General features: G+C 44.2%; 5 protein-coding genes and 3 non-coding genes across 9 annotated transcripts; 5 read left to right on the top strand and 3 right to left on the bottom strand.

Moving 5' to 3' along the window:
- Positions 1-33,115: 33,115 nt before the first annotated feature.
- MARVELD1 (MARVEL domain containing 1) lies at positions 33,116-35,507 on the bottom strand. Its single transcript, XM_077258308.1, has one exon. It carries the CDS (start codon positions 35,258-35,260, stop codon positions 34,766-34,768), a length of 495 nt encoding a protein of 164 aa, XP_077114423.1. The 5' UTR covers positions 35,261-35,507; the 3' UTR covers positions 33,116-34,765.
- Positions 35,508-48,922: 13,415 nt separating this feature from the next.
- Positions 48,923-57,286, top strand: AVPI1 (arginine vasopressin induced 1). The gene is made up of 3 exons (XM_077258307.1): positions 48,923-49,077; positions 54,694-55,034; positions 56,585-57,286. The coding sequence occupies exons 1-3, from the start codon at positions 49,066-49,068 to the stop codon at positions 56,760-56,762; spliced, it is 531 nt and encodes a 176-aa protein (XP_077114422.1). The 5' UTR covers positions 48,923-49,065; the 3' UTR covers positions 56,763-57,286.
- A 4,080-nt stretch (positions 57,287-61,366) lies between these two features.
- On the bottom strand, positions 61,367-82,967 carry PI4K2A (phosphatidylinositol 4-kinase type 2 alpha). Its single transcript, XM_077258305.1, has 9 exons — positions 82,460-82,967; positions 69,947-70,147; positions 68,498-68,629; positions 67,670-67,823; positions 65,837-65,898; positions 65,652-65,751; positions 64,632-64,765; positions 63,434-63,493; positions 61,367-62,389 (listed from the first exon to the last, which is right to left on the bottom strand). The coding sequence occupies exons 1-9, from the start codon at positions 82,835-82,837 to the stop codon at positions 62,228-62,230; spliced, it is 1,383 nt and encodes a 460-aa protein (XP_077114420.1). The 5' UTR covers positions 82,838-82,967; the 3' UTR covers positions 61,367-62,227.
- A 639-nt stretch (positions 82,968-83,606) lies between these two features.
- MORN4 (MORN repeat containing 4) lies at positions 83,607-96,182 on the top strand. The gene is made up of 5 exons (XM_077258306.1): positions 83,607-83,741; positions 92,125-92,222; positions 92,596-92,710; positions 93,302-93,411; positions 94,284-96,182. Exons 2-5 carry the CDS (start codon positions 92,156-92,158, stop codon positions 94,439-94,441), a joined length of 450 nt encoding a protein of 149 aa, XP_077114421.1. The 5' UTR covers positions 83,607-83,741; positions 92,125-92,155; the 3' UTR covers positions 94,442-96,182.
- On the top strand, positions 89,581-89,653 carry TRNAA-AGC (transfer RNA alanine (anticodon AGC)). Its single transcript has one exon. It is a non-coding gene; the product is annotated as a tRNA-Ala (tRNA).
- TRNAG-UCC (transfer RNA glycine (anticodon UCC)) lies at positions 89,989-90,060 on the top strand. The gene has a single exon. It is a non-coding gene; the product is annotated as a tRNA-Gly (tRNA).
- Positions 90,430-90,521, top strand: TRNAY-GUA (transfer RNA tyrosine (anticodon GUA)). The gene is given in 2 exon segments: positions 90,430-90,466; positions 90,486-90,521. It is a non-coding gene; the product is annotated as a tRNA-Tyr (tRNA).
- A 13,813-nt stretch (positions 96,183-109,995) lies between the features above and the next one.
- HOGA1 (4-hydroxy-2-oxoglutarate aldolase 1) lies at positions 109,996-143,599 on the bottom strand. Of its 2 annotated transcripts, XM_077257041.1 has the most exons (8): positions 143,508-143,599; positions 143,102-143,356; positions 139,244-139,372; positions 137,767-137,894; positions 137,537-137,671; positions 132,698-132,794; positions 115,723-115,856; positions 109,996-110,228 (listed from the first exon to the last, which is right to left on the bottom strand). In XM_077257041.1, exons 2-8 carry the CDS (start codon positions 143,313-143,315, stop codon positions 110,079-110,081), a joined length of 987 nt encoding a protein of 328 aa, XP_077113156.1. In that variant the 5' UTR covers positions 143,316-143,356; positions 143,508-143,599; the 3' UTR covers positions 109,996-110,078. The 2 variants fall into 2 exon arrangements, with proteins under 2 accessions (XP_077113156.1, XP_077113157.1); XM_077257042.1 differs by lacking the exon at positions 139,244-139,372.
- Between the last annotated feature and the right edge of the window lie 580 nt (positions 143,600-144,179).

The following is a 144,179-nucleotide window of genomic DNA, read 5'->3' as shown; positions in this document are numbered from 1 at the left end:
TCTACTTGCTTATGTAGCCCCATTAATTTCACAGGGCTAGGGCTCACAAATATGGGAGAAAACTGGAGGAATTCCACACAAACACCAGGAGGACAAAGAAACTCCTTGCAGATGTTGTCCTTGGTGGGATTTGAACCCTGGACCTCAGCGTTCCAAGGCTTTAATGCTACAGTGCTCTCTCACTCTGCTTCTACAATCAACGGGATGGCATTTGGTCTTTTTGCTGCCTATATTTATATCTATAAATATCTATATAAATAGAAATACACGAGGCTGTCACACTCAGGTCGGGAGATCAGCTCCAGTCTGTGCATTAACCGTCCGATCCTGGATCATTGTTCATGCACGTCTCTGAATGAGCCTTTAATAAATGAATAATATAAGGCCCTCCGGTAGAAGGTGATGAGGTACCAGTATAGCGCTCCAATCCATATCAATAGTAGTAGAAAATCTCAGCATTCAATAGGCCACAAAAGCTTTTGTTAATTGCAGGACGAGTTTTAGTTTTGAACGACATTATTCATTTTACCATATCATGTACTGAAATGTGGAAAAAAGCAATGACGGCATAGAGTCATACACCTTAGGAGAATAGAGTGAAAAGTCAATATATTTTTTTCACTGGATTTTATGCTTGAATTTTCAATAATAATTATGATTGAAGAAATCAAGAATGAAAGAGCCAAGTGGTAGGCGTTCTCACAGACAAAAAAAAAAATAGAGTAGAGAACTCATAAAAATAGAAAAAAAAACACACAATGCGTTTCAGCTGCATCCAGGCTTCATCAGGTGTGATACCTTAATAAATATGTTTATGGTGAGTTCTCTACTTTCCATTTTTTCTTTTAACTGCGGGAACGCCTAACACCTGGCTCTTTTCCCTTGTTTACATTCTGTCTGAAACTATACTATATTTCATAAAGGAAAATTAATAAATAGAATAGGGCATTAGGGATGCCTGCCAGTCAGGGCTGGGCCACTCTAAACTCAGAGCGGTGACTGAACCAGCGCCGGCGCCGCCCTCATGAATGAAGCAGGAACGCTGCGTGGACAATAAAGTTATTTTTCTTCCCGCAGCGTTATGCAACGAGCGGGCACTATGCAGCATAATAACGTTATTAATTTGCAGTTTAACCCCATATTTGTAGGTTAATAGAGTTTTCTAGTGACAGGTTCCCTTTGATAAGGACTTCTTTTGTGCATGACAATACACCGCTGCGCTATTGGACTCATATTGATGCTATTTCAGTTTGCGTCGCTGGATGGTGTGTGAGGGGAGCCAGGGCCGTAGTCGTGGCCCGCAATGATAGCTGCTGGAGCGCACCCTGGCCACCTGACACATACATACAATGTCCCCTTTGCAGCGTACCTTCAATATCGCTTTCTGTACTGTCAGGGTCCCCTCTGGTCTGCTGTGGGTTCACTCCTGCTGGTTCCACACAAAGAGAGACAGAGTCCAGATTCAACTTGTAACAGACAACTGTGGCACCCCTGAGGGTTCAGTCGCCACAGAGGTACTGTACCTCATCCAGAGGTGTGGTATCCCACTCTCAGGTAAGGAGGGGGCACCACTCAGGACTCTAATGCCAGCATCCAACACCTCACCACTCCAGTCAGGGCACCTGCGCGTACCCTATGGGAGGATGGCCTCATCCCAGTCTGGAGAGGGTAAATAGGTAGAGGGTGTGGGTAGTCAGTAGTTAGGGGAGGAGCTAATTAGGAGGGAAAAAGGGAGATGCTGAGGAGCTGAATGGAGTGATATGTGCTGAGAAGGAGCTCTCTGTGACAGGGAGGTGGAGAGAGGAGAGGCTGAAGAGGGTAGAGAGAAAGGAGCTTCAGTAGCAAGAAGGGGTCCTAGGGGCACGGGTAGTGAGCAATCCATCCGTGAGGCCCGCATCCCTGCTGACCATTGCCAGGTGGAGGGACCAGGTTGCAGTGGGGAACCGGTCCCCAAGACTAGAGGAGAACTACAAGGCTCAGCTAGCCAACCGGAGGCTGTGGCATTTGTACGTGCCACAGCCACATCCACACACATTCGCTGTAAAGGCAGCCACATAGGACCCAGGAGACTAGAGAGACGTCGCCCAACAAGATCCGGGTCTGCTGGTTTGGGACACTGTGTAAAGGCGTAGGGCAGGGGAGGTGAGAACCAGCGCAGTGAGATGGCAAGGAAAGGAACATAAGAGAGGAGTCCTGGAGAATTGTACCCCAAATTATCTGGGGGTTGGCTGGACCACAGACCTGGAGGACACAGCACACAGCTGGAGACAGTAGTCTGCAGAATTGTGAGTAAAGCGTTGAAAACTGCACACTGCTATGTCCTCTGAATTATTGCTGAGTCACCTGCCCCGCACTACAACATTCACATTCACCATCACTGACTTTAACACCGTAATTGCCCTGGGACTTAGCTGTACCTGTGGAGAGCTGTAACAACTCTGCTGCATCACCATCAGCCCCAGCGGTCTCTTTAAGCAGCGTGGGCCATCTCTAGCCGAGTACCACAGGTTGCGTCACGAACAATTCCCCTATAAACTATTCCCCTTTCATTTCATTGACTCTTTTATTGGACGCCCAGGGCCACGGACCGGGTCACTGCTGCCGTGACACATCCCTTTAAGAACCGACCTGGTACCGAGTATCTCCACGGCCCTGGTGGGTGCTCCACAACTTTACTTGAATTCTTTAGCAGCACGTATAGTTCAGTTACAGCAATTTCACAGGGAACATCACCGTTCACATTCTTGTCTATTCCTGTGCTTTTCCCTACTTCTTCTAAAATGCTCCCAGGTCATACTGTTTTGTCTGGTACCACAGCGTTTCCTCTCTCCAGCTTCACTACCGTTAGGAGTTCCCCTGTCCGTTTCATGACAGACATAAGGGCATCTGCCCATGTAGTAAGCTGCCACATTTTGGTGCTGCTCTAAATTCCACTATTGCTGCTTCCTTCAGTTCCCAAGCGCTGGATGGTTGGGCTCCTAGCTTCAAACTATACGGGGCCCACTGTGTTGCTCAGGCTGTAAGGCCCTACTGGATTGTCTGGGCTCCCTGGCCCACTAAACTCCAATAAGGAAATTCTCCTATCTTACCCACAGCTGGCCCCTCCTACATTAACTTTTTACTGTCTTATGTGTGCTAAGGTGTCCCCATCTAGTGGCCAATCTTACGTACTGCACTTTCCCTACCTGTACAATAGAAAGAATATACATTTAGCAGCATACAGGAACACGAAAATATTTACAGAGTAAAACATACATAGCAATCCACATTTATACACTGCCTTAACTTGTTCAAAGGGGAGGGGTACAAGTCAGTCCTGGTACACCCCTTACAGGTGCATCACATACTTACTGTTTAACACAGTTTTGTCTGTTTATTAGACCTATCCCACTTTTTTGCACTTTTTTACATTTTATAGGGTCCATTAATAGTGTGGGATATTATTCTCTTCATTCATATTCCTCCTGCAGTACCCAATTGATCGCTGTGTACCATACCTGTGTACTCAGGTGGATATCCCCTTCCATCTTGTCCCACCTATCCCCTATTTAGAGGCTTGGTTGTTTATTAATACTTTATATTTCATAAAGGATTCTCCCCGCTCACGTCTTCATGTTTTACACAGAGATTTCACCAGACTTCTGTTGCGGATTTCACCAGCTGCTTTGCAAATGGTGAAATGTAAGTTGATGATTCCCAGAAAATAACTGGCATGATGCAGAGTAAAATCTGTGTCACGTGTCAATTTCCACACTGATTTTGGCTCACAGCATATGGACACTGTGTTACACCATGACAGCATTATAAAGGGGCTGAATATGTAACACAAGTAATATAGAAATGTAATTTAAAGTGTTAAAGCCATAGAATTTGTGCGCCCCTCAGCGACAGCCATTCATCCCTATGGCAATTGCAATCTCAATTTGTTCAAACTCTCTTCTAAGCCGCAGCTAGCGAAACAATCACCCTCCACATGAGCAACGCACTCATTTCCCCATCTCATAAATTACGGATGACTTTTCACTCACATTAAAAATCCATTTTCTGCAAGTCCATCTCACATAAAGCGAGTCACAAGGGAGGAGGCGTTACTGGAAAGAATGTGGAGGTAGCCGTCCAAATCCGCTGCACTCCATTAAACACCAGTCACCATCTTACATTATCAAAGTGGATTAGCCGTGTACGGGCGGAGGATCGGTGCAAAAGTCGGCAATAAGAGTGACTGCAGAGCAGAACCACAATGGCAGAGAGCAATTGGCACAGACCCATTACTAAGTGCCAAGCCATTATCATGCCACCCAATCTTATTCCATATACCTAACCCACCTAACTAACAAACCATTGCATCTACTTAATCTCTTGTTACATTACAGAAAGGAGAAAAGATGGAACGTTATAGGATGAAAAAAGAGGAAAAAGCAGCAGTGGATCCACCTGTCTGACCAGTCTCCAGCACCGATCAGTCCCCGGTAGCTATTAAACTGTTTTTCTTTGAAATGCTGCAGCGTTTCACAGTTAAACATATATGGCGGGAATGGTGCAGGCAGTGCCGGATACATGCTGCCTGTGGATAGAGCAGCAGGTGTCAGCTGTCAGGTCCCCTTTATGATGTAGACTGCCAGGGGCGTAATGACTGCATTCGCAGAGGTCGCCACCGCGCCCGTGCAGGTGAGGGGCCCGCCGACGCCAACATACACTTCATATGGATGTGATGCACATTCAGCTGGAGTGTATTGCGGTGCAGAGATCCATCGGTCCGTGCGATACACACTCCCGGCCAGAGGCCAGCAGCTGATGTTGGCTTGCATTTGACTGGGGGCGTGTGGCAGTAACATTACTTTTTTGCCCCTGAGGAAGCCACGCTTTGTGGCGATACACGTGAGGCCTTTTCCTCCACACACCATGGTGTGACCGGGTGATCTCCATTTAATACCTCTACCAACAGGTCTTATTCAGCCTTACTTTCCTGGATTCTCTTGTCCTTCTAGTGTGTGTGTTGTATCCCTTATTCTTGGGATGCCACAAGATTTGCCTCTTTTCCATCTATTACTTTTCAGGAATTATCCTTGTTTGGGGGCTCAATGGCTTAGGACTATGTATTATGTTTCCATTTGTATTATATTGACTGCTATGGTTTTTGAACATTTACTGCCCCAGGACATTTTAAGTGTGCAATATTTATAGCACACTCCGGTGCACACAGTGCAGGCATCTGGTTAGTCATTATATGGTCCTCCAGTTATTATTTACATTAGCACCTTTGGCCTGCGACAGCTCATAGAATCTCACAGCTTTCAGTATCATCTCTATGCTGATGACACACAGATCTACATCTCTGGACCAGATATCACTTCCCTACTAACCAGAATCCCTCAATGTCTGTCCGCTATTTCATCCTTCTTCTCCACTAGATTTCTAAAACTTAATATGGACAAAACAGAATTCATCATCTTTCCCCCATCTCACGCGACCCCCCCCAAAGAACCTAACCATTAGAGTAAATGGCTGCCCACTCTCCACAGTCCCACAAGCTCGCTACCTCGGGGTAATCCTTGACACTGATCTCTCCTTCAAACCACATATCCAAGCCCTTTCCACTTCCTGCCGCCTTCAACTCAAAAATATTTCACAGATCCGTACATTCCTCAACCAAGAATCTGCAAAAACCCTAGTCCATGCCCTCATCATCTCTCGCCTTGACTACTGCAACCTCCTGCTCTGTGGCCTCCCCTCTAACACTCTCGCACCCCTCCAATCTATTCTAAACTCTGCTGCCCGACTAATCCACCTGTCCCCCCGCTATTCTCCGGCCTCTCCCCTCTGTCAATCCCTCCACTGGCTCCCCATTACCCAGAGACTCCAGTACAAAACCCTAACCATGACATACAAAGCCATCCACAACCTGTCTCCTCCATACATCTGTGACCTCGTCTCCCGGTACTTTCCTGCACGCAACCTCCGATCCTCACAAGATCTCCTTCTCTACTCCCCTCTTATCTCCTCTTCCCACAATCGCATACAAGATTTCTCTCGCGTATCACCCCTACTCTGGAACCCTCTACCACAACATATAAGACTCTCGCCTACCAACGAAACCTTCAAAACGAACCTGAAGACCCACCTCTTCCGACAAGCCTACAACCTGCAGTAACCACCGATCGACCAACCGCTGCATGACCAGCTCTATCCTCACCTACTGTATTCTCACCCATCCCTTGTAGATTGTGAGCCCTCGCGGGCAGGGTCCTCTCTCCTCCTGTACGAGTTGTGACTTGTATTGTTTAAGATTATTGTACTTGTTTTTATTATGTATACCCCTCCTCACATGTAAAGCGCCATGGAATAAATGGCGCTATAATAATAAATAGGAGGAAGAAGAAGAAGAAGAAGAATTAGCCCTTTGGCTTTTTTAATTGTTTTTAAATTTGTTTATTGTCCATCTTATATTTTTGAATTTCAATAAATCTAATTTATTTTTGTTTACCAAGGTGATCCTTGCTATTATTTTCACACTTATTGTTCTTCCATTTGTCTGTGCCTTATTAAGTGTGTGGCTAGTGATCCCATATATATATTATATATACAGTATATATATTTTTATTTGTAGCGCCCTCAGCCTGTTCTTTCAAGCATTACGCTCTCCCGTCGCCAGCATGCTGAAGCCAGTTGCCAGCTTCAGAAGACAACAACGCAGCAGGGGAGCAGAGGGACGGTGAGTATAATTGTTTATTTATTTATTTGCATTAAAGAACAGCGGCAGAACGTGGGACATATACCAATACGGGGGATATACACTGTGTGCAGAATTATTAGGCAAGTTGTATTTTAGAGGATTATTTTTATTATTGATCAACAACTATGTTCTCAATCAACCCAAAAGATTCATAAATATCAAAGCTTAATATTTTTGGAAGTTGGAGTGTTTTTTTTTTAGATTTGGCTATCTTAGGAGGATATGTTTGTGCAGGTAACTATTACTTTGCAGAATTATTAGGCAACTTAATAAAACCAAATATATTCTTATCTCACTTGTTTATTTTCACCAGGTAAACCAATATCACTGCACAAAATTTAGAAATAAACATTTCTGACATACAAAAACAAAACCCACAAAAAATTAGTGACCAATATAGCCCCTTTCTTTATGATGACACTCAGCAGCCTCCATCCATAGATTCTGTCAGTTGCTTGATCTGTTTACGAACAACATTGCGTGCAGCAGCCACCACAGCCTCCCAGACACTGTTCCGAGAGGTGGACTGTTTTCCCTCCCTGTAGGTCTCACATTTTATGAGGGACCACAGGTTCTCTATGGGGTTCAGATCAGGTGAACAAGGGGGCCATGTCATTATTTTTTCTTCTTTGAGACCTTTACTGACCAGCCACGCTGTGGAGTAGTTGGAGGCATGTGATGGAGCATTGTCCTGCATGAAAATCATGTTTTTCTTGAACGATACCGACTTCTTCCTGTACCACTGCTTGAGGAGCGCCGTTTGGAATGCAGACTTAGGCTGGTTTCACACTTGCGTTTTTATCTGCATGCGTTTTTTAAAAAACGCATGTGTGAAAAAACGCATGTAATCGCGGCAAAACGCCGCGTTTTTTAGACGCATGCGTTTTTTTTTTTCCCATGAAAAAATCAACTAGAAAATCCACTAATAGTAGAATTAACTAGGGTTAGGGTTAGGGGTAGCTTTTTATTAGAAGAATGTCCTGGTCACCGTAACCCTAACCCTACCCCTAACCCCTAAACGTAACTGAAATACGTGGCACTGAAATACGTGGTACGTGGCACTGAAATACGTGGCACTGAAATACGTGGTACGTGGCACTGAAATACGTGGCACTGAAATACGTGGTACGTGGCACTGAAATACGTGGTACGTGGCACTGAAATATGTGGTACGTGGCACTGAAATACGTGGCACTGAAATACGTGGTACGTGGCACTGAAATACGTGGTACGTGGCACTGAAATACGTGGTACGTGGCACTGAAATACGTGGCACTGAAATACGTGGTACGTGGCACTGAAATACGTGGCACTGAAATACATGGCACTGAAATACGTGGCACTGAAAAACGTGGTACGTGGCACTGAAATACGTGATACGTGGCACTGAAATACATGGCACTGAAATAAGTGATACGTGGCACTTAAATACGTGGCACTTAAATACGTGGCACTATGACTGTCAGAAAATGTTCATTAAACAGTTAGGGGTGAGGTTAGGGGTAGAGTTAGGGTTAGGGTTTGGATCCCTTTTATCACCTTGATGGTGGTGGGTGGCTTTTCAGTCTGTTTTCTGGGTTTTTTCTATAAAAACGCATGCGTTTTTAACGCAAACAAACGCATGTGCTTAAAAACGCATGCGTTTACATAGACAGCAATGCATTTTTTTGCCGCAAAAAAACGCATGCGTTTTTTTCGCGGCAAAAAAAAAACGCGCAAAAAAATACTACAGGTTGCATTTTTGAAAATGAACGCATGCAGAAAAAAATGCATGCGTTTGAAAACGCGACCAAACGCAAACAAAAAAACGCATGCGTTTTCAATGTTAAATATAGGGGAAAAAAACGCATGCGTTTTTTGTGCAAAAAACGCTGCAGACAAAAACGCAAGTGTGAAACCAGCCTTAGATGGAATGGTCTGCAGGCGTCACATTGCTTTTGCAGAGCCCCTAATGTACCTAAACAGTAGAAACCCCACACAAGTGACCCCATATTGGAAACTAGACCCCCGAAGGAACTTATCTAGATGTGTTGTGAGAACTTTGAACCCCCAAGTGTTTCACTACAGTTTATAATGCAGAGCCGTGAAAATAAAAAATATTTATTTTTTCCACAAAATTTATTTTTAGCCCCCGGTTTTGAATTTTCTCAAGGGTAACAGGAGAAATTGGACCCCAAAAGTTGTTGTGCAATTTGTCCTGAGTACGCTTATACCTCATATGTGGGGGGGAACCACCGTTTGGGCGCATGGCAGAGCTCGGAAGGGAAGGAGCGCCGTTTGGAATGCAGACTTGGAATGTTTGGTCTGCAAGTGTCACGTTGCATTTGCAGAGCCCCTGATGTACCTAAACAGTAGAAACTCCCCACAAGTGTCCCCATATTGGAAACTAGACCCCCCCAAGGAACTTACCTAGATGTGTTGTGAGAGCTTTGAACCCCCAAGTGTTTCACTACAGTTTATAACGCAGAGCCGTAAAAATAAAAAATAATTTTTTTACCACAAAAATGTTTTTTTAGCCCCCAAATTTTTATTTTCCCAAGGGTAACAAGAGAAATTGGACCCGAAAAGTTGTTGTCCAATTTGTCCTGAGTACGCTGATACCCCATATGTTGGGGTAAACCCCTGTTTGGGCGCACGGGAGAGCTCGGAAGGGAAGGAGCACTGTTTTACTTTTTCAATGCAGAATTGGCTTGAATTGAGATCGGACGCCATGTCGCGTTTGGAGAGCCCCTGATGTGCCTAAACAGTGGAAACCCCCAATTCTAACTGAAACCCTAACCCAAACACACCCCTAACCTTAATCCTAACCCTAACCATAAGCCTAACCACACCCCTAACCCCAACACATCCCTAACCCCAACACACCCCTAACCCTAATCCCAACCCTAACCACACCCCTAACTCCAACACACCCCTAACCCTAATCCCAACCATAACCCTAACCACACCCCTAACCCTGACACACCCCTAACCCTAATCCCACCTGTAAATGTAATCCAAACCCTAACTTTAGCCCCAACCCTAACTTTAGCCCCAACCCTAACTTTAGCCCCAGCCCTAACCCTAACTTTAGCACCAACTCTAACACTAACTTTAGCCCCAACCCTAGCCCTAACTGTAGCCCCAGCCCTAACCCTAACTTTAGCCCCAACCCTAATCCTAACTGTAGCCCCAACCCTAATCCTAACTGTAGCCCCAACCCTAATCCTAACTGTAGCCCCAACCCTAACTGTCGCCCCAACCCTAACTGTAGCCCCAACCCTAACTTTAGCCCCATCCCTAACCCTAACTTTAGCCCAACCCTAACCCTAACTTTATGTCAGGACTCTGAACATTTTTTACCTTTTGTGCATTACTGCCCTCTTCCAAGATGGCGTCTTTGGTCTCATGTGCACTGTGTCTTCCTGCTATAAAACTCCACCCCAGCCTTTAGTCTGTGCTAGAGTATTCTGCCTTGCAGCTCCTGACCTCTGATTACTCCCTGGCTCTACACCTGCTCCTGTGAACCTGTGTGGTGATCCTGCTACTCTGCTCTGAGTTCCTGCTGCATACACAAGTTTCCAGTAATCCTCCTTCATCTGCTGCTCGTGTTTACTTCATCTGCATTTGCTGGACATGTAAGCTGCTGCTGCTTTGCATTAACCTGAGACTATTAACCAGGCCTCCCTGGTTGAGCTAAGATATGATTTGAACTGCCTATAAGAATATCTAACTGTGTCTGGACTAAGACAAGGATTTATTCGTGTCAAGTATCCTCAAGAATAACTGTGCTTTATAGACTTTCTGCTTGATTGCATTTTTCTCTGAAGACTGCTAAGCTACGTTTATAATTTGCACCAAGTGTTGTGGACTTGAGTTTCTCTCTGCACCTGTTTGAATCACCGTGTGATAATATAGACTTTACCACTTATAAAACTGTGTCCTGTAGTTGTCTTGTTCCACGCAAAGAGTCTCCTGAGTTATCCCCTATAAGTATTACACTTTAGCCCAACCCTAACCCTAACTTTAGCCCCAACCCTAACTGTAGCCCTAACCCTAACTTTATCCCCAACCCTAACCCTAACTTTAGCCCCAACCCTAACCCTAATGGGAAAATGGAAATAAATACATTTTTTTAGTTTTATTATTTTTCCCTAAGGGGGTGATGAAGGGGGTTTGATTTACTATTTATAGCGGGGGGGGGGTTAGCGGATTTTTGTGACTGGCAGCTGTCACACACTAAAAGACGCTTTTTATTGCAAAAAATAGTTTTTGCGTCTCCACATTTTGAGAGCTATAATTTTTCCATATTTTGGTCCACAGAGTCATGTGAGATCTTGTTTTTTGCGGGAAGAGTTGACATTTTTATTGGTACCATTTTCGGACACATGACAATTTTAGATCGCTTTTTATTCCGATTTTTGTGACGCACAATGACCAAAAACCAGCTATTCAGTAATTTCTTTTTTTTTGGGGGGGGGGGGGCGTTTATACCGTTCCACTTTTAGTAAAATTGATAAAGCAGTTTTATTCTTTGGGTCTGTATGATTACAGCGATACCTCATTTATATCATTTTTTTATGTTTTGGCGCTTTTATACGATAAAAACTATTTTATATAAAAAATAATTATTTTTGCATTGCTTTATTCTGAGGACTATAACTTTTTATTTTTTTCGCTGATGATGCTTTATGGCAGCTCGTTTTTTGCGGGACAAGATGACGTTTTCAGCAGGACCATGCTTATTTATATCCGTCTTTTTGATCGCGTGTTATTCCACTTTTTGTTCGGCGGTATGATACTAAAGCGTTGTTTTTTGCCGCATTTTTTTTTTTTACGGTGTTTACTGAAGGGGTTAACTAGTGGGACAGTTTTATAGGTCGGGTCGTTACGGATGCGGCGATACTAAATATGTGTACTTTTATTGTTTTATTTAGATAAAGAAATGTATTTATTGGAACAATATTTTTTTTTCTTTATTTAGGAATTTTTTTAATGTTTTTTTTACATATGTAAATATTTTTTTTTTTAAACTTTATAACATTGCCCCAGGGGGGACATCATGTTATAGTGTCAGATCGCTGATCTGACACTTTGCAGAGCACTGTGTCAGATCAGCGATTTGACAGGCAGTGCTCCGGGCTTACCAACGCCTGCTCTGAGCAGGCGCTTGCAAGCCACCTCCCTGGAGGACCCGGAAGGAGCGCCGCAGCCATTTTGGATCCGGGCCTGCAGGAAGGAGGAGGTAGGAGACCCTCGGAGCAACGCGATCACACCGCGTTGCTCCGAGGGTCTCAGAGAAGCAAGCAGGGAGCCCCCTCCCTGTGCGATGTTTCCCTATGCCACCGGAATGCTGCGATCATGTTTGATCTCAGTGTTCCGGGGGTTAATGTGCCAGGAGCGGTCCGTGACCACTCCTGGCACATAGTGCCGGATGTCAGCTGTAATAATCAGCTGACACCCGGCGGTAATCGGCCGCACTCCCCCCGTGAGCACGGCTGATCGTCCATGACGTACTATCCCGTCACTGGGAATCAAGTCCCAGGTCACCTCGAGGGGATAGTACGTCAAATGGGATTAAGGGGTTAAAGAAAATTAAAATGAAAATGTTTAAATGACACCCTCCTTTTATTAATTCAAAAAGAAATTAAAAAATGATGTTATTTTCATGTCAATAAATGTCCGATCTATCAAGAATTTTTCATCAAAAGAAAAAAAAAATGAAATGTCAAAATTGCCATGTTTCTAGGCAATGGTGACATAAATCAAAAATTCTTTTACAAAGTTCAGAATTTATTTTTAAGTAATAAAATGTCCAAAAAATGTCATAAGCTTAGTATCGCTGTAATAGAAATGACCTAAAAAATCATGTCAGATCATTTTTACCACACAATGAACATCAAAATTACAAAATCCTCCCCAAAATGGCGGAATTTAGGTTGTTGTTGATTTTTTTTGCTCCCGCCATCTCACCATTCCACCTAAACTTGGTGCACTAAAGTTGACAGGAAGGTTAAAAAAATGTTGATACCTGGAAGAGGGAGTGGGGGGTGGGTGGACAAATGCACACAAGTGAAAAATGTCATGGTTGTGAAGATATAGAAAGTGAACCCAGACTGATGGTGGGAACTACCACTTTCATGATGTACAGTGCACGTCCAAAGCTGTTACCAGTCCCAGTAATTTTGAAAAACTAAAAACCCACAGGGGCACGCTATGGAAATCTTCCCCGCCCTTGCCTTGCCAAGTTGCCAACCCTTCCCTGGCAGAAAATACAAGAAATAATAATAATGAGTAATTTTCTGACACATCACATGAACGTGCTGCACAGATGGCTCCACACCTCTTGGTGTTTCAGCTCTGAATCAGGAAAACATGACATGAAAATAATAGCATTTATCTCCTCCAAACCGATTCACAACACGGCGTTCATCTCATAACAGCACGAGAAAGGACTGTGATTATGATTTCATATACTAATAATCATAATAGCAGCGTCTCGTCATCCAACACTGCCAAGAAATCATGCTCCGGCCTCCACCACTAAGCCACATTTGCATGAGGATTTTTTGCTTAAAAAAAAAAAAAAGCGGTGAAAAACATACGGTAATTATGCGATATGTTCTTCTAATTCTAATAAGAACCTCGTTGTACAAATGCAACAATCCACGGTAACATGACATGCAGTTTTTTTATGCTTTTTTGAACATGGGGTCAGTGCAACTTTCCACATCCTTGTTATTTAAGCATTTCCACCGCTATCCACCTTGATTTATAGTGTCAGCTTTGCATGTGTCAGCACTAGTAATGAAAGAATGTGCTCAGATAAGGTGTTATCTGAGCATGCTCATGTGCTAATCGAGTGACTTCGGCGTGCTCAAAAAATATATTCGAGTCCCCACAGCTGCAGCCGCGGATTTGCATGACAAACCGGCAATCCCTGTATGTGTTGCAGCTGTCGAACAGCCGCGAGACATGCAGGCGCAGGGACTGGAACACATTATTCGAGCACGCCAAAGCCACTCGGTTAGCACCTGAGCATGTGTAAGATGCCCAAGTGAGGTAGTCGTGGGCGAGCTTCTGTTCCCACTTGCTTTGCATCCTACAGACCAGGGCCGGCTCCAGGTTTTTGAGGGCCCCGGGCGAAAGAGTCTCAGTGGGCCCCCCCCCCCTTTAAAATATATCACGATTCATGATGCCCAGATACAGCGGAGAAATATAGGTATAGTACAATGCCAGATTTCACTTCTTACATGAGTGATAGCTATTGTAAATTCTGCAGTGTATATATACAGGGGAGAGGTACTGTGCAGTGTATATATACAGGAGGAGTGGTACTGTGCAGTGTATATATACAGGAGGAGAGGTACTGTGCAGTGTATATATACAGGGGAGAGGTACTGTGCAGTGTATATATACAGGAGGAGCGGTACTGTGCAGTGTATATATACAGGGGAGAGGTACTGTACAGTGTATATATAGAGGGGAGTGGTACTGTGCAGTGTATATATACAGGAGGAGTGGTACTGTGCAGTGTATATATACAGGAGGAGTGGTACTGTGCAGTGTATATATACAGGACAGGAGGAGTGGTACTGTGCAGTGTATATATACAGGGGGAGTGGTGCTGTGCAGTGTATATATACAGGAGGAGAGGTACTGTGCAGTGTATATATACAGGGGAGAGGTACTGTGCAGTGTATATATACAGGAGGAGCGGTACTGTGCAGTGTATATATACAGGAGGAGAGGTACTGTGCGGTGTATATATAGAGGGGAGTGGTACTGTGCAGTGTATATATACAGGAGGAGTGGTACTGTGCAGTGTATATATACAGGACAGGAGGAGTGGTACTGTGCAGTGTATATATACAGGAGGAGTGGTACTGTGCAGTGTATATATACAGGAGGAGTGGTACTGTGCAGTGTATATATACAGGAGGAGTGGTACTGTGCGGTGTATATATACAGGAGGAGTGGTACTGTGCAGTGTCTATATACAGGAGGAGTGGTACTGTGCGGTGTATATATACAGGAGGAGTGGTACTGTACAGTGTATATATACAGGAGGAGTGGTACTGTGCAGTGTCTATATACAGGAGGAGGGGTACTGTGCAGTGTATATATACAGGGGAGTGGTACTGTGCAGTGTCTATATACAGGAGGAGTGGTACTGTGCAGTGTATATATACAGGGGAGTGGTACTGTGCAGTGTATATACTTCAATAGCCGCCCAGCCCAGGCCCCCAGCACCTGTCCTGTATATATATTATATACACTGTATCTATACAGGCTGTGCTGGGGGCCTGGGCTGGGAGGCTGCTGTAGTATATATATATATCTCAGCTGCAGCCGCCCAGCCCATGGCCGCCCCAGGTCACCCAGTCCCAGACTGTCAGAACATACAGCGATATAGCATGGCACTCACTCAGGTGCTGGTAGGAGCTCGGTCTCCTTGATAAGTTCAGGAGTGCACACAGTCAGGAGATTCAGAGCAGGAGAACTCTCCGCCCACAATGTCACTTAATTAACCCCTATGTGTGCCTGGCCCTGCACTGACAGTGAGAAGATGCTTGTGCCAGCGCAAATTGAAAGGGTAGAAAGGGTTAAAGCAGCCAGATGGCTCTATGACTGTGTGAGTGGGCCCCCCTGTCTCGTCAGGGCCCCGGCAATTGCCCGGCTAGGCCGGGTGTTGACGCCGGCCCTGCTACAGACATCTTGTGCTCCTGTGTGTGAGGAGAATCATACTTACCTTAGGGCTGCAGGCCTCTTCTTCTGAGTCCAGGAATCCTTCTTCTGGAACCAGGGCAGAAATTAATCCAGGAGACACGAGGTTCATAAAAACAACCAAACTTTTACTTGATGAATAGCAGTATTTACAGGCAGATGTAGAGGATAAGGCCCAACGGGTTGTCATCTTTCCTACAGGTACCGGATACAACTTCAACCCTGGTGTCCATCTCACTGGCTTCTCTAGCCCTAGGGAGTAGTGATGAGCGAGTATACTCGTTGCTCGGATGATCTCCGAGTATTTGTTAGTGCTCGGAGATTTAGTTTTCCTTGCTGCAGCTGAATGATTTACAGCTACTAGCCAGCATAAGTACATGTGGGGTTTGCCTGGCTGCTAGGGAATCCCCCACATGTAATGAAGCTGTCTTGTGGACGCAAATGATCCAGCTGGGGCAAGGAAAACGAAATCTCCGAGCAGTCATAAATACTCGGAGACCACCCGAGCAACGAGTATACTCGCTCATCACTACTAGGAAGCCTTCTCCACCATTAGCAGTATATTCGGATTGCAATACCCTCAGCCCCATGTAGTCTGAGTCTGTGTTTCCCTGTTGCTTCACAGGCTAAGTTTGCCCCAGACCCCCGACGTTCATCTCGAAGTTGCCCCAGGCCATTAAGTGGAATCACACAGAAAGGTTTTTGTACATGCTCTAGATTTCAATGGTTTCAATGGTTCCTGTAAATGAAGACAGGGAAGAAGAGAGACCAGGGTTGCCAACTTTCCAGAAATTACAGGACAGTCCGTAAACATAGGGCACTTTTTTTTTGCTCTGTCCGTAAAAAAAATTAAGGCGTTCATGATTAATTTTGAAGCTGAAGAAACTTACAGGACAGGTGCACAGGGTCAGTAAACGCTGCGGGTTGGACGTTGCGTACATCCGCAGCGTTCAACCTGCAGCGTCCAGATGTTACAGCATAGTGGATGGGATTCCAAGAAATCCCATGTCTACTATGTGCGCACCGATGCCTGCGGATCACCCGCAGAGACAGACATGTGGCGCGTCTTTCCAGACCGCAGCATGTCTATTTATCTTGCGGAGATGCGAGTCTCCACAAGATAAATGTCACCAATACAATGTATTGGACGCGGTGAATCTGCACGGTTCAGTGAACACATGCGGAATCACCTGTGTTCAAAAGTCGGCAGCGGACATGTGCTGCGGTCAAAGCGCTGCCGATTACTGGCCGTGTGCACATACCCACACAAATGATTTTGACTGTAATTATCATCATTTTACAATGAATACACAGCTCAAGTCTTCATATCAGAATTATGGACTGTAGACATGCATCACTTGTAATGACAATGATTTATTGTGGTTTTACAATGTGTCCATAAAAAAAATATTGTCTGTCTGTGATTTTTTGATAAGTTATCCCCCCAAAAAAGTCAAGTTTGCAACCTTGGGACTGGGAGATATATAAGGCCGGGATCACACATACGCGAGATACAGCCGAGTCTCGCAGGTGAAAACCCAGCTCTGGCACGGGCACTCTGGAGCGAAGCGTGCAGCTGCACAGCAATACATGGAGCTGCACGCTCCGCTCCCAAGTGCCGGTGCCAGAGCTGGGTTTTCACCTGCGAGACTTGTCCGTATCTCGCATATGTGTGATCCCGGCCTAACAAGGAGGTGGGAAGGTGTACGGAACCTTTCCGCAATGCCAAGGGAGCACAGGGCATCTTAATGGCATAACATCTTCAAAATAAACCAATAGATTTTAATACTAGAGGTATCATTTTTCTTAGGGTGCAGTACCTAAAAGTTGCCATCCTTAGTGTCATCAATAATTATGTAAATCAATAATCAATATTCATAATTATGTGCTGGCCCTTTAGTAAAAAAAATATAGTAGATGATAAACTTGCAGAATTTTGCAATTTTTCAGCTGAAAACAGAATTCTTTTTCTATTGTAGTGTATGGACAGAGGCGTATCTAGGGGGGGCACGTGGGGCATGTGCCCCCCCATACCATCAGATGAGAAGCATAACCTTATACGCCGATGCTGCACTTCTGATACATTCATACTACTGGAGAATGTGCCTGAAGGAAGGTTTCAGAGGATTACATAAAGAAACCCTTCTGATACATTCATACTACTGGAGAATGTGCCTGAAGGAGGGTTTCGGAGGATTACATAAAGAATGTGTGTAGCGTATCAGTATATAACACGGCGTGTGAGTGCAGGATTTCTCAGTGTAATCTGCATATCAACAGAAGTCAGGGCCGGCTCCAGGTTTTTGAGGGCCCCGGGCGAAAGAGTCTCAGTGGGCCCCCCCCCCCTTTAAAATATATCACGATTCATGATGCCCAGATACAGCGGAGAAATATAGGTATAGTACAATGCCAGATTTCACTTCTTACATGAGTGATAGCTATTGTAAATTCTGCAGTGTATATATACAGGGGAGAGGTACTGTGCAGTGTATATATACAGGAGGAGTGGTACTGTGCAGTGTATATATACAGGGGAGAGGTACTGTGCAGTGTATATATACAGGAGGAGCGGTACTGTGCAGTGTATATATACAGGGGAGAGGTACTGTACAGTGTATATATAGAGGGGAGTGGTACTGTGCAGTGTATATATACAGGAGGAGTGGTACTGTGCAGTGTATATATACAGGAGGAGTGGTACTGTGCAGTGTATATATACAGGACAGGAGGAGTGGTACTGTGCAGTGTATATATACAGGAGGAGCGGTACTGTGCAGTGTATATATACAGGGGAGAGGTACTGTACAGTGTATATATAGAGGGGAGTGGTACTGTGCAGTGTATATATACAGGGGGAGTGGTGCTGTGCAGTGTATATATACAGGAGGAGAGGTACTGTGCAGTGTATATATACAGGGGAGAGGTACTGTGCAGTGTATATATACAGGAGGAGCGGTACTGTGCAGTGTATATATACAGGAGGAGAGGTACTGTGCGGTGTATATATAGAGGGGAGTGGTACTGTGCAGTGTATATATACAGGAGGAGTGGTACTGTGCAGTGTATATATACAGGACAGGAGGAGTGGTACTGTGCAGTGTATATATACAGGAGGAGTGGTACTGTGCAGTGTATATATACAGGAGGAGTGGTACTGTGCAGTGTATATATACAGGAGGAGTGGTACTGTGCGGTGTATATATACAGGAGGAGTGGTACTGTGCAGTGTCTATATACAGGAGGAGTGGTACTGTGCGGTGTATATATACAGGAGGAGTGGTACTGTACAGTGTATATATACAGGAGGAGTGGTACTGTGCAGTGTCTATATACAGGAGGAGGGGTACTGTGCAGTGTATATATACAGGGGAGTGGTACTGTGCAGTGTCTATATACAGGAGGAGTGGTACTGTGCAGTGTATATATACAGGGGAGTGGTACTGTGCAGTGTATATACTTCAATAGCCGCCCAGCCCAGGCCCCCAGCACCTGTCCTGTATATATATTATATACACTGTATCTATACAGGCTGTGCTGGGGGCCTGGGCTGGGAGGCTGCTGTAGTATATATATATATCTCAGCTGCAGCCGCCCAGCCCATGGCCGCCCCAGGTCACCCAGTCCCAGACTGTCAGAACATACAGCGATATAGCATGGCACTCACTCAGGTGCTGGTAGGAGCTCGGTCTCCTTGATAAGTTCAGGAGTGCACACAGTCAGGAGATTCAGAGCAGGAGAACTCTCCGCCCACAATGTCACTTAATTAACCCCTATGTGTGCCTGGCCCTGCACTGACAGTGAGAAGATGCTTGTGCCAGCGCAAATTGAAAGGGTAGAAAGGGTTAAAGCAGCCAGATGGCTCTATGACTGTGTGAGTGGGCCCCCCTGTCTCGTCAGGGCCCCGGCAATTGCCCGGCTAGGCCGGGTGTTGACGCCGGCCCTGACAGAAGTACTGTGATAACGTAACCAGTTCAGAAAGTACTGTACTCCATAGCCTTTGGGTATCCAGGGCTTCATACAGAATTCACAAGGGAGGGATTGTTTGCGACAGGATGCTCAGGGGAGTGGGGGGGATATAATATATCCATTATTCCATCCAGTAAACTGTCTATGACATCATGTGATAACATCGCTCAATAACCAAATGTGTTAGTAGAGAATATATGCACGACTTACATCGGCAGGAAGTTTATAATAACTTTACCTCTCACATGGCCAATATTTTTAACATCGTTCTAAATTTGTCTTAAGGCTACTTACCATGGAAAATCTTGGCATAAGCTACTCCATGTAACAGGTCCAACGAGTACTCTTTTTTTTTGCTGTAGAGGCCAGAGCTGTGGAGTCGGTAAGCCAAACCTCTGACTCCGGAAAATCCCTGACCTCCGACTCCACAGCCTGGTCACTACTGAGCATGTACATAAAGTGCAGCACAGATTCATCTCCTCTAAAAGCCGAGATCCTTAGATCAGGAACAGAACATTTCATAACTTTCCCAAATTCTTATGAAAACATTTACAGCACATCCTGCACTGAACCCAATTTATTATTTGTTTTAGGAAGTCAGTCAATTTTATACCGACTCCAGCAAAATGCACACTCCAACTCCAGGACCCCGACTCCACAGCCCTCGTAGAGGCTCCAGGGTTGTGTCCACAGAGTAGCTGTTGGCAGGTTTAACAAATAGAGGGAAGAGGTGTCGGATCCGAACCATAGATTCTAGGACAATGACAGATTGGATAGCATTTGGCCAGTCAGCAGTGCCTTCACCTACTGTATATTAGGTTGGTGGCGAATGCAACCGCCAACTATGACATCCACACTGCCCTCTACTGTTGCCAGAGCCAACTAAATTGGAGCAGTGATGCCACATGGTACAAGCAGATGGCACTGGAAAGGGGGACAGGACATTGTTCCACACTTACATGGTGTCACGGGGTCCTTCTCCGGTACCACACAATCAACAGAGCTAGAGTATAGTAAACAATTCCAAGATCTTTATTTTGGGCAAAAATACGAAAGGTCCATATACGATCCACCACACAAAGGATAAAATAGTGCAAAACACGAATGCAGTTCAGTAACAGGATAAAAGACCAACAATCCTTAAGAAGATAGCATAGTTCATATACTCTTCTTTCTCTCTGCTATGCTGTGCTGTCTTCACATCAGGGTTCCACACAGGATCTGCAATTGTGTCTCACCTTACTGATATTTTAAAAGTCCTCCTCCTCATTCACAGGTCAGGGGGAAAGGTTGCAGGGGCTCATGGTTTCAACAAGCTAGGTCAATATGTCATTAGCATATTAGCAGACAGTACAATACTGTGGGGGCTGATATCAGATGGCAGCAACAGCCATTCATCAATTAACAAATAACTCATTCTACAAGAGAACACCATGATAATCACTAAAGTATAAATATACACAAAATGATACCCACATAGCATATCACACCATCACACTTGGTTAGGAATCGGATAGCCAATTAAAAGAGATGGGAATGCAGTTCTCGGAAAAAGATAGGACTGGGACATGAGAAGATGAGTAAAATCATGAATCCAAGGATTGCCAATTATCCATTCATTGCTCTACACACAAGATGTAATCATCAATCCTTAACTGCTATAGACCACCAGGGACAGGTCCTATCAGTGATTTACATAATCTAGATGACATAAGATGTACTCCCCAGTCCTACACTGCCATAGACTACCAGGGATACACCAGTAACCCATATACAACCCTAGACCAGATGAGATACTCAATCCTTCACTTCTGTAGCCCACCAGGGATGCAGCCATAAACCCATTTACTTCTCAAGACTACATGAGATGCACTCATCAGTCTTTCACTGCTCTAGACCACCAGGGATATATCCATTATCCCATTTACTACCCTAGACCACAAGAGATATAATAATCAATCCTTCACTGCACTAGAACAGTGTTTCTCAAATCACGTTGTCAAGTTCCCACATTAGGTCACGATTTATGTATTTCTTTAGAATTGCACAAATAATTATTGGCAATGCACCCTAAATTTCTTTCAGGGCTAGAGATAGCAGCAGGTGGAAGGGTTGTATACAAATCTTCAGAATGTGGTGACAGAAGAAAGCATCTAGAGTTTCAGGGAGGGCAGAGAACATAACAATCCACACAAAGTGAAAATTAGTGCCAGATAAAAGCTGTGCTGATATAGGAACTAATGAGGACAGCAGCACCCTGAATACACACACAGCTCACATCCAGCCTGTATTACTGGGAGGGACATTCCCAAGAAAGAAAAGTCAGATCAGGCTGCATACTGCACAAAAGAGGTTCTAAAAATGAATGAAAGATTGAAGATTGCAGAATGAAACTTAGTGCGATTTTATAAACCAAAACTAACTACTTTCTTATGTAAAAATCATTTTATCCATGTCAGAGGTGTCCATAGGCTTTAAAAGAGTCAGCTTTTACTCAGGAAACTGAGATTTAACTATCTATTGTCCTGTGTGTGCAGCTATTTTCAGCTTTGGAGAGGCAGACTGTAGCTCTCTCCAATGAAATAACTTATAAAAAGTTCAAAAAACTCCCTGCCCACACAAACACGATTTTAATCAAAAAACTCCAGATCTACAGTAGCAGTTCTTATAAAAGCTCCACTTTTTTATACAGCTCCGATTTTGTTATTATTGTTTTGAATGTTTCCATTGACAACTATTACTGAATGCTTTGCTTCAGTCTCTGGCATCTCTTGCAAATTTCCACAATGCATTTCTTTCAGACACTTTCTTTTTGTCTGGAATTACACAGAGTATCTTAATACACTATTGCTTCAAAGAGAGATTCCAACCGCGTAATTTAATAATCTACGCCGGCCGGTCACCACATTGCTGCAGGACTGATGCATACCATTCAGAAATGTCACTTCGGAATGAATCACGTTCATGGTGACGTTGCTGTTGGGGTCCAATAATGGTCACTGTACTCCTTCTACTTATGCTGCACACACACGGCTTTCACAAAGCTTCCCAGCCTAAAAGCCATCAACATGCCAATAGCAGGATCAGTCTAACATGTACCATGTATGGAGGCTTCCCGACTCTCCTGACAGATGATGTCGGAGTGCAGAAAAATTGGACAGTTTGAATTACAAAGTCCCCAATCTTTCCTAGCCAAATCACATCTCGTACTTTGCACTGATGAGGGGAAAAACCCTGAAACACTGTCTGCAAATTGAGATTCTGGTTTGGCTTTTATCCCAAGCCATATTGCAAGGCTCATATTAGTCGATATTGACTTTTAGGATCGCTGCTTCCAATAGGAGACACTAGAGTCCTAGTCATCTTCCTCTCTGAAGAGACAATTTGTACATTTAATTTCCCAGAGGAGCATGCATGGCTTATAAGTCTCCTCATTCTGACGTGCCAGGCTTGGCTTGTCACTCTCCACAAGGAGAAACATCACCCCCTTAGTCTCCATCTAAAGGATATAAGCCACATCCACAGCTGTCTGGTAGCATTCTCCTCATTGAAAGCGCATGAACACTCAGTTGAGCAGAACATTCATGTGTTTGGGGCAGTTGGGGGCACTCTGCCGGAGAGCTCTGTATATATGCATCATTTCGCCAAAGTGTCCTAGGAGCAGTTTTTCAGGCCACATGTTGCTCGTGCTACTGGTAAGAATCTTGTCTGATCTAAATGTGCTACCATGGCCGGCAGCGTCTCAGAACTAGTCTCCCATCAACCACATCTGGAACGTCATTCGTCATCAATTCCAAAGGGAGCTGCCAGCAGAGGATCTTGATGATTAGCGTAAGTGCATTAAGAGAGGCAGAACATTCCTCAGATGACCATTAATAACCTCATTGATAGAACACCAAGGTGTGTGACTGCAGGATTTCAATGTACAGTTGTAGCCAACAGTATTGACACTCCATCATTTCTGTCAGATAATACTCAGTTTCTTCCTGAAAATGACTGCAGTATTATCTCAAAAGAACAGCGCTCCACCGGGTGTATCAATCCAAAGCAGTCTTTATTTAGCCATATAGTATCAGCAACGTTTCGACCATGTGCTGGTCTTTTTCAAGCATACAATCATGGCAGCAAGGGGGTCTTAAATAGTGTGGACACCACGCAGGGAGCCAATCACTACTAAGCACCTCCCTCAATACATCCTACTACAACATTGAACTAAAAACCTTACAAAAATAGACATCAGACATTTATGTGCATCTAAGCCCAATATTACAGTACCATCATCACTTCAATATTCTTATTAATCGTTATAAAAACATATATTAGCGCTTTGTTTTCACTTTTCTTTCATGGGTATATGATCGCATTTCTGTTACTATAGCAATGACTCACCAATATCTTCCCATTTCCTAGTTCCTCATGTAACCAATCAATAACCAGATCGCCATTCAGCCAATCTAGTCGATCCTTACATTCAAGCTATATAATATACCTCAATCAGAATGCTCGTTATTTCCCAGCTAATCCTACGTCATCTCCGGTCTTCAATATAATCCCTATCACCCGGCAGACATTAGCAGCAGTGAAGCGTAAGCGCATCAGCGCCACCCCGGAATCGCCTCTCATCACGTGATCCGATCAGAGACACGCCCAGCGGTGACGCCGACCCGCATCGCTCAACAACCGCCTGCATCAATGCACAACCACTCCAGTCGGTGGATGGATATGGATGAAGATATCAAATATGGATTATATTGGTATATTAAAATAATGATCGGTTATTGGGTATTCCATGCGAACCCCGACTTCCCCTGTGTGTTTGATCTATTTGCTGTTTGAGTATTTTTCGTTTGAGAGTTTCTCTTTCTTTCACATGGGTTTATATAGGTGGGTTTATGTATGTGTTTCTCTTTATGGTTCTCTGTGTATATTTATATCGACATATGTTTAAAATGCGCATTATTGTGGATATATTGAAATCATGAAGAGTAATGAGGGATACTCCTTTCCTTTAGTTCCTACATGGGAGTCTATTATGCTTATTATCTAGTGAAAATGTGGCTATGTGCCTATTGATGCCTCCCGGTTACAGTCCTCTTTATTTATATATGTCTCCTGGGTAACCGGCTTGCGCGTCTGATATATGGAGTGGTTGCTGGGAGACGCTGATGTGCGCCGCAGCTGGGCGTGTCTCTGAGGACACATGATGAGACACGACAGTGACGCCGTGCTCCTGCGCCCCTGCTCCACGTCCGGATCAGACGCCCGGTATGGTTGCCTAGGTGAAGCGTCATTGGTACGCGCTTTCCCTGGATTGTGCATTGATGCAGGCGGTTGTTGAGCGATGCGGGTCGGCGCCACCGCTGGGCTGAATGCGCGATCTGGTTATTGATTGGTTACATGAGGAACTAGGAAATGGGAAGATATTGGTGAGTCATTGCTATAGTAACAGAAATGCGATCATATACCCATGAAAGAAAAGTGAAAACAAAGCGCTAATATATGTTTTTATAACGATTAATAAGAATATTGAAGTGATGATGGTACTGTAATATTGGGCTTAGATGCACATAAATGTCTGATGTCTATTTTTGTAAGGTTTTTAGTTCAATGTTGTAGTAGGATGTATTGAGGGAGGTGCTTAGTAGTGATTGGCTCCCTGCGTGGTGTCCACACTATTTAAGACCCCCTTGCTGCCATGATTGTATGCTTGAAAAAGACCAGCACATGGTCGAAACGTTGCTGATACTATATGGCTAAATAAAGACTGCTTTGGATTGATACACCCGGTGGAGCGCTGTTCTTTTGAGATAATACTGAAGCTTTACCCAGGAGGGTTCCCTGGATATGGAACGTGCGCCCAAATGAGTGAGTGCTGTCAGCCACTTTTTTATCTTGTTTGAAAATGACTGCAATCACAAATTCTTTGGTATTATTATCTTCATTTAATTTGTCTTAAATGAAAAAACACAAAAAGAATTGTTCTAAAGCCAAATTGGATATAATTCCACACCAAACATAAAAAAGGGGGTGGACAGAAGTATTGGCACTGTTCGAAAAATCCTGTGATGCTTCTCTAATTTGTGTAATTAACAGCACCTGTAACTTACCTGTGGCACCTAACAGGTGTTGGCAATAACTAAATCACACTTGCAGCCAGTTGACATGGATTAAAGTTGACTCAACCTCTGTCCTGTGTCCTTGTGTGTACCACATTGAGCATGGAGAAAAGAAAGAAGACCAAAGAACTGTCTGAGGACTTGAGAAACCAAATTGTGAGGAAGCATGAGCAATCTCGAGGCTGCAAGTCCATCTCCAGAGACCTGAATGTTCCTGTGTCTACCGTGCGCAGTGTCATCAAGAAGTTTAAAGCCCATGGCACTGTGGCTAACCTCCCTAGATGTGGACGGAAAATAAAAATTGACAAGAGATTTCAACGCAAGATTGTGCGGATGTTGGATAAAGAACCTCGACTAACATCCAAACAAGTTCAAGCTGCCCTGAAGTCCAAGGTTACAACAGTGTCAACCCTTACTATCTGTCGGTGTCTGAATGAAAAGGGACTGTATGGTAGGAAACCCAGGAAGACCCCACTTCTTACCCCGAGACATAAAAAAGCCAGGCTGGAGTTTGCCAAAACTTACCTGAAAAAGCCTAAAACATTTTGGAAGAATGTTCTCTGGTCAGAAGAGACAAAAGTAGAGCTTTTGGGCAAAGGCATCAACATAGAGTTTACAGGAGAAAAAAGAGGCATTCAAAGAAAAGAACACGGTCCCTACAGTCAAACATGGCGGAGGTTCCCTGATGTTTTGGGGTTGCTTTGCTGCCTCTGGCACTGGACTGCTTGACCGTGTGCATGGCATTATGAAGTCTGAAGACTACCAACAAATTTTGCAGCATAATGTAGGGCCCAGTGTGAAAAAGCTGGGTCTCCCTGAGGTCATGGGTCTTCCAGCAGGACAATGACCCAAAACACACTTCAAAAAGCACTAGAAAATGGTTTGAGAGAAAGCACTGGAGACTTCTAAGGTGGCCAGCAATGAGTCCAGACCTGATTCCCATAGAACACCTGTGGAGAGATCCAAAAATGGCAGTTTGGAGAAGGCACCATTCAAATATCAGGACCTAGAGCAGTTTGCCAAAGAAGATTGGTCTAAAATTCCAGCAGAGCATTGTGAGAAACTCATTGGTTACCGGAAGCGGTTGGTCGCAGTTATTTTGGATAAAGGTTGTGCAACCAAGTATTAGGCTGAGGGTGCCAATACTTTTGTCTGGCCCATTTTTGGAGTTTTGTGTGAAATGATCAATGTTTTGCTTTTTGCTTCATTCTCTTTTGTGTTTTTTTCATTTAAGACAAATTAAATGAAGATAATACGAAATAATTTGTGTTTGCAATCATTTTCAGGAAGAAACTGAGTATTATCTGACAGAATTGCAGGGGTGTCAATACTTTTGGCCACAACTGTATATACAAGTGTAAAAACGCTTCCCCCCCCCCCCCCTTCCCAATTAAAAAAGATGAGAAAGAACAAACATAATTATTATTACAGCATCCATTAAAGTCCAATCCATGGAAATACAACTCATATGATAAACTCCATAAAGAAATGCCAGAATCATACCTTCCCTAAAAAATTCAGTAAATAGTCATCATAGCTTCATATGTGCTCCCAAAAGGTATCAATAAAAATGTCAGCTGCCAATTAAAAAGCCCACACATAGCACCCTAAAACGATGGAAAAACAAAAAAGTTACTGGTGTCAGAAAATAGTAAAACAAATCAAATTTTTTCTTGCAAAGCACTTAACTCTAAAAAAAACAACCTATGTTAGTTTGGTATGGGTGTAATTGTACTGCCCTGGAGAACCATATTACCAGGCAGTTTTTACTCTACAATGAATGCAGTTAAATGAAAATCAAAAATCAATGTTGGAAAAGTGTTGTTGTTTTCTTTACCATGTTACCCCACTTTGATTTTTTGGATATAGATAATGGTGTCATTCTAAACAACAACTTAAGGCTCTGTCAAGAAGGGGTTAAGTGTACATTCATCTTTAGGGGTGTTACAAAATTTCCCATGCAAAAAGGAAAATAACCTTGGTGATGAAGAACACGTCCAAATAAATGTTACCCCTCACTATAACACAATAAAGCCTTTCAGACATTAAAACTTATTGATCTCCGTCTGTGACCTATAGATTCCATATATTACACATACTGAACTGACCGATTACACTGCAGTCCATTGGGGATAATGGTGACTGAATAAACGCTCTGTGCCATTTACATTTTATGAGGGTCTACAGATTTGTGAACAGTTGTTCCTCCATCTGCCCAAAGTCCTGGCTGTATATAGGACTCTGCTGCCGACCGATGAGTAGCTTTTCCTCTAAACTATGGCCGAACAGTACATTTATGAATTTTATGATTTTTATATAGTAGATATGTAGCTGGAAGTGCAGGCATATTATTTTCCTCCATCCCATCCACTAAGAAAACTTCAGCTTATTAAATGGGGTTGTCCAGGCTTAACGAGAACCTGTCAGCAGCATTTACTAGGTATAGTACAGACAGGACCATATTGCTGCTGTCATACAGATTAACATGATATCTCAGGTGTAGAAATCCATTTTGTAAATTTTTTTATCTTTGAAGTTTCCTTCTATTCATATCTTCGTGCATCGGGGCGGGCCCGTGGGTAGGGTCTTCAGCTTTGTCCTGTCCGCTGGGTCTGGGTGTTATTTCTTCTTTACTTAAAATTTTGCGTCGGTGCTCTCCTAGCCGCAGGCAGCCATTGCGCAGATTGAGCTCTTGGAAGTCTTCATGAAAATTGTGGCGGCTGCGCATGCGTAGATTGCTCCATTTTACTGAAGTCCACCGTTAGATCAATCTGCACAAGCGCCGTCCGCCGCTAGGACTAATGGTTGGCTTCATCAGAATGGTGCTGGTGGCACTGAGCAATTTATGCAAGTGCAGCCACCATTTTCCTGAAGACTTCCAACAGCTGAATCTGCGCAAGTGTCGCTCGCCGCTAGGACAGCGCCAGCGAGAGATTTTAAATATAGAAGAGTCAGAGAAGGTGGAACAAAGCTGAAGACCCTACCAAGAGTCTGACCCACAGGCCCGCCCAATGCACGAAGATATGAATACAAGGGAACTTCAAAGATTAAAGAAAATCTACAACATGTTAATCAGTATGACAGCACCGATATGGCCTTGGGCCTGATACTATACTTAGTGAAATTCTGCTGACAGGTTCCCTTTAAGATATTGATGACTTATCGAAGGGACAGATTATCAATAGAGATGAGTGGGCCAATTTGCGGGTCTCCGGTCCAGCGTACAGGTCAGTGGTACCTGGCGGTGAATCTCTTACTTTCTGGCATCCCCAGCGGGGGAATTTGATTTGTCAGGGCTGGCACCAATCATGTTTCGTCAGCTGTGGCTAATTAAAAGCTGTGCCAGGGATGTCGGAAGGTAAGAGATTTGAGGACATCCTGCCGAGCTGCCAGGTAACATTGAGTTCCACAAATTGATCTACTCATCCCAAGTAGTGATGAGCGAGTATGCTCGTTACTTGAGATTTCCGAGTATGCTCGGGTGTTCTCCGAGTATTTTGGGCGTGCTCGGAGATTTAGTTTGTGTCAAAGCAGCTGCATGATTTGTGGCTGCTAGACAGCCTGAACACCATCAGTCAATCCCCACATGTATTCAGGCTGTCTAGCAGCCGCAAATCATGCAGCTGCGGCGACACAAACTAAATCTCCGAGCACGCCGAAATACTCGGAGAACACCCGAGCATACTCGGAAAACCAGAGTAACGAGCACACTCGCTCATCACTAATCCCTAGTTATCAATGTCAGATCGATGTGAGTCAAACACAAGACACCCCCACCAATCAGCTGTTTTCAGCCACGGAGAAGTGAACAGAGGCAGACCAGCACAGCTCCATACACTGTACAGCAGATGGGTGCTACAGCTCAGGTCCTATTTACTCCAGTAGGAGATGATCTGCAGCCCTTGAGGACAGCCTCTAGACAGTGAACTTGGCCTTTTTTTGCAGATGTAAAAAAAATAATAATATTTGTCATACATTTGGGATTTTAACAGGAAATGTTGTATGCTTTTTCCCAAGTTGCAAAATGAACACTTGTCTGAACTCAGGCTTTCACTTTCTTCAGACGTCCCTGATTTTTCATGTATGCAAAAAATGGTCCTACTTTCACCAGCGTGTTGAATGCAAGTTTCATCTGTGTGTCAATTTTTACCATCAATGTTTCGTCAATGATTTTCACTCATGGAAAAAATAAAAAAGTAAGTAAGTCACAAAACGTCTCCCATTCATTGCGATGTTAATCATGGACTGTACACTGACGCCATTCGTGGGTTGTCCGTGATTATACTCGGATCCATAGACTTGTATGGGTAATTTTTTTTTTGATCAATGTCTGTCTTGCAAAGTTTCATAACATTAGTATTTAGTAACCTGCTTAGGAAAATACAATAAACACCTTGTATTATCAGCTGCTTACAATAACCTAAAACTCAATAACCTAGCATCTCCTGTTTAATATATTTGCATCAACAATAGTTTGCAAACATGCAATGAATCCCAATACTGTGCAGCTAAAAACTAGCACTAACAAATATAGTTGCACTCTGTAACACCATAGCATGCAAACATTAAATATGTGAATTTAGAATTTCATTACTGCTCTAGAAAATAGGAAAAATCTAAGATACTTAGCGCATAAATTGGCCAATTCATGTATGCCCTGCAGCCACGACAAGACGATCCTCTTTGCTGGGAACCTAACCTAATGTGATAATCTAATGTGATTTCGCCTACATTTATATGGGTTGGTATGATCCTATATAAAAGGAGATGGCTACTCTTAGTATACACCTGTTCATACCTGTTCTCTGTTTGGAAGTGACGGTCAGTCTCTGATAATTTTATACATAGGTTCTCTAACCCGAGTACTCCACCTATCAGCCTATGGCGGTTTTAATCACAGCAGGATCCTACCTTTGCCTGACATTGCCATATCCGTGTGCGGTTCCACCATTACTCCCAAGCAACATGCCCGCTGCCTTGGGGTCAGCCTTGATTCCGAGCTTTCATTCACTCCCCACATCCGATCACTGGCTCGCTCTTCTTATCTGCATCTCAAAAATATTTCTAGAATTCGCCCTTTTCTTACTTTCGACTCTGCAAAAACTCTTACTGTCTCACTTATTCATTCTCGTCTGGACTATTGTAACTCTCTACTAATCGGCCTCCCTCTTACCAAACTCTCCCCGCTCCAATCTGTCCTGAATGCTGCTGCCAGGATCATATTCCTCACCAACCGTTACACCGATGCCTCTACCTTGTGCCAGTCATTACACTGGCTACCCATCCACTCCAGAATCCAGTACAAAACTACTACCCTCATCCACAAAGCACTCCATGGCTCAGCACCACCCTACATCTCCTCTCTGGTCTCAGTCTACCACCCTACCCGTGCCCTCCGCTCCGCTAATGACCTCAGGTTAGCATCCTCAATAATCAGAACCTCCCATTCCCGTCTCCAAGACTTTACACGTGCTGCGCCGATTCTTTGGAATGCACTACCTAGGTTAATACGATTAATCCCCAATCCCCACAGTTTTAATCGTGCCCTAAAAACACATTTGTTCAGACTGGCCTACCGCCTCAACGCATTAACCTACCTATCCCTGTGTGGCCTAATAAAAAAAAAAAATAAATTAAAAAAAATAAAAATAAAATAAAAAAAAAAACATAATCAGGTTCATCGCATCATGTTCTCATACACTTTATGCAGTTAATAGCCCTCTGTGTCTGTACTGCTACATACTTAGGCTGTTAACTGGTTCATGCAGCTTTACATGAACACCCGAGCCTTACACTATGGCTGGTCCAAATAACTAAAGCAATTGTTACCATCCACCTCTCATGTCTCCCCTTTTCCTCATAGTTTGTAAGCTTGCGAGCAGGGCCCTCATTCCTCCTGGTATCTGTTTTGAACTGTGATTTCTGTTATGCTGTAATGTCTATTGTCTGTACAAGTCCCCTCTATAAGTTGTAAAGCGCTGCGGAATATGTTGGCGCTATATAAATAAAATTATTATTATTATTATTACTTACCCATATAAATGTAGGCTATCAGCTCAGGAGAGGAATCACATTAGGTTCAAAGGAAAGAAGATGGCCTTGGCGTCGCTGCCGGGCAAGCATGAATTGGCCAACTTATGTGCCAAGTATCTATTTTTTTTACTATTTTCTAGAGCAGTAATGCAATTCCAAATTCATGTATTTCATGTTAAATGCTATTGCGTTGCAGAGTGCAGCAACTTTATTTTTTAGTTATATATGGAAATGGCTACTCTTATTATGCACCTATTCTGTTGTTGGGTGTCTTGGGACCAGCGGCTCCTTCCCTGTCCCTAACGCTAGGGGTGCCCTAGCTCACCCTATTCCCCGGATTTCTTCTGATGATGATGAAGATACTGGTACCACTTACCTTGCCTTAGCTCCTGAATCCTCCCTCTGTCTGTACCCTTCCCCCACCCAGGGAAGAGGGGAGTACTAGTGTACCCTAATACACCAACCAGACTAGCAAGTTAATACAAACAGGGATAAAGGAAAATACCGATCATACAAATTTACTCATACAAACAACAGAGTTAAACAACAGGGAGTGGAGGATGGGGTAAAACCAAAGCAGGAGGAGGGGAATTAGCGCACAACCAAAACCTAGCAAGAGTCTCAGATAAATCCACCAAACGCCTTCTCAAACAACAAGAAACCACCATCTCATAACCATAGAGCATGAAGCTAGCTCTGGCAATGAGTGCTAGCCAGGGCCCAAATTATATAGGAGATGTGAGTGGCCAAAAGTGAACAGCTGAGAGCCTTAATGCAGGAAAGCTTCCAGTAGCTCTCAACTGAGCAGATTAACCCCTGCACTGCTAAAAGAAACCTGCACTGTTTAATATGAAGGTGAAGTGCTTCTAAACAGTGCAGGAGTAGGAGAAATCAGACACTGCAGTCTTCTGGCTGCTCTCTGTTGCAGTAAACCCGTGACAATAATGTTACTTTCCTCATGCTGAGACTATTTTTTTCTAGAAATCAGTAGGTGGAGTCGCACCAGTCGACAATGATTAATAAAAATACAATGTAAGGGTTTCTTGCAAATTATTTGAGGTTTAGATCACATGCACATGGTTCTAGTCAAGATCCATATTATATTGATCATCAATACAGCATCCATAGCCTGCTGTGGGCTTATACCGTACTTCCATGTATAATATGTACATGGACTTTCTTTCTTCACAGATTCCATTGCAAGTCGAATTATGGAGCTATTCTCTGTGCCAATGGTGGCATGCAGATAACCTTCAGGTTTAGGGCACACAGAAGCACTCTCAGATCGGGAGAGCCGCTGGCCTGTCATTATACTGTGTGCCGATATTGCACTGATTTATATAGCCGTCTGATGGCGCCCCAAGAATATGTAACCAGACACTGAGTATACCACCGTACAGGGCCCTCAGGGGAGGCTATTAACAGGAGGAGATGGTCCTAATGCTATAATAGTACATTAGTTTGCTTTCTGCTATGTAACAGCTAACTTATCAATAGTGAGACGGTAATTACAGTGCTCCTTAACTCTAGTCAATAAGAAATCAGTAATTTTGAGAGCAAGGAATGTTCATACACTTTTATTAATGAGGTATGGGACGAAAGGTCTCCTATGTATCTGCACATGCCGCACCCATCGTATGTCTTCCCCTGTGTGGCAGTATTGTGTCTCTTTATGGGAATGTTTAGAAAGGAAAGAAGCGGCTGCTGGCAGTGTCTCAAGTCTGGAGCTCAGAATTATAAGGTTGCACTCACACAGAGTATAAAGGTGTTTAAAAAAAAAATCAGAATTTGCAAGAGAAAACTAAGACTTGACCATCAAATCATCAGTTTGACACATGAATAATGTACATGTGGCTACCTGCCATGGTTTTCGAGCAGAATCCACTTCAATAAATTATTTTTTTTTTGTCTATGACACTGGTTTCTAATAAATGCGTAAAATATATTAACAGTGAATTTCCTTCTGAAATAAATAGTAGATGGTTTATGGCAGGATTCCACTTTGATTTTGCACAAAAATCCCCTTAAAAACCATATCTATCCCTCCCTGCAAAAACACAATGGCTTAGGTTGTGTGCACACGTTGCGGATTTGCCTGCGGATCCACAGCGGATTGGCAGCAGTTTTCCATCAGGTTTACAGTACCATGTAATCCTATGGAAAACCAAATCCGCTGTGTCCATGGTGCGGAAAATACCACGCGGAAACGCTGCGTTGTATTTTCCGCAGCATGTCAATTCTTTGTTCTTTGTGCGGATTCCGCAGCGTTTTGCATCTGTTCTTCAATAGGAATCCGCAGGTGTAAAACCGCACAAAAAACGCAGGAAATCTGCGTTTTACCTATGGATTTTTCAAAAAAGGTGCGGGAAAATCCGCACACAAAGCTGCAACGTGGGCACATAGCCTTACACCCCAAGGCTATGTTCCAACGATGAGCTTTTGATGTTGCAGATTTTCTGTCCCCATCAAGTAATATAATTTACTTGCATTTTTTCGAAGACATGCAAGGAACAAAAAAACTCATTGTGTGAACGTAACCTAATAAGCCCTATAAATCTACAATGAATTTGCAATATTTCCAAAAGAAAAAAAAAAAGTCTCAGGTCCCCTTTAATTAAAGCAAAGTGTACCTTCAGTGCAACCACATAGGGGAAAAAATAAAATACTCAAACCAAAACAGGAAATTACGAGTTAGGCTACGTTCACATTTGCGTTGTGCGCCGCAGCGTCGGCAACGCAACGCACAACGCAAATGTGAACGCATGCACAACGCAGCGTTTTTTGACACATGCGTCCACTTTTGCATGGTTTTGGGCGCAGAAAAAACTGCAACTTGCTGCGTTCTCTGCGCCCTGACGCGTGCACCACAGCGACGCATGCGTCACAAAACGCGAATGCAAGGCATGTCCATGCGCCCCCATGTTAAATATAGGGGTGCTTGACGCATGCGGCGACGCTGCGGCGCCGAACGCAAATGTGAACGTAGCCTTACTGGATGGTTTGTGCATTTGTTCTATTCAGAGGTAAGGTATACAACAGCACAAAGTAACAAGTGATAATGTAACATTTCCCCAATATAAAAGCAAACATGTACCTAAAATACAATATAGAAACAAAATGGTCAGAACTGATACAAAAGAAGTCATTGGTGCAAGGCATTCCTCCAAATACTGTCCCTTTCTTTGCATCCAAGGACCGTGTCACCATGCCCCTATATAACGCTTTGCTCCCCTTTGCACTTCTTGTAGCAGAAGCAAACTGTAGTGAGCAGATACAGGAGGCTGCACAGGCTGGCGAATATGGAGGCCGTTAAATAGGTATAATATGGGCATCGGTGCTGGTACTCATCCAGGGTGCAGTAGGAGTTCTTCTCTGTGTAGCTGGCCATAACGATGGTGGCAGCAACGTGCAAAACTGTGGCCAGGACATCATAGACGAGGTTGGTGAGCAGCCAGCGTTGACCCCCTAGGAGGGGCACTAAATCCTGCTTGTCCAGCAGAGTGAGGAAGTACAGGAGCAGGGTGAGGAGCCAGAAGAAGACAGCCACAAACAGGGCGAAGTGGATCCCACCACTGTAAGAGCTGGAGGCGATGGTGATCCACAGTGCAGCCCCCATGACCAGTTGCAGAACTCTCAGCACCCCAGGGAAACTTTTCAGGAAAGTCTTGTTGGCACTCAAGGAGCTCCTGGTCGCCTGGGCAGACATTGCAGCTGTGGACTGGGCACAAGGAGCAGCTATGCAGAATCAGTGCCCCAGTGTGCCAGGGCAGGAGGCTTCAGCTTCAGAGAAGAGCCTTGTCTGGTGTGCTGCAGCTTGTTCAGAATGATGTGGGGTGTGGGCAGTCCCACCATGTAACCTAATGCCTCTTCTTCCTCTGCTGACATCACTGTACATGCAACTTCCCCTGGACTTCAACATCTGGCTGCAGTGGTTGTAGAGTGTTACACACCCTTTCCTCGCCCTAGTGTGAGAAATCTGTAAAAGGCGGATGTGGGATGAGAATCAGTGTTATTCACTGCTACACAAGATGCACAGTTTTGCCTTAAAGGGACTCTGTCACCTGAATTTGGAGGGAACAATTTTCAGTCATATGGGCGGGGTTTTCGGGTGTTTGAAGTTCATTCTCTGTCCTCCATAGTACATGCCTGCGTAAGGCAAGATTGCCTTGTGCAGGCATGTACTACGGAGGACAGAGAATGAACTTCAATCCAATATTGCAGCCAGCATGCAGCCAGCGGGTAAGGAAAGGGTGAATCAAACACCCGAAAACCCCGCCCATATGACTGAAAATTGTTCCCTCCAAATTCAGGTGACAGAGTCCCTTTAAAGCTGTCAAGTTACCAAATAATGTTTTGGGTTTTTTTTTTGCCTCACGTAAAGAGTATCTGCAATGATTTCAGAGATTGGACCTAACCGATTTGTGCAAAATATGTAATATGCAATGTTCAGAGAGACAAGTATCGGCACCAGACAACATATAAAAAATTCCCTAGAAGGCTGAATAGACATCCCATGTAGAGCTACAGCGGCAGATCCAACAGTGTTTGGTGTTCTGCATAAAGTGCTTAAATGTGCAATATCGAAGAAAAAAAAGATGCCGCGCTCACCAGTTCGAATGAATGTGAAAAAGTCCTTTAATAATAATAATCTTTATTTATATAGCGCCAACATATTCCACAGCGCTTTACAGTTTAACAGTTTCAAAACACAAGTCATAAGTAACAACGTTAACATTATTGAAGTTGAAGCGTTGTTACGCGAAACGGCCGTCGTCCACTCTGTCTCTCCCTGCTGCCTCTGTAACCTGCACATAATAATCGTAATAATCTTTATTTTTATATAGCGCTAACTTATTCCACAGCGCTTTACAGTTTAACAGTTTAACAGTTTCAAAACACAAGTCGTAAGTAACAACTTTAACATTATTGAAGTTGAAGCGCTGTTACGCGAAACGGTCTTCGTCCACTCTGCCTCTCCCTGCGGCCTTTGTAACCTGCACATAATAATAATAATCTTTATTTATATAGCGCCAACATATTCCACAGCGCTTTACAGGTTAACAGTTTCAAAACACAAGTCATAAGTAACAACGTTAACATTATTGAAGTTGAAGCGTTGTTACGCGAAACGGACGTCATCCACTCTGCCTCTCCCTGCAGCCTCTGTAACCTGCACATAATAATAATCTGTGCTACACATAGCACTGTCATGTAGCGGATCTAATGACGCGCTTCCGATGCTATTATGTTAAATACCGCTATCAGAGATTGACAGCGACATTTAATATGTTAACAGCTATGGGTGGATAGCGATTAGGGGCACATGTAAACTGATGAAATCAGCTGACGTGCTGGAAATGTTGTAGGCTCATCGCCGGAGCCCGCATCAAAGATCTAAGCTGACAATTGAAAATCTCTATCATGTAAATTTATCAAGTAGATGTCAGTGGCTAATCCAGTTTGTATGTTCTCCCCATGTTTGCATGGGTTTCCTTCGGGTTCTCCAGTTTTCTCCCTATCTCCAAAAACATACTGATAGGGAATTTAGATTGTGAGCCCCAATGGGGACAGTGATGATCGCGTCTGTTAAACACTGCTCAATATAATGGCACTTCAGATTTCTCAGTGTTTACAAAGCCAAAATGCTACATGGTAACTTTTCTGTATAAAAATACATGCTATAATAATATGACAAAATAAATACCATATTGATGGAGATGATGTGTTACAGAAGTTTTAATCAGTGGGGTTACTCAGAACCTCCAATCTATGGGTAAGGCCAGATTCACACATCTGTATTTCACAAACCGAGTACAGACTTCGATGCCCAAAAGTCATTATCTCAGTAAATTAGAATAGTTAACAAAAAAACATCTGCAAAAGACTTCCTAAGCATTCAAAATGTCCCTTAGTCTGTTTCATTAGGCTCCACAATCATGGGGAAGACTGCTGACTTGACAGATGTCCAGAAGGCAGTCATTAACACACTCCACAAGGAGGGGAAGCTGCAAAAGGTCATTACTAAAGAAGCCGGCTGTTCAGAGTGCTGTATCCAAGCATATTAATGGAAAGTTGAGTGGAAGGAAAAAGTGTGGTAGAGAAAGGTGCACAAGCAGCAGGGATAACCGCAGCCTTGAAAAGATTGTTAAGAAAAGGTCATTCAAAAATTTGGGGGAGATTCACACAGAGTGGACTGCTGCTGGAGTCATTGCTTCAAGAGTCACCACACACAGACATATCCAGGACATGGGCTGCAAGTGTCACATTCCTTGTGTCAGCCACTCATGACCAATAGACAACGCCAGAAGCATCTTACCTGGGCCAAGGAGAAAAAGTTCTTGTTGTCAGTGGCCCAAGGTGTTGTTTTCAGATGAAAGTAAATTTTGCATTTCATTTGGAAATTAAGGTCCCAGAGTCTGGAGGAAGAGTGGAGAGGCCACAATCTAGCAGGACTTGGAACCTGTCCACACTGCCAAAAGTACCAATACCTGGTGTAAAAACAACAGTATCACTGTGCTTGATTGGCAGCAAACTCGCCTGACCTTAAGGGTACCGTCACACATTGAAATTTTCATCGCTGCGACGGGACGATTCGTGACGTCGCAGCGATCGTATGGTTATCGCTCCAGCGTCGTAGACTGCGGTCACACGTTGCAATCACGGCGCTGGAGCGATGCCGAAGTCCCCGGGTAACCAGGGTAAACATCGGGTAACTAAGCGCAGGGCCGCGCTTAGTAACCCGATGTTTACCCTGGTTACCAGCGTAAACGTAAAAAAACAAACCGTACATACTCACCCGTCGGTGTCCTTCAGGTCCCTTGCCGTCTGCTTCCTGCTCTGAGTGCAGCCGTACAGTGAGAGCAGATCGCAGCACCGCTGTGATCTGCTCTCACTTTCCGGCCGGCACTCAGAGCAGGAAGCAGACTGCAAGGGACCTGAAGGACACCGACGGGTGAGTATGTACGGTTTGTTTTTTTACGTTTACGCTTGTAACCAGGGTAAACATCGGGTTACTAAGCGCGGCCCTGCGCTTAGTTACCCGATGTTTACCCTGGTTACAAGCGAAGACATCGCTGGATCGCTGTCACACACAACGATCCAGCGATGTCAGCGGGTGATCAAGCGACGAAAGAAAGTTCCATACGATCTGCTACGACGTACGATTCTCAGCAGGATCCCTGATCGCTGCTGCGTGTCAGACACTGCGATATCGTAACGATATCGCTAGAACGTCACGAATCGTAACGTCGTAGCGATGGAAATTTCAATGTGTGACGGTACCCTAACTCCACAGAGAATCTATGACGTATTGTCAAGAGGAAGATAAGAGACACCAGACCCAACAATGCAGACGAGCTGAAGGCTGCTATCAAAGCAACCTGGGCTTCCATAACCCCTCAGCAGTGCCACAGGCTGATCGCCTCCATGCCACGCCGCATTGATGCAGTAATTGATGCAAAAGGAGCCCTGACCAAGTATTGAGCGCATTTACTGAACATACATTTCAATAGGCCAACATTTCCGATTTTAAAATCATTTTTCAAGCTGGTGTTATAAAGTATTCTAATTTACTGAGATAATGACTTTTGGGTTTTCATTGGCTGTAAGCCATAATCATCAACATTAACAGAAATAAACACTTCAAATAGATCACTCTGTTTGTAATGACTCTATATAATATATGAGATTCACTTTTTGTATTGAAGAACTGAAATAAATTAGCGTTTTGATGATATTCTAATTTTGTAAGAAGCACCTGTATATAAAATTTACTGAAATCTCATATGGGCACAGATCAGTCTGCTAAGTTTGGGTCTGGAGACCAGTGGCCAGTCCATGCATCACAGACCATGGCTCACGAATGTGTGAATGCAACCAACGCCATTTTTCAGCTACATGCAAATGTGACATTATCCGCGATCACAAATATCTATAACAATGAAATTTCATAGCTATTACGCTTTTTTTATGCTGCATAAATTGACCCATGGAGTGTATTTAAAATCTTTAACATGTCAATTTCTTTTGGGAAAAAAATGGACAGAAATCACAGCACTTGAAAAACCACATTGCTGAGCACATGTTCAGTCCTTTGCGCTATTTATGTAGCTTGTGCAGAGTTTAAGGCAGAATTGCCACAGTCATAGCGTAGAGAAATGCCAAAACTTTATGAGACCTGAAAACACCTTCACAACAGGTGACCCCCTCTGATACTGTCTGAGCCTTGTTGCTAGCTGTCCCTGTGCACTGTTTCTGTCACTGTTACTATAATGGGTAACAGTTTTGAAATATACATTTCTCTCTTCCCTACTGAACACACTGCAAATATCCTGTGCCCAGAAAGCCGAGTTAATGAATATCTGGTGGAATCCATGCTTCATTAATAAGTGACTCTGGGGGAGGGTGGGAAAATGAAGTCCACTTCCCACATGTTTCATGTACTCAATAGCATTCTATATCGATATAAAGTCACAATTTTCTACTTTACTTACTGCTGAAAATGACAAGTGGTCGACTTGATTATTGGAGAATTCCATTTTGAATGCAATCATTTGGGTTGTGCCAGATGTCCAGTCTGAGTCTCGGAGCAGGAGAAGGAGGCACGATGACGTCCCTATATTACGTATACAGCGCCGAGCCGCTGAACAGATTTGTAGACCATTCTTTGTTGTGGAGGGCACATTGGGGCATTACATTACGTGGGCACATTGAGGCATTATATTGAGCAGGCACATTGGGGCATTACATTGCGTGGGTACATTGGGGCATTTCATTTGTGTTGGCACATTGGAGCATTATATTGCATGGGTACATTGGGGCATTATATTGCATGGGTACATTAGGTCATTATATTGCGTGGGCACATTGGGGCATTATATTGCATGGGCACATTGGGGCATTATATTGCGTGGGCACATTGGGGCATTATATTGCGTGGGCACATTGGGGCATTATATTGCGTGGGCACATTGGGGCATTACATTGCATGGGTACATTAGGGCATTACATTACGTGGGCACATTGAGGCATTATATTGCGTGGGCACTTTGGGGCGTTACATTGCGTGGGTACATTGGGGCATTATATTGCGTGGGCACATTGGGGCATTACATTGTGTGGGTACATTGGAGCATTATATTGCGTGGGCACATTGGGGCATTACATTGCATGGACACATTGGAGCATTACATTGCATGGGCACATTGGGGCATTACATTGCGTGGGCACATTGGAGCATTATATTGCATGGGTACATTAGGGCATTATATTGCGTGGGCACATTGGGGCATTACATTGCGTGGGCACATTGGGGCATTATATTGTGTGGGCACATTAGGGCATTATATTGCACGGGAACATTGGGGCATTCTATTGCGTGGGCACATTAGGGCATTATATTGCGTGGTTACATTGGGGCATTATATTGCGTGGGCACATTTGGGCATTACATTGCATTGGCACATTGGAGCATTACATTGCATGGGCACATTGGGGCACTATATTGCGTGGGCACATTGGGGCATTATATTGTGTGGGCACATTGGGGCATTATATTGCACGGGAACATTGGGGCATTATATTGTGTGTGTGTTGCTTCCCATTGTTATGTGCAGGAAAAGCACTGTGAGGATACCATTCTGTGAGGGATGCATTGCTGGTCAGAACACACGTCTCTGTTTTCTGTCTTTCAGAGTTGGGACGTATGCTAGTAGAGTCCAACACTGTACATACGATGATACACAGAAGTTGCATGTCAGTTACCCGACTCTGACAACACACAGTGGTAAAAAAAAAGTGCTTGCTGTTTCATCTATAATATAGAGCCATAGGAACTCTGTAGCACCAAACAAGCCGTCACATGGTTTTATTTTTTACTGAGTCCATAGGGGAATGGGGATGTAATGGATTGCTATGAGCAACTTAACTACTCCGCTTCCCCATGCACCATGTTTGATAAACCTCTCTTCCCTCATGTTTCATAGTGTTTCAGGGCACAAAACCCACAAAATAAACATGTTTTAGCAAATCCACAAACACAGTAAGCACTGCGTGTTTTAAGATCTGAAAGCAAAAGGTTTTTTTGAATGGAGACAATTCCAAATAGAAAACACTTTTTTTGTAGATTTATTCTTCAAAATTCCTGTAGGGGGAGCTATAAACCAACTTTGATTTTTTTTTCCTTTTCTGGGAAAAAAAGTTTCTTGAACAAAGATGTACTGCTATGAACAAGGCAAGAAGCAAAACATGGAGAATATTAACCCTTTCATGACCCTAGCTTTTTTCGGTTTTGTGTTTTTCGCTCCCCTCCTTCCCCAGAGACATAACTTTTTTGGGGTTTTTTTCAATATGGCCGTGTGAGGGCTTGTTTTTTTTTGTTTTTGCGGGACAAGTTGCACTTTTGAACGACATGTCGTGTACTAGAAAACGAGAAACAAAATTCCAAGTGCGGTGAAAATTGCAAAAAAAAGTGCAATCCCACACCTGTTTTTTGTTTGGCTTTTTTACAAGGTTCACTAAATGCTAAAACTGACCTGCTATTATGATTCTCCAGGTCATTACGAGTTCATAGACACCAAAGGTGGCTAGGTTCTTTTTTATCGAAGTGGTGAAAAAAAAATCCAAACTTTGCTAAAAAAAACAAAATTGCGCAATTTTCCGATACCCGTAGCGTCTCCATTTTTCATGATCTGGGGTCGGGTGAGGGCTTTTTTTGTGTGCCAAGCTGACGTTTTTAAATATACCAGTTTTGTGCAGATACGTTCTTTTGATCGCCCGTTATTGCGTTTTAATGGAATGTCGTGGCGACCAAAAAAACTTAATTCTGGGGTTTCAAATTTTTTTCTCGCTACACCGTTTAGCGATCAGGTTAATCCTTTTATTTATTGATAGATCGGGCGATACCAAATATGTGTAGGTTTGATTTTCTTTTATTGTTTTATTTTGAATGGAGCGAAAGGGGGGTGATTTAAACTTTTATATATTTTTTTATTTTTTGAAACATTTTTTTTTTTACTTTTGTCATGCTTCAATAACCTCCATGGGAGGCTAGAAACTGGCACAACTTGATCGCCTCTGCTACATAGGAGCAAAGCATAGATCGCTCCTATGTAGTAGATTTACTGCATTCCTATGAGCGCCGACCGCAGCGTTTGACAGCGGCATTTAACTAGTTAATAGCGGCGGGTGAATCGCGATTCCACCTGCCGCTATTGCGGCACATGTCAGCTGTTCAAAACAGCTGACATGTCCCAGCTTTGATGCGGGCTCACCGCTGTAGCCCGCATCAAAGCAGGGGTTCTGACCTCGGATGTACTATCCTGTCTGAGGTAATAGTGTTCCTAATGTGTGTACACCTTTCTTTTATCAGTCTATAGACTACCAAATAACTTAGTATCCCTAAGGGTATGTGTCCACGGTCAGGTTTGCTTCAAGCTTTGGTCAGGATTTTATGCAGGTAAAATCCTGACCAAAAAGGCACCTGAGGTCACTGGCAGGTCACCTGCGGTCTTCCTGCGTGCTTTGCTCATTGTAGCAACATGCTGCGTTCTGAAAAAACGCAACGCATGTGCGTTTTTGCGTGAAAAACGCATGCGTTTTTTAATGCACAGTGGAGACGGGATTTCATTAAATCCCCTCCACTATGCTGTAACATCTGGACGCTGCGTTTTTGACGCTGCGGCTCAGCGCTGCGTCAAAAACGCAGCGTTTCCTGAACGTGGACACATACCCTAACAGTGTGAAAATCCAAGTGCGGTCCGATCTTTTCACGGACCCATAGACTTGCATTGCCGATCTTGATTCGACACTCGGATCAATATCGGATGTCTCTGCAATTTTGCACAGACTGACCGGTCTGAAAAAAATCGTAAACATGTGAACAGCCCGATTCATATAGGTACAAGTGCTCTCCGTGGAAAGCACACGTACGTAAAAAAAAAATGGACATTTGAATAGAGCCGTGGGCCTCATTCAGACATTTGATTTTTGCGTATGAGCTCTATCAGTATATTGCATGGATAGCACTCATACCCATGATATTCTATGGGACCATTCACATGTCCAATGTTTTCCTCGGATTGGGGCTCCGCGGCAAATATCGGAGACATGTCTGATTTTGATCCAAGAGTCAGATCAAGATCGGCAATGCAAGTCACAGAATCTGTGAAAAAAAATTTCACGGACTCTCAGAACAAAGAAGGTGGAGAAATTGTTTGTTTTTTTTTATTTCTCCACATACAAGAAAATCGGTTGACCCTCGTACTACACTCTGGTCAAACTCTGATCAGAGTCTGATCAGAATAACCGGTCTGGTTTTCTTGTATGCAAAAAAAAACAAAAACGGACCTGTGAATGAGGCTTTAGGGGTAGTTTATACAGTATGTCCATTATTTATCTCGGACCACAGTGGTCCGTACAAATGAATAGAGTCTTGGATCAATCTCACCAGAAAAAGTCTATGGGTCTGTGAAAAAAATCAGACAGCACACAGATGACATGCATGTGCTGTCCGTTATTCACAGAAAATTTGATAAAAACTTGAGAAACCACCGTCAGTTGTTTTTTTTTTTTAGCCGGAAAAACTGATGAAACTCTGACGATTCAGCTCTGATGGTTAAAACGGACATTGACCAAACTCTGATGACACTCGAATCAAAAACACAAATAAAATAAAAAAGTGATAAGGAAAGAAAAAGTACTAAACCTGATGTTGCAGAAATGGCTCTTATCTTTATGGTGGGAACTGCTCCGATTAGGAAAATGGAAAACTCTCACAGCGAACTGTGTCTTCCAGAAATGAACAATGAGGTAAACAAAAAACTGCAAGGACAAAAAGCGCAATAGACATCATGCTTACCTTGTCAGGTTGTGTGCTCACAACCACTGAAAAAACTTAGGCTGTTCAGACCCATGGAGAAGGAAACATCAAGAGCTGGAAACAAACGGGTTAAAACTGCGCTACCATCAGAAGGATAATGAGAAGGCAGGACTACAAAGTATGCGGTTTATTAGTCAACTGTTTCAAAGTTTCAGACTTCTTCATCAGGACAAAGTACGGTGATCAAGACAGACACACAAAGTCTTTTTATTAGATCAAGGTTACGCTCTCATACCTCCCCTTGGTGAGCTCATATAGATGCTGGTTGTGGGATGTACTAGGTCTGTTAGAATTTTATGAGATCCCTAACTTTTAGGATATTTTCACTCCTGGAGGTCCCAGGCAGTAGACATTGTCATCATGTTTCCTATTGTGATTTTACCTTTCTATAGAAATGTAACATGACATGGATAGCATCATCCAACGTGTCAATATTAAGTTGAAGGGGTTAGAATGGCCTTACAGTGATGTGATTGAATGAGATATGTCCGTCCCTTCGTTACAACACCAAAAATATGTCTCCCAGAAATATCAGATCAATGCAAACCCCATGTCACGACTTAGCTGTCGGGTGACCCAGCACCAGGGGCTTCTACCCTGTCCCTAACAATAGGGGGCACCCTAGCTTGCCCTATTCCCCGAGATACTTCTGAAGGTGAAGATGCCAGGGCAGCCACCCTTGCCTTATCTCCTGAATCAGTTCTCCGTCTGTTCCCTTCCCCCCACACAGGGAAGAGGGGAGCTGTCGTGCATGGCAGTACACCAACCAGACGAACAAGCAAACACGAACAAGGGGTAACTGAAAATACCAGACATACAATTATTCACTCACATATGACAGAGGAATGCATCGGGGAGTGGAGGATGGGGGAAAAAAACAAAATAAGAGGGAAGGGAATTATCACACTCACAAACCCACAAAACAGTCACAGACAAATCCTCCAAACTCCTTCTCATGTAAGCACTAAAAACACTTCTCCTTCAAGCCATGCAGCATAAGCTAGCTCCGACATGTTCTTGAATCAGGACCCAGATTATATAGGGGATGGGAGTGGCTAACCGAGCTCAGCTGAGGGCTCAGACTCCCAGAGCTTCCAACATGGCCGATTAACTCCTGTTCTGCCAAAATAAATAACCACCATTTCAAAAGAAGGTGTAGAGTTTCTTTTCAGCGCAGGAGTAGGAGCAATCAGACACTGTTGTCTTCTGGCTCCTCTCTGTTGCAGTAACCCCGTGACACCCCAATATTTATCACGGGCCACTGGCTCCAAAGTGTCTCAGACAAGTCCTTTGAACTTTCTCTAGTTCTTACCTCAGAGTAAATGAGTAAATGAATCTTAGTCTTAGTGACTGGTTCTTGAGAAAATCTCTGCTGTAATTACCTGGTCATTGCAAGAGGTCCCTACTTCAATTAAAGTTAAAGTCGGCTCCTTATCATTTCCGCAGTTATTATTAAACCTATATATTCAATGTGAGGACGATATGTATCCTTTCCGGAGATGTTTTTATGTATTTTAATTTCTCTCTATGACAGCTTTTCAAATTTTTTTTTTATTGGCGTTTGGGTATATGGTTTTTTTTTGGGAGGGGGTCTTTTTTTGGTAGCATCTGTTGGGATGCATTGCAGGCTTTTTTAAGCCCATTATGCACTGGGTAAATTGCTAGCATTTTTAGGCAGAAGTGCTTAGAAATCTTCCTGGCATTTATTTTTGCCTTCCCATTGACTTGTATTGCAAAGTACAGAGTCTTCGAAGAGGACAAAACCTGAAGAATGGACAGAAGAATTGCATTGTATTTTTGGAAACTTGAAGTGGTTAAATGACATTCAACCCTGAACATAAGCACAGACATATAAAAGCATATGTTCATTGTTTTCAGCATTTTCTGAGTGCTTTTTCAGGCGGTTTCGAAATTAACACCGCAGAATTAGTAAATCTGCTTCTTGGGCAGCTGCAGAACTTCTTGTCATATACTGTTCTTCATATCCCCACTTCAGGGGTGCTGGTCCTCCAATTATTTGCATGCTCGCTCCTGCTTCACAGCCATATGTAAAACTGTGACAATGAAGAATGATGTGGTTGAACATCCTGAAATTTTATGACAAGATGGATGGAATTAGAGCGTGACTGAGGATAGGATGGACAGGTTTCCAGTTTCATCACTGGCGTACAGTCACATGTGGAATATTCATTGCTCCATACATCTGACTGTAGTTGTCAATGCAACATGTGCATAGGATTTTTACAACCCACACCTAGATATATAAGGCTATGTGCACACAGCGGTTTTTTCGGGCAGATTCCACCTGGACCGCCGCAAAAACTGAACGTAATGTACAGCAGTGTAAAAACCACATTGCTGTGCACATGTACAGTCTATTGTTACTTCTTTTAACCACTACAGGGCTTTGGGTATGTGTCCACGGGCCGGATTACATCTGGATTAGCTGCGAATTGAAAGCTGCGTACAGCCGCAGCGTTCAACCCGCAGCGTCCATATGTTACAGCATAGTGGAGGGGATTTTATGAAATCCTGTCTCCACTATGCGTGCGAACATGCATCCGGCGGCCCTGCGTTTCCGGACATGCAGCGCATCTTTTTAGAACTCAGCATGTCTGTTTACCTTGCGGCGACGAGGTAAATCACAGGGTCCTATGTATAGGGTGCAGTGATTCCGGATCTGTGCAGTGAACACATCCGGAATCACCGCTCGTTCAGAAGGGGGCGGCGCTTTGGGCAGAGTGGGTTTTCTGCGCCGTACAAAGCGCCGAAAATACGCACCGTGGACATGCACCCTTACTCTTTGGACATCTCCCACTAGGAAGTCGCTTGCTCACTTCACCACACCGCAGCACCACACTACAGTCCAGTGAGTGTCCTATCCTCGGTCTGCGGTTCCGCATCCTCTTTTCCTCTTCTAGGAACTAGTTTTCCAATATGGCCGATGCTTAGCTTCTTTGTTTCTGACACCTTGGAACTCTTGCTTGGGGCACTCTCTTCGTCTCACAGTCTCTGTTCCGTCATGGCCCGTTACCTCTCTGAGTTGTAAACCCGGAGCCGCACTGCTAGGCGTCCTGTCCCAGGACTCGTCATCTCCTGTTGATCACTCTGTCCTACGGTCCCTTATCTCTTTTCCTCTCTTCTCAGGATTGCGCTATCCACTGCCTCGGTCTCAAATCACATCAGGGACTCCCACGTCACGTGGCTCTACAGACTAGCCAGACCCTAGGTCTGCTTCTATGGCATGCTGAGCCTTATCGCACATCTTGACACAAAACTGTCACCTTAGCCCCTCTCTCTCTGGGCTGGTCCCAAACATTAACCCTTATTCTCCCTACTGTCGTTCAGAACATAATACTATCACCAATACACAATACAACAATAGGTGTGTCTTTAAGGGGGAACATGGGCGGTATGTCCATCTCCATACAGGTGCGCCGACGTCTTAAAAATGGTGTGCACATTCCCCAAGGATGGTTTTTTCACTATTGCAGTTTTTCCTTCTAATTCTCACCTGGAGCCAACAAGAATGCAACGTTTATGTACTTCCTTCATATTTTCCATTTCTTGCTTTGGCTCAAGAAAACGTAAGTACTATTTTAATTTTTTTTTTTCAATTGTTGTGTGTGAAACCAAAGCAAGATAATCAGACTTTGCCATAGAAATCTTCCAAGTGTGAACCTAGCCCCCTTCTGATACGGCCGCCACTGATAGCGTTTTTTTCCAGATGGCTGACAGAGGAGACAATCGACGCGTTTTACGCACCATTTTGGCGGAATTGTGCACTTTTTCACCATTTTTACCTCAGTTTGATTTTTTTCCCCCATTTTTCAGTACATTATTGATTCAAATGAATGGTGTCTTACAAAACGACAGAAAACAAGCCCTCGTGTGGCTGTGACGATGGAAAAATCAAAACGTTATGGCTCTTATGGAAGTAGGGGAGGAAAAAAAAACCTGGTTGTGATGGTGAGGGGTGACATTTTTTTTCATCCCCTACAGGTGAAAAGGGTTGTTTTTACGTCGGTTGTTGCTGACAGGACTCATCGGTGACATGACATCACAACTACAGCGCACGTTACCGCTGCAGTCAATCACAGGGCTCAGAGGTTATGATGATGTAGTTGTGATGCATCCTGTAAGCAAAGAGAAAACGTTGGCTAACGTTCATTTTCTTATTATTATTACCTCGAGCACGTATATGACATAATAAAAAAAAGATGGGCTCTGCTTATTATGGCAGATATGTTTATTTTTGAGGTAATTATTGCGCTGTGCTGATGATGATGGGACTGTGTACACTTTATTACACTTGGGTATTTCTGTGCCTGACACCGCGCAGTGATTAGCACACAGTACACACAGCCTGCGGTTATTGTACACGGAGACCATTCTCCTCACACAATCTCCTCAGCCCAGTGCCTCATGACGTCAATGGAGCGCAGAAGCCACGTCTCCCGCCATTACCTACACCACGCCCCTAAGAGCGCTGATTGGCTGAGCCGTGTGGATGCGTCAACTACCTGAGCGGGGCGTGGTTACGTCTGTGGCCTGGCCTGGGAGTCGGACGCTGGAGGCGGAGGAGACAGGACGTTCTGTCCCGGGCTGCGGCCTCCTGATCCGCGGGTTTCCGTATGTCTGCACAGGTACGTGCTGCTTTACGGTGTGATAGGCCGTGTACGCTCCATGAAACACACATTTAAAGGGATTGTTTATTTTGCCAACTTAGGAGCTTTCAGCGGCTAGAACTACAGCTCCCAGCATGCATTGTGCCTCCTATTTTCCCTATTGGTGCACTGTTTACATTGATTGCTGACCCTACCCCCCCATGTAACCACTGCAGTCAGTCACTGGTCTCTGGATTGGCTGCAGTGGTCATGTGGGTTGAACTGTTTGCCAGCAGGGAGAATCGGGGATGCAGTGCTAGAAGAAAGGGGAGCGTATAACGAAGGGGGGATTTCTGATTTATTAATTTTCAGTATTGCTGCCTACGTGCAGCTTTTTCCTTAACTTGGACAACCCCCCTTTAAGGACCGAAAAACGTATGGGGGCCTTTCGCCTCTCTCCATGTTATAAAGCGTGTGCATGCTCGGATAAAGTGAGCGTGCTTGTGTTTCCGAGGGACGGTTGATGGTAAAACGAGTGCTTGGCAGTCCGTTGTTGTGGGCACTCTTAAAGGGTACGTTATTTTTCAGCAGTCACATTGATAAGTGATGTTGAGCCTCTGCCACCACTGCTCCTTTGATTCCCAGGTTCCAGAGCCCCAAATTAGGCATCGCTGGGAGGGGGGAAACTTCCCTTTAAGAGCCCACTAGGGCCCGTAGACCAGGTATACCTTCAGCATTTGTGACACTACAACCCCCAGCATTCCCTGACAAGTTGCAGTTTGGTGTCACAGACTTACCCTGGACTCACAGGTGATGTGAATAAAGTCCTAAAGGGTGACTCCTTTAATGAAATGTTACGTACTGTAGGGGTCCTGCAACACCCCCTGATCATATACTAAGTCTATGGGGATCAGTACACTGCTTGGTTCAGGCAGGAGGTGCTTTAGCCGAACAGTGGGGGTCTCAGGAGCTGGACTCCACCAATCAGAAGCTGCCCCTAAAGTATATTGAATTTATAGTTACCTTTTTAAGAAAGGTTACAAACCAGACCTGTTACCGGAAGCAAGGATCGCCAAGCTACGACTTGACTACTGTGGACACCTCATACAGAGAGGACAATGACAAGAGAAGGACGTCATGGTCGGAGGGATAGAAGGGACAAGGCGGAGAGGATGGCTTCATACTATCCAGATAATGGCTAAGACGACCCTGGTGGACCTATCTAGGCTTGTACAAGATCGATCTTCATACAGAAACGTTCATCCATCAACACTCCATGGTTCAAGATTGGCTCGAATGCCTTTAAAAAAAAAAAAAAAAATTTGGGTGCATTTCACCTTTAAGGGTATGTGCACACGTCAGGATTTTTCATCAGGATTTGTAGCCAAAACCAGGAGTGGAACAATTAGAGGAAAAGTATAATAGAAACATATGCACCACTTCTGCATTTATCTCACACTCCTGGTTTTGGCTACAAAACCTGATGAAAAATCCTGACAAAATCCTGACGTGTGCACATACCCTAAGGCTTTCTCCATTATTCTGCAGTGTTTAGTGTGAGGAACTAGGTGCAGCCTCTTATCTCTGGCGCTGACGTCCGCACATCGGTCACTGGGGGATATTATGGCCCCGTGGGATTCTTCACTGACACAAATCTGAGAAGTCGGAGCTCAGACAATAGATGGATGCATTATGCTAAGGATTTATGCTGCAGGAACACAAGGGGTTAATTGTATTTAGCAGGATCTGTAGGTAAAGGGTGTCCTCCTTTACCAAAATTGGAGACCCCTTTAATACTTTTTGCAGTAGAAGAGTTGTTACAGTTGTATCCAGTTTATCCCATGGATTGGACACAATTCATAGGCAGTGATACAATAGGGCAAACAGCGGCTGCTATGATGGATTCAGATCAGATGATTGTCCAGACGGAACGTGATTGTAGCGAACCCTCAATTGTAGCAAGTTAAAGGCAGTGTACAGCCAGTCGGGATTCTGTTTAGGAAAATCCCTGCAGAATAATCTGCGGATTAGCCCCATTTAGGGCTAATCCGCTGGTTTGTCCATGGCCCAGGCAGACCGAATACTCGTCACAGCTGAGGGTTTGCTACAGTTGAATCCAGGCTGATGCATTGTATCAGGACAGGGCTGAGATTGCTGCTGCAGATCCTCTACACTGGACTCGTGTAACAAACTCTTCCAAGTGTGAATAGTATTTTTTTTTTTTCAACCTCTGCTTGCTGCCAATGAATGGAGACGTTTCTATCCCTATCCACAGATCTTAGAGGTCGCGTTAAATAAAAACAATGTATCATCGAGCTGTAGAAACTGTACAGTGCATAAGTCTTCAGACCTTGGGGAGCACCAGCCAAACACCTGGTTTTGCCAGCGGTAGCTTTAGGTGGGGACGAATTTACCCTGGAAAAGCTGCTGCAGGGGAAACAGTGTTCACTGGCAGCAATGCTGAAGAATGATCATCGTGATAGACAGGTGGCCTGAACTGTTCTGGCTCGTACATGGGTGTCCCCATATTTATGATGGCCATGTACCCCAATAGGTCATAGACATAAATCCCCTTCATGAGCCCACCCCCCTTATCCACTGCAGCTCTGATCTGTTTGTCTGCAGAGTGCAATCATTACATGACTCACATGGGCAGAGCTCGGGCTGGCACGGCTCCAGGGCAGGATGTGTGATGCCAGCTAATGACCGATAAAGCAGGAAGTGTTAGCCGGGATTTGTGCAGCTTGGCATGCGCTGGTGATGCAGCAGTGGTAACGCGGTTGTGTGTCACCGTCATATCTACCCAAGCAGCGCGTGTTCTTACGTGGGTAACATCCTCTACTGGTGGGAACCACAGATAACAGATCAGCCTCAATTGACTTCTTGGTGGCTTTTATTTTTAACTTCGTTATATAAGTGAATGTGATTCTTGTTTTTTTTGGTTTTTTTTTTCTATTAGCTCCTCTATAGGACTCGAGTGCACTAAATGTATAAACTAATAAGTGCTGTGAAAAAATGCTTGAAATTTGGGTTTTTACGAGTATTTATAAATATGCATATTTTTTTTTTTTTTTCTATATGAAAACTCAGGTTGGTCTATTAAAAATAATAAATGTATACTCTCCTGATTGCCCACCTGTCCTCTGTAGAGCTGGCCCACTCTCCTGCTAGTCTTTCATCTTCCTTCCAGGCAGGGAGGGCATGTGGAGTCCGGGATACACTCCAGGGAAGCTGAAGGCGATCAGTAGCGGAGTATACGTTTTTTTTTAAAGATCACACTGGGATTTTTGTGGGGAAAAAAATGGAGTAGATAATCCTATTAGTAAAGTATGTTTGTGTGTGAAGGAAGGTTTTAGGCCGGATCACACATGTCAGTATTTCATTTTTGTAATCTACGCACATTATTTAGACCCCTCACAGTTCTAGAAGTCTCAAGTTTGAGGCTGTCGTACCCAGCGTAACGTGAGGCTGCAATCTAAGGCTATGTTCACATTCTGTTTTTTACAGCGTTTTTATGCAAATTTTCAGCTGCCTTTGCCAGTACCAGCAAAGTCTGAGATCTCAGAAATCTCATGCACACAGCTTGTTTTTTTTTCCTGACTGTTTTGTCAAAGAGCAGCGTTTCTTTTGCAAAATGCAGCATGCCACTACTTTCAGCGTCTTTAACGTTTTTGCAGTGTTTTTCACTCATGGAAAGCAATGATTAGTGCAAAAAATGCAGGTATCAGGTTTTGCTGCTTCTTGAATCAGATTATTTTTTTTATGCACTAAGCTTCCAGCATGCACAAAAGACAGTACCCTGACAAAAACGCAGTAAAAAAAAAAAAAAGGCCAGAGCAACGCCATAAAAACTTCTTTTTTGACGTTGCTCCTTTACTGCCAAGAGTAGGATTTGCCTGCGAAAAAATGCAATAAAAGCGCAACGTGTGAATATAGCCTTACACTGGTAACACACATGTAGATTTTGGGTTTAAGCCAAAAGTGGATCCAGTAGGAACAAATGTCAGTCCTTTATATTTCTCATTACGGTCTCCTCTTAGCGTTTCAGGGTACCAGTCAATTGTGATTAAGTGCTGCGGGATCTATAAGATTTATATTAAATATCCTGTTTAGAAGAATGCACATAGGGGAAACCTGACTAAGGACAAGGGTAGAAGGAAAGCTAAAAGGTGAATAGAGGATATTGGTGTATGGTCAGAGCCCCCCCAGCTCTGTGTGCTAACTACAATACTATACATTGGTGAAACACTCAAGCAAAGCCCATGCATTAAGACAATAATATTCCCTCAATATGGTAAGTGAGCAATCCATTCATGAAACACGTATACACTTATAAAGGGAAGGAACACTATGATCCAGATATAAAAATGTATTTGATACTCTTTATATTAAAATGAATAGAATACAAAAGTGAACAGTAAGGACTGTTATCATGAAATCGCAACATAGTACAGACATCAATACAGAAACAATGAAAGGCAGCAATGGCCCTATGTATCATATGGGTGTCAAAGATATAAAAGTATTGTATTGCCAAAACGTTTGTTTTATATATAACATATAATGTGCTAAGGCAGTATTAAGAGACAAATTACTGACCCATATGAAAGCCCATACATTGCCCGTTCCTGTAACAACTCCACATAACAGAAACATGCATGTTCCTGCTGACCTCGACATTCTCCTAAAGATGGCGCTCTTGGGTCCAAACTAGGTTAAAGATTCAAGGGTCATTTACTAGCATGGTGGTCATCCTTCTGTGAATCAGGTCTCTATGACAAATCTTGGGACCAGTTGTCCATTCCAAGCACAGCTGTGTCCTGTAATAAAACCATTGAGCACTTAGGAAAGGTATTTATGACAAAGGCCTGGGGTCAGTTGTCCCTTCCAGGCACAAGTGTACCCATTGAGAAAAGTGTCACCATTACAATGGATGCATAAACACTAAAGAACGTAGGTCTGTAACCAACAAGTTAATCCTGCTATGATCCATGCTAACTAGTTGGCAGTCTTGGATGTTCTAGTCTCTTGGACTTTTGGAGTGATCCAGAGTTCAGTGATGAAATTCTATGTCCAGAGCTTGATATTCCACGTTGGCATCCAGGAATGTAGATATGATTGTATTGCAGGGTGAAGTGAAGCGCAGAGCTGCAGTACCAGACACCGTGCATGGATGAGAGTGGTGCTGTGTATGGCAAGTGCCATTGCCTATCCATGCTTAGTGAGGGTCTCTCTGGTCGGACATTGCTAATTTTGTTTATCCTAAAGGATAGGTCTCAGCTTTTGGGAAAATACAATTCTGAGCATGCCCATACTGGAGACTGTTGTGTGATAACAAGTGAGATAGAAACCACTGACCCTTTAATGCAGAGCTGGACCACTCCAAGAAGCCACATGACCAATGCACCATGCTAGAATGACTATGGAGCAGAGCTGTGTATGCTGTACGGTGCGCAGATCCTCCGTAGTCAGATAAGATGCACCTGGCAAAAAGCAGAAGTAGTCAATCATAGAAGTGAAACCTTTACGTGGGCAGTGGATGATGATGATATCTAGAACAAGTTTCCTCTATGTCTATTTATTGCCCAACATCTGGATGCAAATCTTGATTTTTGTGCTTCTTTCCTCTTATTTCTCTCTGTTTCTCCCTTGCAGTGTTTGCCAGGCTATTCCATCATGGGCACGCCAGCTTCTGTGATCAGCACCCCTGGATCGGCATGGCAGGCCCCTGAACCACGCTGCAGGAAAAAGGCCTCCGCCAACATCTTTAAAGACATTGACCTCCTGCAGATTCAGACGCTGCTCCGCACTAGCGGGGACGAGTGTGCCGACGAGCGGGCCCAGATCATCTACAACTATGCTGGAGACAGACGCATCGCAGAAGCTTTGATCAAGCTCCAAAGGAAGAAGAGGAACAAGGGCTTTCATTCATCACACCCAAAGCTGAGCGGGGATGGGATCGGAGGACTGTCCGTGCAGAATTTCAGCAAACTCTGGTAAGGGTTCATTGCTGACCATTGTAGTCTATGGTGGAGAGTGTGACCGTGCAAAAGCAGCCAAAAACACTCGTTATGTGGACTGGTGGGGGTTGTCGCACTAGAACGGCCCCTTGCCATAAGCCTTGTTGGGGTATGTGGGTTTCTTAGATGAGACCCAGATTATCCCAGTAATAATTAATCCCATGGCGAATTAAAAAAAAAAAAACTAAAATAAAAATTACCATGGAAAAAAAAAACAAAGTGGGAAGATAAAATTTGTTCTTGTAAACAGTGGCCTTATGACCAGACTTGGAGGCACAGAAGTGTTGTCATGAGAGCATAGGAGATGCACTTCAGGCCACATTTGAGTCATTTAACCCTTTCCCGTCAGAGCCAGCTTTCATTTTTGAACTTTTTTTTGTCCCCTTCTTTCAATAGTCATAACCTTATCTATTCACATACTGGTGCCATACCTGGGCTTATTACACAAAGACAAAGTGGTTGTTTCACCAAACTTTTAAGTTTTTTTTTTTTTGTTTGTTTCTTTTCATGTCCAGTGATAGACCTGTGTGAGGGCTTGTTTTCGTTGTGTGGTGATCTATAGCTTTTATTGGTACAAGTTTGGGGTGTTTATGATGATTTGATCACTTTTGGGGGGAGGTGTGGCCGAAAAACAGCAATTCTGTGTTTTTATTTTGTTTTTACATACATTTACCTCACTGAGTTGTTAATTTCATATTTATTATTATTTATTTATATAGCACCATTAATTCCATGGTGCTGTACATCAGAGTATTTTTGGATATATTGGACTTTTTTCCCGATGCGGTCAAACAGAATACATCAACACTTTTATTCTTTTGAATTTCGGAATGGACAAAGGGCAGGGATTCAAACTCTTAGGCTATGTGCACACGTCAGGATTATTTGCTGAACAAAACCGGACATTTTCTGCAGGAAATCCGCATGCGTTTTTCTCTCGTTTTTTTAATGCGGATTTTTCACGTTTTATTCCACAGCTTCCCAATGCATTAAATAGTGGGAAATCCACAAAAAAATTAATGAACATGCTGCGTTTTTTACCCCGATGTGTTTATTTTCGCGGAAAAAAATGCAACATGTGCACAAAAATTGCGGATTGTATTCTATTAATAGGATGCGTTTTTTTTCCCGGTTTTATCGCGAAAAAAAACGTGAAAAACCGGAACGTGTGCACACAGCCTTATTTACATTTTTTTTTTTAATTACATTTTTTTAGCCCCCTCCCCCTCCTTTGAGGCCTTATACCTATGATTTAGGTCTCTTGTACTATATACTGCAATACTTTTAGTATTGTTTTGCATTATATAATAAAAACGACAACCATCTCCCATGAATCCCAATCGCTCCATCCAATATTGGACCCCCCGTTCTTGTGAGCTATAAGGGTAGGCCCCCCAAGGATCATACATTTTATTCCTGTGGATTAATGATAAATTTTTCCAGACTAAGGATTTATCGAACAGCGTAATGTCACCATCTATGTTAGGGGTCTTTTTCTGACCATAATTTGTTTAATTTCTTGACAGCATCAAGGAAGATGCGGCTTCTGGAGAGGAGGCTCCTGCCCAGCCCATCGCTGATTCCCAAGACCGGCCGGCACTGTGCGGGACTAAGAAAACATCCGGTATCCAGAGATCAAAGAATAAACTAGGACGACACCAGGAAAGGTCAATCTCCAGCTACTTGCACCAAATAAAACGATGAACGGCGCAAAGTCCGGGACAATGTATAATATCCGCTGCTCATTCCCAATCCAGAAAACTGCTAGGCAAGAAAAAGCCGCTGACTTTTCCCCGGCTGCCTCTTGTGGAATTGTGCACTACCGACACTATATCCTCATGTGAGATTCCAAAATCTGCGTGTGTGTAGAGTAATGTTACATTCTGGCCATTATATATGCCATTTATTACATGCCATGTAGAAGAGAAACACTAGAGCTCATGGATAACCTTCATGGTCAGATTGGCTTCTGGAGGGATCGGCCTGGCTGCTGCAGGCTACAGTATTGTATCCAGCCCCTGATAGAAGGATATCAATGGGGGGGGATGTACGCCTCCTTTAGTCTAGCTGGAACATACTGATTGAGGAGACATATGGCCGGGCGGGCTGAACAATCTGAGGTCCATGCGAGACCTAAAATACGTTGTATAAGAAATAGGTCGTGTAAATAATGTTAGGAGAATCTGATCTTCTGTCCAGTCAATAAAAGCAGTTGTATGTGGATTACATGTCACTACTAAAAAAGTGTTTGTTTTTTTTCAATTGCACTTTCTGCTGGCGGTGCTTTGGGATATGTATTGTTGGAGTCAGTCGGAGCCCATTTTGGTGGAGTATCGGAGGTTTGGCTTACCGACTCCACAGCCCTGGCAGCCACCTGCACACTATTTAACAGCAGCCTGCCGGTTGTATACATCTGAATGAGGTTGGAACGCAGTGCACGGACAGGCCGACAGCTCTCCCCACCCGAGCGAGATGGCTGCATAGGAACACGTGAAGCTGTCACGCTTTTATGTGGGAGAGGCACCGGTCAGTTTGTGCACTGCATTTTGGTCTTGCTCCAATTTATATCTCCATCTGACTGTGCCATTTCATCCACACTATACACCCATAAGGGGTAACAAACTCTTAGTAGTGGATGGGATGAATTATCCATCACCAAGGATCCCAAAAATGGGACTGCTGGAACCAGCCAAGGACATCACTCGGCTTTCTCTGCTAGTCTCATGAACAATGAGCGAAGGTCGTCCTCGTGTTGTGGTGCATAAACTTAGCCACGTCTGGCTTTTTTTTTTTTTTTTTACCCCGGCCCTGCTAGCTTTGTCGATCTGTGAAAAGTTGGCAGCCAGATGGCATAACCAACTGCACCTGGCACATTCATCACAAGTGGCATAAATTATGACAAATGTAAGCCAGTCCCTGATAATGTACATTTCTTACAATGGTGTACAGCAGCTGAAAGATGCACCATATTCACTAATGAATTTGGTGCATCTTACTCCACACTTTAAGAGTGCTGTTCTGTCCTGATTAATCGGAGCTTAAATTCTTACCCCCAAAAATGTACTCCAAAGCGTCTGCCAGCTGGTGCTCAAGTACCTGTTGTCAAGTGTAATCTGTCTTGGAAAGCAGAAACCACAAGACGGGTTACAGGAAGTTGGGATGAGTTTTAGGCTCTCTGCTCCTGCTCTCCTGTCTGGCATCAGATAGGATGGGTTTTAGGCTCTCTGCTCCTGCTCTCCTGTCTGGCATCAGATAGGATGGGGTTTGGGCTCTCTGCTCCTGTCTGGCATCAGATAGAGAGCCCAAACCCCATCCTATCTGATGCCAGACAGGAGCAGAGAGCCCAAACCCCATCCTATCTTATGCCAGACAGGAGCAGAGAGCCCAAACCCCATCCTGCTCCTGTCTGGCATCAGATAGGATGGGGTTTGGGCTCTCTGCTCCTGTCTGGCATCAGATAGGATGGGGTTTGGGCTCTCTGCTCTTGCTCTCCTGTCTGACATCAGATAGGATTGGGTTTGGGCTCTCTGCTCCTGCTCTCCTGTCTGGCAAACTGTCAGGGCAGCCAAGCTATTAGATAATGACAGATTCAGTACATGCTAGGAAGTGAGGGGAAAGGGATTTCCAGCACATGTAGTAATGGCAGACTGCTGGTAAGTTACAGAACATGAGAATTAGGTCCAGGAGCTTTCCCATCAGACTGGTATGTGCACGCTTGTAGGGGATGAGGTCAAAAAGACGGTGCTTTTCTAGTGATTTTGTTAAATTTCATGCTCACTTTAAAGGCAGTTTTTCAGCACAAAACGACTGTACCTTCCCGGTCTGGTTTGCATCTCCACATCCTAATGACAGCTCTGGGTTTTACAGGAGATAGAAGGGAAGGAGCACTGTGCAGCCACACCTAGGGTGCAGCAAGCGCCTGTACTGAGTTTGGACAATCATTTTGTGCTGACAGACTCCATTTAATGCTATATAAATGGGAGCAGCAGAATAAAACCATTTATAGAAAGTTGTCCTTTTCTTAAAAGCACAGTCAACAGCAATAATTTCTGCAAAGCACAGAAGCATCTGCACAAAGTGATAGACATGTCTGATATATACCTGCTGTGGCTCCTGCCCTTGGTGAGTCTATGTACTTTTAAAGGGTTAACTGCAGTCACCCCCTGAATTTGGATGAACAGGAACCACCTAGTTTGCTCTTGAAACACACTTGCAATGTAAAAACGTTTAGTTCTTATGTCTTTTATGTATAGGCCTCTATGGTGACTCTTACAGGAGCTAAACTGCGCTACCAGGCCCAGCCAGGTACAAGGGTGGCACTGTTTAATATTGTATTAGCACATATGAATGCTAGCTATGGGCTATTCTAATATTTTCCCATTAAAACACACAAGGAAATAACTAACCATTTTCTGATATTACAAAGAAAGTCGCAACTCATTTTCCATAAAACATGCATTTTATTTTATTTTTCACACTTCACAAGGCAGCTTCGATGTAAAAAGTGAGGGAGGGTTGAAGATTATTTTTTTTAGTTAAAGGGGTTCTCCAATTGTTTGGCCTCCAGAATCCCATCGGTACAATGACGATTCCTCCGTACAAGTGCCTGTCTCTGGTCCTGCAGATCAAAACCATTTACTTAACTCTAGATCAGTCAGCCATCTGTGGCAGACCCTGGGGTGCAATGTAAGGGCATGCTGGGGGTTGTAGTTTCACAGCAGGTGCTATACCAAGGGTTGCTGACTTCTGCATATTATATTGTGGCATCAGCAACCACTGCAAATAAAAAAAAAAAAAAAAGGAGTTTATCCTCCTACGCTACCAAACGTCTGCTGAAGTGACCTAGAATAAAGCCCTGACGTACGGCCGTGGATGAGGGACTGGGAGCTGGAGCGGTGCGCTCGCTTCGTTAGTGACGTCGGTACCTTGTGCCAGCACTGGCCGGGCTGCATTCCTAGTAATTAGCTCGTCCTGGATATTTCTCCTTTATGAGAAGAGACCTAGGAGCCTTACCTGCACATAAACTGCTATGCACGGAGCAGCAGCAGGACGGGCACTAAACTGAAAAACGCCTCATTCTCACGCCCGCTTTTTTGACTTAGAAAAACAAACAAACAGCGGGTCATTAGTGACTTCCATACGGTTTTTTTCACCAATGAGGGGACAAAAAAAAAAAAGAAACAAGCACTTGTACATGAAAATCTGATATGTGATGGAGGCCTAAGATGGAAAGGGTAATGTTTCTCCTTGGAGAGTGACAGGCCAAGGTGAGGAGACTTTTAAGCCTTGCAATGCTCCTCTGGGAAACATGCAAATTGTCTCTTCAAAGAGGACTAGAACTCTAGCGCCACCTATTGGAAGTAGAGATCCTAAAAGTCAAGGGTCAACATTGATTCTTAGGATTGCTACTTCCAGTAGGTGGCGCTAGAGGTTTAGTCCTCTCCGAAGAGACAATGGTGTCGCCATACAGGGCTTCTCCAGCATGGATAGGACTTCAGGGTCCAGGACAAGAAGTCATCCGCCTAGCGGCCATTAGTCTAGAAAGAGACATTGTTAGTGTGTCTGAAAAAAAGAAAAAACTGCGCAGATTATCTGTGACTTGTTTTTGCGAGGAAATTGCAAGAAAGTCAGTTGCATTCTACTTACGTTATGGTCACGTGCAAATTGCAGCCAGAACTCCGTCGGGTTTGGATTTTTGGTATAAGTTGTGCCGCATGCTACATTGATGATTCTTAGCGCACGCAGTCACTCTGCAAAATGCCTAATGGTAATGGCCAACGACAAAGCCTTCAAAACGGGTGGCCTGGTGGGCAAAGATTATTCAGAATTGGCTCCCATTCCACTGCTGCAGATGGAAACTAAGCAATGTCAAAGCGGCTTGTCTCCGGGCGGTAGGTCGGAAAGAAATCAGGGATGATTTTTACATAAAACTTTTTACCAGCTGAACAACCCCTTTAATGAGAAGCTCTCATCAGGACAGAAGTAGCCCGTTTGACTATTATTGTATTCCCTTTGCTCGTATTACATTCGGTTCCAGAAATAGATTTTTTTAGTGCTAATTTTTTTATGGGCATGGATCGCAGGAACCTCTGGGGCGTGTCTTTAGCTTGTTCCGCATAATTAACTTATAAGCCACTCCCCCTTGTAAAGTACCATACAAATTAACACTAAATAAAAAAAGCACGCATCTCTGGAAACGTATGGCGGATTACTCACGTGAGCTGCGGTAATAAGGGCAGACACTCGACACTTTTGACCTGAGGATGGGTCTTTAACATGTTGGTCGTGATCAATAAACACACGACACCTTTACCTTTTACCGGTTAACATTTATTAAATCTGCCATAGGGTTTAGGTTAAAAAGGACATCGCTTTAGCAGTAGCCTCTCTCCTTTCTTTTCACAAATCAGAAAGATTTGCAGAAACTATAACAGATTTTATGAAGGAAGCTAAAACAAAAAAAACAGTCCTATCTCAGTTGCTTAAAAATATATATATATAATACAACCCTCATTGAGGGTTTAGAAACTTAAGCTTTGGAATAAGTGCAGGGATCGTGAGCGTGACGCTGTGCATATTCCCCCAATACACACAGGGCGGGATGCCTTTGTAGACAGCACGGCTAGCGGTGCATGCAGTACCCTCGGCATCCATCAGGTGGCAGTCTGTACAATGCGCGGTTTAACACTGTAGAACATGCACGCGTTAAATAATCACCGATGTGGCACCTCTGGTTCCAGCCATACTTTTTTTTTAAAGGCTAATGTGCATGACTAGGTTATTTCAAGTTTACTTTATGGAAGAGACATGTGCCCTGTGGACTTTAACACCCAGAGAAGGGGCCCCGGGTGCTAGTTGTAATACAATGTCGGGTAGTGTGGACGTTTTCCTGTGTTTAGGCATTTCTTGGATGGACTTGGTAATAGGACAATTAAAGGGAAACTCTTCCCAGGATTTGGATGTGGGCATTGCGCACTGGTCTCCCCAATGCCACATGCATGCAGCCGCCATACACTCCGTGGCAGTGACGTCATCATTTATATCAGTGCCCCCAACATCCACTTGTCAGTTCTCATCACACTTCCTTTTTTTTGTGACGTATCCAAGAAGCGGCTTTACAGCTGCACACCGGCACCGTCGTGGCCTTTCCATACAGCGCGCCGGCGGGATTACCACCAGGAGAAGAAGGGCTTGCGGCTCTGGAAGCTCTGCGTGTACGACTCGCTGCTGCTCTTCTGATGGGACCGCGCCGTCTCCACTATCACCGGAGGGGTCTGCACCAGCTGCAGGGGGCTCTTTCCATCCTTAAAAGCCTGAGTCAGGTTGAGGATCTGGAGAGAAAAAGTGAGGAATAAAATCTCACTGCAATACATGCACCAGGGGAGTACTCCCATCATCTTACTACTGGAAGGGGAGCCGGCTCCTGCGCTCAGTGTCGCCCCCTTGCTGACTAATGCACTTTTATGTAGGACTAAAATTGAGGCAGATGAGTGCACGGGTCAGTCCGGTACCATATAGCCTATGAGAACAAAGGGTTGGACATGCTGAAATCTAACATGCTTGATCCCAGATTCCGTCAATATTTGCCATGGGTGACATTCAGCCATTTTCCACCATAAAAATTAATATCTCCTGCTCGGGCAAGTTACAGACATTGACCACTTACAGCCCCGTTTTACAATGCTCTAAACCCATTGTGTGCCCCTAGAAAATGATCTATTCTTCCAATCACATTTTTATATTAAACAATATATATATATATATATTTTACAGAGAGGTTACACAGAGGAAACCATGTCACAGCTCACTGCTTTTTTTCCTTTATAATATGTTGTTAACCATGGACAAATGAACATAAAGATCTCTGGAGATGGACCTTTAACTTTGAGATTGTTGATATTGTTCAACCATTTTGGTTCTCAAGTCCTCAGACAGTTCTCTTCTCCTCGTTCTGTTCTCCATGCTTAGTGTGCCACACACAGACACACAATGCAAAGATTGATTCAACTTCTCCCCTTTTTATCTGGTTTCAGTTGTGATTTTTATATTGTCCACACCTGTTACTTGTCACAGGTGAGTTTGAACAAGCATCACATGCTTGAAACAAAGTTGTTTACCCCACAAGTTTAGAAAGGTACCAACAATTTTGTCCGGCCTATTTTTGGAGGTTCTAGAAAATGAAGTATTTCTCCCAGAAAATTATGCATGTTTTGTAAAAAAAAAAAACTATATATAGATAGATACATACACATATATACACACACGGTGAGCTGTGACATCATTTCCTCGGTGCAACCACTTAGAGGTCATGGTCGCTATTGGCTGAAGCACCTAAGGGGTTAATCTATAGCATACAAGTAAAAGGTAATACTCACCTGCCCCCTCATAACCGCTATCTGCTTGTGGAACTGTCCTCGGTCAAAGCCGGCATCTTTCTATAGAAAACAGACAGTGATGAGAACAAGGGGTTAAGGTCATACCCATTAATACACTGCAGAATATCCCCCCTAAAAAAATGGGTCTAGACAGGGGGTAGAGTCAGACACCCCAACAAAATATTAGGTAGGCCTTATCCGCCACTCCGCACATAACCTGTGTCCCCAAACAGGACGCACAGGGATCGTTTAGTATAAAACATGGCGGACCCATCTCTACCGATTTCCGTCAGCTCTCCTATTCCCAGGATGCCAATCACATGGTCAATGGGTGCCCCAAATAAAGGGATAGCCGGGAGTATCCAGTGCATGGCGATAGTGAGGAAATGTCCCAACAGGCCTTTCTTGGCCAAGTGAATGGGCCATTCGCCAGTGTTCATCCTGAGCCTCCTGGTTCATAACCAGAAAACTAGATCTGCTTTGACACATGGGTAAAGGAGGAGAGAGGATAGGAAATCAAATAATAGTTAGGGATCATGAATAGCTGGGTGATAACAGAGGCGCAGACCCCGATCATAATAAATGCCGGGCGGTGTCCCACCGTGGAGGAATCATCTTCTTATAGATTGGTTTTAGTGACGATTCTCGGCTACAAAGTCTTTTCTTTTTTCTTTTTGAAGAACAGCAATCTCTAAATGAGATGATGAACGTTCACTGTAAACCTTACAGATATGTACAATGCGTGGGAAGGAATGTGACCGGCGGAGAACAGAGGGTCGTATTGTGAGCCGCCGCCGGACAAACACTTTCCTCTAAGCAGCTGATGAGAGTACAGTTTTGCAGTAGGTTTCATAACACAATTTGGCACATTTTGTTTCTCCATCCTCTATGTGTCACTGTACATAGACTGCAGAATGAGTTTCCAGTGAATCTGTCAGTGAGCTCGTCTAATGGTTTGTCTTCTCCGAAACGATCTTCTAAGCTGTTTTTTGTGTATCCCGTTAGTACGTCCATCGAGGTGGCCGTGTGGGGGCTCATTTTACACAGTTTATAAGTCTTTTATTTTACTCTTTTTTTTTTTTTTTTTTAATATATATTTATTTTTACCTTTATTTTAACAATTTTTTAATGATGTTGTCATTTCTTTACAAAGTAAAAGTTGGGAAAAAATAGTGGGGAGTTTTGGCAGTTCTCTAACCTTGAAAAGCTCATAGAGATCTTCCTCCAGATCTTTGACAAAGTTGGGGTCTGATATTTTCGGAAGGATAAGTTCTTTGATTTCTTGGGAAAATGGCACTTTGGCTTGTGGTAACCATGCCCAGTAGAAAGGATCTAAAGAGGAAGAGGACAAAAAGAAAAAAAACACAAAACATAAAAAATGCACAGTAATTGCTAATACTTTGTATAGGCAAGTATAAACCTTAACCTCTATTACCTCTATTTTTATTATTATTATTGATTTTATGTTTTTTCCTCCACTTCCCCCCCCCCCCCAAACAGCCGTTTCTGTTGACATCGTATGGGAGCCTGCGTTTTGCTGGTCGAATTGTAGTTTTCACTGACGCCATTCACATTACATTATAAATTTTACAGAAAAATGCGGAAAAAAAATCCAAGTGTGGTGGAAAAAGGAAAAAAAAAAACCCAAGGGTTTAACATGACCCAAAGGTCAGTACTATTATGGCGATACCAAACTTGTGTAGTTTTGTTGTGTTTTTTTTTTTCATTATTATTTTAGTGGCTTAAAACAAATTATGAAGGTTGCAAAAAAAAAAAATACAGATGGATAGATAGATAGCATTTAAGTGGTTGAAAAGCAGCGATCGGAGTTGGCACTGATCGCTTCTGTTAAGGGTCCGGTGACGGCTGTATAACTTCCCTCTTTAGCCCGATTCATAAAAGATTTAATAGGTAAGTGATAAACACTAGATCGGTGAGGGTCCAACCACTAGGACCTTCTTTAATAACAGACCCTAGTATCCCCCTTTGCTCCATTCAAACTCCTCCTAGCCTCGTTCCAAAGTAGGAGGACATTGATGGACGGACCTGGATCCCCTGTTCTGGCAATTAGTAGGGGTCCTAGCGCTTGGACACCCACCGATACAGCATTAATCACTCCAGAATAGTCCGTTAAAGGGTTAAAAGCACTTATGTTAGGGTGTTAAAATTTATGCAGCTACTTAACATTTTCTATAAGGTTTTAGAGGCGCAGACTTACAGGCTCTCCAGGAATCAGGGTGCTTGAGGGGGAAGGCCAAACCGTTGTCTATGGCAGCAATCTTGATGATGGGTTCTCTTACCAAGACCCAATCTGAATCCTAAGGAGAAGAGAGTGGTTACAAAAACCCAATCCAAACTTTAATAAATGCAGGAGACATCCATACAAACCCCTGACGTACGGACCCTGGCCGCTGCGTTCTCCATGGGATAGTCGTACTTTATCAGCCAGTTGTCATTACCTCGATCTAAGGAAAATGCAAATACAAACACATCAGCGAGTCGTGCAATCATCGCCGACCAAGGTCTGCGCACATTCATCGCCGACCAAGGTCTGCGCACATTCATCGCCGACCGAGGTCTGCGCACATTCATCGCCGACCGAGGTCTGCGCACATTCATCGCCGACCAAGGTCTGCGCACATTCATCGCCGACCAAGGTCTGCGCACATTCATCGCCGACCAAGGTCTGCGCACATTCATCGCCGACCAAGGTCTGCGCACATTCATCGCCGACCAAGGTCTGCGCACATTCATCGCCGACCAAGGTCTGCGCACATTCATCGCCGACCAAGGTCTGCGCACATTCATCGCCGACCAAGGTCTGCGCACATTCATCGCCGACCAAGGTCTGCGCACATTCATCGCCGACCAAGGTCTGCGCACATTCATCGCCGACCAAGGTCTGCGCACATTCATCGCCGACCAGGGTCTGCGCACATTCATCGCCGACCAAGGTCTGCGCACATTCATCGCCGACCAAGGTCTGCGCACATTCATCGCCCACCAAGGTCTGCGCACATTCATCGCCGACCAAGGTCTGCGCACATTCATCGCCCACCAAGGTCTGCGCACATTCATCGCCGACCGAGGTCTGCGCACATTCATCGCCGACCAAGGTCTGCGCACATTCATCGCCGACCAAGGTCTGCGCACATTCATCGCCGACCAAGGTCTGCGCACATTCATCGCCAACCAAGGTCTGCGCACATTTTATGTATTTGTGATCTTTTTCTTCCTCTTTCTTTCTTTACTGGAGATACTTTTGGGATATGGATAGGACTCTGCTGTGTCTGTGTTCCCTATGGACATCACTGAATAGTAATTGCACAATTCATTGCCAGGGTCAGGGCAGTTCGGTTTCGGGTATCAGTGATCAGACCCCCAACGTAACAGATTTTTATGCCATCCTCAATCTATGAAATCGGAAGTAGAAATCTTCCCCTATTCCATACAAGGGCCAAGATGAGGGGCCCACCGTGGTGCTGGAGGACTGACAGCAGATCCTGAAATTAAAGGGGTATTCCATAGATATATAGCAGATATGGGTCCCACCAAAGGGATCTGCATAGATATTGAGAGCAGGGACACGTCATGCGCTGCTGTCAGCAGAGAAGTGGCCCGAATTCCCCAAAAAATTAAGGGGAATAATGATCATCTCTCCACTGACATCGGCGCACGTCAGGTCCCCACTGGTTGGATTTGCATCTACTGTACATTCATGGCACATCTCGTGGATATGCCATAAGTGTACAAGATTGGAATACCCCTCTAATGGACGTTCACCGATTTTAATGGGATGTCTTACTGAGTTAGAATAAGATTTACGGGTCAACAAGTGGAGGTGGAGTCGTATGCAGACTGGTCACATCGCAGTGAGTGTAGATATTGCAGATCATTGGGGGTCCTGACCACCAGGAACCTCCATCGATCCAGAGAACTGGGCTCTGAATTGTCATATCAAAACGGAACAGTAGCCGCCATGTGCGCACCTTTGTGGTATAGGGGGGCTTCTGCAAAAAGCCGAGGCCATCTCCGGCATTAACAGACGATGAATGGAGCGATGGATAACATGTGCAGCCACGCTCACACAAGGCATTTCAGAGCCACATCTTTAGGACAGGTGGGGGTCCCAGAGGGAAGGCCCTCACCGATTTGCAGACCACCATTCATCCTGTGGATAGGCGATCACTTTTAATTATAGGAACAGCCCTTTAGCGAGTCACTTAGTACATGTACCTGTATTTCGGATGATGTAATCTAATACCACCAGCCTCTCGAACTGGAGCTGCAGCTGTCGATTAGTGTTTTCAGGGAGAGGTTCAGCCTCAAACCTCCGGAGCCAATAATCCGCGTCCTTATAGCCTTTAACAAACAGCTGGAAGGAGCCAACCTGCAGAAAGAAAGACAGAATGAATACTATTATTATAAAAATGGAAGAGATTCACTCAAAGTTTCCTTTTACTTTTCGGTGATCAGTATCGAGGCGTACGAAATGTCCAAAAGGGAAATGACGGGCGCAGAGGAACAGCGTCGATCTCCATCAAGTCCAGAATGTTTTTTCGTTCGTCTTAATCTAATTGGTATTTTTTTAATTAAATTATATATATATTAAATAGAAATACACATACATATACGGTATATTAGATTTAATATAATATATTTTTATGTATTTGCATGACAAGTTAAAGGTTGTGCTTTTTTTGTTTGTTTTTTAAAATCTACACATTAATGGTTGGATTAATTTTCATTTAGAAAAAAAAAATAAAAAATTCTGCTGCAGTTTTTATTACGTTTCTTTGAGGGTACACACCGGTCATGAAAACTTGATGCTACAAATTAATTTTTTCAAGTTGTGGCAATACCAGAATGTGTGTTTCCTCCATGATTTAGGACTTCTGTTATTCCCATCACGAGAAATAACGGCGCCTCACTAGGATCACCGGTCCCTTCCATCTCAGCATCCTCTAGGTCTCGGTGGTCAGATCCCCACAATTTGATATTAATCACTTTAATCTGATCCCGTCCCCACTGGGCAGCAACAAGTCCCCGCTCTTTCTACCTTACCTTAGGAGGCAATCCGATCCGATTAAACCGCTGACCGACTTTTGGCACTTTTTCCAACGCCAGCCGCTTCCCTCTGGACTTCACTCGGTCTATGGCGCTGTAATTGAAGGTTTCACTGGCTAAATACACAACCTGGAAAGTGAGCACAAGACAAGTGTGAAGGTCCACAAACGACTGCTACTACCAACCACCACAGTGATACACGTAAGCTCCAATACTCTCTTGAATTTTCAAAAGCCATCCACTATTTTCTATTAGGGAATTCTCTAAAGTTGAAGACCCTCATGTATTAGTTAGAGCACAGTTTATTACACGATTCTTTACTGAACGAGCAGGAAGACTATGGATTCTCTACTGTACGAGCAGTGAGACTATGGATTCTCTACTGTACGAGCAGCGAGACTATGGATTCTCTACTGTACGAGCAGCGAGACTATGGATTTTCTACTGTACGAGCAGAGACTATGGATTTTACTGTACGAGCAGAGACTATGGATTTTACTGTACAAGCAGAGACTATGGATTCTTTACTGTATGAGCATAGACTATGGATTCTCTACTGTACGAGCAGTGAGACTATGGATTCTCTACTGTACGAGCAGAGACTATGGATTCTCTACTGTACGAGCAGAGACTATGGATTCTCTACTGTACGAGCAGAGACTATGGATTCTTTACTGTACGAGCAGCAAGAAAATGGATTCTTTACTCTAAGAGCAGTCGGACTATGAATTCTTTACTGTACAAGCAGGCAGACTATGGATTCTTTACTGTACAAGCAGGAAGACTGGATTCTTTACTGTACAAGCAGGAAGACTATGGATTCTTTACTGTACAAGCAGGCAGACTATGGATTCTTTACTGTACAAGCAGGAAGACTGGATTCTTTACTGTACAAGCAGGAAGACTATGGATTCTTTACTGTACAAGCAGGAAGACTATGGATTCTTTACTGTACAAGCAGGAAGACTATGGATTCTTTACTGTACAAGCAGGAAGACTATGGATTATTTACTGTACGAGCAGAGAGACTATGGATTCTCTACTGTACGAGCAGCGACATTGATTCTTTTGTGTACGAGCAGCGAGACTATGGATTCCTTAGGGTACGAGCAGCGAGACTATGGATTCTTTACAGTACGAGCAGCGAACAGTTTCTGCTGCTTGGGCATTGTCCTGGTGTCCAAACGCTTAGTCCATTCCTACATGATATGAGTGAGCTAGGTGGGCTTAGCTTGGCAGCAGCATCGGATGACAAGATTGTACTGCACCCACCAAAGAGGCCACCATGAAGTGGCAAGTGGCTCATGCAGTTTGACCAAAATGCAACGTTTCTTCCCAGAAGAAAACATTGAAGCCTCGTGCCGACAGATGCAATATGCAACTTTCTGAATAACTCTGCAGCTGCAGACCACGATTAGCACCCGAAAAAGGAAAAAGTGACATTACCCTCGTCCGAGGAACAATATTGAGCTCCAGTTTTTGGTCTACCAGACTGGCTCCGGCCTCGGACAGATACCCCTGGTTCAGAACGAGACAGTCCCTTCCGAAGCAGCACGGGCAGCACAACTTCTGCAGCCACTTTGTCCACTTGGGGTTCAGCTGACCGTACGGCTCCTCCGTTTTCGGTTTGAAGACTGCGATTATTTCCTGGAAGATAAACACAATTTCAACCATATTACCCCTTATTATATCAATATGTATTTATATGGAGCCATCTTCTTCCAAGAGGTTCAACAGATTCTGAAAACATAGAAAACATTAGTGTCCTGTCAAAAAGCTTACAATCAAAAAGTATTGGACCACGGAGACATGAGGGGTGATGTGCCGTCTGCATGCAAGGTTGGGGCCTTTATACTTTTCAAACCATTAATTAGCGATCACTTGGCATATTGGAGGGCATGTGATGAGCACTTCCATCAGGAAGATCGAAAAATGAAAGTCCTGCTGCTTGGCTCTGCACTGTATCCACCCGAACAATGAAAATCCTGCTGCTTGACTCTACATCGTACCCACCAAAACAATGAAAGTCCTGCTACTTGGCTCTACAGCGTACCCACCTGAACACTGAAAGTCCTGCTGCTTGACTCTGCATCATACCCATTCGAACAATGAAAGTCCTGCTGCTTGACTCTACAGCCTCCCCCCCCCCCCCCAGAACAATGAAAGTCCTGCTGCTTGGCTCTACACCATACCCACCCGAACAATGAAAGTCCTGCTGCTTGACTACACCAAACCCATCTGAACAATGAAAGTCCTGCTGCTTGGCTCTACAGCGTACCCACCTGAACACTGAAAGTCCTGCTGCTTGACTCTGCATCGTACCCATTCGAACAATGAAAGTCCTGCTGCATGGCTCTACAGCCTTCCCCCTCCCCCGAACAATGAAAGTCCTGCTGCTTGGCTCTACAGCATACCCAACTGAGCAATGAATGTCCTGCTGCTTGGCTCTACAGCGTACCCACCTGGACAATGAAAGTCCTGCTGCTTGGCTCTGCACCGTACCCACCCGAACAATGAAAGTCCTGCTGCTTGGCTCTGCACCGTACCCACCCGAACAATGAAAGCCCTGCTGCTTGGCTCTGCACCGTACCCACCCAAACAATGAAAGTCCTGCTGCTTGGCTCTACTCCGTACCCACCCAAACAATGAAAGTTCTGCTGCTTGGCTCTACTCCGTACCCACCCAAACAATGAAAGTCCTGCTGCTTGGCTCTACACTGTACCCATCCAAACAATGAAAGTCCTGCTGCTTGGCTCTACACTGTACCCTCTCGAACAATGGAAGTCCTGCTGCTTAGCTCTACACCGTACCCACCCAAACAATGAAAGTCCTGCTGCTTGGCTCTACACTGTACCCTCTCGAACAAAGAAAGTCCTGCTGCTTGGCTCTTGCACCGTACCCACCTGAACAATGAAAGCCCTGCTGCTTGACTCAGAACAGTACTCAAAAATTCAATCACTTAGATTTACGCTAGGTCCAACAAGTTTCTGCGATTTTTGATAAGAGGAGTACTACTTAGCTATTCTTGTCACCGAAAATCTCCATACTCACATATGTCAGCAACTTTCTAAATACAATTAACATATTCATAGTCAGTGCTAAACACGTGTGACTTTCCTCATAAGCCTCCGAGGTATGTGCTGAAAACCACCCGGAAAATACGACTTCCAATATTCCCATTTACAATATTAGGATTAGATGAAGAATTATAGGGGGCTCAGAAAATCAACCAAACAAACTAATAACACTAAGGGTTTATTATTAAGTGAACGCCGGTTTCTTGGGGTAAAAGCGTCGAAGCTTTTGATCCAAGATACAATATTACCTAAGAAGCTGAACCTGCACAATCTGGAACAAAAGTAGTAATGGGATTTCCATGTGCGAGTTTGACACAGTTTGATGGGGCGTCAGACCGGTCAGAGGGGGCCTTGCTGACCCCTGTCCACTGCCAAAAGTGCCAATGATTGCAATATGAACACCAGAACTGGACCACGGAGCGACGAAAGAAGGCGGCTTGGTCTGAGGAATCATGTCTTACATCATGTGGACGACCGGGTGCGTCACCGACCTGGAGAGAAGGTGGCCCCAGGATGAAGACCAGCTGGTGGAGGCAGTGTGATGGGGCGATGTTCTGCTGGAAACCTCGGGTCCTGGCATCATGTGATAGTGACATGTACTATCTGTCTAACATCGTGCAGACCAAGCGTGTGACCACAGGACACAAGTCCGATCCATGGAAGCCACAGCTCAAAACTTACAGGACTAGATCCCTAGCTTGGAAAGGATATTTTATGACAAGTAGTAAAAGAATTTCGGACCTGTAGGTATGTTCTATACCCCAGGATGACGTCCTCTATTTGAAAATCCTCGTTGATTGCATTCCGCGCATTTTACCCACAATTTTACACGAAAACTAAAGTATAAGATGTAATAAATCCCGGAGACAAGCTTCCTATTGTGCACAGCTGAAGAACGAGCAGCCGGCCCCGTGATTCATTAGTCAGTGGGACATAATACACAACATGGACAAAAGTAATAGGACACGCCACCACTAAATTGTGGTTTCTCATTCACTCTAATTGCCCCCGGTGTATAACCACTGCCCCTCCGTATATAATCTGCAGCCCCCCCCCGCCATGCCATCACCTCCGACCCCCCGCCATGCCGTCGGCTTTTACTACCATGTGACAGATCGGCCGGTGGTGCAGAGCTCACAGATACCAGTGCAGTCCTGTAATAGAAGCCACTGGGGGAACAAGTCCGTTCACGACATTTCTTCCCCATCACCTGAGATTGATATTATTTAGAAGTGAAAGGAGCCGCAGCAACTCAGCCACATAGTGGAGACCCCGTAATGTTACAGAGCAGGGCAGAAAAGTCACCAACACTTTGTGAACCCCATAACTGCAGAGGAGTCCAGACCTCCTCTGGTACTAACATCAGCACAAACACTGCGCCCTCTCTGGGAGCTTTATGGCCGAGCAGCTGCATGCAGCCGTACATCACCAAGCACAATGCTGAGCGTCGGATGTAGTGGTGTAAAGCCGCCATCACTGGACTCTGGAGGAGACGTGCTCTGTGCAGTGACGGATCACACTTCTCTATCTGCATCTGATGGAGGATTCTGGGTTTGGTGATTCCAGGAGAACGTTATCCCCTGACTGCATTGTGCGATGTAGAGATGGTGGAAAAGGATAATACTATGGGCTGTTATCAGAGGGCGGCCTCTGCCCTTTAGTTCCAGTGAAAATAAATCTTAATTCTTCATTTCAAAACATTGTGGACAACTGTATCTTCAGCTTAAAGGGAACAGTTTGGGGTCCGCCCTTTTCTGTTCCCCCAGGACTATGCCCGATGCCCAAGCTCCATACAGTCAAACAAAAAAGGCAGCACTCTGTAGCGACATAGCATGCAAATATGAAATATGGAAATTAAGTTGCATTACTGTGCTAGAAATATGAAAAAGTGAGAAGGCTTAGCGCATAAATTGGCCAATTCATGTGTACCTGGAAGTCACGTTAAGGCGTTTCTCATTTCCAGGACCTAACAATGCCATTCCTCTCTTAGAATAAAGTCTTCATCTGTATGGGAACCTAATACGAGTCCTCTCAGACTGAAATCTCTCTCTCTGTGAAGGGGTAGTGGTCCTGCCGTCATTAAAAACACCTGTATTCATTAGCCTTCTGACTGAGCATTCCTTATTCTAAGAGAGGAATGGCATTGTTAGGTTCTGGTAATGAGAAACGCCTTACCGTGGCTACCAGGTACATGAATTGGCCAATTTATGTGTTAAGCTTAATTAATTTTTCATATTTCTAGTGCAGTAATGCAATTAAATTTTCATATTTCATATTTGCATGCTATGTCACTACAGAGTGCTGCCTTTTTTGTTTGAGTGTATGAGAGTTGGTGACTCTAGGTTAGCACCTGTTCACACTTAAGTTTATGTTTGGATGTGACGGTTTTTTTTTTATTTGTATTCAAGCTCCATACAGTCATGGAGGGGGAACAGAGCTCGAACCTCAGCCCCATCCAATAACAATAATTGAGATTGTGAGCCCAGACCCCCCCACCCCACAACATCAGGGTCTGACCTCACAAATGTTCTCCTGGATGAAGGGTCAAAAATTCCCACAGACGCCTCAAAAATCTTCTAGAAATCCTTCCCAGAAGAGCGGGAGCAGTTATATCTGCAGAGGAGCGACTGCATATTAATGTCTATGCATGTGGACTAGGAGGCCATAAATGCTCCAATAGGTATCCTGAATGGAAGGTGTAGGACCTACCATTCTACAAATCCACCACTGTCCCTCGTGGATTATTTTGAAGGATGCACCTTATTCCAATAGGAGCCTGAGAGACCACTAACTTTGCACAATATTCCCTTGCACCCAGCAATTCTGTAGGATGTGATCATCCCTGATCTTGGAGAACATAGAAAATGCCAAAATCTTCCAATGATCAAAAAGATCAGAGCACAAAGAGTGAAAACGCAACATCCATTGGTCCGTAGAGCCGAGGAACACACCCAAGAGAATCAAAGTTAATCCACCCATCGCCTGGCAAATGGCTCCTGGAGATCGAGAGGTTTTATTCCAAAAGGTTGACCTCTCGAATCATTGTAGACCAAATGGTCATTAATGTTAAATTATTATCAAACTGGCACATAAAATACGGTTGTCACCGGTCATCTCAAAAATAAAGACTGAGTGAATGCAAAGAACGTGGGATGAAATCTAACCCAACGGCATCAGTAAAGCGCAGAAACAGCAGCTCCGCTTCCAAATTCAGAGTCTCCTTTACTTAAACATGAACGGCTGTTTTGTTATTCTAAATAGGAGCTGTAGATAGCGGAGGATCGATTCCGACTGAGGCGATAGGCGCCGATCCAAAATCAATAACCAGCGACCGAAGGTCCGGATAAAAGAAACGACAATAGGAACTCAGCAGATCCAGAACAGCGATAACGCAGCGACGCAACCAACAACAGGGGCGATAACCGAGGAAAGGCGAAACAGGAGCTTGGGTAAGGTGAGAAAGCGGGCGATAGAAAGCCGAGACACTCGACACTTTCACTCCACAACCTGAAGACTCCAGAGCGAGATAGAAAGGGAAGGTCGCTCGGCTGCTCTGGAATCATGGTGCAAACAAAACGACTCTGCTGCCCAACATAAGACGTGAGAAGAAGGGAGAGCTGCGGGAAAAATGCCAGATCAGAAATGATACTTCACCAGGAATAATGGAAACAGTCAGCGAGCTCCACCAAAAAACTAATGTCTATTGGAAATCCTGGGTGATATTGCAGGAAAAAACTTCCTACAGGAGTAGTTTTTCTATATCAAGCCTTATGTGAAAACAGAACCCCCAAACTATCACCCCTGCCACTGAGGGCTTGGCAGAATTAAAGGGAACCTATCAGTAGGATCAACCCTGCTAAGGTATGTAGGTCATAGGAAGCTGAGTAAAGTGACACCTTGATGTCTGTGATCCGATGTCTTATTCCACAGAAATCCACATTTTTTCTTAATATGTAAATGAGCCATTAAGATCTATGGGCCGGGCATAGATCTCCCTGAGAATCTGCCTCCAAAGCTTATTAGAAATAAAGGGGGGCTTTACTAGTGTGAGACATGTAATGACCGACAGTCTGCTCTCAATCACACATAGTTCTGCCGTGAGATCAGAGCAGGCACGCTACGGCCCGGCAGAGCAGGCACGCTACGGTCCGGCAGAGCAGGCACGCTACGGCCCGGCAGAGCAGGCACGCTACGGCCCGGCAGAGCAGGCACAGCAGAAGTGAACTTTGTCTCATTATAAACATTTATGGCAGCACTTGTCCTCTCATGGTGCTGGCAGTTCTGCTGCAGACCTGTACTTGATTATAACCATCACAGCACAGCAGAGGTGAACCTTGTCTTATCACAAACACAAAAACAAGTTGTCAGCTTATTTCTCTGTAATAAGACATCGCTTCGCAGATATCAGAGTATCATTTTATTCAACTTTCTATGACCTACATGCCTATATAGATGACTTAAGAGGGTTCATCCTCAGGGTGGATAAAAATCAATGTTTTTTAAAAAAAAATCAAAAAAATCGGATTTTTTTGATTTAAATCGGATTTTTTTGATTTAAATCGGATTTTTTTCATTAAACTGCTTTTTGAGGAAAATATTTTACCATCCAAAGGTTCTTCCATCATGAGATAAAGCTGAGTTGTTTAACTCAGTAGAATAAAGGCTGTATATGTGTAACATTCACAATGCCATGCTCTTCCAGAGGTTTCTGTAGGATGCTGACTATCCAACAAGTTTGGGCATGTCAACTGAATGGAAAAAGAAACTAAACCAAAAGTGAAACCAAGCTAGAAGTGTGGAATTAAAGGGGCAGTATGAACAAAATGTGGAGGCTATTAATAGTTTATACAATTAAGACATGCTGCTTTTAAACACCTACCTATTGCCATATAGTAAAACAAAAAAGATTTTTACTTACTTTGGGGTCCCCCCCTCACCCTGGCGTTAGATCGTTGCCCCTAGTTTCGTCCGTGTAACTATGGGCGCACATGCGCACTGCTCTCACTTCTCATTTTAATCGTGATTTATATTAAAAAAAACCTTTTGATTTAAATCAGTGATTTAAATCATGATTAAAATCATGATTTAAATCGATCCGATTTAAATAGAAAAAAATCTTTTGATTTAAATCGTGATTTAAATCATGATTTAAATCGGCGTGATTTAAATCAATCCACCCTGTTCATCCTACTGATAGATTCTCTTTAAAGGTAGTCATCTATAGATCTGGAAAATGATCACTCAAGGGCCTCTAAGGAGTTTGCAGACCTTCACTTGATGGCTTTGCCCGAAGTCACTGGCAGATCTTCATTTAAGGGCCTTCAAAAAAACACAGTCTGGTAGCAGAACCTGGTTAGAAGGGTTACATCTAAGGGCTGGCCACTATTCACTCACAGCTTTCACCTAAGGGGCCAGCTGCAGACCCACCCGCAAGGACTTTCATCTAAGAGGACAGCAGGATTTTACTCTAAAGGTCTTTAAGAGGCTGGTCCAGGACCTCACTCAGGAGCCTTCACAATGAGCTTTGAAAAGAGGGTCTTCATACAAGGATTTTTATCTAAGGATCTGCTGGACCAGCATGGTAATAATTGGGTTGTCCAGCTTTCAGTATCACCCTTAACAGTTGGGGACTGTTGGATGTTTTAAAGGAGTTTTCATCTAAGGGGTTTAAGACCCTCAAATAGGGTCTATCATCTGAGCTGCTAGATACTTGCAAATGAATGGGAGGAATAGGGCTAAGCAACAGCATGTGTGAAAAAGACGGGTATAGTAATAGATCATAAACTGAACATGAGTCAACAGTGTGATGCAGCAGCAAAAAAAGGCAAATGCAATTCTGGCATGTATTAACAGAAGCATACAGTCTAGATCACGTGAAGTCATTATTGGCCTCTACTCCTCTTTGGTCAGACCCCATCTGGAATACTGTGTCCAGTTTTGGGCACCACATTTTAAAAAAAGACATCAACAAACTGGAGCAAGTTCAGAGAAGAGCGATCAGAATGGTGACCGTTCTGCAAATCATGTCCTATGAGGAACGGTTACAGGATTTGGCAATGTTTAGCTTGCAAAAAAGAAGATTGAGAGGAAACTTAGTAGCTGTCTACAAATATCGGGAGGGCTGTCACATTGTAGAAGGATCATCTTTATTCTCATTTGCACAAGGAAAGACTAGAAGCAATGGGATGAAACTGAATGGGAGGAGACACAGATTAGATATTAGAAAGAACTATTTGACAGTGCAGGTGATCAATGAGTGGAGCAGGCGGCCACGAGAGGTGGCGAGTTCTCCTTCAATGGAAGTCTTCAAACAGAGGCTGGACAGACATCTGTCTGGGATGGTTTAGTGAATGCTGCATTGAGCAGAGGGTGGGACCAGATGACCCAGGAGGTCCCTTCCAACTCTACCATTCTATGATTCTATGAATGCCGGGCACTTGATACGCTCTCCTCCATAAAGCATGCCACTTTGGTTCTCCGTGGCATCTGGACCAGGGTAATGCAATCTTCCTTAGCCGACACTAGAATACCGGCATCCTGAGCGCCTCTTGTTATTACTTGGCTCCCGTGATGTCATGACTTCACAATATGTCATGACAACATGGGGGATTAGTTATCACAAGAGGCGCTTAGGATGCCCAAGGGGGTTCACACTGCCCAAATTTGGCTGCCACGGATTATCGATGTGGACACCAAATCTTTTGCTCATCTCTATTAGTCAAGGATCCAACTAATGAGATCATTACCAACTTCTTGTAGATATTTTAGAGAAGGGACCCTTGGAAAGGAGGGGGGTTAATGTAGACCCCTTTTGTCAATGTATAGCACTCCTATAAATGGTGAGGGGATCCTACGGTGGCCTGGCACACAGACATCAAATAGTGAAATAAAATATGAGCGTCACATGGTTTTTGCACCCATCTCCCCTCCCAGGGGTCATCTGCTGCCATTTTGGCACAATACAAGGGAATTAAAATGCAAGAATCCGCAACCTCTCAGGACGGCTCCTATTACTGCCCCATAAACTACCGTAAAAGTCACTTCGGTTTCCATTCCTATTTAGAAGCACAAAAAACGAACTAGAGTCAAGTATCGACTGAAATGTACAAGGTTTATACAACATATGTACAGTATATGCAGGAAACAAAGTGTCGCTTTCTGCTATCACAGCCACCCAACAATCCCTGGACCTTACTGAACTATTCCTAAACCTCATGAAGTCTTATAAATATAGGGGACTGTTCATCTGAAGATACCAGGAGCCATGTAACAGGCAGCCCTGGATGAGCAGGGAGCTTGGGACCGTACACCCTACTGTCTATGGAAAGTCCTCACTTTCCCCTCTGTCCTAGTTCACTTGTAGCCATGAATAATTGAGAATGAGACATCAGAGCGACCGATCCTTCAATGACAGACGAGGGAGCAACCATAAAGGTGTGTGCAAGAATCCTGGGAATGTCAAACAGGCAGAGGCGACTGTCTCCAGACTCAGGTCAAGTGCATTGCAAGGAGATGACGCAAAGGATGGACACATGATCTGTCATCAATTACTGAGAAGCCCCCCACCTCCTATCCACCCAACTCCCACCTGGATCTTTTACGACCGGCCCAAGGAGAACATACAGATGTTGGTATCCCTGAACTCTCCTTACTGTGGCCCTAGGAGATCGGCTCGAAATGTTAGCATAAATCTATGCCAGGTCACAGCCCCCGTAGATTTCAAGGGGTATTCTGGTTGAAATTAGTTATCACTAGAGATGAGCGAACCGGACAGTTTGTGCCCGGGCGTAAAAGCTGAACACTGATTTCTCCGAAAGTCCGTTGCAATGTTCAGAGAAAATGTTGCTTTGGCAACACATTATATTTTGGCCCCGCCAATAAAGCCTATTTGATTTGAAAGAAGCAAAAAAAGAGGACCAGAAGCGAAAAAGAGGACCAGAAGAAAAAAAAACAAAAAAAAAAAAAAACAAACGACGACAAGAATGAAAGGAGTCAAGAGAAAAAGAATTTTACAGCTCAAAAGTTTGGGTTCTGGTACCCAAACTGAACTTTGGAATAAAGTTTGGGTAGTGTACCAGAACCCGAACTTCCATGGGCCCGCTTATCCCTAGTTATCACCCATCGACACCTTACCAGAACAAGGCACTTTGAACCAAATTAGTAGTGTATGTCGCAATGCAGACGCACAACAACAGCGTCATTCCTTCCCCATGGGGCTGCTGCTGCTCTGCACTTGGCTTTCTCCAGCAGTTTTCCATTGAATCTCTGCAGAAAACCAGCACCTGTCTCCGTTATTGGACTTTCCAATACTATTAGACTGTGGCAAAACTGCCGATCGCTGATCACAGAGAGCAGTGATCCAGTCGTAGGACTTGAAATCTCCGGTCGCTGTTCGGCACCACCATGTGTCCACAGACCGTTACTGTTGGGCAATTGCTAGTTAAGCAAATCCCAGGTACAGTAATTTACCATTCAGGCACAATTCCTAGCACTCAGAGAAGAGCCGGTGTAAGACACAGATGCACAGTGACATGTTTTCTTTGCATGAGACATTGGCATTTCCCACATTTTCTGCCGGCTGCTGTGGTCTGGTGGCATTTACGGTATATAATTTATCTGTGTCATGTAGACGTGCACGCCACATGCAAAGGCACCGACACACAGCCGACGCCATAGGGAGAATTCGCTCATTATGAAGACAAGTACAGAGAATGATACCGGGATCAACAAGAAAGAGCTGAGGAGCCAGAATGACATCAGTCCAGAATCTGTCTGCAGAAAGGGATCCAACGTGACACTCGGGCAGCGCGGGAACCTGAAGTTCATGGGCCCCAATGTGAAATCTCATACAGGGCCCCCAGCTATCACAGGTCATTAATAGTACTGGGCTTCCATATAGGCCAAAGGGACTGCAGGGTCCAAACCCAGGAGTTGTGTGCACCATCAGCTACTGGGCATCCAGAGCAGAACTGTCTGCAATTAAATGGGAAACGTCCTCTGTGCCACCAGCTAAGGTCCATTTGCCGCCAACTAAAGAGAACCAAGTACCCATCTATGCCACCATCTACCATAAATGTGAACCAAGGACCTCTGTGCGCTGTCAGCTAACATGAAACCCCGCTGTCATCTGTGCCTTCAGCTAATGCGAAATCCAGATCAGCACCATGTCACCAGTTAGAGGGGGACCAAAGAGTCCTGTGTGCCACCAGGCAAAGGGAAAGTAAGGACCCACGTATGCTGCCTGCCGAGCGTAAACTCAGGACTCTTGGGTTGCCCAATAAAGGGAAACCCAAGACTCTTGCGTGCCACCAAATCCAGGAGAACCCAGGAGCCCCCGATGCTACCAGCTAATGATGAATAAAACTCAGCACTGCCAGCTACAGGAGAACCAAGGACCCCCGTACACCCAGATAGATGGGAACCGAGGAGTCCTGTGTGCCGCCAGCTACAGGAGAACCAAGGACCCCCGTACACCCAGATAGATGGGAACCGAGGAGTCCTGTGTGCCGCCAGCTACAGGAGAACCCAGGAGCCCCCGATGCTACCAGCTAATGATGAATAAAACTCAGCACTGCCAGCTACAGGAGAACCAAGGACCCCCGTACACCCAGATAGATGGGAACCGAGGAGTCCTGTGTGCCGCCAGCTACAGGAGAACCAAGGACCCTCGTACACCCAGATAGATGGGAACCGAGGAGTCCTGTGTGCCGCCAGCTACAGGAGAACCAAGGACCCCCGTACACCCAGATAGATGGGAACCGAGGAGTCCTGTGTGCCGCCAGCTACAGGAGAACCAAGGACCCCCGTACACCCAGATAGATGGGAACCGAGGAGTCCTGTGTGCCGCCAGCTACAGGAGAACCCAGGAGCCCCCGGTACCACCAGATAAATGGGAACAGAGGAGTCCTGTAAGCTGTCAGCTAATTATGAATCCAGTTCAGCAGTGCACTACAAGCGAAAGGAGAACCCAGAAGCCCCCTGTCCCACCAGGCAGACGTGAACCTAGGAGTCCTGTGTGCCGCCAGCTACAAGAGAACCCAGGAGCCCCCCTGTGCTGACAGCTAATGATGAATCCAGATTAGCAGTGTGCTACCAGCTACATGAAAACCCAGGAGCCCTCGATGCCTCCAGATAGATGGGAACCGAGGAGTCCTGTGTGCCGCCAGCTACAGGGGAACCCAGGAGCCCCCAATGCCTCCAGATAGATGGGAACCGAGGAGTCCTGTGTGCCGCCAGCTACAGGGGAACCCAGGAGCCCCCAATGCCTCCAGATAGATGGGAACCAAGGAGCCCCCAATGCCGCCAGCTAATGGAGAATGCCGATCAGGCCTGTGCTACCAGTTAAATTAGGAAAGGGCCCGCTGTACTGCCAGGTGCAAGTCAACCGAGGAGGCTTGTATGCGGACGTCCGATGTGCTGTTAATACAGATCCCTATTGAACAGGCTGGTATAAAGGGGGAACCAGGGGCCCGAGAAGTGACAACAGGAACTTCAAAATCATGAAATATACGTAGCACAGTGTGAGAATCAGCAGACGCGGAGGTGCAGCCGGATCACAGGGCGACCGTGTGACTCAGAACACATGATACAACCAGGGTATGAAGACTTAGAATGTCCTCAGCAGGGCGCTCTGGAATAGCGCAGTCGGTCTGGAACAGCGCAGTCGGTCTGGAACAGCGCAGTCGGTCTGCAGTTTTCTATCCTATCTGCCACATCAATGTAAAGTCTCTGCTTGCTGCCAGTGACTGGAAACTCCATAGATGGAAAACCTTTCCGGCTGCCGCTGTAGCAGCTGTGATAAAGATGGGGCCATTCACTGGCAGCAAGCAGAGCTGGGGCACAGGACGAGGCCGGCCCCGCTCCCCCGGCAGCCGCCGCTCACCTCCTGCTCGTCCTTCACGAAGTAGCTGCCGCTGGAGCCCTGGTAGATCCGCTCCGGGAAGATGCCGCGGCTGATCGCCCGCTCCGCCCGCCTCACCACCTCCCGGAACTCCGGGTCCTCGGGGAAGCAGTTCTTGTCCCGGCGCTGGGAGCGCTCCAGCAGCGGCTGCCTCTCCCGCTCTGTGGGGGATCCCGGAGGAGAAGGGGCCGGGACACACTGCGGGGAGGACTGCGGGATCCGGACCACCACCCCCGGGACGATGGGGGGAAGGCGGGCGGCGGGGCTGAGCTGTGCCGGGGCCACCGGAGGCGGCGGAGCCTGGAAGGTGTAGTCTGGCTGCTCCCGCGCCGGAGACACCAGCGGGCTGCTCTCGTCCATGGCGCACACAGACACCCGGAGAGGGGCGGAGCCTGAGGGGAACAAGTGCCCGGGCACCGCCGGTGACAGCAGCCGAGCAGGTGACAACCAGCTGACTCACAGCCACTGCAGGACACTTCCGGGACTGGCAGCCAATGGCAGCGGACTGGGGGCGGGGAAATTAGCTTAACCCCACCCAATCACCACAGGTTACAGTCCGAAGTCGCTTTGCCCTTTTCAAAAATGGCCGCTGAAGCCCACAGTATTCATCTCATCTCATGGAGGTTGTAAACCTCAGTGATCTTCATTGTCCGCTTTACGTTTTGCAGAATATAGGGAGCGATTAGAGAGATGTCGAGTTTCACGTTCATTTGTTGTTCCTATTTCCTGGGGTCGTCCAATCACAGTGGTCGACAATGAACGTTGTCGTGACAACGGCAGACACTTCCGCGACTAATGGCGGAAGTAAGGAGGCGTGGTAAACAGAAGACTCCGCCTACTCCGAACATTAGGCATTACACATTGGGGGCGGGATGTGTTTTCTTTGGGCTAGCGTGACGTTTTGCCCTTTTCAAAAATGGCCGCTAAAGAAGTGTCGGTGCATATATATCACTTCATTTTTAAAAACAAGTTCTTAAATATTGGCGCTTGGTTTATACTTCAGTGTATTTATTATGTTTAGAGACAAAATGAAGGAAAGTATTTGCTGGAACGTGAAGGTCCTATCCATATTTTCCATCTTTAAAAATGGCCGTTGTACGTTTTCCTCCTGTCAGTATGTAGCCAATCACAGGCGTCGATGAGCTGTGTTGTCATGACAACAACCATCGGGGCCCGACAGCTACCGGGGGTGAAGGAGACAGGAGCAGAGCCAGGACAGAGCGGCGAGGTGTATGGAGAGCCCCGAGGGCCACAACCCGGAACGGTAAGTGTCCAACCCCTGCCTGCACCTAGAGAGAGAACCACTGACGTGTGAGCGTCACCTGCCGCTGCCCGGGTGTCTGTGCTGCTGCTGCCGCTGCCCGGGTGTCTGTGCTGCCGCTGCCCGGGTGTCTGTGCTGCCGCTGCCCGGGTGTCTGTGCTGCCGCTGCCCGGGTGTCTGTGCTGCTGCTGCCGCTGCCCGGGTGTCTGTGCTGCCGCTGCCCGGGTGTCTGTGCTGCCGCTGCCCGGGTGTCTGTGCTGCTGCTGCCGCTGCCCGGGTGTCTGTGCTGCCGCTGCCCGGGTGTCTGTGCTGCCGCTGCCCGGGTGTCTGTGCTGCCATTGCCCGGGTGTCTGTGCTGCAGCCGCTGCCCGGGTGTCTGTGCTGCAACCGCTGCCCGGGTGTCTGTGCTGCAGCCGCTGCCCGGGTGTCTGTGCCGCTGCCGCTGCCCGGGTGTCTGTGCCGCTGCCGCTGCCCGGGTGTCTGTGCCGCTGCCGCTGCCCGGGTGTCTGTGCCGCTGCCGCTGCCCGGGTGTCTGTGCCGCTGCCGCTGCCCGGGTGTCTGTGCCGCTGCCGCTGCCCGGGTCTCTGTGCCGCTGCCGCTGCCCGGGTCTCTGTGCCGCTGCCCGGGTGTCTGTGCCGCTGCCCGGGTGTCTGTGCCGCTGCCCGGGTGTCTGTGCCGCTGCCCGGGTGTCTGTGCCGCTGCCCGGGTGTCTGTGCCGCTGCCGCTGCCCGGGTGTCTGTGCTGCTTCTGCTGCCGGTCCCCTGGTGTCTGTGCCGATTTTACTGCCGATGCCCGGGTGTCTGTGCTGCTGCTGCTGCCCGGGTGTCTGTGCTGCTGCCGCTGCCCGGGTGTCTGTGCTGCTGCCGCTGCCCGGGTGTCTGTGCTGCTGCCGCTGCCCGGGTGTCTGTGCTGCTGCCGCTGCCCGGGTGTCTGTGCTGCTGCCATTGCCCGGGTGTCTGTGCTGCCATTGCCCGGGTGTCTGTGCTGCCATTGCCCGGGTGTCTGTGCTGCCATTGCCCGGGTGTCTGTGCTGCCATTGCCCGGGTGTCTGTGCTGCCATTGCCCGGGTGTCTGTGCTGCAGCCGCTGCCCGGGTGTCTGTGCTGCTGCCCGGGTGTCTGTGCTGCTGCCCGGGTGTCTGTGCTGCTGCCCGGGTGTCTGTGCCGCTGCCGCTGCCCGGGTGTCTGTGCCGCTGCCGCTGCCCGGGTGTCTGTGCCGCTGCCGCTGCCCGGGTGTCTGTGCCGCTGCCGCTGCCCGGGTGTCTGTGCCGCTGCCCGGGTGTCTGTGCCGCTGCCGCTGCCCGGGTGTCTGTGCCGCTGCCCGGGTGTCTGTGCTGCTTCTGCTGCCGGTCCCCTGGTGTCTGTGCCGATTTTACTGCCGATGCCCGGGTGTCTGTGCTGCTGCTGCTGCCCGGGTGTCTGTGCTGCTGCCGCTGCCCGGGTGTCTGTGCTGCTGCCGCTGCCCGGGTGTCTGTGCTGCTGCCGCTGCCCGGGTGTCTGTGCTGCTGCCGCTGCCCGGGTGTCTGTGCTGCTGCCGCTGCCCGGGTGTCTGTGCTGCTGCCGCTGCCCGGGTGTCTGTGCTGCTGCCGCTGCCCGGGTGTCTGTGCTGCTGCCGCTGCCCGGGTGTCTGTGCTGCTGCCGCTGCCCGGGTGTCTGTGCTGCTGCCGCTGCCCGGGTGTCTGTGCTGCTGCCGCTGCCCGGGTGTCTGTGCTGCTGCCGCTGCCCGGGTGTCTGTGCTGCTGCCGCTGCCCTGGTGTCTGTGCCGATTTTACTGCCGATGCCCGTGTGTCTGTGCTGCTGCCCGGGTGTCTGTGCTGCTGCTGCCCGGGTGTCTGTGCTGCTGCTGCCCGGGTGTCTGTGCTGCTGCTGCTGCCCGGGTGTCTGTGCTGCTGCCCGGGTGTCTGTGCTGCTGCTGCTGCCCGGGTGTCTGTGCTGCTGCTGCTGCCCGGGTGTCTGTGCTGCTGCTGCTGCCCGGGTGTCTGTGCTGCTGCTGCTGCCCGGGTGTCTGTGCTGCTGCTGCTGCCCGGGTGTCTGTGCTGCTGCTGCTGCCCGGGTGTCTGTGCTGCTTCTGCTGCCGGTCCCCTGGTGTCTGTGCCGATTTTACTGCCGAAGCCCGTGTGTCTGTGCTGCTGCCCGTGTGTCTGTGCTGCTGCCCGTGTGTCTGTGCTGCTGCCCGTGTGTCTGTGCTGCTGCCCGGGTGTCTGTGCTGCTGCCCGGGTGTCTGTGCTGCTGCCCGGGTGTCTGTGCTGCTGCCCGGGTGTCTGTGCTGCTGCCCGGGTGTCTGTGCTGCTGCCCGGGTGTCTGTGCTGCTGCTGCTGCCCGGGTGTCTGTGCTGCTGCCCGGGTGTCTGTGCTGCTGCTGCTGCCCGGGTGTCTGTGCTGCTGCCCGGGTGTCTGTGCTGCTGCTGCTGCCCGGGTGTCTGTGCTGCTGCTGCTGCCCGGTTGTCTGTGCTGCTGCTGCTGCCCGGGTGTCTGTGCTGCTGCTGCTGCCCAGGTGTCTGTGCTGCTGCTGCTGCCCGAGTGTCTGTGCTGCTGCTGCTGCCCGAGTGTCTGTGCTGCTGCTGCTGCCCGAGTGTCTGTGCTGCTGCTGCTGCCCGAGTGTCTGTGCTGCTGCTGCTGCTGCCCGAGTGTCTGTGCTGCTGCTGCTGCTGCCCGAGTGTCTGTGCTGCTGCTGCTGCCCGAGTGTCTGTGCTGCTGCTGCCCGGGTGTCTGTGCTGCTGCTGCCCGGGTGTCTGTGCTGCTGCCCGGGTGTCTGTGCTGCTTCTGCTGCCGGTCCCCTGGTGTCTGTGCCGATTCTACTGCCGATGCCCGTGTGTCTGTGCTGCTGCCTGGGTGTCTGTGGTGCTGCTGCTGCACGGGTGTCTGTGCTGATTCTACTGCCTGGGTGTCTATGTAGCCCCGGTGTCTGCGCTGCTTCTGCTGCTGCCCGGGTGTCTGTGCTTCTTCTGCTGCTGCCCGGGTGTCTGTGCTTCTTCTGCTGGTGCCCGGGTGTTTGACCTGCGCTTGTTCTTATTGCCTTTTTAAAGCAATAAGTTGCATGTTCCAGTAACACGCAACAAAATTTGAGTTAGAGATAAAAAGTGAGCACATAAAAGAGAAAAGTTACAAAATAAAAAAAAAACGCCAATGCACACACACACACTCCACTGTGTACACATACACACATATACAGACACGCATATATACAGACACACGTACACACACGGGCTCACACACACACACACACGTATACATATACACACTCACATATACACACACGCACACACACACACATATACACACACACACATATACACACACACATATACACACACATATACACACACACACAGACACACACACATACACACACACATATACACACACACACAGACACACACACATACACACACACATATACACACACACACACACACACATACACACACACACCCGCTGTTACAGCTGGTTACATTATGCAGAGGATGACATTGTGCTCCGTCCTCAGGGAACACTCTGTTGGGATAATGGGCCTCCGCTCCCCGTTTCCTCTGACCTCTGCCCTCTGCCCCCATCTAGTATTAGAGTCATTTAGGGTTTTGTGGTTTTGCTTGTCGTGCTATCTCACTGTCCATACGAGAGCCGGGTTTTCTGTTTCTGGGCTGCGGTTCTGCACTTTGTCGTAGCGGTATGTTCACACTGCGTATTTTTCTGCCATTTATTTGAGCAGGTCCGCAAAAAAATGGCAGAAAAAGCGCTAACAAAACGATCAAAAGAATGGTCCTGCTAATTTTGATGTGTAAAGGACTCGCTGGTCTCGGTCAGACTCATAAACGTATTTTTACCGCTTCAGGTTTTGTAAGATGACAAATGTTTTAAAGCAGCAGTGACCCGTGCGTTCTTCTGTGTTCTCTGCTAGGAAGACTCAGTACTTAGACCTCCGTGGGAAGGATGTGTCAGAAAGCGCTTGTGCCTTCTTCATGGTTTAATGGCTTTTTTAAAAAATTTGGTTGAAAGACACATAAAAAACACATTGGAGTGACCTTCAGGAACAAAGCAATGCAAAAATAAAAGCACTTCAGGCTTAGAAAACTACAAAGAAGCGAATCCTGACGCCTCTTCTGCTGGGATAATGGCCGTTTCTGAGCCTTTTTGGGTCACCTGTTATCGCTCCTAGTGACCATGGGTGCATGAGATGTAAAGAAAGAACGCTGCCATGTGGTGACTTGTCGTGGAGGCCGGGGCAGTCTGTATTAAAGGGGCGGGGATGGTTGCTCTTTTTATTCTTTACTGTTATTAAGACAAGTGGTGTTCTGGGAATTGAGGCGATTGCCCCTGACATCACCCATGAGGAGTGCGGGATCCATTACATGATTGAATCATCCCACCAGTCTAGACTTAATTACATCGAGTGCCCTTGTGCAGCCGCCACGTACTTTTAGGGCTTCTGGAAAGAAAATTGCTCCTGGTATATGGTCTATGATTTAGGACTAGATATAGAATCTGGATTAAAAAAAATAATGTACGGTCTGTGAGACTAAGGCCCCTTTCTCACATCAGTTTTTGGCCGTCAGTCACAATCCGTTGGCTCAACGGATCCATCGCAGATTGTGAAATACTGATGCGACGGATTCGTTTTTCGACTAGCTGATCCAGCTAATTGGATCCTAAAGAAATCAGAGCATGCCCAGTTACAAAAAAAAACAGAATCTGTCTCCGGATTCCGTCATTTGATGGATCCAGCGCCCATAGGCTTCCACCGAAGCAAACGACTGACGGCGATGGATCCATCGCTATCCGATTTTTCGACGTACACAAAAAGCGTTACTTTGTCTGTTTTCTCCGGCCGCCGGACAAACAATTTTCGACGGATCCGGCGAACGACGGATGAAACGTGAGGCCATCCGTCGCTAATACAAGTCTGTGAGAAAAAAACAGATCCGGCGGCATCAGTCGCCGGGTTAGTTTTTTTCAAAATTCGACGGATTGTGACTGATGGCAAAAAACTGATGTGTGAAAGGGGCCTAAGGCTGCGTGTCCACGCTCAGGATGGCCGGCGGTATCGCCGCAGCGGCGAAGCCGCTCGGCGCTAAGCCCCGCCCCCTTTCTGGGACGCGATCATGCCGGATGTGTACTGTACACATCCGCGATCATCGCACCCCACGCCATAGGGCCCTGTGATATTACCAAGCGATCACAAGTTTAGATTCCCTAGGGGAAATAAACAATTTTTTTTACGGTACTTGAAACATTTATTTATTTATTTTATATACAAATTTGCATCACCAACCTTTTTCAGTAAAAGAGAGAAATAGACATGAGTTATTGACTACTCCGTAATAGTCCGATCTATGAAAATATAACATTATTTAATGCTCACAGTAAACGCCATAGAGAGGAAAAAAATCTAAAATTCTTCTTTTTTTTTCTTTTTCTTTTCTTTTTGCCGCAGCTCGGCCTACCAAATATTAAATAAAAAGTGATCAAACTATGGAAAGTGCCCCAAAATGATGATACCAATAAAAACTACACTATTGTTCTACACAAATTTAATTTCTTTTCATTACTTAAAAACCATATACAAGGTCAGTATCATCGTAATTGCCGGACACATTGGTCAGATCATATTTACCCCTCCCCCAATTAGCCCCCGATAAATCAGAACCCAAAAAACAATTACGACTTGTTGATTTTTTTTGGGGGGGGAGTTCATTCAACATTTCACTGCAACTTGGATTTTTTTCTTTATGGTTACAAAAAAAGTCATGTGATCATTACCATCCTGATCAGCAGAAAAAAAAAAGTGCTGATCATAAACTGTGGAGTTTCTCCCCATAGGCCCACCAAGAAGTAGTGCCCCAAATCAGGGGGATTAGCTCAAATGGTAGAGCGCTCGCTTAGCATGCGAGAGGTAGCGGGATCGATGCCCGCATCCTCCATATTTTCTGTCTATTCCTAATATTTTCATTCTGAATATTATCTTCATTATATTTAGATTTCTCGAATTTTTCCTATTGATTTATAAAGCAGTGAAAATAAAGTTTTTTTTAATGTTTCTATCATCCACCCTGTGAAATGTTATAATAGCAGAGGAGGGAAAAAACACACAAACACGTGTGGGGAAAGAGGTGTAATAATGTACTAACTAGTCTTACAGTAAAATTGACTGGTATACTAGGGGTTAACCGTTTGCAGTCACAGTAGAGTCGAACCTGTTTTATTCATTCACTCCAACGTTCCATCGGACTAGACAAACTATGTGTGTCAACATGAAGCGTTGGTGGTATAGTGGTGAGCATAGCTGCCTTCCAAGCAGTTGACCCGGGTTCGATTCCCGGCCAACGCATTAGTTTTTTATTTTTCCCCTGTCTCCCTGCAAAAATATTTTATTTTTATAACTGACATTTCTATATGTTTTTATTGCATTGTGATATTTTATTGTGTTTCTAAAGTAATACCAGACTCTTTGTACATGATTGTGTCCTCAGTAACTATAGTTAGTACAGGATGTGTTAGGGGAGGTGCTTTGGTTGTGAGCACAGAATGTGTTTTTTTGGGGAGGTGCTTTGGTTGTGAGCCCAGAATGTGTTTTTTGGGGAGGTGCTTTGGTTGTGAGCAATAACAATGGCTAAAGCTGCTGTATGGATTGCAGTGTAAATACATTTGTGCTGGCAGGTGTGGCCATCTCCCCAGCAGTAGAGCCATTATGCAGGTTCCTTCGATAGCTCAGCTGGTAGAGCGGAGGACTGTAGTGGCTAATACGAGGCAGAAATCCTTAGGTCGCTGGTTCGATTCCGGCTCGAAGGAGATTTTTTTCCCCCTCTTTAATTATATTATTTTGTATAGTTTTTAGAGTTTGTAAAGTCCTGGGTGGGAATCAAGGAAAATATTATTATTTTTTAATAATGTTATATTAAGTTATTAATAATGTTATATTCATTTCAAAAATCTAATAAGACACCAGGGGGCGCCACTGTGCTACACAAAAATTGATAATCAGATTAGCAATACTACCTTGGCAGATTATATTGTATCATTGCTTACATGGCATCTCCATATTCTAGTGATATATCCCATATTTGTGATTTACATGTCGGGTGCCACATGGTAAATTTGAAGGTTTGCAGGGCAGCAAAGAGGGTGAAATTTATCATCCTCACACTTTTCACTACATGTTGTGTCGACACAGGGTTGCCATCTTGACTTTTTAATTTTTCTAGACTGCTTACCAAAAAATCACGGACAGACAATATTTTTAAGGACACGTTGATTTATGAGTGATAAATGTCTACAGACCATAATTCTGATATGTGGCATCTGTAAAATAATGATAATAAATCAGAATAATCTGCCTAAGTTTCTTCGGCTTCAAAAAATAAAAAGTCTGCATTTTTTTACAGACAGGGCAAAAATGTGACCAATCTTTGCAGACTGTCCTGTAATTTCGGGAGGGTTGACATCCTTGGTTGGCAGTGTGCGCTGTGCTTGGTACTAAGGGTCTAGTATTTAAAGGGGATATGTCACTTGCTGTTAATATGGAAATGTTTTATACAATGTAAATGCCGCTGTTCTCCTGAATCCAACGTTGTTTTTCTTTTGTTCCTGCGCCTCTTTGTTCCTGAGATATGGCCCCTTCTTTCCCGGACATGACTGTATTATTGGTAGCCAATCAGGTGTGGTTCTCAAGGAAACGCCCACAGAGAAGAATTTTAGACCACACCCACATGTGAACAAGATAACATTTACATACAGGAAAGAGGAGGCCATATCTCTGGAACGGAGAGGGGTAGGAACAAAAGAAAAGCAACGCCGGATTCAGGAGAACAGCGGCATTTACATCAGGTTAAAAAAAATACATATTTATGGAAAGTGATAGGTCCCCTTTAATTACTTGCTTGGTGGCTTTGTGCATTATGGTAGGCACTGTGTTGAATGACCATGTATAGGGGGCACAATGGTGACCACTGGCACTGTTATTATGTTACTATGGCCATTGTGTTTGGTACTGACCACACTGTTTATGGACAGTATGGCTGGCAGAATGTGGGGGCAATGTTATGGGCATCATATGTGGAGTACATTTTAAAGGCATTGCATTACACAAATCAGCTGCTGCAGACACACTTCACATGAAACTCTTGTCTTCAAAAGCGGTTCTGCAGCAGCTGAAGTACATCTTAAAATATACAAGTATCCCTTTTATTAAAGGGGTGTTTCTGGAGTTAGAGGTTTGATCAGTGTGGGTCCAGTGAGGCTCAACAAATAAAAGCCAAATGGTACTCAAGTATGTGCTCAACCACCCGTGGTGCCGTACTTACACTTGTGGGAGTGTCAGAAATCGGACCCTCCAGTAATTAAATATTGATGACCTGTATAAAGGACTGACACGTATTCTGTTTTTTTCCAACAGTTTTCACCCTTCCCTGTGACCTCCCAGAGTCATGACACTGATTAAAGGCTCCTTTACATATTCCACCGGGGAGGAATATCACGGAGAATGGAGAGAAGGTAAGGACCCGGCCTGTGATCAGCCCCATTGGTTATTTAATGCGTCAAATTCAGAAAAGAAATGCTCAGACTCCACTGACAAGAGATTGTCCAAGCCCTCGATCAAAACTCGCCTTATCAATTCCCCATGTCTCCTGTCCCTCCACTTGGAGGTTCCACTCTGGTGTCACGATGATGTCCTCCTGCCATGATGATGTCTGAACACGGGCATCTGACCGCTGCAGGCAATCACTGACTGCAGCCAACACAACTGAGTTCACCACCGCAGTAATTGATTGGCTACACATGTCCATGTGGAATTGTCATAGATGGCAGCCATGTTTTTGTATTTCTATAGTAGTGAACTAATGTGCCCATCACTCTCTACCCGCAGGTCGGAGGCACGGCCTGGGCCAGTTGTTATTTGCAGATGGAGCCATGTATGTAGGGCAGTTTGAGAATGGACTTTTCAGTGGCTGTGGGGTTCTAACCTTTCCAGATGGCTCAAGGTGAGTGAAAATCAGAAAATGAGCTGGGTATTCATAAAGGGATCGTCATTGTGGGGCTGGGGCTGCTATCACTCCCACTAAGTCAATTTCCAACCTGAAATGAAGCTTCATCAGGGGGGCAACACAGAGGTCACTAACGGCAGCTTCTGTCACGGCCATCCCACGTCTTCAGTCCCTGTTCCCTCGTTCATTGAAATGAGACGTCCTCAGGGGGCGGCGATAGAAGCAGGGTGAGTGACAGCAATTTCCCAACTTACGGGAAACATTTGCTCATCTGCATGGAAAGCACCGACTTTACCTTCAGTTATTTTGTCGTTTTGTTTCTTTTTGGGAAGGGATAAGAAGTTGCAGTTTTTATTTTTTTTGTCTTGTTTGGGCTTTTTTTTTTCATTTTCTTCAGTTTTCAGTATTTTTTTGGTTCAGTTTTTGTGGATTTTTTGGCTCTATTTTTGTGGTTCCAGTTTAAGCCTTTTTGCAATCAAACACACACGTGCATTGAGTTAAAAGATAAAGCGAATCTCATCCTCCCTAATTAATTCCTTTTTGTTTATTGTCACTAACAATGTGTTATTTGTTCTGGATACTAACAAGGTACGAAGGGGAGTTCATTCAAGGAAAATTTCAAGGAGCCGGGGTATTCACCCGATACGACAACATGAAATATGAGGGTGAATTTAAAGGGGGCCGCGTGGAAGGCTATGGTAAGGCGCCTGCTGTCAAGTCATGTTTTCTTGTTTTCCTTTATTGTCGTTTATCTTTAGAAATTCTAACAAATAAGAACATTATCTCTCGACCCATTTGACCCAACAACTATCTCCACCGCTCCCCTTTACACATGCATGCATGGGTTTCATTGGAGAAGAAGCTAACCTATGCTAGATCGGCTTATCTCCCTTGAGAATAAATGATCAAGCATGTTGAAATTCGACATGTCCAATCAGTTTTACCCGATACATAGGCAAAACATCTCCCGAATGTCTCAGGAGACCCAAGTCTAACGTGTAATGCCACATTTGGGAACCAAGAAAGATCCTCCTGTCCCTGTGCAACTCATTAAGAAAAGCCAACAGGAGCTGAGGCGGCTTTGTGCTTGCAAAATCAAGCAGCCCCTTTATACTAGTGATTGGGGGAAATCTTGGAATCCAGACCCTCAAAAAGGGCACAAAGACCACCCTAGTGTATGTGATCTATTAGGGCATATAAGGTACAGTAGACATCTGCTAAAACAGCGGTTAAAGGGGTCGAATACACCCCTATAACAGCCATGGATTTGGCATAAAATAGTGTTCAGGGGGTTCACATACTTATAATCATACTACATATCATCAAAAGGGTTGCCAAGGAATATAAGAAAAATGTGGCTTCCCTTTCCCAGAAGTAGTTGTGTGCAGTTATTGCATCTTGGCCCCATTCCTTGACGCTGCAGTACCAGACCCAACCTGAGGACAGGTGTGGTGCTATTTATGACATTGATATTGGATAACCCCTTGCTTTAATTTATTATTATTTTTTAATTTAATGTACAACCACTTAACAATTTATTTATTTTTTTCGTGCTTTTTCAAACTCTCAGGTCTTTTGACATTTTCAGACGGTTCCCACGGAGCGCCTCGAAACGAAGGTCTCTTCGAGAACAATAAACTTGTGAAGCGAGAGAAATGTCAAGCGGTAATTCAGAGGGCTATGAGTGCCTCCAAAACGTCCTGCTGCCTGGCTGCCAACCAAGTGTAAGAGGCCGACGTCCTTGTCTCCCCGAGGACGGTCGTCTCCCTGATCACGGCCTACAAGTGCACTCACCTTTTCTCTTTTTTTTTTTTCGGCTTGTTTACACTGCTTGCTGGTAAAAGCAGACAGACTGCTGCATTCTACGCTCCGAATGGCATATAGCGCTATAGAAATATATAGATGTTTATTTATTACGGGGACAGAGTCTTCTTCTATGTAATGAGCTGCTGCTTAACCCTTCCAAGTGCAATGGAAATTATACAGTGCCTCCTCCAGTGATAGAGCCCACCTCCGCTTCAGCAGCTGGCAACGAATACGATCCCTGCGGTATATTCCGACACGTTCTCTCTTCACAGGGTTCTTTTTATTTCTCTTTCGGCTTTGCACTGTTTTGTTTTTTTTTTTTCTTGCATGGGCATTATATTTATCGGACTGAAATGCAATACACATGACGCTCCAAGTGTATTGTTGAAAGCATGGACTGACATTTTATACCATAAAGGCATTCGCCGCCTAAGGAGAGGGCATGCCTATGCATAGGTATGTCCCATCCCGCTTCCTCGTGGGTGGTACCTTCTTAAACAGGACCCACCCCCTTCCATAGACATCACAGTAACTGCCTACGAAGACCAGTCGAGGACACCTTCCATCTGAAATGGGAGGGGAAGGGTGTTATTTTATACAAGGGGCCTTATATAGTCCACATTAACCCTTTATCTCTTAATTGATCTCGTTAAATCCTTGCTGCGTTAATATCAGCCACATAGAAATAATCTACGGTGGATTGTTATCAGCAGCGATAGTACGGCACACCTTCTTGAAGTGAGATATTACAGGTAAAACAAGTGTTTGCATGAGGTTGTTAGGAATGTTCAGGTGATGTATGTACGGGGTGGTCTTCATTTATTGGTTACACGGGTTTACTATAGGATGAGATGGCTGACAACCATCATGGTGCGAATATCAGTGGTGCAAAATCAACTTTAGGAATATGATTGAGCCGACGGCTACAAGGCGCTGGCAAGCATCAAGTTCTTACCAGAGAATAGCCGGGGTGGGGACCGCAAGCGGCCATATTGCCTCGGTCAGTGGATTCTGAAACAACACAGAAAACTGAAGCCGGCCAGAAACATTATACAGTTGTCAGCTGAATGTTTGGCCACGAGCTATGCCTCTCGAGCCTCCATACTGGGCTAGGCCGAGTAGACATGTTCTCAATGGGTAAGAGAGAGGGTAAGTAGATGCTAGACACTTCTGTTTGTGCCATGATACCCATGAGAACAAAAAACATAAAAACGCAACATGCCCAATCCTTTTTTTTGTTTGTTTCTACCCCATTATTTGCCTTCCTTGAAAAAAGTTTGAGCAATGAGCGTATAATGTTTAAAGTCCAACGGTGACTCCGATGCTAAAGTGAAACTTTACTCCAGTATTTAAAGGGATAATATTGGGTTAAGATATTGATGATCCACCTTTATTATAGGATATCAATATAAGATCAGCTGATGTCTGGAGCTGCGGCTACCGGACGTTCCCCAGCTCCGTATACCGGGTAGTGACCGTTCAATGAGGGCTGAGCTGCAGTACCTGAGAACAGCCGGTACACTGTGTGTGGCGCTGTTGTGTTCTGACTCTGAACATGGTGTACAGCCAATGGCCAAGGCATCAGTGAGAGGCGGAGGTGCCACCAATCTGATATTGATTACTTTGGGTCAATATCTTACTCCAGGATAATCCATTTAGTGGGAAAAGTAAAAAAAAAAAAATGGAGGTCGTTGTTTAATTTGGCACATGGCCACATGACTAATTAGAAGTAATTACAGCAGCTATGGGGAACATCATCCCTTTAAATTCGGCTAAATTAAATATGCCAGCCGAGGGCCAGGAGCGGAGCACGAGGACTCGTGTGAACCTTCTAGAGGATTCACCTGGTGGATCACCATTGGTATACCACTATTTTCAGACCCCCCAGTTGGCATTCTGGTCATCGTCGGGTGGGCCTAACGGCCTTCATTGGCTCATCTAGGAGATGCCTCATCTAAAGGGACAGGTTTTCTGTGAAATATTTGAGCAATGTTCATATTTTATAGCAAGCCGAGGTTTTCCCGTCACATGCCATCATTTTACAATCGGTGGGGCTCCAACCTCAGGGACCCCCACTGATTCTGAAGGGGATGCAACACTCCGACCTACCGGCAGGGAGGTGAGGCGGTTCCCTATACACTCCGGACCACCACCCATGAAGGTGCCAATTTGATACCTGCCCTCTACTACCTTTCTTCTGCACTATGTTTTTGGATCTTCCGGGAGGAAACCTTCCACGCAGTGGTCTTACTTTATGTCTATTGGACGGGTTGAATGTATTTCTCGGCATCGTGCATTGGCAGTCACGAATGTTAAATGTAGCGCTCGTCCTTAGTCATTGGGGTACGGTTGGTGATAATGGCCGACAATCCCACAGACTGGTGATGGTTATGGTAATTGCTCCATACATGTTCAGGTGCCAGTATTGGGCAAATACTTTATGTAACTGACGACCCCCCCACCATTTGTTAGATGCCTTTTGCGTCACCCTTACGTTTGGCCACCACCATATGCATTATTTCCAAACCCATAAATGTTTACATACTCTTTTCTAATGAATAGTCATCAGCGATCACATCGGATGACAGAAAGGCAAAAAAGGTTGAGTTTTACACCAATTTTGGCCAACTGGCCATAGTCAATTTTGACTATGGTTTCCTTTCGCTCCGGTCCCAACGTGTCCTCCGACACAGCCCATTTCTTGACCCAATAATCGTAAGGTGTACCTAAGCCTAGACATAGTTCGCATACTGAATACTTATCTAAATGTTAAAAAGCTGGTGTGTGTACCCCCGGATCCCATACTTATCTTGTCCAGTCACAGTCGTGCCATGGTTGACCACTATATAGGGCTGATATGCAACAAAAGAGAATTTTGATGGGAATTTCCTCCTATTTCCAAAATATTTATACAATTGGGGCATTTTGGGGAAAGTATCCTACCTTGGACTTGGTGCTTAAAGGAGTCCGTAAGTTCCATAAAAAAAAAACACCAGAATTATGAATGGCAGATGGTAGGTCTGGGGCTGGGGTCCAGTGTGGGATGTTGTATTGGAGGGCAGGCCATCGGTGGCAGCAAACAAGTTATATTAATATAATGTTCACTCCATCTTCTTGGTCTTTTCCTTGGCATTTCATTGTTACCCCATCCACTGACACTCTATGGTCTACTTTTGGTGCTGGGACCCATACCTCCTATTTCTACACCCTTGTTCTGGATTCATATTACCAAGGTTTACTTTGAGTTTTTGCCTTTTGCCATGCTAGAGTGACAATGAGGCCTCCTCAGATGCTGTAACTCTTAGCAGTTTCTACCCTTGATAGCTTGAGTGATTGAGAAGTTGTGGGCTCCATGAAGTTCTTGCGGCCCAATGCAAGATCTTCAAGAGGGCCACCAACAATCAAGGGTCTTTAATAATATCAATCTTCTCTTATTGGGCCGATGAAGCCTTTTTGCCCCACTGTTAGGCTCTAGGATGCAACTGCAACCACTAATTTTACGCATTGGTCCAATAATGGTGCTTGCTTATCGCTTCCGTGTTCCCGCGTCATAGTCCCTACTAATTCCAGGGTCTATGGTAAATCTAGTATAGTCTGATTATCTGACTACTCGGTAATTTTCACCTCCCACTTGTTTACCGGGTGGCCACGATCATCCAGAGCACAGTACTCTCAGCCAGTCCATTGTCTTTTCACATCTGCTTCTCCTTTCACAGCTTGCAGAAACTGCAGCTGCATCTCCCCCTTTTCCCTGTTTTGTTTTTTTTATACTTATTTTTTTTTCCTAGCTGTTTTAGAGAACATTTCTAAACATTTATAGAGGAAATGACACGTTCCTCACAAAGTTTTATGTATGAAAATGTACTATTGATTTTTGCAAAATTAGAGTCATAACTTCGGTCACCAGTGCAAAATCTATGAAAGGGCCCCGACCTACTGTGTGACATTAACACTGTACTCATACTAATTACTAATATTGGTGTGTTCTGTAGAAGAGCAGCCTTGGGTTCCCCCGGGCGTGAAATTCAAATGCTATTTCGGCACCCCTTTAGATATGCCCCATGGCAAAAACATGCAAGCCTATATATTAAAGATGTTAATATATGTATAAAAATGGAATTGATATATTTCAGTGTTGAAGGCTTTTTTAGTCTTAGTCTGACCAGTCCAAATAAATCCACCTCCCACCAGTATCCTGAATTTCTAAAGCTGAACTGTGCCCTGATGTCTCAATCAGGGGGCTGGAAATAAGTGTGCGCTGCTTGCAAACCCCCGAACCTCTCCCTGCTGACCAGCCTAGAGAGATAGTTTCACAGGCTCAGACGCCTCATGTGGAGCTTAACCTCATTCCTTTAAATTCTATTGACACTTATGCATGGTATTTTAGTGCATCGTATGAATTGGGTGCCGTAAAACATTTCTGCAATTGGTTTTGATGACATTTTTGCAACTGTTTTGCTTTTGCAGCTTGCATGTATAATATGACACTGCAAGCTGCTCAGTCCTGTTTAGTCTTGCTCTCCTTAGCTGGGCTCCCTGGGTCAGTCTCCAGCCTCAGTTTGCGCTTCTAAATGCTCATGTAAGCTGAAATCTTATTTTATTTCAGTAATTGTGACCAGATTTACGCATTGAAAAGCATTCGGGAGAGGTGAGAAGCTGGAGGCTAAGCAGAACAAAGCTGTTTGCAATGTACTGAAATCTATGGAAGCTGCAGAAGAAGAGCGGATAAAAGAATTTAAACCAAGCCAATTGCAGAATTTTTTTTATTACAGGATAACAAAACCTAGCTGATACTAAATAGTTGGAAATATGCCACAGCATTTAAATGGGGCTGAGCTGCAGTTTAAGGCTCAACAGTATGTACAAACGAGTCACCGTGCCTGGATGAATACATAAGTGGCCACGGAGCTCCATGGATCAACCTTGGCTTGTGGGGATCCAAATGGTTGGACACTGACTGGTGGCTCAATGCTAGCCTAGGTCAATGGCCATCAACATTGTGTTACAACCTCCCCATCCCCTCTTTAAAGATCTTCTTCTGTCTTCATCACAGCAGATAGAACCATTCTTAGGTGTTTCACCACTTTTTATGTGAATGTGTCATAGTCATCATTTACTCAATGTTGACCTGAGTAGACCTGCCCAAAGATAAATTACCAACTATGGAGACTCCCTGACTTTCCCCATCAAAAAATGTCCTTTGTAGGGTAGTAGAAAACCTTCTAATGAGATGTGGCATCCCCATTGTTATAGCTGTGTGTACAGGCTGTAATTTGGGTCGTTGCCGAAATGCCTCCATGGTCCGAAAATGAGAAGAAAGAAGAACCCACCAACAGCTTTGGTTTCTGGCATCTTGATGTAGATGTTCAACTACGGCCCTGGATTTTTAGTGATCAATCTCTGGGCTTCGGAGTCTATCACCTGTATGATACCCAACATCCCAGTAAAGTTCTGTCTTGAGGTGGTCACACACATTGGATAGGAGTTGGTTGAAGGATGAAGAATCATTCAACGAAAGATCGTCTGGAGAACGATCGTTGCTCCGATTCAGCTTTACACATTTTCATACTTATTGGCCGTTACAGTCGTTCAATATGCCGATCAACGATCAATGACGCTAGTCAAGGAAGGAACAACCCCTGCCGGGAAAGATTTTTCATCTATTGGTCAAAAATTCAATCTTGGCCAACTACTTGGTGTGATCAGTCAATCTTTGCTATTTACACCCAAGATGCATTCATTTAGGCTGAAATTGTCCATTTTCACCAATTTTAGTCTCCTATATCTGGGCACCTTATTACCCGCAACTGTATATATCTGGCAGAAAGATCAACCCCCGACTGTATATGTTTGCACGTAGGACTTTGAAATGTAAATCCATCAACACCTTTATGTTTTCTATCAGTTGATGCAGTGCCCCAAAATTTGCATTTCTGTTCATATGCAAATGAGGTGTTAAGTGCTCTGGGAGTGACAGAGCACTTAACAAGTCTGAGTTTGAACCTAAAGAGTCTGGTGCTGGGCTGGGAATCAACCTTGGGAGGAAAAGGCTCGAGAAGTACGGTCACGCCCAGGGCACCTAACGCCTCATTTGCATATGAACAAAAACTCAGCAATTGAGCAACAGATAGAAGATATAAAGGTGTAGATGGATTTACATTTCAAAGACCCATAGGGTCATATATGTGGTTGGGGGAGGGGGGGGGTTGATTTTACTGACAAATTTCCTTTAAGTCTAAGGGATGGGTAATTTTGGATCTATTATGACCAATTGGAGGTTTAGTAGTGAAAAACCATTAACGTCTGCGTCCACCTTCACCACCAATTTTCTGTATTGTCAGTAGTTTTCCATTGGTCTTAAGGTACCGTCACACTAAGCGACGCTGCAGCGATACAGATGATGCCGATCGCTGCAGCGTCGCTGTTTGGTCGCTGGAGAGCTGTCACACAGACCGCTCTCCAGTGACCAACGATGCCGAGGTCCCTGGGTAACCAGGGTAAACATCGGGTTGCTAAGTGCAGGGCCGCGCTTAGTAACCCGATGTTTACCCTGGTTACCAGTGTAAAATGTAAAAAAACAAACAGTACATACTCACCTTCGCGTCCCCCGGCGTCCGCTTCCTGCACTGACTGAGCGCCGGCCCTAACAGCACAGCGGTGACGTCACCGCTGTGCTGTACTTTCACTTACGGCCGGCGCTCAGTCAGTGCAGGAAGCGGACAGCGAGGGACGTGTGACAGACATCAGAGGGTGAGTATGTACTGTTTGTTTTTTTACATTTTACACTGGTAACCAGGGTAAACATCGGGTTACTAAGCTCGGCTCTGCGCTTAGTAACCCGATATTTACCCTGGTTACCATTGTAAAACATCGCTGGTATCGTTGCTTTTGGTGTCAAACACAACGATACACAGCGATCTGACGACCAAATAAAGTTCTGAACTTTATTCAGCGACCAGCGATATCACAGCAGGATCCTGATCGCTGCTGCGTGTCAAACTAAACGATATCGCTAGCCAGGACGCTGCAACGTCACGGATCGCTAGCGATATCGTTTAGTGTGACGGTACCTTTAAAGAAATGAAACAACATATTTTTTTTTTAAATTAAGTCCTATGCGGATTGTTCATTTCTGGAAACAGAAAGCAAGAAAATTCTACAGCGTGTAATTCCAGAATGTTGTAGCTTCGGCCATTTGTCCCGTGCACACACTTGATCGCAAGAAGCGGGTCCTGAGTTTGTGGTGGAGATGCGTGACCAGTGCTGCATTAACTTTTATAGATCCATAGAAGTAAGTGATCATGTCTGCGCACCACCCCTCCATTCACACAGGATATTGAGATCAACGGTGGATCCAGCTGTCTGACACCCTCCAGTTAACACTTTTCTCTCAAACTGTGGATTTGTGATAAGTTTGTTTCATTGGATAACCTCTTATGCCACACAGATATATCGTCCAACTCAAGTTGCCCAACATTCTTTTGCCAATGTGTCCGCTCCATGGCCTTCATTCAAAATCCCATCCTAAGTTCCCAAGAATAAATCATTTCCAGTATTGTGTATTTGGTCAGATAGCGGCCTTATCTGCATTAATGTTTTGTTTGTGAATTGGACTTTTTTCCTCTCACGAGTCGTTATGGCCATATTCTTTGGCGGCGACACTCTTAGTAATTAGGTCATGTAAACCTTCAAATTCTCAAAAGTTGGAAGGTGACGATACTCTTTAGAATTACCATTCTTGGTAATTAGGTTATATATACCTTGAAATTCTAATGTTGGGATGGTGGCAATACTCGTTGATACCACGCTTGGTATATAGATCGTATAAGCCTTCAAACTTTCATGCTCAGCAATACCTGTTAAGTCATATAACCTCCAAATTCTTGAAGTTAGAAATAATCTTTTGGTAGTGCCACTCTTGATGTGTGGGTCATATAGACCTCCAAACGTTCAAGATCAGAAGGTGGCAATACACTTCGGTGGTGTCACTCTTGGCATATAGATCATATAAACCTTCAAGCTCAGAGGGTGGCGGTAGTTTTTGGTGGTAAACTCTTAATATTTTTGTAAAAAAAAAAATATCTAAGTCAGAAGGTGGACATACTCTTTGGTGATATAATTCTGAAGCTTGGAGGGTGCCGATACTTTTTGGTTGTATACACTTGGTGTTTGAGTCATATAAACCTTCAAATTTGGAAGATTGCAAGGTAGCTATAATTTTTGGTGGTATACCCTTGGTATTTGAGTCATGTAGACCTCCAAACTCTCAAAGTGAGAAGGTGGCAACATGCTTTGATGATGCCACTTTTGGTATTTGAGTCAGAAAAACCTTCAAATTCTGAAGCTAGCAAGGTAGCGATACATTTGTTGGTATACTCTTGGTATTTGGGTCATGTAGAGCTCCAAACTCTTAAAGTGAGAAGGTGGCAGCATGCTTTGATGGTGCCACTTTTGGTATTTGAGTCATTTAAACCTCCGAAACGGTGAAGCTTGGAAGGTAGCGATTACGTTTTTGGTGAGCTCATTCTTGGAATTCGGGTCATATAAGCCTTCAAACTTTATTAAGGTACAGGGTTAAGGGTTAAAGTCCATAATTAACCCTAAAGTGAGCTCCAGCAAATGAATCTCAGGAGCAGAGATATATCGAAAGGGATCACTGTCACTATGAAGCCATTTGTATGTAAATGTTCATTGTGTGAATTGATTTGACGTGTTTTCAGCACTCCTCGCTTATTTATGTGTCTACCTAAATATTCACTCGCAGTTATTGAATGTCTACGACGCACTTCACAATCTGTTTATTTGGAGAATTGTGCCTTGGTTGTCTTATGTCTGAGTTCTGCTATACTTGAAATGCATTAAAGTCACAGACTGAATCCTTGGCTTGTCTGGTGTCTCTTTCTGCGGATCCTTGGCTGGTCCTAACGGGTGACTCTGACCATTGATTGATGCCTCAGCGGATGACGTTGCAAATACTGGAGTTCCTTCCAATACATGACTGAGGAAGACTGGAGCTTGGCAGAAGTAAAAAGCCACCACGTACCGGCCACTCGGGACAGGAGGAGAAAGGACAACTTGTAAGAGGTAACCAAAACATTTGCGTAACTGTTTTAAAGCTTAAGGTAGCGTGAAAGTTGCAATTCTATAGGGTCAAAGTCACAGCAATGGATATTTTTGCAGTTATCACGGGACGTAAAAAGTTGCAACGTGGCCCCAATGCAAGATGTCACTGTGATGTTTGTCACACATGTCCTCGTGTTGCCCAAGTCTTGCTTGTATGGTGGGAGGCTAGCTTTCTAGAGCACAATGAGGATAGCAATGAGTAGAGATATTAAAGGGGAAACCAACTACTGGGGCCTGCACCGATCAGCAGAACAAGGAATTTATTATCTGTGATGGGGAATTTTTATTCCTGACGCAAAATGGAGCGGCAAGACAGAAGCCCGACCACTGCTCCATTCATTCTCCATGGGGCTTCTGGTATAAACAGACGCAGTGCTTGGCTGCCCCATAGGGGATGAAAGAAGTGGCAGTCAAGCATGCGCACTATCGCTCCATTCTAAGCAGGATGAAGGTGCCCCGTTCTGCTGATCAGTGCTAGTCCTCGCAGTAGAATTCTCACCAATCAATAAGGGGATAGCTTGTTTTCACCAGACAGCCCCTTTAAAGCTTGTAGTAGGGAGCATTGGCAATAGCTATAGGTACAACTGGGAATATAACGGCACTGTATGACATCCTCCTGCCTGGCGGCATTATCTCTTCTGCAATGGAAATCTTGCACATGTCCTTCCTAGTCATGTGCGATGAAGCCTGGTGCAGTCTCCCCAGCTTCATCGGTGCACTGCACATGCCCAGTAGGAAGTAGCAGCAGGAGCATGCACAATAGGTCCTGTGATAGAGAGATGACGTGGCCGGTCAGGAAGACGCAAGTCACACCCATGGCGGTATGATAGCAGTATGTAAGGCCGCACTGCTCTGCAAGAAGAGACTCCTGCAGGACTATTCAGTGTAATTCCGAGGATGTCGGTAAAAGTTTTTCCACATGTCTGGGTTATCAGGGACATAATTGGAAAGCAGGATTACAGCTTAAAATGTTAATGGGGGGGTTCTAGCGGACTTGGGGGTCTTGTCTTTACAGGTTTCCTTTAACCTCGCAAAGGGGTTTTCCAAGTTCTACAAAGAAAAAAAAGTTACATGAAGAATATAATAAAAGAACTTCTACTTACCAGACAAATCGGTCACCGATCTCGTGCTCCCCGCTGGTCTTTGTTTGGCTGTCATCATTTGCATCATTACCAGCAATGGCGGTAACACCATTATGGACCTATCTATTTTGGATCTTTAAGACATTGTAATTTTTTTATTTTCATCCATCAGCACATTCCAGGAGTCATACCTTTTTGCAGAATGTTCCTGTCAATGAAACTGTACAGGGGCTTCATTTTTGTTTTTTTTATAATGGTTTTTTTTTTCTGTAAACTTCATCATGGATGGTATGGCCTAATATAATAACTAAGGCTGACCCGGTGGGTCACCGGTGTTAGACCTTTTACTTGTTATCCTAATGGTAATGTCACACTGGGACGATCTTCAGTAAGAAAGGAGGACCCACACTATCCCTGTCCTGGGGGTACTCTCGATGGTAGAGAGACCCGAGTCTCCGACCTTACTATGCTCCTGATAAACTCTGCTCTGTCCCGTCACTCCATGAAGCATGGGACAGAAACATAACATAAACCAGACACAAAGACAAAACAGAGATAACAAAAAACAACAAACATACACTCACCAAAGGTAGAGAGGTATATAGGGAAGGATAGGAATGCACCAACCAAATGGGAATAGGACACTGAGGAAAGCATACACCCAGAAACGGCACACACCAGTCTCCTATTCAGCACATCGTCTCCAAGGAGATCGGAAGCAAAACTTTCACTGGCAAGACAGAGAAGGCCTGGCCAGGTTTGATGGGGAGAAGTAATGACCAGATCAGAAGCAGCTGAAATAGAGCTGTATGTTACTGACCAGCATCGAAAGGGTCGTTAACCTCTTCAACAACAAAGGAAACCAAATCCATTTAATATGGGACAGAAACAAATACACAGGCTAAATGGACTGTGATTCACAATACGTAGTGATCTTCTAACCCCAGATCTCCCAGGAGGACGTGATCCACTCATGACAGGTATCCTACAAGCCTGTGGGAAGCTGCAACTTGGCTGACAGAAAGAGGAGTCTCTATCAAACCCCCTTAGATTCTGCGGTCAGCAGAGACCCAAGCGTCTAAGGGATTAAGCGCACGGGAACAAAATTATCTCAAGTTTTGGCCATTGCAGCGGGATGTTGGTCGTATTTTTCAGCAAGCGCTGACTGACGATGGTGGAGACATAGCTGCTGTGCCGTCCATTAGACAGATTACGGAGAGTGCACTGCGAATAGCACATAAGGGAATAGTAGACACGTCACCTTTGAGCTCCATGATGTTTATCGTCCGAGAACTCCTTGGTGACTCCTAGTCTTCTCATTTACAGTCAGGGCCGCTCACCCCCCAGATATGTAGCAGGACACGACCATTTATGTCTTGCTAGAACATTTCCCAATGGCGCCTAAAATCTGATGCAACCGACCAGTCCATTTCCTATTTCCATTCACTGCAGTTTTTAATGATGTGTGTACATAATATATGAGGCACAAGGAGCCCTCGGGATATCACTTTTTCTTTTTTTTTATTCACCGCCGCTTCCCTGTCTGTCAAACACGGCATAAATCATCCCGCGGGAATCTCATGATGAGTAAGTTTATATGCCCTGCTAATGTGAGATCAGACCCGTGGATAATAATTCGGGGTATGCATTGGTAGAAGGGCACGGCTAATTCTAGAAGTATTTCGTGGCAGGGCACCGTACTGTAATGTAATCATTACGCCTTAGTTTATGTGCAATGGATACCGGCAGCTACACGATTTAGAAATGCTAATGCTCTCACACCCGGCGGATTCTGTGACGCTTCTCTTCACTTTGCATCACATTTCATTCATATTCTCCGAAATTGGAGTTTGTAGCCGAAAGAGACACATGGCACTAAATACTGAAGACCTTGCCTAACCCCGACGCTCCTTTCTGCATCAATAATAAATGCATTTCTTGTATAGGATAGATTACTGTGTACGTCACCATCACGGGTGTAATAAGGAACCGTGGAGCCCCCATAGCAAAACATAGAGCCCCCCACTACATGGTCACAGAGCGGCAAGTTCAGAAAATGAATGGCTTATAATTAATTGGGTCTGTCAAATGAGAAATAATAGTTTAATAATAGTGCACACAGCGATGTCAGGGTACAAGAAGAATGCATGCAGCGATGTCACGGTACCAGGAGAATGCAAGTGGCAATGTCACGGTACAAGAAGAATGCACGTAGCGATGTCATGGTACAAGGAGAATGCAAGTGGCGATGTCACGGTACAAGGAGAATGCACATGGCGATGTCACGGTACAAGGAGAATGCACGTAGCGATGTCACGGTACAAGGAGAATGCAAGTGGCAATGTCACGGTACAAGGAGAATGCACGTAGCGATGTCACGGTACAAGGAGAATGCACGTAGCGATGTCACGGTACAAGGAGAATGCACATGGCGATGTCACGGTACCAGGAGAATGCACACGGTGATGTCACGGTACCAGGAGAATGCACGTGGCAATGTCACGGTACAAGAAGAATGCACGTAGCGATGTCACGGTACCAAGAGAATACGCGTGGCAATGTCACGGTACAAGGAGAATGCAAGTGGCGATGTCACGGTACAAGGAGAATGCACACGGCGATGTCACGGTACAAAGAAAATGCACACGGTGTTGTCACAGTTGTTGAAAATTGCACTCGGTGATGTCATCGTACAATGATATTCCAGGTGGTGATGTCAAAGGGCAATAGGGAAATGTACAGAGCGACGTCACAGCACAAGGAGAATGCAAGCGGTGAAGTCACAATACAGGGATAATGCACACAGTGATGTTGATGTCACAGTACAAGGAAAAATGCACACAGTGATATTACAGTAAGAAGCTAAGCATTCAGGACAAAAAACACATTGTAGTGGGCCTCCAGGCAGTTAACGCATGTTTACAAAAGCAGGAGTGTACCCTAATAATAGTGGGCACCTAAGCAGACGATAATTCTGTAAATGAATAAAAATCACTGACCAAATATTGGTAGATCCTAGTTCTGCAGACCATGTAAGAGAAAACAGTCCAGATGTATTGTGACTCACCATCTTTGCCATCTGGCCCAGACCGTCATGAAGACGACTTCAAGCAGCGACTCACCTGCAGAGTTTGCATCCCAGACACATTTGATGTCTCACATTTCTAATACCGTCTCTACCTATTCTCAACCTACATAAATTCTCCATCCTGCTGTGCATTTTGCTGCCCCGGCTGTGTTTTGTGGTGCCCTAAATTGTAAATATCTTTTTGTGCCCCATAGACAACAATGAAGACCCATACGTGCCCCATTAATGGTTATAATCCCCCGAGAGTCCCCTCATAAAGCAATAATACCATAAGTACCCTATAAATTAATAATGCCGTGAGCACTTCTTTAATGTCATAATACCTCATAAAAGCCGACCCTAAAAGTAATAATGCCCCTTAAGTGCCCCTTTATCAAGTTATATTGTCCTGACTGCCCAGCAAAAAGTAATAATGTCCCCTAATTTCCCCAAATAATAATAATAGTCCTTAATTAGCCCTAAAAAGTAATTATTCCCAACGAGGGCCCCTTAACCAGTAATAATGTCACGTTAGTGACCCTCAAAATATAAGGCCCAGAAAAAAATCATTCCAGTCACCACTGAGCCGGATAGGCAAGTTTTTGCCTTCTCTTAGCATCCGGAGCAATGCGTTGACCTCATGCCGGCTGCACTGGGACACTGATGTCCTGTGGGTGTTACCACCTTCCTGAAAGAAAGCCAAAGGCATAAAGCGACCAGAGGCCTTCAAGATGGAGAGTGGCCCATGGCTCATTGCTTTACCATCCCAGGGTTTAAGTGTATGTAGTTGAGAATGGCGCTCACCAAGGAGTTCGCAAGGGACCTGGGCGTCCACTCCCAATTCTGCCCCTCCAGTAACTAAGGTACTGGTCTCACACTCTAAGGATAATGCAACCAAGAAGGATCACCAAGTACTGGTCTACACAACACCCTACTCAAAAGTAAATGTCATGCTGTGATGGTCTTCGGTAAGGAAGGAGAGCTTCAAACTGTCCATGGAACTGAGACACTAACTATCCCTGTTCCGGAGGTACTCTTGATGCTAGAATCCCGAGTCTCCGATCTTACTATGCTTCTGATATGCCTAAGTTGTCCCCTCCACCAGGAGGCCTGGGACAGATATGTTAGTGTATAAACACGTAAGACAAACAGGGATAACAAAAAGCAACTAAAATACAAAAATACCAAAAAGTAGAGAGGAATATAGGGAAGGATAGCAAGGTACAAACCAAATGGGAATACGACAATGGAGAAAGAATAAACCCCAAAACAGCAGACAACAATCTCCAGCAGCAACTACAAACTCCAACTTCAGCAAGCCAGGAAGTAAACTTTCACAGGCAAGGATGAGAAGGTCTGGCCAGGTTTTATAGAGGGAGGAAATGAGCAGCTGTGAGATGGAGCTGCATGTCTCTAACCAGCATACAAAGAGTCGTTAACCTCTTCAGCGCCAAAGGAAACGATGTCCATTTTAATAAACACACAAGCTAAATGGAAGACCTTTGATTCACAGTACGTAATGATCGTCTAACCCCAGATCTCCCAGGAGGACGTGACACACTCGTGACAGTAAAGCAAAGTGTTAGGGCTCATTCAGACATCTGATTTTTGAGTACAAGCGCTATCCATGATTTTCATGGATAGCACTCGCACCTGAGATAGTCCATGGGGCCATTCATATGTCAGTGAAAATTGCAGAGACATGTTCGATTCTGTTCCAAGGGAAGGTTCAAAATTGACAATGCAAGTCAATGGGTCAGTAAAGCAAATTGGACCGCACTCGGATAACATTAGAGTGTGGGTTCTGATTTTCACAGACTGTCAAAATGGAGAAGGTGGAGACAGTTTTTTATTTTTTTTATTTCGCCACATACAAGAAAATCTGATGACCCTCGTACCACTCTGATCAGGGTAACCGATCCGTTTTTCTCCTATGTAGAAAAATCGGACGTGTGAATGAGGCCGTATGCAGGTTTTTATTTGGGCGGTTATAAACCAGTAGCGACGGCTTCTCATCTACTTTCTGCAGGACCTAAGATCTAACATGAAACTACGATGCATAAAGGTCAAAAAAGTTTGGACCCACCACAGATTTCACACCCTTTATACCACAGACTTATCCCTTTCAAATTGTGACAATGAGTCGAATCTGTGGTATAAAACAATCTAAAATGAAGTCTAAAGGAGATAATAAAAACATAGTGTAAAGTTTTATTTTACCAGCACTTTTATTTTATGAATTTTTCTGTGTAAAGTTTCTGTTTCCATTTCTTGATTTATGGAGTAACTATAGCCATCCATTATTAGTAAAAACTTCCCTCAGCTCCTTCACCTCCTGCTCAGTCAGGGGTACAAGGGGCGAACGGCACCGGCCTCCATGATATCCAAACCACTCCATGGCCTGCTTCATGCCTGGAATCCCAAATCTGCGTGTCACCTGAAGACACAAATAAAGGCGAAACATTAGGGAAAAAAATTACTATTTTGGTCTTAACCACAAATCTGGTAAAGTTTAACAGGATTTTCCAGGTTAACTTTTTTTTTTTTCAGAACAATGGTAATCGGTGGAGATACTCAGTTTAAATTAAAAAAAAATCCTTTGAAAGGTCCGGTGTAAAAGGCGAGTGCACCTCTAATATATGTCCCTGTAGTGTCATGTGCTAAGAAACTGACTGTGAGCCGTCCATTATGTGGCTGACCTTCTATAGGGTCACGTAACTTCATTTAATTACGTTCAGTCATTTCCTAAAAATAGGAAAGAACAATGCTGGCAACGACTTATGATCGAGGGATCTGAGCTCGAGGTTTGTGGAGGGAACATCACGTCCATTCTCCGCTCATACCAATGGGAGTGCGCCGGGTGCAAAATAATAGACCCCCGCCATGTCCAACAACAGCTAATGACATGGTGACAGCTGAGCTTACATGGTCAAATACTAATGTACAACTTCACTGCCGTACATGGAAATAGGGGCGCCGGGTTATGTTACACATATTTTAAGTGAAATTCATTACTATAAAAAAAGTTTATCCAAGTTTAATATTGAAAATAAAGTTGGTTAATTGAATTCATCTCTCCACAGACAACTTCGCCCTCACTAGAACTTTAGAAACTCCTGGCAAACAACGGGGGATGACACAAGCTGCTCATTTTTCCTGCAGTGGCCACTAGAGATGAAGTACGGTACTACAAGTGAGCATTAAAATAAGGGAATGGCCGAGATGTAAACAGGGGCCTGATCTTTCGGGGGCTTCTCAGCTACATAAGAGAACAGCGATCACATATGAATGTGGTATGAGGGGCATGGTAGATAAATCTGTCAGCAGGATCACGTGCGGTGCAGATTGTATATCTACAGCATGACGATTTATGCTGCAGAATTTTATACAGATTTCACCATAGACTGCAAATGGTGAAATCCGAGGCAAATCCCCTGCAAAATCCAATATAAATCTGTATATAAAATTCAGATCACTTTTTCTTAGTCTGGAGTGGTTGTTCCCTAAATAATCACATCAGGTTGTCATCTATTTCCTGGTAAGTCTATTTATGATGTGTGCACAGAACACCAAAGGCTTAAAGTTCTGCCAGTGCAGTCACTGTGTACATACATTACATTACTGATCCTGAGTTACATCCTATATTATACTCCAGAGCGGCACTCACTATTCTGCTGGTGCAGTCACTGTGTACATACATTACATTACTGATCCTGAGTTACCTCCTGTATTATACTCCAGAGCTGCACTCACTATTCTGCTGGTGCAGTCACTGTGTACATACATTACATTACTGATCCTGAGTTACCTCCTGTATTATACTCCAGAGCTGCACTCACTATTCTGCTGGTGCAGTCACTGTGTACATACATTACATTACTGATCCTGAGTTACATCCTGTATTATACTCCAGAGCTGCACTCACTATTCTGCTGGTGCAGTCACTGTGTACATACATTACATTACTGATCCTGAGTTACATCCTGTATTATACCCCAGAGCTGCACTCACTAGTCTGCTGGTGCAGTCACTGTGTACATACATTACATTACTGATCCTGAGTTACATCCTGTATTATACTCCAGAGCTGCACTCACTATTCTGCTGGTGCAGTCACTGTGTACATACATTACTAATCCTGAGTTACATCCTGTATTATACCCCAGAGCTGCACTCACAATTCTGCTGGTGCAGTCACTGTGTACATACATTACTAATCCTGAGTTACATCCTGTATTATACTCCAGAGCTGCACTTACTATTCTGCTGGTGCAGTCACTGTGTACATACATTACATTACTGATCCTGAGTTACATCCTATATTATACTCCAGAGCGGCACTCACTATTCTGCTGGTGCAGTCACTGTGTACATACATTACATTACTGATCCTGAGTTACCTCCTGTATTATACTCCAGAGCTGCACTCACTATTCTGCTGGTGCAGTCACTGTGTACATACATTACATTACTGATCCTGAGTTACCTCCTGTATTATACTCCAGAGCTGCACTCACTATTCTGCTGGTGCATTCACTGTGTACATACATTACATTACTGATCTTGAGTTACATCCTGTATTATACTCCAGAGCTGCACTCACTATTCTGCTGGTGCAGTCACTGTGTACATACATTGCATTACTGATCCGGAGTTACATCCTGTATTATACTCCAGAGCTGCACTCACTATTCTGCTGGTGCAGTCGCTGTGTACATACATTACATTACTGATCTTGAGTTACATCCTGTATTATACTCCAGAGCTGCACTCACTATTCTGCTGGTGCAGTCACTGTGTACATACATTACATTACTGATCCTGAGTTACCTCTGTATTATACTCCAGAGCTGCACTCACTATTCTGCTGGTGCAGTCACTGTGTACATACATTACATTACTGATCCTGAGTTACCTCTGTATTATACTCCAGAGCTGCACTCACTATTCTGCTGGTGCAGTCACTGTGTACATACATTACATTACTGATCTTGAGTTACATCCTGTATTATACTCCAGAGCTGCACTCACTATTCTGCTGGTGCAGTCACTGTGTACATACATTGCATTACTGATCCGGAGTTACATCCTGTATTATACTCCAGAGCTGCACTCACTATTCTGCTGGTGCAGTCGCTGTGTACATACATTACATTACTGATCCTGAGTTACCTCTGTATTATACTCCAGAGCTGCACTCACTATTCTGCTGGTGCAGTCACTGTGTACATACATTGCATTACTGATCCTGAGTTACATCCTGTATTATACTCCAGAGCTGCACTCACTATTCTGCTGGTGCAGTCACTGTGTACATACATTACTTTACTCATCCTGAGTTACCTCTGTATTATACTCCAGAGCTGCACTCACTATTCTGCTGGTGCAGTCACTGTGTACATACATTACATTACTGATCCTGAGTTACATCCTGTATTATACCCCAGAGCTGCACTCACTAGTCTGCTGGTGCAGTCACTGTGTACATACATTACATTACTGATCCTGAGTTACATCCTGTATTATACTCCAGAGCTGCACTTACTATTCTGCTGGTGCAGTCACTGTGTACATACATTACTAATCCTGAGTTACATCCTGTATTATACCCCAGAGCTGCACTCACTATTCTGCTGGTGCAGTCACTGTGTACATACATTACTAATCCTGAGTTACATCCTGTATTATACTCCAGAGCTGCACTCACTATTCTGCTGGTGCAGTCACTGTGTACATACATTACTGATCCTGAGTTACATCCTGTATTATACCCCAGAGCTGCACTCACTATTCTGCTGGTGCAGTCACTATGTACATACATTACATTACTGATCCTGAGTTACATCCTGTATTATACTCCAGAGCTGCACTCACTATTCTGCTGGTGCAGTCACTGTGTACATACATTACATTACTGATCCTGAGTTACATCCTGTATTATACCCCAGAGCTGCACTCACTATTCTGCTGGTGCAGTCACTGTGTACATACATTACATTACTGATCCTGAGTTACATCCTTTATTATACTCCAGAGCTGCACTCACTATTCTGCTGGTGCAGTCACTGTGTACATACATTACATTACTGATCCCGAGTTATATCCTTTATTATACTCCAGAGCTGCACTCACTATTCTGCTGGTGCAGTCACTGTGTACATACATTACATTACTGATCCCGAGTTATATCCTGTATTATACTCCAGAGCTGCACTCACTATTCTGCTGGTGCAGTCACTGTGTACATACATTACATTACTAATCCTGAGTTACATCCTGTATTATACTCCAGAGCTGCACTCACTATTCTGCTGGTGCAGTCACTGTGTACATACATTACATTACTAATACCGAGTTATATCCTTTATTATACTCCAGAGCTGCACTCACTATTCTGCTGGTGCAGTCACTGTGTATATACATTACTGATCCTGAGTTACCTCCTGTATTATACCCCAGAGCTGCACTCACTATTCTGCTGGTGCAGTTACTGTGTACATACATTACATTACTGATCCTGAGTTATATCCTGTATTATACTCCAGAGCTGCACTCACTATTCTGCTGGTGCAGTCACTGTGTACATACATTACATTACTGATCCTGAGTTACATCCTGTATTATACTCCAGAGCTGCACTCACGATTCTGCTGGTGCAGTCACTGTGTACATACATTACATTACTGATCCTGAGTTACATCCTGTATTATACTCCAGAGCTGCACTCACTATTCTGCTGGTGCAGTCACTGTGTACATACATTACATTACTGATCCTGAGTTACATCCTGTATTATACTCCAGAGCTGCACTCACTATTCTGCTGGTGCAGTCATTGTGTACATACATTACATTACTAATCCTGAGTTACATCCTGTATTATACTCCAGAGCTGCACTCACTATTCTGCTGGTGCAGTCATTGTGTACATACATTACATTACTAATCCTGAGTTACATCCTGTATTATACTCCAGAGCTGCACTCACTATTCTGAGAATGTAATAGAAACCCAAAAGAAATAGAAGACACAGTAACCAGCAATGATGGGCAGTGATATAGGAGCAGTTACAGTTTGGATTTTATACTATTGGATGGACATCGGTTCCTCCTTTCCGCAGACTCGGAGGCTCTGGCCGGCGGTCTGAACGGTTCCTGAAGAAAACATTGGGTAATTTACGTTACGTAGACGGCTGCCAGTATGACAGCTGCACATCCATTACTTATAGAAGTGGCAACTGTGCGGCCAGCAGGGCTCCGGCCGGGTTCTATAAGTTCTGTCCGGTATTTTCTTACCAAGCAGCAGACAAGTGCTGAGAATGTGTGCGAGAGATGACATCCACGAGGGGAAGTCCGAAGAGGCTACAAAGCATTTATTAATTATGGCAAAATTAATTCTATACTAAAAGGTAAAAAAAGGGGTTTCTCCACTTAGTGCCTGTAATTTCATAGGGCTATCCTTAACGATTGATGGTCTATCCTAACAGGCTGCCTTACATGCGGTTCATTCTGATAGGACTGACCCCCACCGATCACATAGTGATTGCCTACCCTGAGGATAGAGTGTCTATATTACATTCTTATAAAAGCCCTTTCATAAATATGGAGCAATACGGAAATTTAATTAGCGCTGCTCCTTTAAGAAACTATCACACTAGACTTCATAGTCGTAACATTGACAAAAACTGCAAATGACATGTGCTACATTATCGGTCACACTTTGCATCAGATACAGACCTAACCATAAGGCCACTGTCCAAGGACCCATGGCTAGACAGAAAACAGAGTATCATAGTCTCATACAACACCCCATGAAATGGGGCAATATAAAATATAGGTGACGCTTGTGAATTTTCATGTGTAGATGGACATCCGGCGCACAGGAGAATGTAGCCATACTATAAATTCTGCACGTGAAATATAAAACACTTACAGCGCCATTCGGTTCAATTAGTCGATGCTGCAGCTTCCTTGCCTCCTGCCACTGACCAGTGACACACAGACGCTCCAGGTCACATAGCTGAGGACCAAGGATGTTAGCAAGAGCGCAAACCCCTCCGACTGCACCTGTACAGAGAAAAGGTAAGAAAGCGCTATGGGGAGATCAGGCAAACCATGCTCAAACCATGCTAGACCGCCAGCAGCTTGGGTTGTGGCCTCGCCACTCTTCCTCCAGACTCTGGGACCTTGATTATCAAGGTCTAGTGTGAAGTTTCCACAATCAGTGATGGTTTGGGGAGCCATGTCATCTGCTGGTGTAGGTCCACTGGGTTTTATCAAGACCAAAGTCAGCGCAGCCGTCTACCAGGAAATATTAGAGCACTTCATGCTTCCCTCTGCCAACAAGCTTTTTGGAGATGGAAATTTCATTCTCCAGCAGGACTTGGCACCTGTCCACACTGCCAAAATACCAATACCTGGTGTAAAAACAACAGTATCACCGGGCTTGATTGGCAGCAAACTCTCCTGACCTTAACCCCATAGTCTATGGATTATTGTCAAGAAGAAGATGAGACACCAGACCCAATAATGCAGACGAGCTGAAGGCTGCTATCAAAGCAACCTGGGCTTCCATAACCCCTCAGCAGCACCACAGGCTGATCGCCTCCATGCCACGCCGCATTGATGCAATAATTGATGCAAAAGGAGCCCAGACCAAGTATTGAGCGCATTTACTGAACATACATTTCAGTCGGCCAACATTTCCTATTTTAAAATAATTTTTCAACCTGATGTTATAAAGTATTCTAATTTACTGAGATAATGACTTTTGAGTTTTCATTGGCTGTAAGCCATAATCATCAACATTAACCCCTTTCTGCCAGCTGACGGAATAGTACGTCAGCTGGCAGATCCCCTGCTTTAAGGTGGGCTCCGGCGCGGAGCCCACCTTAAAGCTGCGACATGTCAGCTGTTTTGTACAGCTGACATGTGCGCGCAATGAGCGCGAGCGGAATCGCGATCCGCCCGCGCCAATTAACTAGTTAAATGCCATTGTCAAGCGCTGACAGCGGCATTTAACTAGCGCTCCCGGCCGCGCGGCCGGAAGTGCTCGCACTGCTGACCCCCGTCACATGATCGGGGGTCAGCAGTACATCGCCATAACAACCAGAGGTCTCCTTGAGACCTCTATGGTTGTTGATGGCCGAATGCTTTGAGCGCCACCCTGTGGTCGGCGTTCAAAGTACACGACCATTTCTGCTACATAGAGGTGATCTGTATTTCACCTTGATGTAGCAGAGCCGATCGAGTTGTGCATGCTTCTAGCCTCCTATGGAGGCTATTGAAGCATGCCAAAATTAAGAAAAAAAAGTGTTTAAAAATATTAAAAAAATAAAAAAAAATATAAACGTTCAAATCACCCCCCTTTTGCCCCAATCAAAATAAAATAATTTAAAAAAAAAATCAAACCTACACATATTTGGTATCGCCGCGTTCAGAATCGCCCGGTCTATCAATAAAAACAAAGGATTAACCTGACCGCTAAATGGCGTAGCGAGAAAAAAAATCAAAACGCCAAAATTAAGTTTTTTGGTCGCCGCGACATTGCATTAAAATGTAATAACGGGCGATCAAAAGAATGTATCTACACCAAAATGGTATCTTTAAAAACGCCAGCTTGGCACGCAAAAAATAAGCCCTCACCTGACCCCAGATCATGAAAATTGGAGACGCTACAGGTATCGGAAAAATCGCACAATTTTTTTTTTATTTTTTTTTTTTTCCCGCAAAATTTGGAATTTTTTTTCACCACTTAGATAAAAAATAACCTAGACATGTTAGATATCTATGAACTCGTAATGACCTGGAGAATCATAATTGCAGGTCAGTTTTAGCATTTGGTGAACCTAGCAAAATAGCCAATCAAAAAACAAGTGTGAGATTGCACTTTTTTTGCAATTTCATCACACTTGGAATTTTTTTCCCGTTTTCTGTTACACAGCATGGTAAAACCAATGGTATCGTTCAAAAGTACATCTCGTCCCGCAAAAAATAAGCCCCACATGGCCATATTGACGGAAAAATAAAAAAGTTATGGCTCTGGGAAGGAGGGGAGCGAAAAACAAAAAAAGCTCCGGGGGTGAAGGGGTTAACAGAAATTAAAACGTGAAATAGATCACCATTTGTAATGACTCTATAGAATATATGAGATTCACTTTTTGTATTTAAGAACTGAAATAAATTAACTTTTTGATGATATTCTAATTTTGTGAGATGCACCTGTAACTACTATAATAAGGTCCCTATGTACGTAATACTCGTATCTAAACAAGATTTAACTATGAAATGACCAAAAGGGTTTAACAGCATCATATATAAAAAAACACTGCTGCTTTCCTCCATAAACAGCGCCACACCAGTGTTCAGGTTGTGTGTGGTATTGCAGCTCTTCCCCATTCACTTCATTAATGTCAAGCTGCAATACCAGACAAACAATGGAGAGGCGTGATACAGTTTCCTAATTAAGGCGTCCCTAATTTTTATAATTCTGGACAATTGTCCAATAATCTTTTTTTAAGGACATAATGTCACTTTAAAGAAAACAACTTGATGAAACCATAAGATGAAGTAATGACCTGAGGTTGTGATTGTTGTCAATGTGAAAGTCACTGAGCCAAATGCAAATTCTAAGTCGTGAAACAGCAATGTTCAGCAATAACCTAAAAAATGCATTATTGACTTTTAGTGAAATGTACGTCATGTAAATGGCAGAAGCCCACACAAAGCTTTCAGAAATTTACTATGTAGTTAATGGAGTCTGCATTATTGCTGGTATTATTAGTGTCTCTCCAGAACAGAACAGCGGCAATGATATTCTGCAGAAGATGAGCTGATCGTTAGCTCCGCTTCATTAGATATAATTGCAGGGCTGAAGGGGCGCTCCATGCGGAGTTTTCGCAAACTTTCTTGATGGTTGCTGAAAGCACAGAAGACGAGGAAATATACTGAACATGAGAACGCGCCAGATTTTATACAACCACACCAGAGCATTCATACTACAGTATGTAGATGGAACATGTGCTATATCTAATATAATACTGCCTCTATGTACAAGAATATAACTACTTTAATACTGCCCCTATGTACAAGAATATACTATAATACTGCTCCTATGTACAAGAATATAACTACTATACTACTGCTCCTATGTACAAGAATATAACTACTATAATACTGCTCCTATGTACAAGAATATAACTACTATAATACTGCTCCTATGTACAAGAATATAACTACTATAATACTGCCCCCATGTACAAGAATATAACTACAATAATACTGCCCCTATGTACAAGAATATAACTGCTATAATACTACTCCTATGTATTAGAATAGAACTACTATAATACTGCTCCTATGTAAAAGAATATAACTACTATAATACTGCCCCTATGTACAAGAATATAACTACAATAATACTGCTCCTGTGTACAAGAATATAAACTACTATAATACTGCCCCCTATGTACAAGAATATAACTACTATAATACTGCCCCCATGTACAAGAATATAACTACTATAATACTGCCCCCATGTACAAGAATATAACTACTATAATACTGCCCCACATGTACAAGAATATAACTACTATAATACTGCTCCTATGTACAAGAATATAACTACTATAATATTCTTGTACATAGGGGCAGTATTATAGTAGTTCTATTCTAATACATAGGAGTAGTATTATAGCAGTTATATTCTTGTACATAGGGGCAGTATTATAGTAGTTATATTCTTGTACATAGGAGATGTATTATAGTAGTTATATTCTTGTACATAGGAGCAGTATTATAGTAGTTATATTCTTGTACATAGGAGCAGTATTATAGTAGTTCTATTCTTGTACATAGGGGCAGTATTATAGTAGATATATTCTTGTACATAGAGGCAGTATTATAGTAGTTATATTCTTGTACATAGGTGCAGTATTATAGTAGTTATATTCTTGTACATAGGTGCAGTATTATAGTAGTTATATTCTTGTACATAGGGACAGTATTATAGTAGTTATATTCTTGTACATAGAACAGTATTATAGTAGTTATATTCTTGTACATAGGGGCAGTATTATAGTAGTTATATTCTTGTACATAGAACAATATCATAGTAGTTATATTCTTGTAAATAGGGGCAGTATTATAGTAGTTATATTCTTGTACATAGGGGCAGTATTATAGTAGTTATATTCTTGCACATAGAACAGTATTATAGTAGTTATATTCTTGTACATAGGGGCAGTATTATAGTAGTTATATTCTTGTATATAGAGGAAGTATTATAGTAGTTATATTCTTATACATAGGGGAAGTATTATGGTAGTTATATTCTTGTACATAGGGGAAGTAATATAGTAGTTATATTCTTGTACATAGGAGCAGTATTATAGTAGTTATATTCTTGTACATAGAACAGTATTACAGTAGTTATATTCTTGTATATAGGGGCAGTATTATAGTAGTTATATTCTTGTATATAGGGGCAGTATTATAGTAATTATATTCTTGTACATAGGAGCAGTACTATAGTAGTTATATTCTTGTACATAGGGGCAGTATAACTACTATAATACTGCTCCTATGTACAAGAATATAACTACTATAATACTGCCCCCTATGTACAAGAATATAACTACTATAATACTGCTCCTATGTACAAGAATATAACTACTATAATACTGCTCCCTATGTGCAAGAATATAACTACTATAATACTGCTCCTATGTACAAGAATAAACTGCTATAATACTGCCCCATATGTACAAGAATAGAACTACTATAATACTGCCCCCTATGTACAAGAATATAACTACTATAATACTGCCCCTATGTACAAGAATATAACTACTATAATACTGCTCCTATGTACAAGAATATAACTACTATAATACTGCCTCTATGTACAAGAATATAACTACTATAATACTGCCCCTATGTACAAGAATATAACTACTATAATACTGCCCACTATGTACAAGAATATAACTACTATAATACTGCTCCCTATGTGCAAGAATATAACTACTATAATACTGCTCCTATGTACAAGAATAAACTGCTATAATACTGCCCCATATGTACAAGAATAGAACTACTATAATACTGCCCCCTATGTACAAGAATATAACTACTATAATACTGCCCCTATGTACAAGAATATAACTACTATAATACTGCACCTATGTACAAGAATATAACTACTATAATACTGCACCTATGTACAAGAATATAACTACTATAATACTGCCTCTATGTACAAGAATATATCTACTATAATACTGCCCCTATGTACAAGAATATAACTACTATAATACTGCTCCTATGTACAAGAATATAACTACTATAATACTGCTCCTATGTACAAGAATATAACTACTATAATACTGCTCCTATGTACAAGAATATAACTACTATAATACTGCCCCCATGTACAAGAATATAACTACTATAATACTGCTCCTATGTACAAGAATATAACTACTATAATACTGCTCCTATGTACAAGAATATAACTACTATAATACTGCCCCCATGTACAAGAATATAACTACAATAATACTGCCCCTATGTACAAGAATATAACTGCTATAATACTACTCCTATGTATTAGAATAGAACTACTATAATACTGCTCCTATGTAAAAGAATATAACTACTATAATACTCCTCCTATGTAAAAGAATATAACTACTATAATACTGCCCACTATGTACAAGAATATAACTACTATAATACTGCTCCCTATGTGCAAGAATATAACTACTATAATACTGCCCCCATGTACAAGAATATAACTACTATAATACTGCCCCTATGTACAAGAATATAACTACTATAATACTGCTCCTATGTACAAGAATATAACTACTATAATACTGCCCCTATGTACAAGAATATAACTACTATAATACTGCTCCTATGTACAAGAATATAACTACTATAATACTGCCCCCTATGTACAAGAATATAACTACTATAATACTGCTCCTATGTACAAGAATATAACTACTATAATACTGCTCCTATGTACAAGAATATAACTACTATAATACTGCCCCTATGTACAAGAATATAACTACTATAATACTGCTCCTATGTACAAGAATATAACTACTATAATACTGCCCACTATGTACAAGAATATAACTACTATAATACTGCTCCCTATGTGCAAGAATATAACTACTATAATACTGCTCCTATGTACAAGAATAAACTGCTATAATACTGACCCATATGTACAAGAATAGAACTACTATAATACTGCTCCTATGTACAAGAATATAACTACTATAATACTGCTCTTATGTACAAGAATATAACTACTATAATACTGCTCCTATATACAAGAATATAAATACTATAATACTGCTCCTATGTACAAGAATATAACTACTATAATACTGCCCCTATGTACAAGAATATAACTACTATAATACTGCTCCTATATACAAGAATATAAATACTATAATACTGCCCCTATATATTAGAATATAACTACTAAATGTGGACATGAAGAAGCAGATTTGCGTCTTAGGGTCCCTTTCCACTTGCGAGATAAAAAACGGTCCGTAATCTGGACCGAAAAAACGGATGGAACGTATGCGATTTTCATGCGAGTGTCATGCGAGTACAATGCGATTTTTAATCGCATCATCCGTATGCGGATGCCGATTTTTATAATCGCATCATCCGTATGACATCCGTATTACTGTCCGATTTGTACGCACCGGTGTCCTTTGAAAAGCCGGCAATTCAGCGCAGTGTACAGTAAAATCACACTGACAGGTTAGAATAGAGTAGATATATACACATAGAATAGGTATATATACATATATATATGTCAGTGAGACACCTATATATATGTATATTTATATTTAATGCAGCGCTAGATAGCATAAAAGCCGCTAATTCAATTGCCGGCTTTTAATTTCTCCTTCACAAACCCGACATGATATGAGACATGGTTTACATACAGTAAACCATCTCATATCCCCTTTTTTTTGCATATTCCACACTACTAATGTTAGTAGTGTGTATGTGCAAAATTTGGGTGCTGTAGCTATTAAATTTAAGGGTTAACTCGCGGAAAAAATTGGCGTGGGCTCCCGCGCAATTTTCTCCGCCAGAGCGGTAAAGCCAGTGACTGAGGGCAGATATTAATAGCCAGGAGAGGGTCCATGGTTATTGGCCCCCCCATGGCTAAAAACATCTGCCCCCAGCCACCCCAGAAAAGGCACATCTGGAAGATGCGCCTATTCTGGCACTTGGCCACTCTCTTCCCACTCCCTGTAGCGGTGGGATATGGGGTAATGAAGGGTTAATGCCACCTTGCTATTGTAAGGTGACATTAAGCCAGATTAATAATGGAGAGGCGTCAATTATGACACCTATCCATTATTAATCCAATTGTAGGAAAGGGTTAAAAAACACACACACACATGATTACAAAGTAGTTTAATGAAATAAAGACAGCGGTTGTTGTAATAATTTATTGCTCTCTCAATCCATCAGGAACACCCTCGCTTGGCAACATAATAAACGCACAAGATACATACCCTCAGATGTCAGATCACGTCCCACGATGTAATCCATCTGAAGGGGTTAACTAATATTACAGGCAGGAGCCCTGCTAATGCAGCTGTGTGCTCCGTGCCTGTAATTCCCCGGCGAATGAATGAAATGTAGGTCATTGACCTACATTTCCTTCAGTCGCGGTGATGCGCCCCCTGGTGGATGTCCTCATATGACCTGGAGCGTGGGAAAAAGTTCCCAGGCTGCAGTTTATGAGAACATCCACCAGAGGGCGCCTCACCGCGACTCAATGTAAGTACAGATCCTGCTTTCCTTTCAGCACCCGGGGGATTACAGGCACCAGTGAGTGGTTTATCGCAGCTCGTGCCTGTAATATTAGTTAACCCCTTCAGATGGATTACCTCGTGGGACATGATCGGACATCAGAAGGTATGTATCTTGTGCGGTTATTATTTTGCCAAGCGAGGGTTTCCTGATGGATTGAGAGAACAATAAATTATTACAACAACCGCTGTGTTTATTTCATTAAACTACTTTTAAATCATGTGTGTGTGTTTTTTAACCCTTTCCTACAATTGGATTAATAATGGATAGGTGTCATAATTGACGCCTCTCCATTATTAATCTGGCTTAATGTCACCTTCCAATAGCAAGGTGGCATTAACCCTTCATTACCCCATATCCCACCGCTACAGGGAGTGGGAAGAGAGTGGCCAAGTGCCAGAATAGGCGCATCTTCCAGATGTGCCTTTTCTGGGGTGGCTGGGGGCAGATGTTTTTAGCCACGGGGGGGCCAATAACCATGGACCCTCTCCTGGCTATTAATATCTGCCCTCAGTCACTGGCTTTACCACTCTGGCGGAGAAAATTGCGGGGGAGCCCACGCCAATTTTTTCCGCCATTTAACCCTTTATTTCAGCAGCTACAGCGCTGAAATTTTGCACATACACACTACTAACATTAGTAGTGTGGAATATGCAAAAAAAAGGGGGATATGAGATGGTTTACTGTATGTAATCATGTCTCATATCCTGTCGGGTTTGTGCAGGAGAAATGAAAAGCCGGCAATTGAATTAGCGGCTTTAATGCTATCTAGCGCTGCATTAAATATAAATATACATATATAGGTGTCTCACTGACATATATATATGTATATAGACACATTCTATGTGTATATATCTAGTCTATTCTAACCTGTCAGTGTGATTTTACTGTACACCGCGCTGAATTACCGGCTTTTCAAAGGACACCGGTGCGTAAAAATCGGACAGAACTCGCATGGTGCGAGTGCTGTGCGATTTTTTTCTCGCACCCATTGACTTGCATTGGCGAGTCTCGTCCGAGAATCGCAGCAATACGCAGCATGCTGCGATTTTTTTCTCAGCCGATCCAGATTTTTCTCAGTCCGATTTCGGCTGAGAAAAAAATCGCAAATCAAAAGACACCTATTAACTAACATTGGTCCGAGTGCAATCCGATTTTTTATCGGATTGCACGCGTCCGTTTTCCTCGCAAGTGGAAAGGGACCCTTATGGTTCTGTTCTGTTGGTTACAACTTTCTTCCTCCAGATTAGTGTGACAGCCTCGAGGATTTGCCGTTGTCGTCTCCTTTTATGCTTTTGGTGACGCGGCTGGCGGTATAGAGGTGACCCTGATGCTTACAAGCTGTGAAAATGACTGTACAGATTCCATTCCGAGGATTGCGCACCCACATGCTCTTCTGACATTGTGTCTCCTGGAATCTGTGTTGATCACTTGCCTGGAGTTGGAGGCACAGGGGGCACACACTTATACAATGCCATTCTTGTCAGGTCCCAGGAGACTTCCAGGGAACATGAAGTTCTGCTATTTGTGTCAGAGTAACATCAAGGATTCCGTGCTGGGAATCTGCCTGAGAAATGCTCAGAATGCTTCTAAGGCCGGCGTCACACTGGCGAGTTTTACGGACGTAAGAGCGCAGAAACTACGTCCGTAAAACTCGCATAACATACGGCACAATTATTCTCAATGGGGTTGCTCCTATCAGCCGTATATTACGGTTTAGTATTATACGGCTTTCTACGGCCGTACAAAATCGCAGCATGCTGCGTTTGTCAGCGTATTGCGCAAAAAAATCGCTAATGAAAGTCTATGGGGGCGTGAAAAATACGGATTCCACACTGACCAGCAGTGTGACTTGCGAGAAATACGCAGCGGTGTTAGTGAAAAGTCGGTAATTCAGTTGCCGGCTTTTAATTTCTCCTGCACAAACCCGACAGGATATGAGACATGGTTTACATACAGTAAACCATCTCATATCCCCATTTTTTTTGCATATTCCACACTACTAATGTTAGTAGTGTGTATGTGCAAAATTTCAGCGCTGTAGCTGCTGAAATAAAGGGTTAAATGGCGGAAAAAATTGGCGTGGGCTCCCGCGCAATTTTCTCCGCCAGAATGGTAAAGCCAGTGACTGAGGGCAGATATTAATAGCCAGGAGAGGGTCCACGGTTATTGGCCCCCCCGTGGCTACAAACATCTGCCCCCAGCCACCCCAGAAAAGGCACATCTGGAAGATGCGCCTATTCTGGCACTTGGCCACTCTCTTCCCACTCCCTGTAGCGGTGGGATATGGGGTAATGAAGGGTTAATGCCACCTTGCTATTGGAAGGTGACATTAAGCCAGATTAATAATGGAGAGGCGTCAATTATGTCACCTATCCATTATTAATCCAATTGTTGGAAAGGGTTAAAAAACACACACACACATGATTTAAAAGTATTTTAATGAAAAAAACACAGCGGTTGTTGTAATAATTTATTGTACTCTCAGTCCATCAGGAACACCCTCGCTTGGAAAAATAATAAACGCACAAGATACATACCTTCTGCTGTCAGATCAGGTCCCACGAAGTAATCCATCTGAAGGGGTTAACTAATATTACAGGCAGAGCTGCGATAATCCACTCGCTCTGCCTGTAATCCCCGGGTGCTGAAAGGAAAGCAGTGATCTATACTTACATTCAGTCGCGGTGATGCGCCCCTGCTGGATGTTCTCATGAACTGCAGCCTGGGAACTTTTTCCCACGCTACAGGTCATATGAGGACATCCACCAGGGGGCGCATCACCGCGACTGAAGGAAATGTAGGTCAATGACCTATAGTTACCTTCAGTCGCGGTGATGCGCCCCCTGGTGGATGTCCTCATATGACCTGTAGCGTGGGAAAAAGTTCCCAGGCTGCAGTTCATGAGAACATCCAGCAGGGGCGCATCACCGCGACTGAATGTAAGTATAGATCACTGCTTTCCTTTCAGCACCCGGGGATTACAGGCAGAGCGAGTGGATTATCGCAGCTCTGCCTGTAATATTAGTTAACCCCTTCAGATGGATTACTTCGTGGGACCTGATCTGACAGCAGAAGGTATGTATCTTGTGCGTTTATTATTTTTCCAAGCGAGGGTGTTCCTGATGGACTGAGAGTACAATAAATTATTACAACAACCGCTGTGTTTTTTTCATTAAAATACTTTTAAATCATGTGTGTGTGTTTTTTAACCCTTTCCTACAATTGGATTAATAATGGATAGGTGTCATAATTGACGCCTCTCCTTTATTAATCTGGCTTAATGTCACCTTCCAATAGCAAGGTGGCATTAACCCTTCATTACCCCATATCCCACCGCTACAGGGAGTGGGAAGAGAGTGGCCAAGTGCCAGAATAGGCGCATCTTCCAGATGTGCCTTTTCTGGGGTGGCTGGGGGCAGATGTTTTTAGCCACGGGGGGGGGCCAATAACCAAGGACCCTCTCCTGGCTATTAATATCTGCCCTCAGTCACTGGCTTTACCATTCTGGCGGAGAAAATTGCGCGGGAGCCCACGCCAATTTTTTCCGCCATTTAACCCTTTATTTCAGCAGCTACAGCGCTGAAATTTTGCACATACACACTACTAACATTAGTAGTGTGGAATATGCAAAAAAAATGGGGATATGAGATGGTTTACTGTATGTAAACCATGTCTCATATCCTGTCGGGTTTGTGCAGGAGAAATGAGAAGCCGGCAATTGAATTACCGGCTTTTAACACATATCGCGCTGAATGAAATCTAAATACAGAATATATATATATGTGTCTCAATGACATATATCTATATATATATACTGTATATATGTTTTCCCGAACATTTGAGCACATAAATCCATTAGATGTCGGTTTTGCAAGCCTGCGCGAAAATCTCGCAGTACGGATGCCATACGGATTACATACGGAGGATGCCATGCGCAAAATACGCTGACACACCCTGACTACGGATCACTATTTTGGGAACATTTCACCGTATTTCGGCCGTATTACGGCCGTAAAATACGGACCGTATTGTCTTACGCCGAGTGTGACGCCGGCCTAACAGGCGAGATCTGCTCCATTCCCCCTCCACGAATTCGGAGCTTTTTGCTCCTCTGATTCTGGGTCAGAGCCGCCTGCAGCTTTTCATCTCTGCATCCTGCCAGCATCGGATAATATACTCGTATATTACATGCAAATATCTACCGGGAGTTCTAACATGAGCTTAAAAAAAAAAAAATAATTCCACAATAATCATTTAAAAAGATTCAAAATTGCAAAAAAAAAAAAACGGCAATGAGGTCAATATATGAACAGCGGCGGATCATGGATGCAAAATACCTGTTTATGTAAATTATTATAAAGATTGCCATTCCTAATATTTTAGGCTCCCAGCTCCAGCAGTTCACTCCGTTATATTACTTGAGGGACGGTTGTAGAATTTGACATGCCTCTAGACCACCAGTGATGTTACCAATACCAGCTTTACTTCCCTAGCCCACCAGGAACTATGCTATTATCACCTACACTGTCTTAGCCCACCATGAATGATACATCTACACTGGTCTAGCCCACCATGGATGTTATTATTAACATTTAACTGCACTAGCCCACCAGGGATGTTATTATTAACATTTAACTGCACTAGCCCACCAGGGATGTTATTATTAACATTTAACTGCACTAGCCCACCAGGGATGTTATTATTTATTATTATTTACAATTTAACTGCACTAGCCCAACAGGGATGTTGTTATTATTAAGACCTTCACTGCTCTAGCTCACCTGGGATGTTATACTAACAACTTCACTGCCCAAGTCCACCAGGAATGTTACTATTAAAATATACACTGTCCTAGAGATATTAATGTTAGCAACAACCCTGGTGGGCTAGGGCAGTGAATAGGTTAACGATATGTAGATGTAGAGATGAAAATGTAGGACAGTGAAGCTGATATTTATAAAATGCCAAAGACCATGATGGAGTAAATGATAACATATTGGTGGCCTAGAGCATCGATGGAGTTAATAGTAATATTCCTGGTGGTCTAGAGCAATTAAGGGTTTTACTGATCCTACTTGGTGATTTAGGGCAGTGAATGGGTTAATGATAAAATCTCTGGAACTGTAGGGCAGTGAATCTGATATTGATAACATTCCAAGAAGCCTAGGCCCGTGATGGTTAAATGATAGCTTTTGGTGGCCTAGGTCATCGGTGGAGTGAATGGTAATATTCCTGGTGGCCTAGAGCAGAGAAGGGTTAAATAACAATATCCTCGGTGATACAGGTCAGTGAAGGGATTATTGGTAAATTCCTGGTGAGCTAGAGAAATGAATGTGTTAATAGTCATATTCCTGGTGGGATAGGGCATACCACAAGGGATGTGACTATTAACACATTCATTGCCTTAGGTCACCATGCATAGTCCCAAAAATCCCTTCACTGACCTGTATCACCAAGGATATTGTCATTTAACCCTTCTATCCTCTAGGCCACCCGGGATAATACTATTAGCAGTTGTAATGACCTTCATGGCTTTGGCTTGGACCAACCGGGGATGTAACCACTGACCCCCCTATTCTGCCCTAGATTGCCAGGGGTTTTTACAATTAACCCCTTCACAACCCTAGATCACCAGTGATTTACCATTAACCTCTTAACTGCCCCAGACCACTGGAGAGGACACACTTACCATCTCCACTGCCACCAAGGAAGTATCCATGAAGCCCTTTACTGCTCTAAAGCATGACAACCGAAGGGAAAATTAGGACAATCGTTTTTTTTTTTTTTTGGGGGGGGGGGGAGATAACCACAAAAATAATTTAAATTGTTACAATCATTATACACTTTAGATGTGAGAAGACGCGACTTGCAGTTTGTTGGCAGCAGGAGGTCACCAGCCGTTTTTGCGCAGGACATTTGTCACTTTTCTGGTGCCCCTCATCATTAAAAGCTAAAATCACTTGATAATTTATCAGGATACAGAATGTTTAAGACAACGTCTCTTCTCCCTACCTGACCTGTAATTGTCAGCTTCCAAAAAGTAAAAGAAAATGTGGTTACAATTTCTAAATTGCCACAAAGAAAAAAAATAAATAAAAATGAAGTGAGAAAATGTCCATATGGCTCATTGTTGTGAGGAGCGAGAGCCTGAAGTTTCCAAGTCAACTTTCCATTACAGATTCTAGTAAGACGTTTTTTTACTATGCAGATTTTAATTCTGTCCTTGCTGTTTAAGCAGCAGCAGCCGCCGGATTAACCCCCCCACAAAAAAAATTGTAGAAAAAGTTGGACATAAGTTGCGACATCTCATAAATAGATGGAGATTCTTAGTTTGATTGACATCTCAAAATGAATGCCGCAGTCCATGCTATTTTTCAAGTTCCACAGCCAGGGCCGTTGTTAAGGGGAAGCAAACTGGGCAAATGCCCAGGGACCCCACCCACAAAGGGGGCCCCCTGCTTCTTCATACCCTTTATGAAGTGCTCAGAGGGTGTACAGCATTACTGTGCGTTTGGAAACTGGGTGTTTCATAACATACAGTGGGGAAAGTAAGTATTTGATACACTGACGATTTTGCAAGTTTTCCCACCTACAAAGAATGGAGAGGTTGCTAATTTTTATCGTAGGTACACTTCACCTGTGAGAGACAGAATCTAAAAATATAAAACAGAAAATCGCATTGCATGATTTTTACAGAATTTATTTGCATTTTATTGTATGAAATAAGTATTTGATACAATAAAGAAACAGAACTTAATATTTGGAACATAAACCTTTGTTTGCAATTACGGAGGTCAGACGTTTCCTGTAGCTCTTCACCAGGTTTGCACACACTGCAGCAGGGATTTTGGCCCCCTCCTCCATACAGATCTTCTCCAGATCTTTCAGGTTTTGGGGCTGTCACTGGACAACATTGAGTTTCAGCTCCCTCCAAAGATTTTCTATTAGGCTCAGGTCTGGAGACTGACTAGGGCACTCCAGGACCTTGAAATGCTTCTTACGGAGCCACTCCTTAGTTGCCCTAGCTATGTGTTTTGGGTCATTGTCAAGCTGGAAGACCCAGCCATGACCCATCTTCAATGCTCTTAACTGATGGAAGGAGGTTGTTGGCCAAAATCTTGTGATATATGACTCTGTCCATCCTCCCTTCACCATGGTGTAGTCGTCCTGTTCACTTTGCAGAAAAACACCCCCAAAAGTATGATGTTTACCCCACCATGCTTCACGGTGGGGACAGTGTTCTTGGGATTGTACTCATACTTCTTCTTCCTCCAAATACGGTTAAAGGAATTGATACCAGAAAGTTCTATTTTGGTCTCATCTGACCACATGCCTCCTCTGGATCATCCAGATGCCTGGACATGTGCTGGCGTGAGCAGCGGAACCTTGCACGCCCTGTAGGATTTTAATCCATGACGTCGTAGTGTGTTACCAACGGTAATGTTTGAGACTCCCAGCTCTCTTCAGGCCATTGGTAGTTATCTTGTGTTTCTTCCATTTTATAATAATTGTGCTAACAGTTGCCTTCTCACCAAGCTGCTTGCCTGTTGTCCTGCAGCCCATCCCAGCCTTGTGCAGGTCTACAATTTTGTCCCTGGTGTCCTTAGACAGCACTTTGGTCTTGGCCATGGTGGAGAGGTTGGAGTGTGATTGATTGAGTGTGTGGACAGGTGTCTGTTATACAGGCAACGAGTTCAAACAGGGGCAATTAATACAGGTAATGAGTGCAGAGTAGGAGGCTTCTTAAAGAAAAACTAACAGGTCTGTGAGAGCCAGAATTCTTGCTGTTTGGCAGGTGATCAAATACTTATTTCATGCAATAAAATGCTATTTAAATATTTAATTGCATTTTTTTAATTATAAAAAAGTCATACAATGTGATTTTCTGGATTTTTTTTTTTAGATTCTGGCTCTCACAGGTGAAGTGTACCTACGATGAAGATTACAGACCTCTCCATTCTTTGTAGATGGGAAAACTTGCAAAATCGGCAGTGTATCAAATACTTATTTTCCTCACTGTAACCCTCAGACTATGAATTCCCACTTTAGTCCATTTCCGTTCACACATCACATTGATGACCCCCAGTACATATAACCCTGTTCTTGCTGACATGAGCGAGGCACTCCTTTCTCCTGAAATACACTGTGCTGCTGGGAATGCTGCTGTTTTCAGAATCTAGCTCAGCGTTCAGGTTGTGATCTCTTACTTTCCTCCATTGCCCTCCTCACATGATGTCATATTTAGTGATTTCCACCTCCGCACACTACCTACAACAATATGAATGCATTGTACTTTTTCCTGAAATGCTCTGTGCTGCTTTTTCCTTGCTAATAACTTCTTACTTGACGGAATTCCCCTCTGCACCTTCATTGCATTCTCAGATGGCTATAGTTGGATAGAGCTTGTAAATACAAGCACTTTTGCAATTTATTGCTTATTAAAATTTGTAGCCATTCTTGAGATATTAACACTTTTCTTTTGGTTACAGCTCGGTATCTAGGAAACCGACCACCACTGCGGCGGTCGGTCTCCAAGTCAACATGCTGTAAACAAAAGTGTCAATATCTCAAGAACGGCTGAAAATTTTAATGAGCAATAAATTGCAAAAGTGCTTGTATTTACCAGCCTTATCCGACAATACCAATTCATGAAGTTGGAAATGATTCTCTAATTCATCATCAAACATTGCATTAATGGATGGGTCACTTTCCCCACAAAAAAAATCAACATAATTTTTCCATGCTGGTCAAAGAATTGTTATTTTTCATCCCACGTTAACGGTGTTGTCCAGGACAAAAAAAAAGTAAATAATAGCTTGTGACTGGAAACAGCACCCCTCTTGTCTACAGGTTGTTACTGGTATTGCAGACATGAAAGTAAATATAACTAAGTGGCATTACCAGCAACAATCCACGGACAAGTGTGGGGTTCTTCCTGGAAATGAAGGCATTCAAGGCTGCAATTGTAGTTGTTTTTTTTTTTAATCAATTGCTATAAATCTGATGATGCAGACATATGTATTGATGATGCAGATTTCACTTACCAACAGAGTATCCGGCCAGGAGGAAGCCCGCAGATCCAGACAACACCTGGAAGTCCAGGTGCTGGGTCCTGTGGATGATCAGCCCTATACGTGTGATCTAAAGCATAAATAGAAGAATGATGATGTCACTGCTAAGAATAAATTAGTGATGTCATCACTGTCCCTAATTTTACATTATTTAGACACATAGGAGTCACATCAGATCTCCTGGGATCTATCTAAAGACACATAGATTTGGGTTTTATGCTGGAACGTTCTTTGGGTCTAAGAGTTAAAATGTCCTGTTTAATACGAGCCGTGTTATGGAATGATAAGAACAGGAAACTAAAAGCTGATCTGTACAGATAGAGGATAGCCTCAGTCATTTTCCCTGGTGGGCCTGAGGAACCCAACATGGCCAAAGACAGACACATATGAGCCAGGTTTGATGAACGTTCCGATATGTCTTCAATATTGGACCAAATACTCTTAAAAGGGAATGTTTTAAAACAAAGCTGGACATGGATCCAGGACATATGAGGGCCAATAGTGTTTACTGTATTTCCTATGGCAGGCTCAAGAAACATCTGTCAGGACAAAGTGTATCTGCCCATAAGGAAGGTAAATTAGGATTAAAGGGGTATTCCCATCTCCAAGATCCTATCCCACTATGTAGTAGGTGTAAGAAGAAGAATATTTGCAAATATCTCTGTGTACTGATTCTGGTACTGTTTGTACTGAGTGTGGTCTTTGTACTGTATATACAGTACAGAGCAAAAGTTTGGACACACCTTCTCATTTAATGATATTTCTGTATTTTCATGACTATGAAAATTGTACATTCACACTGAAGGCATCAAAACTATGAATTAACACATGTGGAATTATATACTTAACAACAAAGTGTGAAACAACTGAAAATATGTCTTATATTCTAGGTTCTCCAAAGTAGCCACCTTTTGCTTTGATGACTGCTTTGCACACTCTTGGCATTCTCTTGATGAGCTTCAAGAGGTAGTCACCGGGAATGGTCTTCACTTCACAGGTGTGCCCTGTCAGGTTTAATAAGTGGGATTTCTTGCCTTATAAATGGGGTTGGGACCATCAGTTGTGTTGTGCAGAAGTCTGGTGGATACACAGCTGAAAGTCCTACTGAATAGACTGTTAGAATTTGTATTATGGCAAGAAAAAAGCAGCTAAGTAAAGAAAAACGAGTGGCCATCATTACTTTAAGAAATGAAGGTCAGTCAGTCCGAAAAATTGGAAAAACTTTGAAAATGTCCCCAAATGCAGTGGCAAAAACCATCAAGCGCTACAAAGAAACTGGCTCACATGAGGACCGCCCCAGGAAAGGAAGACCAAGAGTCACCTCTGCTTCTGAGGATAAGTTTATCCGAGTCACCAGCCTCAGAAATCGCAGGTTAACAGCAGCTCAGATTAGAGACCAGGTCAATGCCACACAGAGTTCTAGCAGCAGACACATCTCTACAACAACTGTTAAGAGGAGACTTTGTGCAGCAGGCCTTCATGGTAAAATAGCTGCTAGGAAACCACTGCTAAGGACAGGCAACAAGCAGAAGAGACTTGTTTGGGCTAAAGAACACAAGGAATGGACATTAGACCAGAGGAAATCTGTGCTTTGGTCTGATGAGTCCAGATTTGAGATCTTTGGTTTTAACCACCGTGTCTTTGTGCAACGCAGAAAAGGTGAACGGATGGACTCTACATGCCTGGTTCCCACCGTGAAGCATGGAGGAGGAGGTGTGATGGTGTGGGGGTGCTTTTCTGGTGACACTGTCTGGATTTATTCAAATTTGAAGGCATACTGAACCAGCATGGTTACCACAGCATCTTGCAGCGCCATGCTATTTTTGCGTTTAGGTGGACCATCATTTATTTTTCAACAGGACAATGACCCCAAACACACCTCCAGGCTGTGTAAGGGCTATTTGACCAGGAAGGAGAGTGATGGGGGGGCTACGCCAGATGACCTGGCCTCCAGTCACCAGACCTGAACCCAATCGAGATGGTTTGGGGTGAGCTGGACCGCAGAGTGAAGGCAAAAGGGCCAACAAGTGCTAAGCATCTCTGGGAACTCCTTCAAGATTGTTGGAAGACCATTCCCGGTGACTACCTCTTGAAGCTAATCAAGAGAATGCCAAGAGTGTGCAAAGCAGTCATCAAAGCAAAAGGTGGCTACTTTGAAGAATCTAGAATATAAAAGACATAATTTCAGTTGTTTCACACTTTTTTGTTAAGTATATAATTCCACATGTGTTAATTCATAGTTTTGATGCCTTCAGTGTGAATGTACAATTTTCATAGTCATGAAAATACAGAAAAATCTTTAAATGAGAAGGTGTGTCCAAACTTTTGATCTGTACTGTATGTACTGAGCCTGGTTTGGATACTGTACATATTGAGCTTGGTCCTTGTGCTACATGTATGATTTGGGCTTGGGTTTGATGGTGTATGTACTTAGCTTGATCCTTGTACTTTATATATGTACTTACTGAGTTTGATTCTTATTCTCTATGTACTCAGTTTGGTCCTTGTGCTATATATATACACTCACCGGCCCCTTTATTAGGTACACCATGCTAGTAACGGGTTGGACCCCCTTTTGCCTTCAGAACTGCCTCAATTCTTCGTGGCATAGATTCAACAAGGTGCTGGAAGCATTCCTCAGAGATTTTGGTCCATATTGACATGATGGCATCACACAGTTGCCGCAGATTTGTCGGCTGCACATCCCAAAGATGCTCCATACAAGGCAGGATGGATCCATGCTTTCATGTTGTTTACGCCAAATTCTGACCCTACCATCCGAATGTCGCAGCAGAAATCGAGACTCATCAGACCAAGCAACGTTTTTCCAATCTTCTACTGTCCAATTTCGATGAGCTTGTACAAATTGTAGCCTCAGTTTCCTGTTCTTAGCTGAAAGGAGTGGTACCCGGTGTGGTCTTCTGCTGCTGTAGCCCATCTGCCTCAAAGTTCGACGCACTGTGCGTTCAGAGATGCTCTTAGGCCTACCTTGGTTGTAACGGGTGGCGATTTGAGTCACTGTTGCCTTTCTATCAGCTCGAACCAGTCTGCCCATTCTCCTCTGACATCAACAAGGCATTTCCGCCCACAGAACTGCCGCTCACTGGATTTTTTTTCTTTTTCGGACCATTCTCTGTAAACCCTAGAGATGGTTGTGCGTGAAAATCCCAGTAGATCAGCAGTTTCTGAAATACTCAGACCAGCCCTTCTGGCACCAACAACCATGCCACGTTCAAAGGCACTCAAATCACCTTTCTTCCCCATACTGATGCTCGGTTTGAACTGCAGGAGATTGTCTTGACCATGTCTACATGCCTAAATGCACTGAGTTGCCGCCATGTGATTGGCTGATTAGAAATTAAGTGTTAACAAGAAGTTGGACAGGTGTACCTAATAAAGTGGCCGGTGAGTGTATATATTTGTACTGAGTTTGATTATGAATGTACTCAACTTGATCCTTGTGCTGTATATGGGTACTGAGTTTGATTCTGACTCTCTATGTGCTCAGCTTAGTCTTGTGCTGTATCTATGTACTGAACTTGTTTCCAGTTCTGCATGTACTCAGTTTGGTCTGTGTACTGTATATGTGTACTGAGTTTGATTCTGATTCCCTATGTGCTCAGCTTAGGCTACTTTCACACTAGCGTTAACTGCAATACGTCGCAAATGCGTCGTTTTGCCGAAAATACGCATCCAGCAAAAGTTCTTGCTGGATACGTTTTTTCGTCATAGACTAACATTAGCGACGCATTTGCGACGCATTGCCAAACGTTGCGTCCGTTTTGCGACGCTTGGGCGTGTGGTAGCGGACCGTCGGGAGAAAAAAACGTTACATGTAACGTTTTTTGCTCCCGACGGTCCGCTTTTTCCGACCGCGCATGCGCGGGCGGAACTCCGCCCCCACCTCCCCGCACTTCCCCGCACCTCACAATGGGGCAGCGGATGCGTGGGAAAAATGCATCCGCTGCCCCCGTTGTGCGGCGGAGACCACGCTAGCGTCGGGAACGTCGGCCCGACGCACAGCGACGGGTTGTTCCCAACGCTAGTGTGAAAGTAGCCTTAGTCTTGTGCTGTATCTATGTACTGAACTTGTTTCTAGTTCTGCATGTACTCAGTTTGGTCTGTGTACTGTATATGTGTACTGAGTTTGATTCTGACTCTCTATGTGCTCAGCTTAGTCCTTGTGCTGTATCTATGTACTAAACTTGTTTCTAGTTCTTCATGTACTGTTTGGTCTGTGTGCTGTATATGTGTACTGAGTTTGATTCTGATTCTCTATGTGCTCAGCTTAGTCCTTGTGCTGTATTTATGTACTGAACTTGTTTCTAGTTCTGCATGTACTCAGTTTGGTCTGTGTACTGTATATGTGTACTGAGTTTGATTCTGATTCTCTATGTGCTCAGCTTAGTCTTGTGCTGTATCTATGTACTGAACCTGTTTCCAGTTCTGCATGTACTCAGTTTGGTCTGTGTACTGTATATGTGTACTGAGTTTGATTCTGATTCTCTATGTGCTCAGCTTAGTCTTGTGCTGTATCTATGTACTGAACTTGTTTCTAGTTCTGCATGTACTCAGTTTGGTCTGTGTACTGTATATGTGTACTGAACATTGTTTTGGTGCTGTCTCTACTCAAGTTGGGTTACTGTATATTTGGACTACAGTAATTGTTTTATTTCTCTACTATTCTAGATAACAGTATTCTACACAGCAGAAACTTTACATTGATATTTTAGACAAATGGTAAAATCTGTAGTTAAAAAGTTAGTTTACGCCCCTGGGAACATATGATTTCACAAGTACATCAAGACTTACATCTCCTCCACTGTCCTTGATCCCTATGATATTTGGGTGTTCGGCCAAAGCAACAACAGCATCAACAGGTACGTCCAGCCCTGTGTTTCCGGGAACATTGTAGAGGATAACGGGCACAGGGGAGGAGTCTGCAACCTAAAATTAGGAAACGTGATAAAGTTTGACGAGCACTTCTCAGGAACATACCTGCTCCCATATAACCTCCGGTCACTCCTCCCCTATATCAATACCTTAGTGTAATGGTGTATGAGAGCAGAACTGGTCATTCTACCGCGATAGTAACAAGGTGTCACCACAAGAACGGCCTCCGCTCCGGCCTCCCCCATCTGACGGCTCATTTCTATGGTGGCCTGCGTAGCTTGGAACAGCACAAGACAAACATATTAACACAAAAAAGTCCATATAAAAAAAATAGCGCTACATCCAACATGTCCAGTCCTTCAGGTTGGAAACTCTTATCGGTCTTTTTCGGACCACCTCTCTGCTAATTTATGACCTCTTGACAGTTGCGCTGAACTTTGTGGCCATAAATCAACACGGAGGATAAATCAACACAGAGGAGCTCAGTAAAAGACAGATAATGGAGTTATAGCCTCCCCATCAGAAGGAGCTCACTGACAAATCCTCAGTTCATTTATTCTGCAGTCTGCAATGTGTAAAAGTCAAGTGGTGCAATATTTTTTAATGAAATCCAATTGCGAAAATTATTTTCCTTTTCAGCATAAAATAAATTAATTTAAGTAAAAAAATATATATTTTACCCACATACTTTATAATATTTTACTTATCCAGGAGTCTACACACTCAATACCCCTTTATCCAGTATGAATCTCTCATACGTTGGCTAAATATATTGCATAGATGATTGCTGGATATAATCTGCAATTTCCTAATATTTTGTCCATGTTGGGTGATAATAAAGCACAAATATGAGATCGATTAAAGCATAAAACTTCTTTTATAAGCTGAATCCATGTTTATTAGTAATGGTCCCTTGACAATAGGGAATCCTGTTACTGAAACCCATCAGTCATCTGTTTCAACTGAAGAGGAACCTGGGAGGAAGTGTTCAGTTTACCTGCAGTGCCCCCACAGGAGAATCGAAGCATTACATGGTGCTCACTGAAATCAATAGGCTGTTCATGTAATGCCGGGTCCTCCAGGACAGGAGACTATCCCTAATATTTAAAAAGGAATTTTTTCAAAATCAGATAACTTTAAAAAAAAAAAAATTAGCTTTACCCATAATTATGCGGATTTCTAGAAACGCAATTATCTGTATATAAATGCGGCTATTAAATTCTGAAAGGAAGATAAAAGGCCCTGAGAAATGTCCATTACTCATCAAATCTGCATTTTGCTCTTGGGAGCTCCTATTTCCTCAGCTGTCGGAGGTTGATTCCTTAATCTATGGTGACAATTATGACTCTCGTTAATCACATGGCAGGCCATCGATAATGCGGATGCACTGGACAGCCGCTCCCTGTAAATCATCCCCCTGTTGGATGAATCCTTTGTGTCATTTATCAGAGCATAGATGGTAAAATGTTACAGCTGGTGTTTAGACTATTCGATAGGGGTGTCATGGCTGATACTAAGACTAGAGTACGGTGTTGTGCACGGTTATGGAAATACTGTGATCAGATGATTGTGCGATGTTTCCTGCCAGTGTTATGCACATTAGCGGTATATAATATAGTTACACACATTCACATCCTGATCCCGCTATGAGGATCTTCTCCTTCGGGAGCTTCTGACGGACCTGACGCACGACCTCCAGCCTCTCCTCCCTGCTCAGAAAAGCATATTCTCCGTTTGACCCTTGAACTACTATTCCTGCAAAACAAAAACCTGGTTATTACCTTGTGCAATTTCAAAACTATTCTTCAGACTAATTACATTCCGCCACCAGATCATCAGATATTCTGCAATGTTGGAAAGCAATAGATTACAGCAGCTAATTAGTGATGAGCGATCGTGCTCTGATTATTCGAGTAGGCCGAGCGTCTTCGGCGTGCTTGAATAATATGCTCGAGTGCCTGCGGCTGCATGTCTAACAGCTCTTCAACAGCCACAACACATGTAGGGATTGTCTAACAGGCACCAAACCAGCGCCTAGGTCAGTATTCTGTGGCCACCGGACCAGTCCCCTGCGGTGCGCCTCCCACCTTGCATCCCCGGCGCCTCAACTAATTAGTAAATCCAGCGCAACATCATAGAATGCAACGTGATGCACACAGGACTGCGCACCGGGGATACGAGATAGGAGGTCTCTGGCCACTAATTACTGACATGGCCCCTGGATCAGGGTCTTGCTAATCCTTTTGCACAACTGTAATTATTACGTATCGCATGGCCGATCCTTCTCTTCCCTGCTGACACTGATGATGATGATGATGGCCCCATGGACATTCATTTTCTGCCTACATAAATCTAGTGTGTGTGTGTGTGTGTGTGTGTGTGTGTGTGTGTGTGTGTGTGTGTGTGTGTGTGTGTGTGTGTGTGTGTGTGTGTGTGTGTGTGTGTGTGTGTGTGTGTGTGTCTTAAAGGGATTGGACAATTTGTGGGATTTTCTTTTAACTCAAATCCATGTATTTATAATAATTTTTGCATTAAGGTTTCCTTAAAAATTTTGCACAGTTTGGCTTTTTACAGGCTCTTTATTTCCCTGCACGTTAAACTTTTGAAGTGGTCTGCAGTCATAAATCAGCAGAGAGCAGCTAAACAGAAGACAAATATAAGAGTTCGAATATTGTCCCATTGAGCCGTCAGATCGAGCTCACTTACTGCCTGTTAGTTAACTCATTCTGCAGCCAGCAATAGACCATACAACACAGAGGCTGCAGAAGGCAAACGGCGATACATTTTTGATTAAACCAAAATTGAAAAAATGTATTTTTTACTCAAAAATAAATGCAGCCAAGTAAGAAATAATAAAAAAAAATGCCCCGAAATTAATGACTGATATAACACAATTACAAAACGCACCAGTTTTCCATGGAACACATATGCAAACCGCCCTTAATTTGGAGCAACAAACCCAATTTTTGGGAATCAATTCCAGCAATTTTGTGGCATCCAAAGCCAAAAAAGGGGGATGGGATGGTAATTGTGCAGGAAAGGCATTCTCCGATTCCAGCCTCCCTCATCTGGTCACGCTGAGGCGGTATTATCACATTCTCTCCTCCTAAAACAGCGCCACACCTGTGCACATGATGCATGTGTTACTGCAGCTCTGCCTGATTCACTGCAATAGGGCTGGGCTGCAGTACCACATGCATCCTGTAGACAGGTGCGGCGCTGTTTTTTTATTTTAAAGCAGTCATGTTTTTCTAAATTTGTACGAAGGAAAGTAATTAATAAAGAAGCTTCCATCTGAAATGTCACACTCGTGAAATTTGGCTGCGAGCCCTATTCTAATTTATAGTTATGCAGAGTGATAATGTGATAATCCCACCGTGCTAATTCCTCATATATCAGCACCATCCCATTAGGCGGATCTGAGCCGTCAGTCATCCCCATGAATATCTGACTATTCTTAGTTTTCGCACACTTATAATGAAGAGCCTCATTACGATCAGGCGCTGCCCCGTAATCAGTCTCGTATGGTCAGATGCGCCAGTAGGAACTTTATATGTAAGAGAGTAGACTAACATTTATGGCACTTTTAAAGGGGTTTTCCAGGATTAGAAAAGAGAATCAATTTTACAGAAACAGCACCACACCTGTCTGATGGCAGTGCCAGGTACTGCAGCTCAGCTCTACTCATTTACAGAGGACGTGACTTGCCATAAATATGTATTTTTTCATTTTTAGCCTGATTAATCACAGGCTAGCATTGTTCACGCCGGCCTTAAAGGGAACCTGTCACCCCCAAAATGGAAGTTGAGCTAAGCCCACCGGCATCAGGGGCTTATCTACAGCATTCTGGAATGCTGTAGATAAGCCCCCCCCCCCCCCGATGTACCCTGAAAGATAAGAAAAAGAGGGTAGATTATACCCTGTAGATTAGACCACACTTAGAATACTGTGCACAGTTCTGGTCTCCGGTGTATAAGAAAGACATAGCTGAACTGGAGCGGGTGCAGAGAAGAGCGACCAAGGTTATTAGAGGACTGGGGGGTCTGCAATACCAAGATAGGTTATTACACTTGGGGCTATTTAGTTTGGAAAAACGAAGACTAAGGGGTGATCTTATTTTAATGTATAAATATATGAGGGGACAGTACAAAGACCTTTCTGATGATCTTTTTAATCATAGACCTGAGACAGGGACAAGGGGGCATCCTCTACGTCTGGAGGAAAGCAGGTTTAAGCATAATAACAGACGCGGATTCTTTACTGTAAGAGCAGTGAGACTATGGAACTCTCTGCCGTATGATGTTGTAATGAGTGATTCATTACTTAAATTTAAGAGGGGACTGGATACCTTCCTGGAAAAGTATAATGTTACAGGGTATATACACTAGATTCCTTGATAAGGCGTTGATCCAGGGAACTAGTCTGATTGCCGTATGTGGGGTCGGGAAGGAATTTTTTTCCCCATGATGGAGCTTACTCTTACCACATGGGGTTTTTTTGCCTTCCCCTGGATCAACATGTTAGGGCATGTTAGGTTAGGCTATGGGTTGAACTAGATGGACTTAAAGTCTTCCTTCAACCTTAATAACTATGTAACTATACTCACCCAGGGGCGGTCCCGGTCCGATGGGCGTCGCGGTCCGGTCCGGGGCCTCCCATCTTCTTACGATGACGTCCTCTTCTGGTCTTCACACTGCGGCTCCGGCGCAGGCGTACTTTGCCCTGTTGAGGGCAGAGCAAAGTACTGCAGTACGCTGGGCCTCTCTGACCTTTCCCGGCTCCTGCTATATGGTGGCATTACATGGGCACGCTATATGATGGCATTACATAGGCCCTATATGGTGGCATTACATGGGAACACTATATGGTGGCATTACATGGGCACAATAATACCCTCAGTGTACACCCTGTAGTTAAATCCTCACCAAATGCTGCTGTGCAGGTAAATTTAGATGGGTCTGTTCTCTAAAGGATGTTTGCACTGCAGGATTTATTAGACAGCAGAAAAACTGTAAGATATCGAACTGCAGATGTCGATCAGCCGCGACACATGCAGCTGAGGGGACTATAGCATTTTTTTTTTGAGCACCGCGAAAATACTCGTTTAGGACACGAGCGTGCTTGTATAACACCTCATCCGAGCACGCTGGCTCATCACTAACGAGCAAACTCGCGTAACGAGCACTTGCGCTCATTACGAAACATAAAAGGTTTATATGTCATAAAAGTACAAGACTCCTTGAAGGGCTTCTGCGCTGGGGCTGTATGGATGGAGCACATCAAACTTGATCTAAAACATGGGGGGGCAGCACAAATGTCACGACACCTACTAGGAAGGAATTCAGTATTTCCCCACATCCAATCCTTCGTTCCTATAGAACCTGCCTACGACACCCATCTTCCCTCGATGTGATAAATACGCGCACTCTGCTGGTGCATGTAAATGGGGGTATAACGGTCAAATACTTTCGCCAAAATACGCACCTCGAAATGGGACGCTGGAGTACTTTCGCAGGTTCTCATCCAGCTTGTCATAGTCCACCTGTTCCCGGTCATCGAAGGGGGTTGATATGGGAGGGTAGATGCCCGAGATGTCCAGGGCAGGCTTTGTGCTGCTCGCCAGCTTGTGCATAAATCTGGGGGTCCCAGCGTGGCAGAATCCCCTCTTACAGACCGGGAGCAGAGATCTGAGCAGCATTTTTAGGAGCCGTGTTCCTCAGTGAGAGTCTACCAGCTGGCCTGGAAGGAGTTAATCATTAATGCAGGTTCATCATGCAATGTGTGTAACACAAGACTCCAAGCAAAACTTTTGCTTCCGGTCCTGCTGACACCAGAGCTGCCATCATGGCGGCTTATAGCCATACACCACAAATATGGAGAAACCACAAACCTGTCCCATGTCTTCTTATCCAGAGGCCTTCATGAAAACCTTCATCCTGCCTGATCACATGAGACCTCCCAGATCACATGAGACCTCCCTGATCACATGAGACCTCCCAGATCACATGAGACCTCCCTGACCACATGAGACCCCCTTGCAGCCCCCTGCTGGATCAGTCACTATATACACATAAAACTGTTCAGACCTCACGTGCCCCTAAATATTGTCCCATAGGTGTGACTACAATTGTATCCAGTGTCCAATTCTATGTATCTTTTTTCTTTGTTGCTGCTTTCTAATTGTTTGTTGCAAAGTTTCAGGGTAAATACAATGTATCAGCCGGGACTAGAGAGGAGAGTCTAAACTGGCTGCAACAGTGACAAACTCTCAGCTGTGAGAAGTATATAGGTCCACACTCGTTTGTAGTTTTCCGGATATTAGAAAGAATGTTCTATTCATTGAGAACAAGCAGATATTAAAAATAAATAGGGATTGGAACACAAAGACCCCGATTCATCAAACAGATTTCTCCCCAATTCAGGTATAAAATAGTTTGAAACGTCACAACATTTGATCATTTCCCTCCAGTCCCAATAACATTTTGAAAAGTGATCGTAGCTTTACTGGAAGGAGCATGACAAGCAAATTCATCAAAGTTTACACCACTAAAGAGGCGTCTAA

The sequence above is a fragment of the Ranitomeya variabilis genome, chromosome 4 (assembly GCF_051348905.1).
Source record: "Ranitomeya variabilis isolate aRanVar5 chromosome 4, aRanVar5.hap1, whole genome shotgun sequence".
Lineage (NCBI taxonomy): Eukaryota > Metazoa > Chordata > Amphibia > Anura > Dendrobatidae > Ranitomeya > Ranitomeya variabilis.
The sequence above is the reverse complement of the archived record's forward strand: the minus strand, read 5'-3'. Positions and strand labels throughout refer to the sequence as shown.

Coding starts and splice junctions, on each gene's coding strand:
- MORN4 (XM_077258306.1), top strand. CDS start 92,156: ATGACACTGATTAAAGGCTCCTTTACATATTCCACCGGGGAGGAATAT. Junction 92,711..93,301: donor ACCTTTCCAGATGGCTCAAG/GTGAGTGAAAAT, acceptor GATACTAACAAG/GTACGAAGGGGAGTTCATTC. Junction 93,412..94,283: donor GGGCCGCGTGGAAGGCTATG/GTAAGGCGCCTG, acceptor TCAAACTCTCAG/GTCTTTTGACATTTTCAGAC.
- HOGA1 (XM_077257041.1), bottom strand. CDS start 143,315: ATGCTGCTCAGATCTCTGCTCCCGGTCTGTAAGAGGGGATTCTGCCAC. Junction 115,857..132,697: donor CCTGGCCGGATACTCTGTTG/GTAAGTGAAATC, acceptor TTCTCTGTACAG/GTGCAGTCGGAGGGGTTTGC. Junction 110,229..115,722: donor TAATTGAACCGAATGGCGCT/GTAAGTGTTTTA, acceptor TTGTGTCTTCAG/GTGACACGCAGATTTGGGAT.
- PI4K2A (XM_077258305.1), bottom strand. CDS start 82,837: ATGGACGAGAGCAGCCCGCTGGTGTCTCCGGCGCGGGAGCAGCCAGAC. Junction 70,148..82,459: donor TCGTGAAGGACGAGCAGGAG/GTGAGCGGCGGC, acceptor TTTATCTTCCAG/GAAATAATCGCAGTCTTCAA. Junction 64,766..65,651: donor CCCTGATTCCTGGAGAGCCT/GTAAGTCTGCGC, acceptor CTTCCTCTTTAG/ATCCTTTCTACTGGGCATGG.
- MARVELD1 (XM_077258308.1), bottom strand. CDS start 35,260: ATGTCTGCCCAGGCGACCAGGAGCTCCTTGAGTGCCAACAAGACTTTC.
- AVPI1 (XM_077258307.1), top strand. Junction 55,035..56,584: donor CAGAATTTCAGCAAACTCTG/GTAAGGGTTCAT, acceptor ATTTCTTGACAG/CATCAAGGAAGATGCGGCTT.